This window comes from Oncorhynchus mykiss, chromosome 16, assembly GCF_013265735.2.
Source record: "Oncorhynchus mykiss isolate Arlee chromosome 16, USDA_OmykA_1.1, whole genome shotgun sequence".
Classification (NCBI taxonomy): Eukaryota; Metazoa; Chordata; class Actinopteri; order Salmoniformes; family Salmonidae; genus Oncorhynchus; species Oncorhynchus mykiss.
In genome coordinates, this window is record NC_048580.1 from 24029516 (window position 1) to 24154823 (window position 125308).

The 125308-nt window shown below is 42.1% G+C and overlaps 2 protein-coding genes across 6 annotated transcripts; one reads left to right on the plus strand and one right to left on the minus strand.

Moving 5' to 3' along the window:
* Positions 1-56192: 56192 nt before the first annotated feature.
* Positions 56193-73788, minus strand: LOC110491682 (60S ribosomal protein L19). 4 transcript variants are annotated; one of them, XM_021565311.2, is made up of 6 exons: positions 73770-73788; positions 58810-58916; positions 57882-58004; positions 57331-57451; positions 56827-56937; positions 56193-56570 (listed from the first exon to the last, which is right to left on the minus strand). In XM_021565311.2, exons 2-6 carry the CDS (start codon positions 58913-58915, stop codon positions 56444-56446), a joined length of 588 nt encoding a protein of 195 aa, XP_021420986.1. In that variant the 5' UTR covers position 58916; positions 73770-73788; the 3' UTR covers positions 56193-56443. The 4 variants fall into 4 exon arrangements, with proteins under 4 accessions (XP_021420986.1, XP_021420984.1, XP_036802468.1 ...); XM_021565309.2 differs by lacking the exon at positions 73770-73788 and adding an exon at positions 60069-60145; XM_036946573.1 differs by lacking the exon at positions 73770-73788 and adding an exon at positions 59947-59972.
* On the plus strand, positions 72564-117854 carry gpam (glycerol-3-phosphate acyltransferase, mitochondrial). Of its 2 annotated transcripts, XM_036946572.1 has the most exons (22): positions 72582-72716; positions 75068-75217; positions 84818-84946; positions 85252-85371; positions 85875-85948; positions 86660-86773; positions 87209-87358; positions 89351-89450; positions 92543-92679; positions 93061-93160; positions 97272-97484; positions 99192-99305; positions 102254-102339; positions 102627-102742; positions 104228-104298; positions 104793-105057; positions 105379-105530; positions 108263-108340; positions 108521-108658; positions 113015-113204; positions 113552-113610; positions 113841-117854. In XM_036946572.1, the coding sequence occupies exons 3-22, from the start codon at positions 84851-84853 to the stop codon at positions 113955-113957; spliced, it is 2490 nt and encodes an 829-aa protein (XP_036802467.1). In that variant the 5' UTR covers positions 72582-72716; positions 75068-75217; positions 84818-84850; the 3' UTR covers positions 113958-117854. The 2 variants fall into 2 exon arrangements, with proteins under 2 accessions (XP_021420982.1, XP_036802467.1); XM_021565307.2 differs by lacking the exon at positions 75068-75217 and having other exon boundaries at positions 72564-72716.
* Positions 117855-125308: the final 7454 nt, after the last annotated feature.

The window sequence follows — 125308 nt, forward strand, 5'->3', positions numbered from 1 at the left end:
GAAACGTATGATCTCTGTAATTGCAAACAAAGGTTTCTGTACCAAATTTTAAGTTCTGCTTTTTTGATGTATCAAATACTTATGTCATGCAATAAAATGCAAATTAATTACTTAAAAATCATACAATATGATTTTCTGTATTTTTGTTTTAGATTCTGTCTCTCACAGTTGAAGTGTACCTATGTTAAGAATTACAGACCTCTACGTGCTTTGTAAGTAGGAAAACCTGCAAAATCGGAAGTGTATCAAATACTTGTTCTCCCCACTGTATGTATTCACCCCCTTTGCTATGAAGCCCCTAAAGAAGATCTGGTGCAACCAATTACCTTCAGAAGTCACATAATTAGTTAAATAAAGTCCATCTGTGTGCAATCTATGTGTCACATGATCTCAGTATATATACACCTGTTCTGAAAGGCCCCAGAGTCTGCAACACCACTAAGCAAGAGGCAACACCAAGCAAGCAGCACCATGAAGACCAAGGAGCTCTCCAAACAGGTCAGGGACAAAGTTGTGGAGAAGTACAGATCAGGGTTGTGTTATAAAAAAATATTTCCGAAACTTTGAACAACCCACGGAGCACCATTACATCCATTATTACTTCTACACCTGCATTGCTTGCTGTTTGGGGTTTTAGGCTGGGTTTCTGTACAGCACTTTGAGATATCAACTGATGCACGAAGGGCTATACATTTTATTTGATTATTAAAAAAGGCAAGGAATATGGCACCACAACAAACCTGCCAAGAGAGGGCTGCCCACCAAAACTCATGGACCAGGCAAGGAGGGCATTAATCAGAGAGGCAACAAAGAGAACAAAGAGAACCCTGAAGGAGCTGTAAAGCTCCACAATGGAGATGATAGTATCTGTCCATAGGACCACTTTAAGCCGTACACTCTACATAGCTAGGCTTTACGGAAGAGCGGCCAGAAAAAAATCCATTGCTTAAAGAAAAAAATAAGCAAACATGTTTGGTGTTCGCCAAAAGGCATGTGGGAGACTTCCCAAACATATGGAAGAATGTACTCTGGTCAGATGAGACTAAAATTTATCTTTTACGCCATCAAGGAAAATGTTATGTCTGGTGCAAACCCAACACATCTCATCACCCCGAGAACACCATCATTTTTCATTGGCAGGGACTGGGAAACTGGGCAGAATTGAGGGAATGATGGATGGCGCTAAATACTGGGAAATTCTTGAGGGAAACCTGTTTCAGTCTTCCAGAGATTTGAGACTGGGACGGAGGTTCACCTTCTAGCGGGACAATGACCCTAAGCATACTGCTATAGCAACACTCAAGTGGTTTAAGGGGAAACATTTAAATGTCTTGGAATGTCCTAGTCAAAGCCCAGACCTCAATCCAATTGAAAATGTGTGGTATGACTTAAAGATTGCTGTACACCAGCGGAACTCATCCAAAACTTGAAGAATGGGCAAAAATCCCAGTGGCTCGATGTGCCAAGCTTATAGAGACCTACCCCAAGAGACTTGCAGCTGTAATTGCTGCAAAAGGTGGCTCTACAAAATATTGACTTTGAATAGTTGAATAGTTATGCACGCTCAAGTTGTACATTTTTGGGGGTCTTATTTCTTGTTTGTTTCACAAGAAAAAATATTTTGTTTCTTCAAAGTGGTAGGCATGTGTGTAAATCAAATTATAAAACCCCCCCAAAATATATTTTAATTCCAGGTTGTAAGACAACAAAATAGGAAACATATCAAGGGGGGTGAATACTTTCGCAAGCCACTGTATGTACATGCATTCACTGTTGGGGAAGATGTCGTTGATGTACTTATTGATGAAGCCAGTGACTGGGGTGATATACTCCTCAAAGCCATTGGATTAATCATGAAACATATTCCAGTCCTGTAGTGTAGCATCCGCGTCATTTGACCACTTCGGTATTGAGCGAGTCACTGGTACTTCCTGCTTTAGTTTTTGCTTGCAAGTAGGAATCAGGAGGATAGAATCATGGTCTGATTTGCCAAATGGAGGGTGAGGGAGAGCTTTGTATGTGTCTCTGTGTGTGGAGTAAAGGTGGTCTAGAGTTTTTTTTCTCTGGTTGCATTTGACATGCTGGTAGAAATGAGGTTAAACAGATTTAAGTTTGCCTGCATTAAAGTCCCCAGCCACTAGGAGCGCCGCTTCTGGATGAGCATTTCCATGTTTGCCATTGGCCTTATATAGCTCATTGAGTGTGGTCTTAGTGACAGTGTCGGTTTGTGGTGGTAAATAGATGGCTAAGAAAAATATAGATGAAAACTCTCTCGGTAGATAGTATGGTTCTACAGCTCATCATGAGGTACTCTGCCTTAGGCGAGCAACACCTCGAGACTACCTTAATATTAGACATCGCGCACCAGCTGTTATTGACAAATAGATTTCCTTTGGGTGGTGGACCATTCTTCATACACAAGTGAAACTGTTGAGCATGAAAAACCCAGCAGCAGTACAGTTCTTGACACACTCAAACCAGTATGCCTGGCACCAATTACCATACCCCGTTCAAAGGCACTTAAATATTTTGTCTTGCCCATACAACCTCTAAATGCCACACATACACAATCCATGTCTCAATTGTCTCAATGTTTAAAATCCTTCTTTAATCTGTCTTCTCCTCTTCGTCTACACTGCCTGAAGTGGATTTAACAAGTGACATCAATAAGGGATCATAGCTTTCACCTGGATTCAACTCATCAGTCTATGTCATGTTTTGTACACTCAGTGTACATACAGAAACAGACACAACACTCACACACACACATATACACACACCACACAAATCCAGGTGCAGAGTAGAAGGTTGTCAGGGCTCTGCAATCAATGGAAGTTTTGGATAGTGTTTTTTTTTCTGTTGTGTGTGTGTGATACGTTATTTTTTGGGTTGATAGCCTTGGCTTGTTTCAATAGAAGTACCAACGATTTTGTAAACAATCTTCAATTTAAGAGACAGTAGAAAATGTAGGCCTATTTTCAATTGCTTTTGTATCTTTCTTACCGGTTATCCACTTTTACATGTAGGCCTACCAATTGTATTATTCCCTATGTAGGCTACTTTTGTTGTTTTATATTAGACTGTTTCATATACAGTACACTCACCAGTCAGTTTATTAGGTACGCCATCCCGTTCATGAAAATGAATCGCTCCTACAGACAGTGAGTCACGTGGCCATGGCTTGCTATATAAAGCAGGCAGACAGGCATTGAGGCATTCAGTTACTGTTCGATTGAATGTTAAAATGGGTAAAACAAGTGACCTAAGCGACTTTGAGCGTGGTATGATCGTCGGCGCCAGGCGCGCCGGATCCAGTGTCTCAGAAACGGTCGCCATCCTGGGCTTTTCACGCACCACAGTGTCTAGGGTTTACTGCGAAAGGTGCGACAAACAAAAAACATCCAGTCAGCTGGAGTCCTGTGGGAGAAGACAGTTTGTTGATGAGATAGGTTGGAAGAAAATGCCAAGAATCATGCACGCTAACAGGCGGGCCACAAACATGCAAATCACGGCGCGGTACAACAGTGGTGTGCAGAATGACACAGCAGACGACCACTTCGGGTTCCAGTCCTATCAACTAAAAACAAGAAGAAGCTGCTCTAGTGAGGGCGCGATCATCAACACTGAACAATTGAGGAGTGGAAAAACAATTGCTTGGTCCAACTATTGCGGTTGCATCATGCTGATGGCAGAGTCAACATTTGGCGTAAGCAGCATCCATGGACCCATCCTGCCTGGTGTGGGGAATGTATTCCCGGCACACGTTATGTCCCTTGATACCAATTGAGCAACGAACGTTTCCAACACGTTTTATAATTCATGCCCCAAAGAATTCAGGCGGTTCTGGAGGCAAAGGGGAGTCCAAGCCGGTACTAGATGGGCGTACCTAATAACATTCTGTAATACGTTTTCAATATGTCTATGCATTTTTGTATAAAAAAACCAATGCTGCTTTATAAATAAAATGTATTATTATTACTTTTATGAATATTTGGATCTTGTAGATTTCATCTGGTGACATGCAGGTTCATCCCTCCTTAAGCTATAGTCTTCTCTCAAACAACTCACAGAGTTCCGACTTCAGTGTGTTCAACACAACTGGGAACTTGGAAAATAACAAGCTCCAACTGGTAAAAATGGTTTCGAACAGTCATCCAACTCGGAATTACAAGTCGGGAACTCGGACCTCTTTCTAGAGCCCCGCCTTTCCGACCTGAAGATCACTGATGTCATGATTTGACCTCGTTTTTCTCCGAGTTCCCAGTTGTCTTGAAAGCACCATGACACTGTCATTTAAGGCTAGCTGCTAGCTGCCACTTTCGATACATGCTGTCACTTTTGCCGCCTGTGGTGTCACATCCCAGTTTTTCTCAATCATGTTGGGTCTCAAAAATAAATATAAATGCTTTGCATATAAAACGAAAAATGTAGTCTAAAAATGGTTAGGTATGGCTATAAGTCCTCATCATTTGATTCAGGCCATTAAACTGCATTGCATTTAAACTAATATCTGGCAACTAGAATCAACGTCTTTGCGTGCTCACCTGCAAGGCTTCAAAGTAAAGCCGAATGTCTTACCTTTGATTCGGGCTGAATAGGCACAGTGCTCGGGCAACGATGGAGATCCCGGTGTTGCGGTTCATTCTCCTTCTCATTGTTTTCCGTCATCTTTTGGCAGACAAGCAGAAGCTATTACAGTATACTGCCAAAATTGGATACCGTGGTTAAATTTGCTCTAGTGAAATACAACAAACGTCTAACGCGACCGGTATTCGTGGGCTATGAACTTGAAAGCATACGTAGGCTATAAAGGCTCATGCTTTTCACTTTTTCACGAGTCACATCGAAGTAATTTACTCGATAACATTCCAGTGAATAAGGTATCTTGACGCGCATAGCCACTCCGTCGCAAAAACAATATCCTCTCTCTTCCAAATAAAAAAATCCTCCTATCACGTTAGGCTACTTTAAAACAATTGTAAATATCCACTAGCCAAAGCGTATTATATAGCCTTATCTTTATCCGTGTATCTATTAATGAGCGCTGTCCACTGCTTCGCTCAGCTTCTGCCACACGCGCCTTTACAAAACTTTGATTTAGTGACAAGGTTGGCTCAACCTGATTGGCCTAACCCCCTTACACTATGCAAATGTTAGTGTAGTACCACGTCAGGACTGGATCAAAGTTGATGACGTTGGTAGACCTGGGCGGTGCTAGGACGCAGGTGTACGTCTCTGAAGATGTTGATGGCAATGCAACAGCTTGCTAACATGTCTATTAATAATGTTCTTTCGGTTTATGGTTATGACTGCTTTTATGTTGGATGATGTTATTTCAAAGTGGAGTTGTAGGAAGGCTAGGTGGAACGTTGTGTTTCAGCACCATATGCCCGGACAGGGTTTGACTCTTTCCTCGCGGTTCAGAACCACATTATAGCTGGACAGCGCCCCTTCCAAAGTAAATCCTAAAGGCACCTAGTCTCATGTTTCAGCACCATAGGTTTGGACAGCGCCTGGTCCTTTCCCCATGTTTCAAAACCATACGTTTGACAGTACTCACACCCTATGTTTCAGCAGAAAAGGCCTGAACAGTGCCCAGTCCCTGTTTCAGCACCATATGCCATGGACAGAACCTGAACCTTAGAATAGCCAAATCACATTAAAAAAGGGGGTGAAACACAATGTAAATCTTCAAAAACATCAAAAATACTTTCTCATAGTCAACTTTACCAAGTCAATCTACTGTAATAATCACTGGTTTTGCAAAAAAACAGTTCTTCTCACTTGCAAACGCAAGCATCCCCCCTCTTCGAGTTTTTAAATATGCACCCACCCCATGACGCCGAGCTAAATATAGAAGCTATTGAATAGAACAAGGAGGATAGAGAGGCATATAATATTATTCACTTACAACACCGCAATGCTGAAAACTCAGATGGGACAGCCAATGGCTACATAACCACAACAATTACTCATTTATCTAAAACACAGACAGTAGCTGATCACTTTTATGATAACGTCCTTGAAGTTGTAATTGGCACTGCGGTTCATGCACATGTATTCATTACTCATTCCCATGGGTTCTTAGTCACGTCTTGCCCATTCTGTTACAGGAATAAAGACAGTATCACAGGGAAAAATATTAGGCCATAACACGTGATCAGAGGTTGGTTGATTGTTTCGCCGGCTAGCTTGCATTTCCACATTACATTCCGGAGGCACATTGAGGCCTAGCTTTTGAGTGACATAGTATAACTTAATTGTGCGCGTGTGTGTCTGTGTGTGTTTGTGTGTGATACATAATACACATCAAGTGTATTAGCTACACTGTAACCTGAGTTTCATACAGGGCATTTATGTTTGTCGGGATCATGTAGGTCTGCATCTCAAATGGCACCCTATTCCCATAGGGCTCTAGTGAAAAGAAAGTCCACTAGGTAGGGAATAGTGTGCCATTTGGACCATCGACTGAAGTCAAATATACTAAGAGCTTTAAGCACTACTTAGGGTGTAAGTGGATTAGTGAGGGTGAGGAGTGACAGAGAGAGAGAACATGGCTGTTACATAAAAAGGACATATTTTATAAATTGTGTGTAAGAGCATTTTTAGTCCCATTTAGAGTATGTACTCATCTCTCATTGCGCATTTCTGTCTCATTCTCTCTCTCTCTCCCTCTCTCTCTCTCTCTCTCTCTCTCTCTCTCTCTCTCGCTCTCTCTCTCTCTCTCTCTCTCTCTCTCTCGCTCTCTCTCTCTCTCTCTCTCTCTCTCTCATTGACACCTCATCACACCATCCAGAGGAATCAGGTAGAATGGAGATGTGTGGCTCGTGCTGTTATCAGGCAGGGTGGGGGCGACAGCTAAAATTCGGACAAATGTCCACGTATATTTCTCTCTCTTCTCCTTCCACTCCTGACAGTGCACGTGCGGCCCTCTCCTCTGTGTTCTTGTTTCCCGACTCTGCCTCCACAAACAGTCATCCCACAGTGTAAAGGTTACAACATTCGTAGCACACAGCAGGGAACAGAAGTAGAATTAGAGGCAAGCGTGTGTGTGTGTGTGTGTGTGTGTGAGCTAGTGTGCATGCAAGCTAGAGTGTGCCCGAGTATGTGTGTGTGTGTGTGTTGCTTTCTAAGATCCAGAAGCTCTTCCACAGTAGGTAGAGAGCAAGGGGATAAGTCTCCTGGCTCAGGAACATAAGCAGGCTGAATGTCTGCCCCCCCCCCCCCCCCCCCTCCCCCAATTAGCATAACACCCAGTGTCACTCTCTCTCTCGCCTCTTCTCTTCTCTTCACCGTTCTTTCTTGCCACCTCTCCATTTCACTCTCTCCCTTGGTCTTCAACTTTTTCTTTACAGCTTTTTCTCTCTCCCTCTCGTTTCCTCTCTCTCTCTCTCTCTCTCTCTTTTCATCTCTCTCTCTTTTCCTCTCTCTCTTATTCCCTTCTGCTGCTCTGTCGTTTCTACTGAGTGCCAACTTTTTGTTTCTTAAATCTATTTTGGTACAAAAGAGCCGTCTTGCAACTGGAGGCCTGTGAGCAAATAGTGCTTTCAGCCTTCTCGCTCTGCTGGGGGGGGGGGGGGGGGGGATGATGTCTGCTCTGGTGTCTTTTTAGACTCAGCTCCACGGCGTGTTATTTACAAGTGCTTCTGACGAGTGACCTCGTTTCACCGCTGTGTTCATTATTATCGCAAAACGGAAATAGAATCAACTTTTCGGCGTGATTTTGAGGAGGACGCCGTGGGGTGTGTTATGATGCGCCACAATGCCAAGAAAGGCTGGGCGGTAGCAATCACCATGTGAGCGGTTTCTCACATCATTAGATAGGATGTGCATGAGCCACATAAGTTACTTTAAATAGAATCCTCTGACTATATTTCGATGTGATAAAGCTCATTGATTCTTGAAGAATATACCTCCATGACAAGAAAAACTCACACGGTTTATGGGATCTCGTCCTCCTCTTCTGAGGAGGAGTAGCGAGAAGGATCGGAGGACCAATGCGGAGCGTGGTAAGTGTCCATAATGTTTTTTATCAAGACAATAGAACACTCGAACAAAACAACAAACGATGACGTGAATATACAAAACCGAAAACAGTACCGTGTGGACCAATCACTCACACGGAAAACAAACACCCACAACTCAAAAGTGAAACCAGGCTACCTAAGTATGATTCTTAATCAGGGACAACGATTGACAGCTGCCTCTGATTGAGAACCATACTAGGCCGAACGCAGAAATCCCAAATGATAGAAAAACGAACATAGACAACCCACCCAACTCACGCCCTGACCATAATAAAACAAAAATATAATAACAGAACTAAGGTCAGAACGTGACACACGGCTAGTCAGTATCTCTTTAGTTTATCAAGCTTTCGTATCAGAGCTCTGCGGCCAGAGAATGATATGAGGCCGATATAAGGCCTTTAAAACCTCTTAAATGTAACTAAATGTAATTGAAAATGTAATCTACATAATCCCCAAAAGTAATTATTTATCATGAGAGAGCCATAAACAATAACTAGTAATGTTGCATACTCCAAGAAAGGTTAAAATCTCAACTTTCTGGTCTTTAAAACAAACAAAAAATCTGAGGTGTAGTCATTTTTGAGGACACAAGCTCAGGTGCACAGTACAAATATGATGAAAATATGAAATATGTTGTATGATCCCTTTCCTATTCAACAAAACTGTATGAAGAAGGCTTGAAAGTACATATTTTCTTCTCAATATAGTATCATCTATTTATAAAAATGAATAAGCTATTAGAGTTCACCTTCCTTATTATAACTGTAAAATACATATCTGTGTATTTAGTGCGTATTTTCTAAAGGTCTCTCTTGATCAAAACGTCTGCCCCACAGCTGTGAACATCTCACAGAGCTCTAGCCTTGCTTCCTGAACCCGTTAGAAACTCACCTTTCATCGGACATTAATCTTATCCGTCTATGACAAACAGAAAGTGTCAAATCTATGAATTATTTTGGATTGCTGGCTATAAAGCGTGTGTGTGCATGCGTGAGTATATTTGTGTGCAAAAGTGCTGTGTGTGTGTGTGTGTGTGTGTGTCTGGTAAAGGCAGTGTGCGTGTTTGGACCTCTGTTCACTTAAAGTGTGTGTGCGTATGCACGCACGTACGTGTATGCGCTTCGAAAACAAAATCTTTACAACAGATGTTGAAAAATTCAAAACACCTAAAGGTCAATGGTACTATGCTTAGCTACTGCAGATTGACATGAGCAGTCACATATGTGGCACACAAAATGAACACGGAAAATGGCCTTTCTCATTTTAATCCCTGCCATGCCCATGAATATTGATTGGATTACCGTGAATTTAGAATAATAAACGGGTCTTGATTAGAGAGTTTATACATTGTCATTTATACCCCTACACGCAGTACAATAAGTCTGGTATGACATATTTATGACTTCATATATTTATAAAAGTGTATGTACAAAGATATTTAGCCTGGACAATGAGTACATTGGCATTCCAGTGTCCATCTGTGCTGAGTGTGAATAAAAAAATGAAGTAAGTCCTGGTAATAACCTCCCCTGGGAAAGAGGGAAAGAGAGAGAAAGAGAGATAGAGATCCCAATCCTCCATAAAAAAATTAAAATAAACTATGACCAAAAAACAAGAATACTTTTTGTTCAAAATTGAAAATTGGGGATTCGATTTAATTTATTGGATCATCGAATTAAAGAGCGTGTGAGTGTAATAGAGAGAGGACGGCCTTCAATGACAAAGCCAGTCAGAGTGCCAGGGAAACAGAGGAAGCCAGATAGCAGAGCCGGCACAGAAATATGTTTGCTCAACAAATCTGACAGCCAGAGGTCTATTCTTAGTTGCACGCGTCGATGTGGCTGCTCTCTGCTGGTTACGGATGTTAGTGGGAGAATAATATTGCTGTCTTGGGATTGGGACTCAGCGTTCTCCTCTAAAAATTGCTCTAGCTGTGCTGTAGTGTATCATTGTGGATACAAATAAAGTGCTTAAGTGTGTGTGTGTGTGTGTGTGTGTGTGTGTGTGTGTGTGTGTGTGTGTGTGTGTGTGTTTCTTACATATTCTGCTCACTCTATGAAATGTCTGTCTGGCTTAGCTATTTGTCTTATCTTGGCAACAGCAACTCCTTCTCACCTCGTGTGAAATATTCAGAAACCCCATTTACACCTTAAGTGCTTTTGAAGCGAGGAAGAAACAAGGTGTGAAAATCTATTTTTTAAAACAAAATCGGGTTTGAAGTCCAGATATGCCCGCAGGGCTTAGGGTCCTGTGTCAGTGGGTGAGTTTTAGAACACTATGTTTTGTGTGTGTGTGTGTGTCTGTGTGAAAGAGAGATACAGAGAGAGAGATACAGAGAGAGAGATACAGAGAGAGAGAGATACAGAGAGAGAGATAGAGAGAGAGAGAGAGAGAGAGAGAGAGCGAGAGAGAGAGAGAGAGAGAGAGAGAGAGAGAGAGAGAGAGAGAGAGAGAGAGAGAGAGAGAGAGAGAGAGGATGTGTGTGAGATAGAAAACCGTACCAGACGGAGTGACATTGACGAGGAGGAAGTGTTGGACATACCAAGAGGTTTTTACGCCGTCAGTCGCTGACTCACCCTCCATCGGGATTATAAGGACAATAAAGCTCCATTTATCTTTAATGAGAGGTATAACTGGGGTCCGAGGCCGGGTTATCACTGTTGAAATAGCCTGAGTGCTGCAGCCCAGATGAGGCTGCTGATTGGAGAGCGGCTCATAATAATGGCTGGAACGGAGCGAATGGAATGGCATTTAACCATGTGTTTGATAGCATTCCACTCATTCCCCTCCAGCCATTACCACAAGCCCGTCCTCCCCAATTAAGGTGCCACCAACCTCCTGTGGTGCTGCTACAATACATCCACTTCGGGCCGAATGTACTAATATACCAGGATTCTGGATGTGTTCAGACAATACAAAACTTTTGGTAAAATGTTTACAGACATATGTACTTTATTCATGTTTTAAAATGAGTTTATAGACTGTTAATCTTGAGATTATACAGTATATAGTGAATGAACAAGTGATGCACAGTTGTAAATAATTGGTTGATATGGTGTGATAATCTCGCTATTAGTCTATCATTAGAATAACAATACCTGATGTATTGGGTGGCGCAGTGGTTAAGGGTGCTGTACTGCAGCGCCAGCTGTGCCATCAGAGACTCTGGGTTCGCGTCCAGGCTCTGTCGTAACCGGCCGCGACCAGGAGGTCCGTGGGGCGACGCACAATTGGCCTAGTGTCGTCCGGGTTAGGGAGGGCTTGGCCGGTAGGGATGTCCTTGTCTCATCGCGCACCAGCGACTCCTGTGGCGGGCCGGGCGCAGTGCGCACTAACCAAGGTTGCCAGGTGCACGGTGTTTCCTCCGACACATTGGTGCGGCTGGCTTCCGGGTTGGATGCGCGCTGTGTTAAGAAGCAGCGCGGCTTGGTTGGGTTGTGTATCGTACGTCTCTCCCGAGCCCGTACGGGAGTTGTAGTGATGATACAAGATAGTAGTTTCTAGTTTCCCCTTGTTGTTACTATAAAGAGATCTTGGTTTCTGATTGCTTAGGAAGAGTGCCTGAATGCTTGGGAACTGTCCATGGTCCTAAGGTATAGGTGGCCCGTTTTTCACAACATTTCACATTCAGGTCAAAATGATGATCCTGTCTTTTCTCTCAATTTCATTATTTTACAAGTGAACAGAATCTAACGAGTCAATTGCCCTTAGAGGTCAACGTAAATTCCATTACAAATTAAATACACAGAAACAATGAAAATTAATTCAAAAATGTATGTATTACGCTTTCATAAGCCATAAACCATAATAAAGTAAGTAGGTAAGTAGGCCGGTAGGTTGGTAAGTATGTCGGTAGGCAGGGAGAAAGATAGATAAGAAGGTAGGTTGTTTAGGTACATTGCCTTGCAAAAGTATTCATCCCCCTTGGCGTTTTTCCTATTTTGTTGCATTACAACCTGCAATTTAAATAGATTTTTATTTGGATTGCATGTAATGGAATTTGGAGCTCTCCAAATAGGTCAGGGATAAAGTTGTGGAGAAGTACAGATCGGGGTTGGGTTATAAAAATAATTCATAAACTTTGAACATCCCAAGGAGCACCATTAAATCCATTATTAAAAAATTGAAGAAATATGTCACCACAACAAATCTGCCAAGAGAGGGCCGCCCACCAAAACTCATGGACCAGGCAAGGAGGGAATTAATAAGAGAGGCAACAAAGAGAACAAAGATAACCCTGAAGGAGCTGCAAAGCTCCACAGCGGAGAGTATCTGTCCATAGGACCACTTTATGCCGTACACTCCACAGAGCTGGGCTTTACGGAAGAGTGGCAAGAAAAAAGCCATTGCTTAAAGAAAAAAATAAGCAAACATTTTTGGTGTTGGCCAAAAGGCTCCCCAACACATGGAAGAGGGTACTCTGGTCAGATGAGACTAAAATTTAGCTTTTTGGCCATCAAGGAAAATGCTATGTCTGGCGCAAACCCAACACCCCTTATCACCCTGAGAACACCATCCCCACAGTAAAGCATGCTGGTGGCAGTATCATGCTGTGGGGATGTTTTTCATCGGCAGGGACTGGGAAACCTGTTTCAGTCTTCCAGAGATTTGAGACTGGGACGGAGGTTCACCTTCCAGCAGGACAATGACTCTAAGCATACTGCTAAAGCAACACTCAAGTGGTTTAAGGGGAAACATTAAAATGTATTGGAATGGCCTAGTCAAAGCCCAGACCTCAATCCAATTGAGAATCTGTGGTATGACTTAAAGATTGCTGTACACCAGCGGAACCCATCCAACTTGAAGGAGCTGGAGCAGTTTTGCCTTGAAGAATGGGCAAAAATCCCAGTGGCTAGCTATGCCAAGCTTATAGAGACTTACCCCAAGAGAATTGCAGCTGTAATTGCTGCAAAAGGTGGCTCTACCAAGTTTTGACTTTGTGGGGGTGAATAGTTATGCACGCTAAGTTTTCTGTTTTTTTTTGTCTTATTTCTTGCTTGTTTCACAATAGAAAATATTTTGCATCTTCAAAGTGGAAGATGTTAATTACAGGTGGTAAGGCAACAAAATAGGAAAAATGCCAAGGGGATGAATACTTTCGCAAGCCACTGTAGGTATGTCAGTAGGTGGGTAGATGGGTAGGTTGGTCAGTCGGTCAGGTCAGTCGGTAGGCAGACAAGTGCTTGTGTGTGTGTCTTTGTGTGTATTTGTTTGTGTACTTAGTATCTTGGGTAGCTTTTCTTAGATGGATGATGGGTCAACAGGAGAAAGAAGTGTCATCTCAACCCGAATCCATCTGTGAATGAGACAGATATACAGATAGATATATTTATACTCTAGAACAGGGTTTCCGTAACTCGGTCCTGGGGCCCCCACTGAGTACACGTTTTGTTTTTTGCACTAGCACTACACAGCTGATTCAAATCATCAAAGCTTGATGACGAGTGGATTATTTGAATCAACTGTGTAATGCTAGGGCAAAAACAAAAACGTGCACCCAGGAAAGATTTTGGAGACCCGGCTCTAGAAATATTATCTAAATGATAGAAACCTAACTTACTTAAAATGGTATGTCACACTCAAGACCTGCCTGTGTCATTCCTGTTCTTACTACTCTTCTTCTATGGGTTGAATCTGTTAACTCCGATATCCCCAAACTATGGAAATCCATAAAAGATTTATTTGAGTTTTTTTTGCTTGGGATTTTCTATCTGCTCACCTTTTCTTGAAACTCTTGAAGCTTCCTGTCTCTCTTGTCCTCTCTTGTTGCCTGAATTTCAGTATGAATGTCACTGCGTTTCATCTCATCTCCCTGAATATCCCTCTTCTCCTCCTCCTGTTCACCCTTTCCACCTTCTCCTCTGGTGCTTTTGCTTCCATTTATTTTGATTTTTTTCTCTCCTATCAATGCTCCCCTCTGCCTGCTCCTTCACCTCTGTGGGAGAATTAGAAGAGTTCACCAGTCAAATACTTTACATAATGTATTTGACCCAGGTCTGACCCGCATAAAGTGTAATCTACAGTGAATATACGGTGAAACCCTTTATTCTATTCAATTAATCCCAGAGTCTCATCCTAAACCTCAACTCACCCTGTCCCTCTCCAAACCCAGTATTTCAGCTCCCGTTTCCTTGTAAATGGCTGTCATCCAGGATGGAGAGATGGGGCAGGAGGATGGGTTGCAGCGTGTCACAGATAGAGATGGGAGGGAGAGTGGTATAGAAGGGGGGGAAATATGTTGACAGGTGTAGGGATGGACAGGGGGCAGGCAGTTGGGGAGGAGACGGAAGAGGAGGATGTGGTAGCAGAAGCATGGGATGAATGTCTGTCTCCCATCTCTCTGTGAGGCTCTCTAATTGGCCCTGGGCTCTGCAGGGTGGGAGAAACAGAGGAACAGGGTTAAGTTAGGCCACAGTGGTATGCAGATTCATCCAACAGACTGCATAGTTACAGTGCCTTCAGAAAGTAGTCATACATACCTTGACATTTATTGTGTTACAGCCTAAATTTATAATGGATGAATGATTTACTTTTCTTCGCCCATCTACGCACAATAGCCCATAATGACAAATTGAAAACATGTTTTCATTTTTGTATTAAGCGAATTAACTTAAAATGGAATACAGAAATATCTCATATGAATGAGTATTCACACCCCTGAGTCAAGACGTGTTAGAATCATCGTTGGCAACGATTAAAGCTATGAGTCTTTCTGGGTAAGTCTGTAAGAGCTTTCCATCCATGGATTGGGCAATATTTGTCCATTATTATTTTCAAAATTCTTCAAGCTCTGTCAAATTGGTTGTTGATCATTGCTAGACAACAGTTTTAAGTCAAAACTGTAACTCGGCCACTCACTAACATTCACTGTCTTCTTCGTATTTTTTTGCCTTGTGTTTTCAGTTATTGTCCTGCTGAAAGGGGAATTCATCTCCCAGTGTCTGGAAGAATGCAGACGGGACCAGATTTTCCTCTAGGATTATACCTGTGCTAAGACCCATTTAATTAATTTTTTAGTCTGAAAAACTTCTAGTCTTTAAAGATTACAAGCAGCCATCACTATGCTTGAAAATATGGAGAGTGGTAATAAGTAACGTGTTGTATTGGATTTGCCCCAAACATAACACTTTGTATTCATGACAAAAAGATAATTGCTTTGCCACATTTCTTGCAGTATTTAGTGCCTTGTTGCAAACAGGATGCACGTTTTTGGAAAATGTGTATTCCGTATGGCTTCCTTCTTACCACTCTGTCAATTAGGTTAGTATTGTGTAGTAACTACAATGTTGTTGATCCACCCTCAGTTTTCTCATATTACTGCCATTTAATTTAGTAACTGTTTCAAAGTCAACATTGGCCTCATGGTGTTGATCCCTGAGCAGTTTCCTTCCTCTCCGGCAACTGAGTTAGGAAGGGTGCCTGTATCTTTGTAGTGACTGGGTGTAGTGAAACACCATCCAAAGTGTAATTAATAACTTCAACATGCTCAATGGGATGTTCAATGTCATTTTTTTTACCCATCTACCAATAGGTTCCCTTCTTTGAGAGCCATTGGGAAACCTCCCTGGTCTATGTGATTGAATTGAGGGACCTTACAGATATTTATACACTATATATACAAAGTATGTGGACACCCCTTGAAATTCGGGCCATTTCAACCACACCTGTTGCTGATAAAATCGAGCACACAGCCATGCAATCTCCATAAACGAACATTGGCAGTAGAATGGCCTTACTGAAGAGCTCAGTGACTTTCAACATGGCACCGTCATAGGATGCCACCTTTCCAACAAGTCAGTTTGTCAAATTTCCGTCCTGCGAGAACTGCCCGTCAACGGTAAGTGCTGTTATTTTGAAGTGGAGACATCTAGGAGCAACAACGGCTCAGTCACGAGGAGGTAGGCCACACAAGCCTACAGAATGGGACCGCCGAGTGCTGAGGGTGCTTAGCACGTAAAAAATTGTCTGTCCTCGGTTGCAACACTCACTACCGAGTTCCAAACTGCCTCTGGAAGCAACATCGGCACAATAAATGTTAGTCAGAATCTTCATCAAATGGTTTTCCATGGTCGAACAGCCGCAGATAAGCCTAAGATCACCATTAGCAATGCCAAGTGTCGGCTGGAGTGGTGTAAAGCTTGCCGCCATTAGACTCTGGAGCAGTGGAAATGCTTTCTCTGGAGTGATGAATCACACTTCACCATCTGGCAGGCCGATGGACGAATCTGGGATTGGCGGATGCCAGGAGAACGCTACCTGCCCCTGTCCATAGTGCCAACTGTAAAGTTTGGTGGAGGAGGAAAAATGGTCTGGGGCTGTTTTTCATGGTTCGGGCTAGGCCCCTTAGTTCCAGTGAAGGGAAATCATAACCAAGTGCACGCACTCACCGGAGTGCGTCACAAACATTTTCCAACCAAACAGATGCATCACGAAAGTCAGAAATAGCAATAAAATAAATGTCAATTTATTTGGCGCGTTTGATTCAGAAATACACCTGTTCCAACTCCCCCAACATGCCTACAAAGCAATGTAAAAAGTTACCTGTAAACTTGGTCCAAACATTTCAAACAATGTTTCTAATCCAACCTCAGGTACCTTAATATGTAAATAATCAAATTGAAATGACAGAAATTGTAATATTATTAAAATAAAAAATTCATGAAAATACAAGTGTCATACATCATTTAAAAGCTTGACTTCTTGTTAATCCAGCCGCGTTGTTACATTTCAAAAAGGATTTACAGCGAAAGCACACCATGCGATTATCTGTGGACAGGGCCCCGCATACAAAAGCATTTAAAAACATTTTCCAACCAAGCAGATGCATCGCGAAAGTCAGAAATAGCGATAAAATAAATCCCTTACCTTTAAAGATCTTCATCTGGTTGCAATCACAAGGGTCCCAGTTACATAACAAATGGTCCTTTTATTCTTTAAAGTCCTTCTTTATATCCCCAAAAAAGTATGTTTATTTTGCGCACTTCATTCAATAATCCACCTGTTTCCCCTCGTTCAAAATGCATACAAAATGAATCCCAAACGTTACCAATAAAATTGGTCCAAACATGTCAAACAACGTTCCTAATCAATCCTCAGGTATCCTAATATGTAAATAAACAATACAATTTAAGACAGAAAATAGTATATTCAATACCGGAAATAAATAACGCTACAGCATTTCTAGATGATTCTGTACTTCCAACTTTGTGACAACAGTTTGGGGGAAGGACCTTTCCTTTTTCACCATGACAATGCCCTCATGCACAAAGCGAGGTCCATACAGAAATAGTTTGCCAAGATTGGCGTGGAAGAACTTGATTGGCATGCACAGAGCCCTGACCTCAACTTCATCGAACACCTTTGGGATGAATTGGAACGCCAACTGCGAGACAGGCCTATTCGCCCAATGTCAGTGCCCGACCTCACTAATGCTGTTGTGGCTGAATGGAAGCAAGTCCCTGCAGCAATGTTCCAACATCTAGTGGAAATCCTTCCCAAAAGAGTGGAGGCTGTTGTAGCAGCAAAGGGGGGACCATCTCCATATTAATGCCCCTGATTTTGGAATGAGATGTTCGAGGAGCAGGTATCCACAAACTTTTGGTCATGTAGTGTATGTGTGGGGTACAGAGATGAGGTAGTGTTAAACAGTATTAGTCCATGCAACTTATTCTGTAATTTATTAAGCACATTTTTACTCCTGAGCTTATTCAGGCTTTGCCACGCCCTGACCGTAGAGATCTTTTTATTCTCTATGTTTGGTTGGTCAGGGTGTGACTCGGGTGGGAAACTCTATGTTCTGTGTTTCTATGTTTTGGCCAGGTATGGTTCTCAATCAGAGACAGCTGTCTATCGTTGTCTCTGATTGGGAATCATACTTAGGCAGCCTTTTTTGTTTTTGTATTTGTGGGTAGTTGTCTTTGTTAGTGGCCTGTATAGCCCTAGTAAGCTTCACGTTCGTTTTTGTTGTTTCTTGTTTTGTTGGCGACATTTATAATAAAGACAAATGTACGCTCACCACGCTGCACCTTGGTCCGGTCATTTCCACGACGATGGCGATCGTGACAGAACTACCCACCACAAACGGACCAAGCGGCATGGCCGGGAGGAGCAGACAGAGTGAGCAGACAGCCACGAGGGTCCCCAGTCCAGGGCCTGCAGAGAGGGTCCCCAGTCCGGGGTCGGCGACGAGGGTCCCCGCATCAGAGGCGCCACCAAAGTGGGGGGAGCTAGAGGTGGAGCGGGGTCTGCGTCCCGCAACGGAGCCGCTACCGAGGTAGATGCCCACCCGGACCCTCCCCTATAGTGTCAGGTTTGCGGCCGGAGTCCGCACCTTTGGGGGGGGGGGGGTACTGTCACGCCCTGACCGTAGAAATCTTTTTATTCTCTATGTTTGGTTGGTCACGCACCTCAGGGCGAGTGCGAGGAGCAGGAACAGGACGGACCTGACTGGGGACAGGCACTTGAGGGAGAGTGCGAGGAGCAGGAACAGGACGCACCTGACTGGGAAAGCGCACTTGAGGAAGAGTGCTAGGAGCAGGCACAGGACATACCGGGCTGTGGAGACGTACTGGAGACCTGGTGCGTATAGCCGGCATCAAAGGTACCGGAACTTTAGCACACTTCACACGGCAAGTGCGAGGAGCTGACACAAGACGTACTGGTTTGTGAGGGTGCACTGGAGCCCTGGTGCTTATAGCCGGCTTCAATTGTTCCGGAACTTTAACCCACTTCTCAGGATGAGTATGGGGAGCTGGTGGCACCAAACTGACAACACGTTCCTTTATTCCAAATTGTTGCATCCTCCACCAACTCAACAACTCTCCCATTTCTCTCTCCTCCAAATTCTCCTTCTTCTCCCAGACTGGCTCTGGTTCACTCCTCGGCTCCACCGACTGCGCCATGTCCCCCCCCCCCCCCCCCCCCCCCCCAAAAAAAGATTTGGGCTTCTGTGGCCTACCTCCCAGGCTTCGTCGCTGTCCCTCCTTCACTGCTTCCGCCTGCCTCCATGGCAGGCTCTTCTCTCCTGCTATTATGTCGTCCCAAGTCCAGGATGTTCTCTCCCTAATCTCCTCTGCAGACCAGGATGCCATTATCTCCCGGGCACGCTGCTTGGTTGGTTGTTGGTGGGATCTTCTGTCACGATCGTTATAATGATTGGACCAAGGCGCAGCGTGCGTAGGATTTCACATATTTTAATAAAAATAAAAATCATACCAGGCCAACATAAACCATTAATCACCTAGATGACCCACCCTAACTACTATCACGCCCCAACCAACAGAGAATAAGCAGCTCTCTATGGTCAGGGTGTGACAGATTATTCAAAGAAATAATGAGTATTTTCACCTGAGAAAACAAACCTTTAAATCTAAATATAGTAGGCCAAGCATTAAATAGTAAAAATATTAGGCCAAGCATGAAATAGTAAAATAAAAAGTAATGTATCTGTCACGCCCTGATCTGTTTCACCTGTCTTTGTGATTGTCTCCACCCACCTCCAGGTGTCTCCTGTTTTCCCCTTTTGTCCCCGGTGTATTTATCCCTGTGTTTCCTGTCTCTCTGTGCCAGTATTTTGCCAAGTCAACCAGCGTTTCTCCTAGCTCCTATTTTTCCCAGTCTTTGTTTTTTTACTAGCCCTTCTGGTTTTGACTCTTGCTTGTCCTGACGCCGAATCCGCCGGCCTGACCTCTCTGCCTGTTCTGACCTCGAGCCTGCCTAACCCCTTGTACTGCTTGGACTCTGACCTGTTCACTGAACCCTTGTCTGTCCTGAACTCGAGCCTGCCTATCCCCTGGTACTGTTTGGACTCTGACCTGATTTCTGAACTCTCGCCTGTCCCCGACCTGCCTTTTGCCTACCCCTTATGGTATAATAAATATCGGCGCTCAGCCATCTGCCTCCTGTGTTTGCATTTGGGTCTCGCCTTGTGCCCTTATAGTATCAGCGTTAAAGACTAAATGTTTCACTGCTGATAAATGTAATCCAATCAACAAAAGCATGCATTAATGAAATTAAAGCCCTATCATAACACCGATGATTAAATCCATTTTCAGAGTGAAAACTTAGTAAACATTATTTTGGATTTCCAATAGGACATGTCTGATATCTGTTTTGATCTCCTGTATGTATCTGGTGTCTATTTGAGAAAGATTATCTCCACACTCAGAGTAGTGGTAAGACTTTTCTCTTGTGTGAACTGTCTAACGAACTACACTACCGGTCAAAAGTTTTAGAACATCTACTCATTCATGTTTTCTATTATTTTTACTATTTTCTACATTGAAAAAATAAAAAATGAAGACATCAAAACTATGAAATAACACATATGGAATCATGTAGTAACCAAACAAGTGTTAAACAAATCAAAATATATTTTCTATTTGAGATTCTTAAAATAGCCACCCTTTTCCTTGATGACAGCTTTGCACACCCTTGGCATTCTTTCAACCAGGTTGGCTATATGATCATACTGGTAATAGATCCATTGTTTTATTACGTGTGAGACACAGCTGAGTGAGCATACGTTTAAACTATTTGCTTTTTATTTTTATTTTACTGGGCTGCTGGTGTCTGCATCTGATGGTCAGTCTCAGCGGAGGGAGAGAGCAGCAGAGTGAGGGTCCGTCTCTCAATATCCCTCCGCTCTCCCTTTCCTCCACTGACACTGACCAAAAAGGACACCGTCTTCCAGCTGATGGGGAAACTCGAGTCGCACTGCATTATTTAATGCAAAAATTCTCATTCACAAATTCATGTTGTTACTCCTATGAACAGAGAAAGTGAAATATTCCTCTACTAAAAAATACCCAAGCTGCTAATAATAACAACCCAGGCTTATAAATACACTTGCCCACTCATTCATTAATGCTGCACTGCTTGCTGTAGAGCTGAGTGGAAGTAGGAAGAACGCACATTTCATGGCTTATAAAAGTGTTGAATACAAAGTGTTGACAGTGCGGAGTAAGAACTTAAAGATCAACTCACTTGGCTCCTGAGTGGCACAGCGGTCTAAGGCACTGCATCTCAGAGCAAGAGGTGTCATTACAGTCACTACAGCGCAAGAGGTGTCATTACAGTCACTACAGTCCCTGGTTCAAATCCAGGCTGAATCACATCCCATAGGGCAAAGCACAATTGGCCCAGCGTCACCCGGGCTAGGCTGTCATTGCAAATAAGAATTTGCTAGTGGGAGAACTTCCGGTGAAACTGGAGGTCGTGCAATTCAAATAAATAATCATAAAAATTATGTATATTAAACATGTAGGTACATACAAGTGTCTTATATCGATTGAAAGCTTAAATTATTGTTAACCTAACTGCACTGTCCGATTTATAGTAGCCATTACAGCGAAAGCAGGCCATGCGATTGTTTAAGGATTGCATCCCACATCAAAATATTTTTACACAGGCACAGGTTTCATAAATTCAAAAAATAGCAATTTATTCAGTTACTTTTTGAAAATCTTCCACTGATTTGTCATCCAAAGGGTCCCAGCTATAACATGTAGGGTCGTTTTGTTAGATAAAATCCTTCTTTATATCCCAAAAAGTTAGTTTAGTTGGCGCCATCGATTTGAGTAATCCACTCGTTCAACATGCAGAGAAAGGAATCCAAAAATGTACCGCTAAACTTTGTTAAAACAAGTCAAAATACATTTCTATTGACTCCTCAGATACCCTAAAATGTAATTAAACTATAATATTTCATACAGAAAGAAGTATGTTCAATAGGAAACCGATATTAGCAGGTGCGTCTTGTCTTCCTCGCGCGCCCAAACACGAATTTCCAATAGTGTGTAACAGTACTAAAACTCATATTTCTTACTCGTTTTGGAAGAAACAAGCCTGAAACCTTGAGTATAGAGTGCTGACACCCTGTGAAAGCCATAGGAATTGCATACTGGGAACTAGATTTAATTAGATTTAATTATTTCACTATACTTTCCATTGTAAGATCATGGGCTCTCAATTTTTTTTTATTCAGGTTTGTTTTTCTTTGGATTGTCTTCTACCATATCTATTCTGTTATAGTCTCCTACATTATTTGAACATTTCTACAAACTTCAAAGTGTTTTCTTTCCAATGGTACCAATTGTATATATATCCTGGCTTCGGAGCCTGAGAAATAGGCAGTTTACTTTGGGCACGTCAGTCAGGCAGAAATTGAGAAAAAAGGCCCTAGCCCTGACTTGCCTGGTTAAATAAAATAATTAAAAACAGTATTCCTTGACAGTTTCTCTCTAGTGATGGTTTTAAACGTTTTGAAATTTCAGAGTATACATTTTTCTGTTGCTTTCTTTTATGCCTTCTAAATTACTGTAGACATGGTAATCTGAACCACCAATTGACTTGATTTGCTCTCTGGGCCCGCCAGGAAGGCAGAGTTTGTACCTTCAGACACATGAAATGGTTCAAAATGGCAACAGTTTGCCTATCCGGCGCGTGAATCGGGTACACCTAATGCCAACAGCTTGAGACTAATAAAAAATATAGGAACACAAGGCATTATCATTTTTACAGAAATGTTTGGCGATCGACTAGGAATGCCTTGGAGATCGTGATTGACCGGTTGGTGACCACTGCTCTAGAAAATTGAGTGTTCAATCTCATGCTTCTCTCCCCTGGCTGCCTGACAGTCCCAGGGGAGCTATGCAGCATTCTTGGGACTACTGCGAGCATGCGCACGTGTGCAGTTTAGAGGGACAATTGCTCTTATGCTTTATATATCCTTGAGTGTCAGGGACTACCATTTTACTGCACATAATGAGATGGTATTATGTTTGATGAGAGTAAATAAAACAGATTAAATAACATCTGTCACGCCCTGGCCATAGAGAGGCTTTTTATTCTCTATTTTGGTTAGGCCAGGGTGTGACTAGGGTGGGCGTTCTATGTTCTTTTTTTCTATGTTTTTGTTCTATGTTTTGTATTTCTGGTTTTGGCCTGGTATGGTTCCCAATCAGAGGCAGCTGTCAATCGTTGTCTCTGATTGAGAACCATACTTAGGCAGCCTGTTTACCCACTATGGGTTGTGGGTAGTTGTTATCTGTTTTGTGTTGCTGCACCTTACAGGACTGTTTCGTTTTTGTTTCACTCTCTTTGTTATTTTGTTTAGTGTTTCTGTTCCAATAAATAACATGAACACTTACCATACTGCGCATTGGTCTGATCCTTCATACTCCTCGTCAGAAGAGGAAGAAAACCGTTACAACATCCAGCTAAACTAAAGTCTCTAAAGCTCAAATTGGCAGTTTGAAGTGTCTCAAATCCTATTTATTTATTTTCATATCCAATTAGTATCTGTTCTTTTTGCTGCAGTCTGGATAGCCTAAAAACGCATGGAATCTGATATTTCAAGGACCCCACACACCCCAGTCATGAGCTGTTCTCTCCCTTACCATCGGTCAGACGTATCAGAACATGAGGTCTGATACCAACAGGCTCAGAGACCGTTTCTATCTACAAGCCATCAGACTGCTGAACACTTGAACTGGACTGACCACCTGCTCTGATTCTCCGCACCTTAGCACACATTACAGCTGTTGCTACCAGACTCTTATTACACTGCTCAATTTATACACTTTCCCCGGACCCCCCTTCCCCAATACACATGTAAATATTGTACTATAAATGGTGCCTTCCTGTATTATACTTAAGCTAAAAAAAATATTATATTCTGCTGCCATTTACTTTATGTTCCTATTCTTATTTGTATTATTTCTTATTGTTGTTGCATTGTCGAGACGGAACATGCAATTAGTTGGACAATATACCATGCGTATCCTGTACATACAGTGCCTTGCGAAAGTATTCGGCCCCCTTGAACTTTGCGACCTTTTGCCACATTTCAGGCTTCAAACATAAAGATATAAAACTGTATTTTTTGTGAAGAATCAACAACAAGTGGGACACAATCATGAAGTGGAACGACATTTATTGGATATTTTAAACTGTTTTAACAAATCAAAAACTGAAAAATTGGGCGTGCAAAATTATTCAGCCCCCTTAAGTTAATACTTTGTAGCGCCACCTTTTGCTGCGATTACAGCTGTAAGTAGCTTGGGGTATGTCTCTATCAGTTTTGCACATCGAGAGACTGAAATTTTTTCCCATTCCTCCTTGCAAAACAGCTTGAGCTCAGTGAGGTTGGATGGAGAGCATTTGTGAACAGCAGTTTTCAGTTCTTTCCACAAATTCTCGATTGGATTCAGGTCTGGACTTTGACTTGGCCATTCTAACACCTGGATATGTTTATTATTGAACCATTCCATTGTAGATTTTGCTTTATGTTTTGGATCATTGTCTTGTTGGAAGACAAATCTCCGTCCCAGTCTCAGGTCTTTTGCAGACTCCATCAGGTTTTCTTCCAGAATGGTCCTGTATTTGGCTCCATCCATCTTCCCATCAATTTTAACCATCTTCCCTGTCCCTGCTGAAGAAAAGCAGGCCCAAACCATGATGCTGCCACCACCATGTTTGACAGTGGGGATGGTGTGTTCACCTGTGTTGCTTTTACGCCAAACATAACGTTTTGCATTGTTGCCAAAAAGTTCAATTTTGGTTTCATCTGACCAGAGCACCTTCTTCCACATGTTTGGTGTGTCTCCCAGGTGGCTTGTGGCAAACTTTAAACAACACTTTTTATGGATATCTTTAAGAAATGGCTTTCTTCTTGCCACTCTTCCATAAAGGCCAGATTTGTGCAATATATACGACTGATTGTTGTCCTATGGACAGAGTCTCCCACCTCAGCTGTAGATCTCTGCAGTTCATCCAGAGTGATCATGGGCCTCTTGGCTGCATCTCTGATCAGTCTTCTCCTAGAATGAGCTGAACGTTTAGAGGGACGGCCAGGTCTTGGTAGATTTGCAGTGGTCTGATACTCCTTCCATTTCAATATTATCGCTTGCACAGTGCTCCTTGGGATGTTTAAAGCTTGGGAAATCTTTTTGTATCCAAATCCGGCTTTAAACTTCTTCACAACAGTATCTCGGACCTGCCTGGTGTGTTCCTTGTTCTTCATGATGCTCTCTGCGCTTTTAACGGACCTCTGAGACTATCACAGTGCAGGTGCATTTATACGGAGACTTGATTACACACAGGTGGATTGTATTTATCATCATTAGTCATTTAGGTCAACATTGGATCATTCAGAGATCCTCACTGAACTTCTGGAGAGAGTTTGCTGCACTGAAAGTAAAGGGGCTGAATAATTTTGCATGCCCAATTTTTCAGTTTTTGATTTGTTAAAAAAGTTTGAAATATCCAATAAATGTCGTTCCACTTCATGATTGTGTCCCACTTATTGTTGATTCTTCACAAAAAAATACAGTTTTATATCTTTATGTTTGAAGCCTGAAATGTGGCAAAAGGTCGCAAAGTTCAAGGGGGGCGAATACTTTCGCAAGGCACTATATGACTTTAAACTTGAAAATATTTCAAGACACATTTCAAACCACCTTCGTAGTTAGTTTGAAGTCAGATACAAATCTGATTCCGGGCCATGCGGCTTGTGTCTGAACGGTCAAATCTGATTTCCCTCAAGTGTTTTTTAAACTGTTATTTGGCATGTCTTGTTGCTTACTAGTTACTTTGTTGAGCTGATTGACAAGAACATGTGGTAGCTAACGAGCTTGTTAATCGTTTAGAAACAAATTATTGAAGATGTTGGGAAGATAAACAGCTCTTGTACCTTGCTAGCTAGTTGACTGCTGTTGTTGTAAAGGGTCATGGGACCCCTACAGGACTCCAACTGCTTCCAATTACCCTAGGCCATGCCCCTTCCCTCCACACACCTGTTCCCACTCCCTAATCACTCCCTAATCACCTCTGCCTTTTTCACCCCTTTCAGTTCCGTGTTTAAGCAGCATGCTCCTTCCTACATGGGGTGGCGCTATCCTTCCATTTTGCGTGATATGATTAAGTGTCTTATATTGTAGGAGAAATGTAAGTTAACCATGTATATTACCTTGCTTGAACTTATGTTGTATCCTTTATAGCTATGCTAATTACTTTTTATGTTTAGTCCTGACAGCCTCCTTAGTTTGTAGATATACAGTGCCTTCAGAAAGTATTCACACCCCTTGACTTTTTCCACATTTTGCCTGGTTACAGCCCGAATTTAAAATTTATTCAATTGAGTGTGTCACTGGCCTACACACAATACCCCATACTGTCATAGTGGAATTATGTTAGAAATGTCAACAAATTAATTAAAAATGACATGTCTTGAGTCAAGTATTCCACCCCTTTGTTATGGGAAGCCAAAATAAGTTCAGGAGTAGAAATATGCTTAAATTGCATGGACTCACTCTGTGCAAAAATAGTGTTTAACTTCTTATGGCTGCAGGGGCACGATTAAGTAGCTTGGATGAATAAGGTGCCCAGAGTAAACAGCCTGCTCCTCAGTCCCAGTTGCTAATACATGCAAATTATTAGTACATTTGGATAGAAAACACTCTGAAGTTTCTAAAACTGTTTGAATGATGTCTGTGAGTATAACAGAACTCATATGGCAGGCAAAAACCTGAGAAAAAATCCAAACAGGAAGTGGGAAATCTGAGGTTTGTAATTTTTGAACTCAGCCCTATCGAATACACAGTGGGATATTGGTTATGTTGCACTTCCTAGGGCTTCCACTAGATGTCAACCGTCTTTAGAAACTTGAATGAGGCTTCTACTGTGATGTGGGGCCAGATGAGAGCTCTTGGAGTCAGTGGTCTGGCAGAGAGCCAGGTCCTGGTCATGCGCATTTCACATGAGAGCGACCTGCGTTCCATGGCTTTTCTACAGACAATGGAATTCTCTGGTTGGAACGTTATTGAAGATTTATGATAAAACCATCCTAAAGATTGTTTCTATACTTAGTTTGAAATGTTTCTACGACCTGTAATATAACTTTTTAAACTTGACGTTCGGCTGGACTTGCACGAGTGTTTGGATTTGTGTACTAAACGCCCTAACAAAAGTAGCTACTTGGACATAAATAATGGACATTATCGAACAAATCAAACGTTTATTGTGGAACTAGGATTCCTGGGAGTGCATTCTGATGAAGATCATCAAAGGTAAGGGAATATTTCTAATGTTATTTCTGATTTCTGTTGACTCCAACATGGCGGATATTATTTTTTTCAGAGTGCCGTTCTCAGATTATTGCGTGGTGTGCTTTTTCCGTAAAGTTTTTTTGAAATCTGACAAAGCGGTTGCATTAAGGAGAGGTATATCTATAATTGCATGTGTAACACTTGTATTTTCATCAACATTTATTATGAGTATTTCTGTAAAATTGATGTGGCAATGCAAAATCACTGGATGTATTGGAACTAGTGAATGTAACACGCCAATGTAAACTCAGATTTTTTTATATAAATAGGAACTTAATCAAACAAAAACATACATGTATTGTGTAACATGAAGTCCTATGAGTGTCATCTGATGAAGATCATCAAAGGTTAGTGATTAATTTTGTCTCTATTTGTGCTTTTTGTGACTCCTATCTTTGGCTGGAAAAATGACTGGGTTTTTCTGTGGCTTGGTGGTGACCTAACAATCGTTTGTAGTGCTTTCGCTGTAAAGCCTATTTGAAATCGGACACGGTGGCTGGATTAACAACAAGATTACCTTTAAAACGGTATGAGATACATGTATGTTTGAGGAAATTTATTTATGAGATTTCTGTTGTTTTGAATTTAGCTCCCAGTACTTTCATTGACTGTTGTTATATTGATCCCGTTAACGGGATTGCAGCCCTCATTGCTGTACCCCACACATGCAATTATCTGTAAGATCCCCTCATTTGAGTAGTGAATTTCAAACACAGATTCAACCACAAAAGACTGGGGAGGTTTTCCAATGCCTCGCAAAAGGGCACCTATTGGGAGATGGGTAAAAAATGTAAAAAGCAGACACTGAATATCCCTTTGAGCATGGTAAAGTTATGAATTACACTTTGGATGGTGTATCAATACACCCAGTCACTACAAAGATACAGGCATCCTTCCTAACTCAGTTGCCATAAAGGAAAGAAAGGGAGGGCATAGGCCCATCCACTTGGGAGCCAGGCCCACCCATTGGGAAGCTAGGGCCTTCCACAAAAGGGCTTTATTACAGACCCGCCACAAAAGGGCATTATTACAGGCACAAATACTCCTCAGTTTCATCAGCTGTCTGGGTGGCTGGTCTCAGACGATCCCGCATGTGAAGAAGCCGGATGTGGAGGTCCTAGGCTGTTACACATGGTCTGTGGTTGTGAGGCCGGTTGGACATACTGCCAAATTCTCTAAAACTACGTTGAGGCGGCCAATGGTAGAGAAATGAACATTACATTCTTTGGTAACAGCTCTGGTGGACATTCCCATAGTCACCATGCCAATTGCAGGCTCCCTCAAAACTTGAGACATCTTTGGCATTGTGTTGTGTGACAAAACTGCACATTTTAATGTGGCCTTTTAGTTTCCCTAGCACATGGTGCACCTGTGTAATGATCATGCTGTTTAATCGGCTTCTTGATATGCCACACCTGTCAGGTGTATGGATTATCTTGGCAAAGGATAAATGGTCACTAACAGGGATGTAAACAAATTTGTGTACAACATTTGAGAAAAAATAAACTTTTTGTCCTGGGATCTTTTATTTCAGGTCATGAAACATGGGATCAACACTTTACATGTTGCATTTATATTTTTGTTGAGTATACTTTTTCACGGCACTATACAGTGCCTTGCGAAAGTATTCGGCCCCCTTGAACTTTGCGACCTTTTGCCACATTTCAGGCTTCAAACATAAAGATATATAACTGTATTTTTTTGTGAAGAATCAACAACAAGTGGGACACAATCATGTAGTGGAACAACATTTATTGGATATTTCAAACTTTTTTAACAAATCAAAAACTGAAAAATTGGGCATGCAAAATTATTCAGCCCCTTTACTTTCAGTGCAGCAAACTCTCCAGAAGTTCAGTGAGGATCTCTGAATGATCCAATGTTGACCTAAATGACTAATGATGATAAATACAATCCACCTGTGTGTAATCAAGTCTCCGTATAAATGCACCTGCACTGTGATAGTCTCAGAGGTCCGTTAAAAGCGCAGAGAGCATCATGAAGAACAAGGAACACACCAGGCAGGTCCGAGATACTGTTGTGAAGAAGTTTAAAGCCGGATTTGGATACAAAAAGATTTCCCAAGCTTTAAACATCCCAAGGAGCACTGTGCAAGCGATAATATTGAAATGGAAGGAGTATCAGACCACTGCAAATCTACCAAGACCTGGCCGTCCCTCTAAACTTTCAGCTCATACAAGGAGAAGACTGATCAGAGATGCAGCCAAGAGGCCCATGATCACTCTGGATGAACTGCAGAGATCTACAGCTGAGGTGGGAGACTCTGTCCATAGGACAACAATCAGTCGTATATATTGCACAAATCTGGCCTTTATGGAAGAGTGGCAAGAAGAAAGCCATTTCTTAAAGATATCCATAAAAAGTGTTGTTTAAAGTTTGCCACAAGCCACCTGGGAGACACACCAAACATGTGGAAGAAGGTGCTCTGGTCAGATGAAACCAAAATTGAACTTTTTGGCAACAATGCAAAACGTTATGTTTGGCGTAAAAGCAACACAGCTGAACACACCATCCCCACTGTCAAACATGGTGGTGGCAGCATCATGGTTTGGGCCTGCTTTTCTTCAGCATGCTTTTCTTCAGATGGTTAAAATTGATGGGAAGATGGATGGAGCCAAATACAGGACCATTCTGGAAGAAAACCTGATGGAGTCTGCAAAAGACCTGAGACTGGGACGGAGATTTGTCTTCCAACAAGACAGTGATCCAAAACATAAAGCAAAATCTACAATGGAATGGTTCAATAATAAACATATCCAGGTGTTAGAATGGCCAAGTCAAAGTCCAGACCTGAATCCAATCGAGTATCTGTGGAAAGAACTGAAAACTGCTGTTCACAAATGCTCTCCATCCAACCTCGCTGAGCTCGAGCTGTTTTGCAAGGAGGAATGGGAAAAATGTTCAGTCTCTCGATGTGCAAAACTGATAGAGACATACCCCAAGCGACTTACAGCTGTAATCGCAGCAAAAGGTGGCGCTACAAAGTATTAACTTAAGGGGGCTGAATAATTTTGCACGCCCAATTTTTCAGTTTTTGGTTTGTTAAAAAAGTTTGAAATATCCAATAAATGTCGTTCCACTTCATGATTGTGTCCCACTTGTTGTTGATTCTTCACAAAAAAGTACAGTTTTATATCTTTATGTTTGAAGCCTGAAATGTGGCAAAAGGTCGCAAAGTTCAAGGGGGCCGAATACTTTCGCAAGGCACTGTATATGGGATGGAAGTAACTAGATATGATTATATTCCTAAATAGACCATCCGGGTCCTCCCATGAGCATGCCAAACCAAGGGTTGGAAACCCCAGAACCTGAAATGAACAAATGTATTTTAGGAACCGAAAACAAAAGTGATCTAACGTTATACTGTTCCAGAACAAAACCATTATTTTAGAAGCATGGAACCCCCCCCCCACCCTGAATCATAGGTTACAGTAAACCGTCTGACATTACAAGCGTAATTCAGAAATTAGGGAGAGATATTTAATTAGAGAATAATAAAAACATTTCAATGCTAGTTAAGGATTCTATAGCCTAATTATCAAGTTTCACATTGGTATTATTAACTAAAAAAAGTTAAGACGTGTTTTCAATTCTAGTGCTGCGCTGCACACACACACGTGTTAGCTAGCTAGGTAACGTTTGCTCTGGTCCGACAATAAATCAACTCGGAAGTTCAGACATTCAAAATTCCTCCATAGAAGCTGCTGCTCCGTAGGTAGGACTCTGTGGGACTAATTCAGATAATGCATGTCATAAAATGCCCAGTGCTTCCTCAACCCTCACTAGCACTCTCACACTCAAAATTGCAGCTGCATCTCGAACCCTACACTGTGACTGGCAGCACAGTGTGTATGTCTTTCATTATGATTAAACCAGGCTGTTACGGCAAAATACAATTTGCTCTTCACAATTTTGCTATAGGCCTACAGATTAAATTGCTTACCCGCTCCACAGCAAGCTGCTCTATCCGCTCCACCTAATTTAACGTCGAACTTTATGTAAAAACATACAGTATATATTTAAGAGGTTTATAAAGGAACAGAAAGGATTTATTTAAACCAGTACTTTTTGGGGGTTCGAGCCGGTTCAGAACTTTATTTTCCTAGACAGAACAAAAAAGTATATAGCTTCGGTTAAGAAATAATAGATTGAACATCTATTTTGGTTCCAACCTCTATCCCACTGATTTGTATGTATGAAATGTATGAGTACTTTTCAAACAATGGTTTCTGGAAATGCTGTGGTGCTTACAAACATAATGGGAAAGGTTTAGTAGACGTAAACCCTTCCAGGAGACTTCACACCTCTTTCACTCTGAGCATTATTCCAATGACTGAAAACACCCATTAACACCTGAAACCAAATTAAATGGGCTATTGATTGTCCATTGGCTTTAGGCCAATTCTAGAAGTAGGCATTGTTAAGGTCTATCTTAGCTCAGAAGGGCTCTGAAATGAAAAGTAGGTACAAGGGCATTAATAGTTCGAAGGCGTCTGTTATGGATGAGTTTCTTATGCCTGAGAATTAAATCAAATCAGCTTATCAGAAAAAGTCAAATAACATGTACAACATTCAAGACAAACATTGTTCAATACGGACACATTTTTTCAATTGTATTGATCATAATGCTTTATGGTGTAGGGGTTCAACCTATAAGCTTCTAATTGTATTTGATCATTATATTGGCAGTTTATTGTGTTCATTAACATGTCCTGCGTGCAAAATACACTTCTAATGGAGAGCAATTTCATACTTTGATCAAATCACCTCAAAAGAGAGAGTGGGAAGGGGAGGATTGCACCAAGCTACAGTTTGTACGCCAGATATGTGATAACTATGTTTCAATTGGTGGGTGTTACAGGTTAGTTTATACAAAACGCCATGCTTACGCAAAATGATTACTTACAAGCCCCTTTAACCAAGAATGCAGTTTTAAGTAAAGAAAAAAATGTTAACTGAAGTAAAAAAAAATAAAAGGGGTGGCAGGTAGCCTAGTGGTTAGAGCATTGGGCCAGTAACCGAAAGGTTGCTGGATTGAATCTCCGAGCTGACAAGGTAAAAATCTATCGTTCTGCCCCTGAATAAGGCAGTTAACCCACTGTTCCCTGGTAGGCTGACATTGTAAATAAGAATTGCCTAGTAAAAAAAAGGTTACATTTAAAAAAAAAAAAACATTTAAACAATTTTAAAATAAGAAAAATAACAAATAATTAAGGACCAACAGCGAGGCTATCTATAGGGGGTACCGGTACAGAGTCAATGTGCGGGGGCACCGGTTAGTCAAGGTAATTGAGGTAATATGTACAGTTGAAGTCTTGAGGTTTACATACACCTTAGCCAAATACATTTAAACTCTGTTTTTCACAATTCCTGACATTTAATCCTAGTAAAAAGTCCCTGTCTTAGGTCAGTTAGGATCACCACTTTATTTTAAGAATGTGAAATGTCAGAATAATAGTAGAGAGAATGATTTATTTCAGCGTTTATTTCTTTCATCACATTCCCAGTGGGTCAGAAGGATACATACACTCAATTAGTATTTGGTAGCATTGCCTGTCACGACTTCCGCCGAAGTCGGCCCTTCTCCTTGTTCGGGTGGTGTTCGGCTGTCGACGTCACCGGCTTTCTAGTCACTACCATTTTTCTGTTTCGTTTTGTTTTGTCTGATTACACACACACACACCTGTTTTACATTCCCTCATTACATTCCCTATTTAACAATCTGACATACATTTCTGTTCTGTCTGTGATTGTTCATGTTGTTAGTGGTTGTGTTTGTGTTAGAGTTGTGTTGTATGTTCCCATTTGGAATTTTGCTTTATTCTTTGAGTAAACTCAGTTGGATTACTCTGTACCTGTGACCTGCGCCTGACTCCGCTTTCACTCTACACCCAATCGCTGACATTGCCTTTAAATTGTTTAACTTGAGTCAAATGTTTCGGGTAGCCTTTCACAAGTTTCCCAAAATAAGTTGGGTGAATTTTGGCCCATTCCTCCTGACAGAGCTGGTGTAACTGAGTCAAGTTTGTAGGCCTCCTTGCTTGCACACGCTTTTTCAGTTCTGCCAACAGATTTTCTATAGGATTGAGGTCAGGGCTTTGTGATTGCCACTCCAATACCTTGACTTTGTTGTCCTTAAGCCATTTGCCACAACTTTGGAAGTATGCTTGGGGTCATTGCCCAGTCGAAGACCCATTTGCGACCAAGCTTTAACTTTAACTGATGTCTTGAGATGTTGCTTCAATATATCCACATAATTTTCCTACTTCATGATGCAGCGAAGCACCCCCACAACATGATGCTGCCACCCCGGTGCTTCACGGTTGGGATGGTGTTCTTCGGCTTGCAAGCCTCCCCTTTTTCCTCCTAACATAACGATGGTCATTATGGCCAAACAGTTCTATTTTTGTTTCATCAGACAAAAGAACAATCTTTGTCCCCATGTGCAGTTGCAAACCGTAGTTTGGCTTTTTTATGGCGGTTTTGGAGCAGTAGCTTCCTCTTTGCTGAGCGGCCTTTCAGGTTATGTCGATATAGGACTTGTTTTTATTGTGGATATAGATACTTTGTACCTGTTTCCTCCAGCATCTTCACACGGTCTGTGCTGTTGTTCTGGGATTGATTTGCACTTTTTGCACCAAAGTACGTTCATCTTTCGGAGACAGAACGTGTCTCCTTCCTGAGCGGTGTGACGGCTGCGTGGTCCCATGGTGTTTATACTTGCGTACTATTGTTTGTACAGATGAAGGTGGTACCTTCAGGCGTTTGGAAATTGCTCCCAAGGATGAACCAGACTTGTGGAGGTCTACAAGTTATTTTCTGAGGTCTTGGCAGATTTCTTTTGATTTTCCCATGATGTCAAGCAAAGAGGCACTGAGTTTGAAGGTAGGCCTTGAAATACATCCACAGGTATACCTCCAATTGACTCAAATTATGTCAATTAGCCTATCAGAAGCTTCTAAAGCCATGACATCATTTTGGGGAATTTTCCAAGCTGTTTAAAGGCACAGTCAACTTAGTGTATGTAAACTTCTGACCCACTGGAATTGTGATATAGTAAATTATAAGTGAAATAATCTGTCTGTAAACAATCGTTGGAAAAATTACTTGTGTCATGCACGCAATATATGTCCTAACCGACATGCCAAAACTATAGTTTATTAATAAGAAATGTGTGGAGTGGTTGAGAAATGACTTTTAATGACTCCAACCTAAGTGTATGTAAACTTACGACTTCAACTGTATATGTAGGTAGAGGTAAAGTGACTATGCATGGATAATAAACAGAGAGTAGCATCAGCGTACAAATGGGGGTGGGGGGGGGGGGACTGAAAATAGTCTGGGAAGCCATTTGATTAGCTGTTCAGGAGTCTTATGGCTTGGGGGTAGAAGCTGTTAAGAAACCTTTTGGACCTAGACCTCTTTTCAGTCTCCTGAGGGGGGAATAGGCGTTGTCATGCCGTCTTCACAACTGTCTTTGTGTGTTTGGACCATAATAGTTTGTTGGGGATGTGGACACCAAGGAACTTGAAGCTCTCAACCTGCTCCGCTACAGCCCTGTCAATGAGAATGGGGGCGTGCTCTGTTGTTATCCTGGCACCGCCCTGCCAGATCTGACCTCCTCCCTATAGGCTGTGTCGTCGGTGATCAGGCCTACCACTGTTGTGTCGTTGGTAAACTTAAAGATGGTGTTGGAGTCATGCTTGGTTATGCAGTCATAGATGAACAGGGAGTAGAGAAGGGGACTAAGCACGCACACCTGAGGGGCCCCCGTGTTGAGGATCAGCGTGGCAGATATGTTGTTGCCTACACTTACCTCTTGGGGGCGGCCTATCAGAAGTCCAGGATCCAGTTGCAGAGGGAGGTGTTTAGTCCCAGGGTCCTTAGTTTATTGATGAGCTTTGAGGGTGCTATGGTGTTGAACGCTGAGCTGTAGTCAATGAGTGGCATTCTCACATAGGTGTTCTTTTCTCCAGGTGGGAAAGGGCAGTGTGGTGTGCAATAGAGATTGCATCATCTGTGGATCTGTTGGGGTAGTATGCAAATTGGAGTGGGTCTAGGGTTTCTGGGATGATGGTGTTGCTGTGAGCCATGACCAGCCTTTCAAAGCACTTCATGGCTACAGACGTGAGTACTACGGGTCGGTCGTCATTTACGCAGGTTACCTTGGTGTTCTTGGGCACAGGGACTATGGTAGCCTGCTTGAAGCATGTTGGTATTACAGACTCGGTCAGGGAGATGTTGAAAATGTTAGCAAAGACACTTGCCAGTTGGTTAGCGCATGCTCAGAGTACACATCCTTGTGATCCATCTGGCCTTGCAGCCTTGTGAATATTGACCTGTTTAAAGGTTTTACTTACATCAGCTATGGAGTGTGATCACACAGTCGTCCGGAACAGCTGATGCGCTCATGCATGCTTCAGTGTTGCTTGCCTCGAAGCGAGCATAGAAGTTATTGAGCTCATCTGGTAGGTTCATGTCACTGGGCAGCTCGCGGCTGTGCTTCCCTTTGTAGTCCATTGTAGTTTGCAAGCCCTCCCACATCTGATGAGCGTCGGAGCCAGTGTAGTATGATTCAATCTTAGTCCTGTATTGACACTTTGCCTATTTGATGGTTTGTCGGAGGGCATAGCGGGATTTCTTATAAGTGTCTGGGTTAGGGTCAATTCATTTAAATCCATGTTCTGTACCGCACAAGAAGGTTCCTCACCATTTTAGCTGCCGCACATCTAGCATTTCCCAGCATCTTTGCAGGAACAAGTCGTTTCTTTGCGATGTGGCCACATGCAGAATTAGATGACACCACGTCACACAGTGACGACCAAAACAAAGATCTGCACACACGCAAGAGGCATTTCTCACACGGTACAAAATATGAATTCAATATCTTTGAGTTTTCTCTGCCAATAGGAACAATGTCCCAATCATTCTCATGGCCATCTCTCTCCCGCGTCACGTGTTGCCAAATTCTAATGTCCCACAGTGCCTTGCTCCTGCCTGTGTGATGTCTGGACCACCTGCCTGGGAAATCCAATCTCCAAAGCAGGATGTGTGGTGATAATAATGACAATAAATGAGGAAAGCTCCCACTGAGAAAAGCTTTTGTCGTCTTCCTCTAATAGAAACTTTAAACAGCAGGGCTACTTTGGCAATGGATTTACATGGTTCATGGATGATCAATGCAACAAAGTAGGCTACAGAAGTGACACTTACCATTAATGGAGATTAGAATGTATGGTAGCTGACAGAAGTCATGGTGCAGTAGAAATAAGAGGCATGATTCGGAAGAACTAAAGTCTATAATTTTTTATGTATTGTCTTTATACCATGTTTCAGGTCACTTATTTTAGTGAATTTACATGTCAACTCTTTGTTTTGATCAAAATAAGCCCACAAGGACCTCTTTATATGCATGGTTTGATTACCTGCGTATGGGACAAAGTTCAAGGGTCAGGATTAGTATTGTTCCAGTTGCAGGACCTAACATGAGCTCGAAGGCGTGTGCGAGGGCATGACTACCCTAAATCCTACTGTGGTCAATGTTAGGCTTAGGGATGGTCATTTAACAGTATTTATTAGAATAGTCTCTATCCACCGGAAGCAATTTAATCTCCTGGCATTGCTCTGGGGGCCAACAGCATGCTCATAACATGTTTGATAGTGAATTGATTTGAGCCATTCCTGCACAATGTCAAAGCGAGCCACCTTGCCTTCCTCGATTGGTTGTCACACTGCATCGGGCTGTCATATCGGTTGTCATATCATCACAGATATACTTGCATAAAGTTCATATTTCAGAACTATATTGCCTCGTCCCACTCACTGGAATGAAATCGTCAACGCTGACATATGGCTCGCGTCGCCTCAAGTCGCTCTCCATCCATTGAAAATGAATGACTTCCTGTATTTCGGGAAAACTTCCATCTTAGAGGGCAATGCCCTGAAAAGTGTGAGGCCACAGGTGTACTGGAGTCAACAACTGGGGCAGTTGGATGGATACAGCTCTGTTATCACAGAGAAACACGAGTGTATCTAGAGTTCAGATGTGACTGCCAACCCTGCTGATCTGTGACTGTAAACACAATTAATCCCTCGCCTGATCTCTCCAAGAAAGAAACAAAAGAGGTAAAAATAAATCCCTCAATCCTCTCCACGCTTTCATATAATACGATCTCTCGTTCTCTCATACATGTATTAAGTAGAACAAGAGAGAGGAGGAGAGAATTGGATTGGGGGGGGGGGGGGGGGGGGGTAAGAAGCTGTAGACCAAGGAAGGGGAGATCAAACGTCACTGTCTCAGGCAATTTGGGTGTCAAAGGCCAAACTAGGGATTACAGGTGGATTTTATCAAGGTTCAATAAGAGATGATAGTGTTGAGATGATAAGCAACATTTTGACATATTACGTCAAAATTATGTAATTTTCTGGTGGAGGAGATGTTTTATAACCAGATTACAACCAGGTAAGGACGTCTTTTTTCAGGGCAACATCAAGACGTCATGGAGAATTCTGCACCCCCCCATCCAATAATTAATTAATATAATAAGATTAAGTCTCGGCCTTCATGGAGTAAGTCACACACTTCAGGAAATAAGAGTGGCTGCCTCCTGGTAATGAATAATTCACTGGGATAAGTAGGTGCATCATACAATGCCCACATTCTCCCTCACAGTAGTAATCCCTATGGACGTCTCTCAATAGATAATCCTTACCCAAAACGCTATCCGTATGGCATGATATTCCACACATAGGTAATGATGAAATAAACAGTCATCTATGACATATGCCTTCCAAGAGTGATATAGTACATTATGCCATGTACACCCATCCAAACCACTCTATACAATTCTATACACTTACAGGGAGGCTATTTTAGTAGAATCGCACACTCATTACCCAGCCTCTCCTGTTTAGCAACAGACTTGTCTGCAAACACGTTCAATCACACCCACTCAGCACAGGGCCCATAAAAGATGGCATCCTTAAACAAAAGTGAAAATGACTGGCTGGCACACCCAAAGTCTAATTTGGGTGACAAAACCTATCGCGGGGAGAGCTGGGAGGATGGCGGAGGAGGCCCCCCCCGCCCCACTGACGATGCCATTCTGGTAAGTTATGATTCAGCCATCAGACTCTGCGCAGGCGGCTGCGGCTTTAATGCCCCCCTCCAGGACGGTTCTTGGAAAACATCATGAAAGGTAATAACCGTCATAAAGCAGCCCGCTGACAGGCTAGAAACATAACATCTGTCTGTCTGTCTGTCTGTCTGTCTGTCTGTCTGTCTGTCTGTCTGTTTGTCTGTCTGTCTGTCTGTGAGGGCGAGAAGTCTCTTTCTGATGTAGTTAATGAAGATGAGACCGAGAGGTTGAACCCAGGTCCCCCCCCCCCCCGCATGCCACACAACAGGACTGAAATCAATTGCTTAGGCATTTACTCCAGGAGCAAACGCAACATTCAAGTCACAGTTGCGTACATGTCCCGTCGTTGGCCATAACGGTTAGGTTTAGGCCTGTGCTTAGCGGGCAAAGCTGATCAGTTCGGTGTCACTGCAACCAGTTTGCAACCGTTTTTTGTTTTTACCCACCAGGTGGTAGGGAGAGATGATCTGAAATAAGTAAAAGAGGGTAAAAAAAAAAAAACTATTCTTCATCTTTGAATCTCTACCTGACCGTTCTGTCACTCTCTCCAGAGATTTGAGCTAAACACACACAACCAGACAATAATTGAAATTGACAGGCACCAGGCCAAATTATTGCTCACCCAGCTTGGTGGATAAATTGATCAGTCACGGATGAGAAGCAGCGTGGACACCCATTGATCCACGTGACATGTTCCGTGACTGGGACATTTGCTCATGCATGAATTGGTGAACAACTGGGTTTGGGCAATAAAATAAAACGCATCACAGCGGGCAAAACTGGATACAATCCCGTCAGTCTGACGTCTTCTGTGACATCATGGGTCAGGTTGTTCACTGGACATTATAAGCCGGAAAATATGTCTTTACCCGTGATCTGGTTACGTCAGTTCAACTAAACAACTAGTTCACAACCAGAAAAATACATCATTTTTCCGTGTCAAATTTCCTCAGCCTGAAGTGTCCCCACTTGCACCATCAAATAGCTAGCATTTCGGTGGTGCCGACTGGTTAGACACTTTGGGAGAGTGTTCAAGTGTGCTAGCAAGGCAAAAGTCCTGGGTTAGAGCCATGGTGTGAGCCAAATGAGGAGGAAGCGGAACTTGCTAAGCAAGCAGTGTGACGTCTGTTACACATGCATTCGAACCATTGCTATCCAGAAGAGTGAGACGTATTCTCTGGCTCTGCTTACTTAGAGGTAGTTAGTTTGAGTTCAGTGGCAGCTCCTTGATTTTTGTTTACTCCCGAGCCAACCCTCAAAAAGCCCTGGCGTGAGTTGCGGTCTGCGAGTTGAAATAAATTGCCTTTTGAGAAACACGACCACGTCATAAAAAAAGAGCTGCTCTTAAACGCTCAAAAAGACCATGCCAGGAGGCAGAACGCAGGAGTGCTTTTTGAGCTTTAATAAACGAGTGGGCTTAAAATAAATTCTGTCTATGTGGACAGCAAGTTCAGTTCACTTCCAAACTTTACCTAGAGTGAGTCGATGACCCTTGGTTATTTTTAATGCAGGACTCAGTAAAAAGTGCTTCATAAAAGATGCAGGTGGACGCTCAGCCGCTGTGCGCGCTTTTTTACGTTGTTCCTGGACTGGTGTTAGTGTACCACTGGGCTCGCTTTTACGCAGTGTTACTGGACTGGGGTTACTGTAGCTCATACTGAAGAGAATGTGAAGATGGATGCCTATCAATGCATGTTTTTCATCATTCAAATACATATAGTAGGCCAGAATCACTCAATACGGCTATGAAACCACATTCAACCAGCAAAGCTGGCATTTTATTCCCAACTTTTAACCTAACAATATCTATTCCCCTGTTAATTGTTGTCTTGACTACACATCCAATGAATACAGAGGAGACAGGTTAGCATTCCGTTTACTCTCCCTCCCTTCTCCTTCCACAGGTCCATGTCCATTCTTATAGGATACCAGGGATTGCAGATCAAGGTTGGACATGTGTTTGAGGGGTGGTGGAGTGTGACTGGTCCCTTATTTCCATATCCCAGGTAGGTAGCGCCCCCTTTCCCATTTGCACGTCATGACATTGGCCCGGGGTGTAGGTTTATGACCGTCATAAATACCTCTTCCCCCCTTTTTCCTCTCTCTACCCTACTGATGTGACATTTGAAAACCCATTGGTTAACATAAAACATCATCAGGTGGGGGGAAATGAACTATATTCTGATAATCCGACCAATTGAACATATGCGGTGGTACTTAATGAATATGATGTCAGTTCGGTTGTCATCTGAGACATTCTCATCAATGACAGGATGACATAAACTCTACAGTGGAAAGTCTGCACATTGTAGTTATCAGAGTCACATGGAATTGTTGTTCAATTTAAATGTTTGAATATAAAATTATTGGTGAAGAGATGAAATGTAATTTTAGCTACCAAATGAGAGATTTGGGTTTTCATAGGGTTAGGGCTCTGCTCAATCAGTGGCCCGCCCCTGTGAAGAGACATGGGTTATAAAACTTTTCAGACACACCCTTCTCGCTCCACTATATAAAGCCTTGACGAAAATGAAACCTCCTGTTCCAAGTATGTGAGGTCTGCAGCCTCTGCGTGAAAAGGACTAACATGTCAAATACAGAACTAAGCCAACCTCAGCGTGAGCTTTGGTTGCGAATGGTATGAACTTTGAACTCTTATTCACTACAGAAGTGATTCCTCCTAGCCGTTGAGTTAGCCACAGCAGCTGCAAACGCGGGCTAGGAAAGAACAGGCAGAGTATCCCATCTACCACACAACGACGTTACTACAACGTATCCAATTGACCACCAGAGACATTCTTCAAAGGACAAAGGAATGAATGGAATGGTCTGCATACCATGGAATGGTCTGCCTACCCATGTGAGAGACTCAGACTTGGTCTCAACCTTTAAGTCTTTACTGAAGACTCATCTCTTCAGTGGGTCATATGATTGAGTGTAGTCTGGCCCAGGAGTGTGAAGGTGAACGGAAAGGCTCTGGAGCAAAGAACTGCCCTTGCTGTCTCTGCCTGGCCGGTTCCCCTCTCTCCACTGGGATTCTCTGCCTCTAACCCTATTACAGGGGCTGAGTCACTGGCTTACTGGTGCTCTTTCATGTCGTCGTCGTCCCCCCCCCCCCCCCCCTTGGGTTGTGCCGTGGCGGAGATCTTTGTGGGCTATACTCGGCCTTGTCTCAGAATGGTAAGTTGGTGGTTGGAGATATCCCTCTAGTGGTGTGGGGGCTGTGCTTTGGCAAAGTGGGTGGGGTTACATCCTTCCTGTTTGGCTCTGTCCGGGGGTATCATGCGATGGGGCCACGGTGTCTCCTGACCCCTCCTGTCTCAGCCTCCAGTATTTATGCTGCAGTAGTTTATATGTCGGGGGGCTAGGGTCAGTCTGTTATATCTGGAGTACTTCTCCTGTCTTATCCGGTGTCCTGTGTGAATTTAAGTATGCTCTCTCTAATTATCTCGGAGGACCTGAGCCCTAGGACCATGCCTCAGGACTACCTGGCATGATGACTCCTAGCTGTCCCCAGGTCACCTGGCTGTGCTGCTGCTCCAGTTTCAACTGTTCTGCCTGCGGCTATGGAATCCTGACCTGTTCACCGGACGTGCTACCTGTCCCAGACCTGCTGTTTTCAACTCTCTAGAGACAGCAGGAGTGGTAGAGGTACTCTTAATGATCGGCTATGAAAAGTCAACTGACATTTCCTCCTGAGGTGCTGACTTGCTGCACCCTCGACAACTACTGTGATTATTATTATTTGACATTACTGGTCATTTTTTGAACATTTGAACATCTTGGCCATGTTCTGTTATAATCTCCACCCGGCACAGCCAGAAGAGGACTAGCCACGCCTCATAGCCTGGTTCATCTCTAGGTTTCTTCCTAGGTTTTGGCCTTTCTAGGGAGTTTTTCCTAGCCACCGTTCTTCTACACCTGCATTGCTTGCTGTTTGGGGTTTTAGGCTGGGTTTCTGTACAGCACTTTGAGATATCAGCTGATGTACGAAGGGCTATATAAATAAATTTGATATCTGTTCCGCCCGCTAGGGACGTTTTCCTTTATGACGTCACTTGTAATCAAGGTATGATTCATTCTTTGTATATGTAATTCTGTGTGATTAGTATATTAGGTATTTAGTAAATAAATAATTAAACACAATTTTGTATTGCTGATTCAACTTGTTAGCCAGGGTTCGTGAAGATAACCAAGAATTTACAACTATCAGATGAGACTGAATTAAGGTGACGATTAATATTGACAGCTATTGATGTAAAGTATTACTAGGTCTTTAAGAGTTTATTCGGAAGATAACAGCTCTATAAATATTATTTAGTGGTGCCCCGACTCTCTAGTTAATTACATTTACATGATTAGATCAATCAGGTAACATTAATTACGGAGAAAGGATTTTATAGAACAGCATCTCATATCACTTAATCCGGCATAGCCAAAGACACGACACACACATTCACCCAAGGTAGAGTCAACATACCGATTCTACACTACCCGGCATTCCCCCACGCCAGCTACTTTTTAGAATTGGCTACTTCACATTTTTTGTGAACACCGATTCCCACCATATACCAACAAGCCTTTGACCGACTACCTTGTGGTGTAAACTGGGTGGCCACGTGGAAAGCTGACCACAAACCCAGGATGCTCCACTTTCACTGGTTTCCTGGTCATGTGACGGGCCACCGCACAGTTCAGTCAAATCGAACCCACTCAGTCTTTGACCAGCTGATTGGCTGAGCAATGAATATGAGTATGACACATATAACTGTAATAAATCAATCAATCAAGGAACCATGAGCGGGTGCACTGGCGGACTTACGATCAGGCAGAAGAGGCGATTGCCTCAGGTCTCACATTCTCCAGGGGCCTCATGAGATAAAAAATAAATAGAAGTAGGCTCCACTCAAGGCATAATAATAAATCAAAAAAATTCCCCTTCAATATCTGTCTGTTTAAACAAGATAGATGTTTTGTTGTTGTTGCTTGGGCTGCGTCTCTATCCACCGCATCCGCCGATGTCACCCTTCCTCATCTGCGGTGGAATGGTGGCATCGCTACAGCGGTGTTTGTCAGACCAGGAGACATCTCAAAAACGGATCTTTTCACAAAAACGTCTGTAGCGTCCGAACAGTTTGGAGAGACGAGACTCTCGTGAACATAATGGTGTTCTCCGTTTTTTTCCCTACGACCCCCACAAGACTCGTCTGAAGATAACCCTGTACCCGGACGAAAAATGAATGGAGGTGAATAGGGCATTTCCACATCAAAGGTATACAGGCAATTCCACGTTTCTTTCCAACCTGAGCTTTCTTACACTATATATATATATATACAAAAGTATGTGAACACCCCTTCAAATTAGTGGAATCGGCTATTTCAGTCACACCCATTGCTGACAGGTGTATAAAACCGAGCACACATTCATGCCATCTCAATACACAAACATTGGCAGTAGAATGGTCTTACTGAAGAGCTCAATGACTTTCAACGTGACACCTTCATAGGATGCCACCTTTCCAACAAGTCAGTTTGTCAAATTTCTGCCCTGCTAGAGCTTCTCCGGTCAAATGTAAATGCTGTTATTGTGAAGTGGAAAGGTCGAGGAGCAACAACAGCTCAGCCGCGAATTGGTAGGCCACACAAGCTCCCAGAATGGGGCAGCCTTGTGCTGAAGTACATAGTCCTCGGTTGCAACACTCACTACTGAGTTCCAAACAGCCAACGGAAGCAACGTCAGCACAAGAACTGTTCATCGGGAGCTAAGATCACCATGCGCAATACCAAGGGTCGGCTCGAGTGATGTAAAGTTCGCCGCCATTGGACTCTGGAACAGTGGAAACGCGTTCTCTGGAGTGATGAATCCCACTTCACCATCAGAAAGTCCAACGGACAAATCTGGGTTTGGCGGGTGCCAGGAAAACACTACCTGCCTGAATGCATAGTGCCAACTGTAAAGTTTGGTGTAGGAGGTCCACTGTCTCCCATCGGCAATATTTTTGATTGGATGCTACGTTTCAAGAACCCTCCCCTACATGCCTGTTGGTGCTACTTGTTATATTTGTCACTGTTTTCAAACCAAGAAGGACACATTTTGCAGTGTGGTTCCTGGAGGAAAATCTTAATTCTGTTTTTCAGAAGTGTGCTCTATACACAAAATCGACATACATCAACATATTTTGATGGGGTTTTCATCAGTTATTTCCCAGCCATCCTCACCATAGACTGTACAAATAATCGTCATGCACTGTTGCACCTACGACAGTAATCTAGTGTGCACAATTTGGGCTCCGCCCAAGCAAGGCATTTGATCGGTTTGACGTGTAGCAAGGCATCACTGATCCCCACACCGATTTAGCTATTTTTCTGTCATGAACTTCCCCACGCTTACTCGTATTAGGGAAGTCTGGTCCTCGACGAGGCTAGCTTAGTAGAAACAAATCCCCGGGGCCCTTAAGTAAAAAGACAGGTGCTGATGATAATAGTGCCATCGTTGTTGAGACAGAGTCAGAGGACATGTATGTGTTGCCCATGTATCTGATGCTGTCTGGACAAAAAGAGTATGGCATGTCTTACATTTTTTGGGGCCAGACAACATCAGATAAATGGGCTACATACACTGAGTGTACAAAACATTAAGAACGCCTTCTTAATATTGAGTTGAATCCCAATGCTTCCCACAGTTTTGTCAAGTTGGCTGAATGTCCATCATGTGGTAGACCATTCTTGATACGCGAGGGAAAATGTTGAGCGTAAAAAAAAACAGCAACGTTGCATTTATTGACACAAACCGGTGTGCCTTGGACCTAACTACCATACCCCCGTTCAAAGTCACTTAAATATTTTGTCTTGCCCATTCACCCTCTTAATGGCACATACATCCATTTCTCAATTGTCTCAAGGCTTAAAAATCCTTCTTTAACCTGTCTCCTCCCCTTCACCTACACTGATTGAAGTGGATTTAACAAGTGACATCAATAAGGCATTATTGCTTTCACCTGGATTCACCTGGTCAGTCCATGTCATGGAAAGAGCAGGTGTTCTTAATGTTTTGTACACTCAGTGTATAGTAAGACAGAGGGGCGCTGTTTCACTCACTCGGATGCTTTGTTCATGAGACATTTTGGAAATTTGGCAGGATGCTGGAATTATTCTGGATGAACGTGTGAAGGTAACCTACTTTTTGAAGTGATTTGTTTGGCAATCAGATGAAAACATCTTGACTAGTTGTGTTCATGGCACATTAAAAGGTAATACATTTTTACAGATAAATTATGTCTTTACTATAAAACCCATGAAAAAATGTGTTTGCATGCGTTTGGGGCCTTCAAACCACTAAGTCTGCCCTCGGGCGGGTGGTTGAGAGAGAAATCGCTAATGAAATGACATGTTGTTGGAACCTGGATCGTGTTCATCAGGGCACACCATAGCAAAAAGTTTTGCAACAGTAAACTAGAACTCCCCATTTCACTCTGCTTCATACTTTATTCTTCAGTTTCCTGCCTTGAGAACATGACCCTTGTGTAGCTGCTAGTTCCTGGCTCCTTTGTGGTTTTTGCTTGCATTGTTCCCCACAATTGTAATAAAGTACATAATACATTTTATTCGTAACAGACTATATGCAGATTGTTCTGGGGCACTCATTCAAACTAGACCACAGTGTTGCAAGGTTCATGATTCTCACGTACATTAGGGATGCTCTTTCTTTGGGCAGCTGGCGGACTATTATTCTTTATGGTGTTTGAAAATACAATTTGAGAAATTGGCGAGTGGAAATAATTAATTGTATGCAGAGCAAGTGTTGGCAACAAAGTAGATTATTATTCCAATAGCTTTAGGGTTACCTTAGGGTAGGTTTAGATTAACAATTAGGGGAGGCTAAGTCTGTATTTTAGAGTTATTCCATCTGTACTGCAATGTCATTTCCCCCTTCTCGTCATTAGACAGTTTATGGGATTGAAATTGCATAGTTTGGACATTCCCATTCCAATCATATTCAATGACAATGTCTTGGAGAGGAGAAACTTCGGGGTATGTCAGTTTTAATATTGTTAACAACTGATAAAACACAAACATTCTGAGTAAACCCGCAGTGTGGTTTTCGTTTAGCTGCAATCGAGTTGGGGCCTTCCGTCCTCCCTCACCCTTCCGATAGATTATCAGAAGGACATGACGTCCCCACAGCCCAGTTTGGACACACCTACTCATTCAAGGGTTTTTCTTTATTGTTACTATTTTCTACATTGTAGAATAATAGTGAAGATGTCAAAACTATAAAATAACACATATGGAAACATGTAGTAACCAAAAAAAGAGCTACGCAAATCAAAATAGATTTTAGATTCTTCAAAGTAGCCACCCTTTGCCATGTTGACAGCTTTTCCAACAGTCTTGAAGGAGTTCCCACATAAGCTAAGCACTTGTTGGCTGCTTTTCCTTAATTCTGCGGTCCAACTCATCCCAAAACATCTCAATTGGTTTGAGGTCAGGTGATTATGGAGGCCAGCGGTTGGATCCAAAAATCTCAGACCAAAGAACTGATTTTCACCGGTACAATGTCCAGTGCTCGTGTTTCTTGGCCCAAGCAATTTGACCATGAAAGCCTGATTCATGCAGTCTCCTCTGAACAGTTGATGTTGAGATGTGTCTGCTACTTTCTGAGGCTGGTAACTCTAATGAACTTATCTACTGGAGCAGAGGTAACTCTGGGTCTTCCTTTCCTGTGGCGGTCCTCATGAGAGCCAGTTTCATCTTATCGCTTGATGGTTTTTGCAACTGTACTTGAAGAAACTTTCAAAGTTCTTGAAATGTTCCACATTGACTGACCTTCATGTCTTATAGTAATGATGGACTGTTGCCTCTCTTTGCTTATTTGAGCTGTTCTTGCCATAATATGGACATGGTTTTTTAGCAAATAGAGCTGTCTTCTGTATACCACTTCTACCTTGTCACAACAGGACTGATTGGCTCAAACACCTTAAGAAGGGAATAAATTCCACAAATGAACTTTTAACTAGGCACGCCTGTTAATTGAAATGCATTCCAGGTGACTACCTCATGAAGCTAGTTGAGAAAATGTCAAGAGTGTGAAAATGTGTCATCAAGGCAAAGGGTGGTTACTTTGAAGAATCTCAAATATGAAATATTTGGTTACTACATGATTCCATATGTGTTATTTCATAGTTTTGATGTCTTCACTATTATTTTACGTTGTAGATTTTATTTTATTTTTTTAAAGATAAACCCTGGAATGAGTAGGTGTGTCCAAACTTTTGACTGGTACTGTATATGTCACAGGCATATGTCACGGGTGCATACTGTATACTTTTGATGGTCTCGAAGTACTCGAGAGCACATCATAAATCGATCAGCTCCAAGAAATTGGTGTACGATACACTACATGGACAGACTAAATGTGCATGCAGTGCTTTCTGACTGACAACCATACTGTAATTGAACTAATAATTTGCTTGCACACAACTCACGATTCAGTGCAACATTCCAAGGTATGTTGGTAAGGACTGGCTTTAAACCATTGGGAGAGAACAGTAGAATGAAAATGTTGGCACCACAATGACCACATCCTTTGTCTGGCCTGTTGTATATGGTAAGAGTACGCTCTCTTGTGTACTAAGCATGTATTGCAATGAAAAGCAAACAAGTGAACATGGCCTACAGCCCACAAATAGGTAAAGGGAAAGGAAAAGGGGTTACCTAGTCAGTTGTACAACTGAATGCATTCAACCTAAATGTGTCTTCCTCATTTAAAACAACCCGTCTGAATCAGAGAGGTGCGGGGGGCTGCCTTAATACTGAGTGGCGCAGTGGTCTAAGGCACTGCATCTCAGTGCTAGAGGCGTCACTACAGACCCTGGTTTGATCCCGGGCTGTATCACAACCGATCGGGAGTCCCACAGGGCGGCCGACAATTGGCCCAGCGTCATCCGGGTTAATGGAGGGTTTTGCCGGGGTAGGCTGTCATTGTAAATAAGAATTTGTTCATGACTTGCCTAGTTAAATAAATTAGAATGACATCCATGTCTTAGGTGCCCGGGAAACAGTAGGTTAACTGCCTCGCTCAGGAGCAGAACAACAGATTTTTACCTTTTCAGCTCGGGGATTCGATCCAGCAACCTTTTTGTTACTGGCCCAACTCTCCTACCCGCCATTTTACAAATAACTTTAAGAGCATTGTTTTAACCGTCATTTGGGCAATATGAAGTCCACAAACCCCGAACAAGCCTCAATCCCGTTTATTGAGTATTGAACTGTAATACAAAAGGGATAAACCAAACAATACACATTGGTTTAATCGTCTGGTCTCTGAGATGCTTACCATTGCAATGCAGAGTACATGCCAACAACTGGAATTGTATGAACACATACCAGGCCAAATATAGACACACACATGGCTCTGACACAGACATAACTTCATCAGGAAGCAAAAGGTGCTGGTGAGGCCAGGTCAGGACCTAGGCTATAGAGAACCAGGTCCTCATCTCACGACAGGATAGGGACCAGCTCACAAGGTGCCTTCGGATGGGGATGGGGACAGGACCAGAGGGAGAAAGGAGACCTCCTGGGAAGGGAGGGAGGGAGAAGGCCCATCATTGGTTCATATGTCCTATCACATCTAATAAATGTTCAGTGATGAGAGCTCTTCTCTTCTACACTGTGATGGTCCAAGACTCCTCGCCTCTCTTTTGAAATAATGTCAGGCATGGCTGCGGACACGACTACTTCTTCTGTTGTTTTTTTTTACCATGTAAGTTCTTATTTAGCCTAGATTTACAGGCTTCCTCCAGAGACTTGGAAGGATGCCATAGCAAGACTATGTCTTCGTAAATAACCGGCAATTTCTGAATCGTCAAATAAAAGTCTATCCATAAGTACTGGGCTCTGTAGGGCACTCATCCAGGTGCATCCTCAGCAACCCTCGCCTTTGGCGACCCATGAGTTTCTGCTGGCCAGGTTTCGGACGTGTACAGAAGGGCCAGAACCCGTAAAGATACACCTCGGCAAACAGTTCCTGCTCACCTTCAGGCCCTTGGCATCCCAAACTTTTGGCAGCCTCTGCGGGTATTCCAGTTTCAGGAACACAGGCCAGACTAGGTCGTGGTTCTCCTGGAGAGTGTAAACTGAGAGCACAGAGATGGCATGTTGCGCTGGTAGGAGAATGCGGGGAGGAGGAGCATCTCCGTACACGTTTAAGAGATTCCACGAAAGGGCGCAGAAGATCCATCAGTGAGGCAAACCTATCAGAATGGTGACCAAGTTTCAGACCACTCAACACAGAGGAACCTACAAGGATGCTGGGATTGGCAGTCACAAGGTTTGTCTTGTTGCCAAAATCTCTCTCATAGCCTTGGTTCAAAGGGGGAGAGAGAGAGGGGGGAGAGCGACAGGGGTGGGGAGAGATGGGGAAGAGAGAGAGGGTGGGGTAGAGAGAAGAGAGAGAGGTGAGGAAGAGAGAGGAGATATTGAAAGAGGGGGGAGAGAGAGAGTGGGCACACCATGTAATTTCAACATGAACAATTGGGAAATATTTGGTTGAGAGGAAGTCTTCAGACGTGCCCCCAACATCAGTCAAATGGTGGTGAGATCTGATCTTCCAACAGTGCCATGTAGTACTTTTCTAGACAATGTGCCGGACGGCAACTTCACGAACAAACAGAAAATGTTAAATCACCTTATTACAGGCAAGGCCATTACGATTAAGGGCGTAATGTGATATACCCGATCAAGTGTATTTTTGGTCGATGCTATTGTAGGAAAAATGAAACGAGCTCTGAAAACAAGGACAGCAGAACACAGGAGTAATATCAGGACCCTTGACCAGAGAAACCCTGTGGCTGCGCATTTCATGGAGGCTCGTCACAACATCAGCTCTTTGAGACACTTTGGCATCGAACATGTTAAGACTCCTAGGAGGGGCAGAGATACTGATAATCTATTATTGAGAAGAGAATTGTGTTAGATTCACCGTTTGTGTACCATGTCTCATAGAGGTATGAACCAAGAGTTTGACATCAGACCATTTCTTACAGGAATATGTCACTTTGATTTGTGTTGCCTTCCAGGTCACCTACTTGGTCATTTTAGTTTTAGTTCCTTCTCCACTGTTCCTTCTCACTTCATTTGACCTGACCTTGGGCCGAATTCCTCGCTCCTCCCTAGTCCATGGCTGTCCTACCTTATCAGTGACTGAAACCAGACTGTTGCCTTTTGCCTAACCTCCTTAAGAGCCATGCTATTTAACAATAACATGTTTGATAGAATGTAAACTTTCTGCACTCCCTTTTGTCTCAGTCAGTAATTTTCCATACACCTCGTTCTTATCCACCCTCCATTGACCCCAACATATACAGTAGCAGTCAAAAGTTTGGACACACCTACTCATTCAAGGGTTTTTCTTTAGTTTTACTATTTTCTACATTGTAGAATAATAGTGAAGACATCAAAACTATGAAATAACACAAGGAATCATGAGGTAACCAAAAAAAAAAAAAAAAATGTTTATATTTGAGATTCTTCAAAGTACCCAATGTATGCCTTGATGACAGCTCTGCACACTCTTGGCATTCTCTCAACCAGCTTCACCGGTAATGCTTTCCCAACTAGAGGTCGACCGATTAATCGGAATGGCCAATTAATTAGGCCGATTTCAAGTTTTCATAACATTTTTTTGTTGTAATTTTTTAAATTGATTTAAATTGATTGTATATACCTTTATTTAACTAGGCAAGTCAGTTAAGAACACATTCTTATTTTCAATGACGGCCTAGGAACGGTGGGTTAACTGCCTCGTTCAGGGGCAGAACGACAGATGTTCACCTTGTCAGCTTGGGGGATTCAATCTTGCATCCTTACAGTTAACTAGTCCAACGCAATAATGACCTGCCTTTCTCTCGTTGCACTCCACAAGGAGACTGCCTGTTACGCAAATGCAGTAAGCCAAGGTAAGTTGCTAGCTAGCATTAAACTTATCTTATAAAAAAACAATCAATCATAATCACTAGTTAACTACACATGGTTGATGATATTACTAGATATTATCTAGCATGTCCTGCGTTGCATATAATCTGACTGAGCATACAAGCAAGTATCTAAGTAGCTGACTGAGCGGTGGTAGGCAGAAGCAGGCGCATAAACATTCATTCAAACAGCACTTTCGTGCATTTTGCCAGCAGCTCTTCGTTGTGCGTCAAGCATTGTGCTGTTTATGACATTCAAGCCTTTCAACTCCCGAGATGAGGCTGGTGTAAACGAAGTGAAATGGCTGGCTAGTTAGCGTGCGCTAATAGCGTTTCAAATGTCTCCCATGCTCTGCATGGGTAACGCTGCTTCGATGGTGGCTGTTGTCGTTGTGTTGGTGGTTCGAGCCCAGGGAGGAGCGAGGAGAGGGACGGAAGCTATACTGTTACACTGGCAATACTAATGTGCCTATAAAAACATCCAATAGTCAAAGGTTAATGAAATACAAATGGTATAGAGGGAAATAGTCCTATAATTCCTATAATAACTACAACCTAAAACTTCTTACCTGGGAATATTGAAGGCTCATGTTAAAAGGAACCACCAGCTTTCATATGTTCTCATGTTCTGAGCAAGGAACTGAAATGTTAGCTTTCTTACATAGCACATATTGCACTTTTACTTTCTTCTCCAACACTTTGTTTTTGCATTATTTAAACCAAATTGAACTTGTTTCATTATTTACTTGAGGCTAAATTGATTTAATTGATGTATTATATTAAGTTAAAATAAGTGTTCATTCAGTATTGTTGTAATTGTCATTATTACAAATACTTATTTTTTTAAATCGGCCGATTAATCGGTATCGGCTTTTTTGGTCCTCCAATAATCGGTATCGGCGTTGAAAAATCATAATTGGTGGACCTCTATTCCCAACAGTCTTGAAGGAGTTCCCACATATGCTGAGCACTTGTTGGCTGCTTTTCCTTCACTCTGCGGTCCAACTCATCCCAAACCATCTCAATTGGGTTAAGGTTGGGTGATTGTAGAGTCCAGCTCATGTGATGCAGCACTCCATCACTCACCTACTTTGTCAAATAGCCCTTACACAGCCTGGAGGTGTGTTTCGGGTCATTGTCCTGTTGAAAAACAAATGATAGTCCCACTAAGCGCAAACCAGATGGGATGGCGTATCGCTGCAGAATGCTGTGGTAGCCATGCTGGTTAAGTATGCCTTGAATTCTAAGTAAATCACAGTGTCACCAGCAAAGCAGCCCCACACCATCTATTAGTATTCATTATTTGTTTCTAAACCGTTATCTCTTTGTTCTCAGTTTTTTTTTATAACATTAGTTTTTATTTAACTTGGCAAGTCCGTTACAATGCCGGCCAACCAAAAGGCAAAAAGCCTCCTGCGGGGACGGGGATTATTTTTTATTTTATTAAATAAATACAATATAAATATAGGACAAAACACACATCACAACAAGAGAGACACAACACTACATAAAGAGAGACCTAAAGACAACAACATAACAAGGCAGCAACACAGCATGGTAGCAACACAACAACATGGTACAAAGATTATTGAGCAAAGTCAACAGCACAAAGGTCAAGAAGGTAGAGACAACAATACATCATACAAAGCAGCCACAACTGTCAGTAAGAGTGTCCGTGATCGAGTCTTCGAATGAAGAGATTGAGATAAAACTGTCCAGTTTGAGTGTTTGTTGCAGCTCGTTCCAGTCGCTAGCTTGCAGTGGACTGAAAAGACGAGCGACCCAGGGATGTGTGTGCTTTGGGGACCTTTAACAGAACGTGACTGGCAGAATGGGTGTTGTATGTGGATGTACGTCATCACTGCCAAACATTTTGCAATGCGTAGCTTACAAGATGTTGGTTTCTTTTGAGCTCATCTGTTTGAGGGCGCTGTTCACGTCAGTGAATGGGAGAACACTGTGCAGGTGCAGCCCTTTCCGAATCTGACCGCGAAGACATGTGCAGCGGTGGGCAATGGAGGGTTTCTAACCAACAGCAGCTGTGATCTGGAAATGTAATTGATATTCTATATTCCCCGTGAGGTAGCCACCTGCGGGTACAAACCACTTTCACATATTGGACACAAAACACTGTAATTATAACTAAGCATGTGCTGACAATTCATAAGCCATGCTAGGCCCTACATTCATTAATTAATTACACGCATAAATCATGTGTACATATGAACACACATCTCCTTATGATTCATACCAGTTTGTTTGTTACCTGGACAAACATGTTGAACAGTTTGGAGGTGACCAGGAGATTTTTCTTGTCGCAGTCATAAGTGACGTTTGACCACAACGGGATGTTGGCCTGGGTCACAACAGCCCTGGAGCGCCCATGACACGCCTTGGCCAACTGAGACCTGGGAAGTTAGCCATAACGCACTAATAGTTGCCTAATTGATATCGTATCAAACGGGGGTGCATGTGTTAACTCAATTTCCCAAAGTTACTGATGTTTCTCTCATGTCTCTCCCAGAGTTTCCCTACCTGCTCCTGGTCACTGTATTTGACGCTTGCAGTTCTTGGTCAGGATATAAGGTCAATGTCCTTTTGTTTCCATGAATCCTTTCATACCTGGGTATAAAGATAAGTCTATCCTTGCATTCAGTACAGTCAATCACTAACAGTTTACAGACAGTCTGTATTATTATAATTGTTAAGTTTAACCAGGTAGGTAAATTACAGTAAACATGTGTAAACACGTGTGTGGAGATATAGAAAGCCGGTTGGCCGGTAAACGACTGGACCCTGAGGGCAAGGAGCTGAACAATCTGTCATTACCTTCCACCAGTCATACAGTTGAATACTTATTATTTTATCAAAACCAGAGGAGTTGGGCTAGTCTTGGATGGACTCTCTGAGTCATGCCCCTAATGTCAGATTAGATGCATAGCAGAGTAAGTGGACACATATGGCATGGCAATGAATGCAGGAGATTTAAAATAAAAAACAAGGCTGTGAGTTAGCTCTCAAACTCTCCCTAAGGTTCTCAGCCATTAGCTTCGCCCACGACCGCCTTGTGAACTACAATCCCGACGCAGTGTTTTAACGTTTAGAAACGTCAATAATCATCGCTCGCGATACAGCTTTCAATACGTATGGCCCTTATCTTTCATCAGCGAGAAAGAATCCTTAAAATAAAAAATATACACTTACTGTAGCAATCTTGCACATTATCTACACAGCTATGGGTGCCTCCATCCAACGTGTGCTTTCACACAGGTATTTGGAGCATTCTAGACAGATAATCAATTTAACCATTTTTACAATTATTATTATTGTTTCTCACTGATATGAAAGATAAGATCCTTATGCTTCCAAAATCGTACAGCAAGCAATGCATGTTAATGTTCAGACCGAGGGTCGGGAATCTTAACAAAACTCCCCCCTTCGGAAAGTATTCAGACCCCTAGACTTTTTCCCCATTTTGTTAGGTTACAACCGTATTCTAAAATTGGTTGAATTGTTTTCCCCCTCATCAATCTACACACAATACCCAATAACCACAAAGCAATACGTTTTTATTTTTTTGCTAATTTATCAGATAAATAGGAAATCACATTTGCATAAGTATTCAGACCCTTTAATCAGTACTTTGTTGAAGCACCTTTGGCAGCGATTACAGCCTTGATTCTTCTTGGGTATGACCCTACAAGCAAAGCACACCTGTTTTGGGGGAGTTTCTCTCATTCTTCTCTGCAGATCCTCTTATGCTCTTGTCAGGTTGGATGGGGAGCGTTGCTGCACAGCTATTTTCAGGTCTCTCCAGAGATGTTCGATCGGGTTCAAGCCCAGTAATGGGAAAGCCATAGATTAGGGCCTAATGAATTGATTTCAATTGACTGATTTCCTGATATGAACTGTAACTCAGTAAAATTGTTGCGTTTTAAATTTTTGTTCTGCTTTGACAGCAGTTACAGCTGTGAGTCTTTCTGGATAAGTCTCAAAGAGCTTTGGACACCTGGATTGTACAATATTTGCACATTATTCTATTTAAAATTCTTCAAGCTCTGTCAAGTTAATTGTTGAGCATTGCTAGACAGCCATTTTCAAGTTGCCATATATTTTCAAGACGATTTAAGTCAAAGCTGTAACTAATCCACTCAATGTTGTCTTGGTAAGCAACTCCAGTGTATATTTGGCCTTGTGTTTTAGGTTATTGTCCTGCTGAACAATTACAAGCATTCCCATAACATAATGCAGCCACCAGGATCCTTGGAAATATGGAGTTGTACTCAGTAATATGTTGTATTGAATTTGCCCCAATCATAACACTTTGTATTCAAGAAGTAAATTCCTTTGCCACATTTTTTACAGTATTACTTTTGTACCTTGTTGCAAACAGGATGCATGTTTTGGAATATTTGTTATTCTGTACAGGCTTCCTTCTCTGCAACTGTTTTAAAGTCACCATAGGCCTCATGGTGAAATCCCTGACCGGTTTCCTTCCTCTCTGGCAACTGAGTTAGGAAGGATGCCTGTATCTTTGTAGTGACTAGGTGTATTAATAATGTCAACATGCTCAAAGGGATATTCAATGTCTTTTTTTTATCCATCTAACAATAGGTGCCCATTTTGCGAGGCATTGGAAAACCTTCCGGGTCTTTGTGGTTGAATCTGTGTTTGAAATTCATAGTTTGACTGACTGAGAGACCTTACAGATAATTGTATGTGTGGGGTACAAAGATGAGGTAGTCATTCAAAAATCATGTTAAACACTATCATTGTACAGAGTGAGTCCATGCAACTTATGTGACTTAATTTATCTAAAATATTTAGGCTTGCCATAACAAAGGTGTTGAGCACTTAGACTCAGATGTTTCAGCTTCCTAAAAACAGTCTCTGGCCTACACAAAATACCACAGTAGAACTATCTCAATGTAATAAATGTTTATTTAATTCAACCTGTAAGACAACAAAAGGTGGGAAAAGTAAAGGGTTGTGAGAATACTTTCTGAAGGCACTGAACAAGTTGTGGTATTTTTTCAATTGGTATTGGTGGCAATAGCAAAAAACTTCAGCACATAGTATAACGTCACAGACGGAGACTGAACCTTGACTGTTTTGGGTCCATTTAAAAAATTTAAAAAAACATTGAAAAGGGAGAAGGGGGGTGGATGGGCGACTCATTTCTTGGTCGTCTCCTCCTCCTTTGACAAAGTCTTGATGAACTCTTCCTTCTTGGCCGCTATGCGCTCTTCTCTGCGCTTGCGGGCCTCCTTGGTCTTCGAGCGACGAGCCTCGGCCTGGTCACTGGTGTGCGAGAAACAGATGAGAGGTTACAGAACGCAAATAAATTACAGCCCAGGTTCTAAAGGACTCCTATTCAATTAATACAGGGCTAGGTTTAAATCTGGGTTAGTTAGTCAAGAACTAAACATTTGATTTCATTGATAAACCTCATCTGAACTGAAAATTAACCATAGTCCAGGAATTATGAGAGCCATATTATCATTTGTTTTGGCTAGGTAACAAGCAGAGGTTGATGGGAGTTGTAGTGTCGACTTACGACAGGAGCTTCTTGCGAGCCTTGTCTGCCTTCAGCTTGTGAATGTGTTCCATTAGGATGCGCTTGTTCTTGAAGACGTTACCCTTCACCTTCAAGTAGAGACTGTGGTACCTGGAGAGAAAGAGTGTACTGGGAGTTGAGGACAAGCCAAGGTTCCCACTCAAATCACAAACATTCCAGACACATTCTGTGCATAATACAAAATCAGTATGTCCTATTGAGATGGTTCATTAGACGTTCAACACTTCACCAGGGTTACACAATGTTCCCAAGGACAAAACTACAGTTCAACAAGTATCATTCTCAAGAACAGATAATGGACTTCACTACAATCTTGACTTTAAGATACTTTTGTGGTTTGAATACTAATTTCAGGGTCAATGTTGTATTTTGAACCCACATTTCATTACAAAGCGATACATTTGTTCAAAACTATAACATTTCCCAGTCAACATTCTTCCCCAATTGCAACCAGATGACTCAGACATCTAAGTGTAGACTAACATGTGCCTGTCGATTTTCTTGGACTCCCTGTAACGCCGCAGTAGGCGCCGCAGGATCCTCATGCGTCGCATCCACGAGAGCTTCTCTGGCATACGGGCGTTGGCTGTACCCTTCCTCTTACCTGGGCAGGGGGAGAATCATCATCAAATAGTAACACAGCCCAGCAATAGGTCAACACCCTGAACAGGTCATTTGTTAATTAAAACCTTGTCATCGTTGGATTTATAGATTTCTGATTCCCTCCCCCTTTTTAGCACTGGTGATATGAATGTCTACAGGACCCAGACATTTTCTATCAACTGTCCAGATATTTCAATAAGTGCATTTGTTTTAGCTAGCCCGGTGCACCAATTGGGTAGAGATTGAACTTTACAACCAATGGAATGATCTTGAATGTGCAAACTCACCCCCCTGGCAAGCTAAAACAAATGCACCTTCTCAGTTCAAATGAGGGAGAGAAGGGGACAGGGAGCCACTTTGAACAATGTTATCACGGCCATGATGTTGGCTATATGATGGGATGACGGTGTTGAGAACCTCTCTGTACCCACCTATGCCCGTGTGGCGTCCCTTGCGGCGTGCCAGCGTGTTCTTGCGGCAGCGGGCACGGGAATGCACCGTCACAGGCTTCCTGATGATCAGACCATCCTTCACCAGCTTGCGAATCTGCTGGCCTGCAGGGGTGGGGATAGACAAGTTGATTAACTTGTATGTGGTCATCCTTGTCCCATGGCTATTTCGGTATATGTATCTTACAAGAACACAACTATTGGTACCTTGGAACATTTCCCTGCTGCACAACACATGAACTTTCCAGAATGTCAAAGACAGACACAGGCAACAGACACAGGCAACAGTCTCCAAGGGCATTCATAGACGCTAATTACCTTTAGCCCCTATTGACAATAGGATCTTCTGGCCAGGGAGTTTTTTTGAGAGCCCCAATGCTTGTTTTAAATGTTAACTTGCATCGCTTGCCGTACGGTTTTGGAAACATAAGGAACGAATCTTTCATATCAGCGAGAAATAATTTTCTGAAAACAAAAGGTTGAATTACTACACACTTGTGTGGTTAGGGTTCCCACACGGCCATATTTCCATGTTACAGCACTTGTTTACAGAAAAATGACTGAAGACAGAGTCGACTGTCTGTGCTAACTAGCTACTTAATCTCTGAACAACTGTGTGTAAACGGAAGATGGACGGCAGAAATGTGTCGTCACAGAAAAATACTATTGGCTGCAACTGTGTTATAACCGGTTAAAACAGTGTACAGTAAGTGTATATTTTGCATTTGTGAAATAATTTAGATGTGATATGAAAGTAGATGGTTTTATGTTTCTAGAGCAGTGCATCAAACGCGATTAGATTTTTTATTTTATTTTTGCTGCCAGGTCCAATTCACCTCTAAACAGGCTTCTTTGGTACATTGTTGGGCTAGTCTCCCTAGCATGAAGGTGTAAAAGAGGAGTGTCTTACGGGAGTTAGCGTTGGCAATCTCATTGGTTTCATTGGGGTCCAGCCATACCTTCTTCTTGCCACAGCGCAAGACGCTGGACGCCAATCGCTTCTGAAGCCTGAGCATGCTGGGTAGAGCAACAACAAAAAACTTGATTTACCATCCAAATGAATAGCCTTCAATTGCAGACATAAATAAGCGTTACACTACTAACTAATAGAAATGGGTAGTTTGCAACACAGCCAGGCTTCATACATACCCTGATGTATTTGCTAGTTTTACAATACAATAAAAACAAACTGATTCAGAGTGGTTGGGTTAAATCGGGAATACCCATTTTGGTTGAACGCATTCAATTGTGCAACTCCCTTTCCTTAACCAGCTAGCTGGCTTTGTAGTCTGGTCTCATAGACCTGTTGTAACATAGTAAATGTAAACCCGGGAAAGTCAAATTAATATGATGTTATGTTTGGTATGGTTACATAAAACAGATTACTTAATTTAATGCAAAAACCAATCAAGGCTGGTTGATCAGGTGGATGGTTGGACATATAAGGTGAACTTCTAGCATGTTCGAATCTCATCATGGACAACTTTAGAATTTGAGAAGCTACTTACAAAGTTAGCGAACCCTTCCCCTAGCCTAGCTAACATTAGCTATCACAAATTGTAATTCGTAACATATCGCATGAATTCTTAATATTTCACACAGAATGGATGGACATCCACAAATATTTAACATGAAACATAACATTTAACAAATTAGTTTTTTGGCTTTACATACATAATACAAAATGATCTGAGATCAGGTTGGGCTTTGTACAACCATAAGATTACACTCTGCTTCTCTTTTAATGTGACTACTGACATGGTGGAGAGTGCAGGGAGCTATTGGGCAAATTGCTAATGTCAGTAAGTAACGTTAGCTAGTTAGCCAACCACAAGTATAAGAGCCACAAATGAAGCATGATGATCGCTACCTAGAGATAGTAACCGGTTAGTAACCGGCTGGCTATCAAGTTAGTTAACACTACTATTGCATTTAGTTACCAACTTTACATAGCTAGGTTCGAGTACGAGACATGTCTCGACATGTTATCTTAGATGACATTTCCGACCGTGTACAAGCCAGCGTCCAGCAACATCAACTGTTTTACCTAGCTATCATGTGATTAGTTCAATGCATTTGTGCCACATTCATTGCCTTCATGTTACCCCAAAACAGAAATACACTGGTCATTTAAACGAGTAAAGTCATGACATATGTCAAGACCCTTACCTCATGACTGCGACTCTTAGAGAGAAAGGAATGACGTGTGAAGTATGGGGTCCCTACCATTATAACGGAGATAAGATTGTTATCCATTGTCGAGATTTGCACGGGGCTTAAACTTAATTCGTGTTAATTAAGCAAATAATATGCATCTGGTAGAATTTAAAGGAGTGTTTCTACATGGTTAAACATTTTAAATCCTGTGTTACGATTATACAATAATATGATTAAGTACAGTCTCACTATCCTTTGTCACAGTGGTACATTCCAAATAATACAAATTGCATTATGGGATAATCGTACTAGAGGGAACACACCACCAGATGGCACTGTTTATCTAATATTTGGTTCAGCGTCAACATTCCAATATCTCTTGTGCCATTCTCTTTTATGTGCTATCTCAGTTACAAACTGTACGTTTTCCAGTAAATTCAACTAATTAAATAAACCCTTAGATTTTAAAGAATGTGACACAAGCACAAAAAGTTGTTATTTTGGATGATAATGATGGTCGAGTTTGTTTTGCATGGCCCTGTGCCCCAGGTGGGTTGAAATTTCACTTACTAATGGAATGGTCTAAAATTAGCATACTTCGACCATCTCGTCGCCATGGAAAAGTATACAATAGGTGGGTTAAAATCGCATTCCAGCCGGTGTCTATTGTACAAGTTCCACCGGCTAAATCTATGACATTAAAATTACTATTTACTCTGTTCCATCTGACTGAGCAATCCACTGTCTCATCAGCCCAGCCTGGCAATTTATAAACTGTAAAAAGCCGCTAAACATTATCTCACATTACTTTTAGACAAACATTTAGTTTTCAACAGCACAGATTTGTGTATTTGTCTCCGACATTTGCAACATTGTTTCAATATTCAAGTTCGATTTTTATTTATTATTATTTTTATTTTTTTCACCTTTATTTAACCAGGTAGGCTAGTTGAGAACAAGTTCTCATTTACAACTGCGACCTGGCCAAGATAAAGCATAGCAGTGTGAACAGACAACACAGAGTTACACATGGAGTAAACAATTAACAAGTCAATAACACAGTAGAAAAAAAAGAGAGTCTATATACATTGTGTGGAAAGGGCATGAAGAGGTAGGCAAATAATTAACATTTTGCAGATTAACACTGGAGTGACAAATGATCAGATGGTCATGTACAGGTAGAGATACTGGTGTGCAAAAGAGCAGAGAAGTAAATAAATATAAACAGTATGGGGATGAGGTAGTAGGTCAATTGGGTGGGCTATTTACCGATAGACTATGTACAGCTGCAGCGATCGGTTAGCTGCTCAGATAGCAGATGTTTGAAGTTGGTGAGGGAGATAAAAGTCTCCAACTTCAGCGATTTTTGCAATCTGTTCCAGTCACAGGCAGCAGAGAACTGGAACGAAAGGTGGCCAAATGAGGTGTTGGCTTTAGGGATGATCAGTGAGATACACCTGCTGGAGCGCGTGCTACGGGTGGGTGTTGCCATCGTGACCAGTGAACTGAGATAAGGCGGAGCTTTACCTAGCATGGACTTGTAGATGACCTGGAGCCAGTGGGTCTGGCGACGAATATGTAGCGAGGGCCAGCCGACTAGAGCATACAGATCGCAGTGGTGGGTGGTATAAGGTGCTTTAGTAACAAAATGGATGGCACTGTGATAAACTGCATCCAGTTTGCTGAGTTGAGTATTGGAAGCTATTTTGTTGATGACATCGCCGAAGTCGAGGATCGGTAGGATAGTCAGTTTTACTAGGGTAAGTTTGGCGGCGTGAGTGAAGGAGGCTTTGTTACGGAATAGAAAGCCGACTCTAGATTTGATTTTAGATTGGAGATGTTTGATATGAGTCTGGAAGGAGAGTTTACAGTCTAGCCAGACACCTAGGTACTTATAGATGTCCACATATTCTAGGTCGGAACCATCCAGGGTGGTGATGCTAGTCGGGCGTGCGGGTGCAGGCAGCGAAGGGTTGAAAAGCATGCATTTGGTTTTACTAGCGTTTAAGAGCAGTTGGAGGCCACGGAAAGAGTGTTGTATGGCATTGAAGCTCGTTTGGAAGTTAGATAGCACAGTGTCCAAGGAAGGGCCGGAAGTATACAGAATGGTGTCGTCTGCGTAGAGGTGGATCAGGGAATCGCCCGCAGCAAGAGCAACATCATTGATATATACAGAGAAAAGAGTCGGCCCGAGAATTGAACCCTGTGGTACCCCCATAGAGACTGCCAGAGGACCGGACAACATGCCCTCCGATTTGACACACTGAACTCTGTCTGCAAAGTAGTTGGTGAACCAGTCAAGGCAGTCATTAGAAAAACCGAGGCTACTGAGTAGATCTCCAGCTGCCCCATAGTAAGGAACGTGTCGGGAGTCGGGATGAGACAGACAAGCAGGCAGTGTTTCTCAGCCAGTCGAAACCATGAATCAGTTGGCATCATTTTTATGGATATATACAAAGAAATGTCAATTGAAAAAAAGATAAAACGAAATGAAGTGCAAATAGTTTACAGTCTTTCCAGCTTCAGTTTGAAGTGATTGTGTTGGTTGTGTTGTTGGCTAGCTCCTCTGAACCACATTGTCCTGGCAAGAGAGCACATTTTCTATGCCAGGAGAAATCGTGCCTAATTGGATCATTATTATGGATGTGTCCAATAAATGTCACTAGAAATCAGCTTAAACAAATGCAAATGCTGCTACTTTGCTGTTATTCTGGTTGCACTTTTTTGACTTGACTGTAAGTTAGCCATAGTTGGCTAGCTAGCAAGCAAGGGATAAGAACGTTGCCAGCCAGTATGGCAATGGAACATTTAGAACAAATGATTGGGTCACGTCAATAGATACAGAACAAAAAGACTTAACAACTGGTTCGCGTCTCTAACAACCAAACCGATAGAACGAACGACCAGCCGGCTTGGGTAGCAACCCTAGATTTGAGTTGGGACTATATCTTGTGGATGGATGAAATAGTTAGAATAAATTAATAAAAATAAAGTTTTTATTGAAAATGTGTCAATCATTATTTGAAGACGTTGGTAACCCGTTGTATAAAAGTGATAATGCCCTCAAAGCCGGTGTTTGGGAGATATATTGGCACAGTTTGCCGGCCCTCGACTTCGTATCGGGCCTAACAACACCTGCGCCAATATATCCTTCAAACACCGGCTTGGAGGGCATTATCACTTAACTAACTTATCCAAAGATGCTGTAGACGGGTTGGCCAACAACATCACAAAAAGTATGCACATCGATGAAGCAGAAGGCCTTGTTGTGTTATGATTTTGAATGGTCAGTTTGCTAGCAAGAATAGCAATAATCTGCCATGTGGGCAATCGTAGGTTTTATTGTATATTGTTATTGACACCATGTCTTGTTTTGAGGTGTTTCACTCCTGTAATGTCTATGCTAATTTAGCTAAAAAAATATTAACAAGCTAACCTACAACTGTAAAGATGTATTTGAGAGACAAGTGCTCACTGTGCAAACGTATTTATGTTTTCAATAAACATCTGGATACAATATATAATTGACATGTTGTCAACAATCTAAGGCAACCCCATCTTCTTTGCCCCTTAGTTGTGCACACATCGGTTTTGTTCAGTGTTGGAAAAAGTACACAACATTCATCCTTGAGTAAAAGTGAAGATATGAATAGAAAATGATTCTAGTGAAAGTCATCCAGTAAGATATTACTTGAGTAAAAGTCTAAAAGCACTTGGTTTTAAATATACAGTTGAAGTCGGAAGTTTACATACACTTAGGTTGGAGTCATTAAAACTCATTTTTCAACCACTCCTCAAATTTCTTGTTAACAAACTATAGTTTTGGCAAGTCGGTTAGGACATATAACTTGTGCATGACAAGTCATTTTCCCAACAATTGTTCACAGACAGATTATTTCACTTATAATTCGCTGTATCACAACTCCAGTGGGTCAGAAGTTTACATACACTAAGTAGACTGTGCCTTTGAACAGCTTGGAAAATTCCAAAAAATGATGTCATGGCTTTAGAAGCTTCTGATAGGCTAATTGACATCATTTGAGTCAATTGGAGGTATTTTAAGGCCTACCTTCAAACTCAATGCCTCTTTGCTTAACGTCATGGGAAAATCTAAAGAAATCACCCAAGACCTCAAAAACAAATGTGTAAACCTCCACAAGTCTGGTTCATCCTTGGGAGCGATTTCCAAACGCCTGAAGGTACCACGTTCAACTGTACAAACAATAGTACGCAAGTATAAACACCATGGGACCACGCAGCCGTCATACCGCTCAGGAATGAGACACATTCTGTCTCCTAGAGATGAATGCACTTTGGTGCGAAAAGTCCAACTCAATCCCAGAACAGCACAGACCTTGTGAAGATGCTGGAGGAAACAGGTACAAAATTATCTATATCCACAGTAAAACGCGTCCTATATCGACATAACCTGAAAGGCCGCTCAGCAAGGAAGAAGCCACTGCTCCAAAACAGCCATAAAAAAGACTATGGTTTGCAACTGAACGTGGGACAAAGATCGTACTTTTTGGAGAAATGTCCTCTGGTCTGATGAAACAAAAATAGAACTGTTTGGCCATAATGACCATTGTTATGTTTGGAGGAAAAAGGGGGAGGCTTGCAAGCCGAAGACACCATCCCAACCGTGAAGCACGGGGGTGGCAGCATCATGTTGTGGGGTGCTTTGCTGCAGGAGCGATTGGTGCACTTTACAAAATAGATGGCATCATGAGGTAGGAACATTACGTGGATATATTAAAGCAACATCTCAAGATATCAGTCAGGAAGTTAAAGCTTGGTCGCAAATTGGTCTTCCAAATAGACAATGATGAGCAAGGAGGCCTACAAACCTGACTCAGTTACACCAGCTCTGTCAGGAGGACTGGGCCAAAATTCACCCAACTTTTTGTGGGAAGCTTGTGGAAGGCTACCAGACGGGTTTGACCCAAGTTAAACAATTTAAAGGCAATGCTACCAAATACTAATTGAGTGTATGTAAACTTCTGACCCACTGGGAATGTGATGAAAGAAATAAAAGATGAAATAAATCATTCTCTCTACTATTGTTCTGACATTTCACATTCTTAAAAGAAAGTGGTGATCCTAACTCACCTAAGACAGGGAATTTTTACTAGGATTAAATGTCAGGAATTGTGAAAAACTGCGTTTAAATGTATTTGGCTAAGGTGTATGTAAACTTCTGACTTCAACTGTACATAAGTATCAAAAGTACATGTAATTGCTAAAATATACTCAAGTATCAAAAGTAAAAATATAAATAATTTCACGTTCCTTATATTAAGCAATCTGTATTTTTGTTACGGATAGCAAGCGGCACACTCCAACACTCAGACATAATTTACAAACATTTGTGTTTAGTGAGTCCTCCAGATCAAAAGCAGTAGGGATGACCAGGGACGTTCTCTTGATAAGTCTGTGAATTGGACCATTTTCCTGTCCTGCTAAGCATTCGAAATGTAAGGAGTACTTTTGGGTGTCAAGGAAAAATGCATGGAGTAAAAAATACATTATTTTATTTAGGAATGTATTGGGGTAAAAGTTGTCAAAAATATAAATAAAGTAGAGCTACTTTAAAGTATTTTTACTTAGGTACTTTACAGCACTGGTTTTGTTGCTAAACAACCAACCCGTCTATGCTATCACATCCGCAGCATGATAGACATGGCATGCTGCTGCTACCTCTCTCACTCCGACTGTACCATGACCAAATTCGTAATTGACCATGACTCATGAGTCTACTCGGGTGCTGTTCTGGTCAATGATGTATACAAACACTAGATTGGTTATGCTACTGTATGTATTGACCAATGTGAGGCTTTGAAACCACTGTCCGCCATATTGGTACGACTCAAACGGAGCAGTCCTGCATAGGAATTAATGACATTCTGCAGTATTTCAATGTAATGTTTCAAGGACAAAATGACATGTATTTAAGTATTTAAATATTACTTCTACTTCTGTTAAAGTTCTACTTTAAGGAACATTTTCATATATATATATTTTTATATATATATATATTTTAGTTCACATAATGTAGGTTAGTTTAAAAGTAGGCTTTAAGGTGTTTGTAATAGAATATACTTGACAAAAATGAATGAAGACATTAACAAATGCATTTCTAAAACTTTCAAAACCTTATTTACGAATGCCAAGAGTGTGCAAAGCTGTCATCATTGGAAAGGGTGGCTACTTTGATTTGTTTAACACTTTTTTTGGTTACTATATGATTCAAAATGTGTTATTTCATAGCTTTGATGTCTTCAGTATTATTCTACAATGTAGAAAATAGAAAAAAGAAAAACCCTTGAATGAGTAGGTGTGTCCAAACTTTTGACTGGTACTGTAAGTCATGTCAAAATGGGTACCATTAGGAAATTAGCTTTAAAAGCTGAAAAAATAGTCAGCTAGAGTCACCAGGAGTGGTATGGTGATGATTTATTGTGTCAGAAGAACAAAAGGAAGGTGTATTGTGGCTCGGAAAAGGATGGGAGCACGAAGTGAAAAGCTTTGAGCAGGGCAGCGGTAAAAGGTGTCATCTTTTGGCGTCTCGTGGAAATTGAGGCTCAATGTCTTATACACCACATACGAGGAGTAGTAGAGGCACTTCGCCTGAACCATATGGTGGATGGAGGAAGAAGGAAAACTTATCAGTGTTATTACTGTCTGATGAAGAGTTTCTCCCACACATGTATAGCTGGGGCATATGAGATACGCGGTGAGAGCTTTTCTGAACAGGCCGTTGCAATGTCCTAATTGTAAGTAAGTTTGGCCGTGCGTCAGACGGAAATAAATACTGCATATTGCTGGATGCACAGTGCCGCAATTGTGGTGGGAGCCACATTCCCGAGTTCCATTAGTGCCGTGTAAGAGTGAAGGAGGTCGAAGTAGGAAGAATCTAGGCTGTCCAGCAGGTCTCCTGTGCAAAAGCATTGGAAATTGCTGAAGGAGCAAGTTGAAATGAGGAAGAAATGTCAATAGACGTTTTGCAGCCTGCGGAGAATTTTGTTTCTCAATTGAGGGATCCTGAAACTCTGATAGTAAAAAAAAAAAGGTGGATTTTGTTGTGTTAATTATGCAGCCGATAAATTGCATAGGAAAAACCAACAAGAAATCAAAGTAGTTAGACATCATTGTGAATGCGACAAAAAGGTTTTGGGATCTACAGGACATTGCAGGTAATACTGTCTGAAGATGTTCCCACCTTGCAGGCCCCCCAGAGCTTGTGTAGGGTTTTGAGTAGACATTTGAATCTGACTGAAGGAGAAAGGCGAGAGGTTTTTATTCATTTTTTTTTTAACAGTTTTCAGTTTTTGCCCCGCCTAGTTTTTAGCGGCAATGCACCTTTTTGATTGTAGTGCGCCATAAAACCTAAGAGAAGAAGAAGAAAGGCAAGCATTTTTGCTAGCTTGGAAGCCAAACATTGTGCCAGGAAAGAAAGAGAGCAGAAGTGAATATTCTGTTCAAAACTGATGGCACATCAAGTGGAGATGCGAGTGAGAAGAAATGGATTACAGTAGTGAACAAAAATGAGACGAGAAGTAAAGACTAGTAAATCTAGTTCTGACTTTTGTTGTTGGAGTGAGGGTTTTGGAACAATGGAGTTACCTGGGAGATTAGTTTTGAGTCATATTTTGGGGTTATGTGATATAGCCTGTAAGACTTTGTGCCCAAACCTATGCAGTCTGACAAATGCAGAATATTTGGACATGTGTCAAGTGTATATAGACGGGAGGAGTATCGTATGCCAGCTGAGGTTAAATGCTGAAATGATGGTGGTGAAACATGTGCCCGAAGTCCTGAACTGCCCTGTTAGGGTGAAGGAGACAGAGGTGGCAAGAATAAGGTCTGTCCAGTGTGTCTCCTATCTGGAGGAGTTGAGAAGAGGGAAAAGAAGGGAGTGACATTGAAAAAACAATGGTAGTTGGATTTGACAGACAGGTAAATGTTCCTTGCCAACAGGAAGGATCCTGACATGTTGCATGTTAAAAATGTGTACTTTGTAACATTTATTGCAATGGTTATAAACTGCACAGCGCAAAGAGAGAGAAAATATGCAGTTAGTTGGGCCAACAGGATTGAGGGTATTTCATGTAATGTTGTGTTATCAGGGAACAATCTTCTCAAACTAAGGCAATTTGATATGTTATTAATTTCATAATAAATCAAATCAAACTGTATTTGTCACATGCGCCAAATACAACAAGTGTAGACTTACTTACAAGCCTTTAACCAACAGTGCAATTGAAGAAGAAGAAAATAGTACAACACATACTAAGGTTTGCAAAAATAGGAATGGGAATGTATATGGGCCCACATTGGGGGGTTCAAAGGTCATACATGTATGCATTTTGGGTTATATTGAGCCAGAATGGACAGTATTGGGATGTGTTCTATTATCACATGGTACCCTAGTTCAGTGTTTCCCAAACTGTTGGGCATGAGGGAAGTCCAGATCAAATGTTCAGATCAACTTGCCCATGTCAGCTAACAATTTTTAGCTAGGTTTTTTTTAGCCCATACATTTTGTTGTAATGTTTGAGTCACTCAAATATCACATGAATAAACATTAGACATGGCAAAATCCATAAAATTGCAAGAAAATTTGCATTAAAACTGCACAATTTTGGGATCTCCTGCCCTAGATGATGACTACACCAAATTTCACACCGAACAAGGAGACCCATTGGGGAAGTTTTTAATAAGTAATAATAGATTTTGTCAATAATCAGTATCATAAGCCTACTGTTTTTCAAAATGTCTGCCATTCATTTCAATGGGGAGGAACTGCATTAATTTTGCATGGCCCTAACTGAATTTATATTTGGTGTAAACGACCAATAATGGCTTAAGATGTGTTACAATGAAGATAATCCAAAATGATGGCCAAAGTATGTCAGAATGTATTCACACCTATTGACTAGTGAGGGAGATGTGAGTCTCCAGCTTCAGAGATTTTTGCAATTAGTTCCAGTCATGGGCAGCAGAGAACTGGAAGAAAAGACGACCAAAGGAGGAATTGACTTTGGGGGTGACCAGTGAGATATACCTGCTGGAGCGTGTGCTACGAGTGGGTGCTGCTATGGTGACCAGTGAGCTGAGATTAGGCGGGGCTTTACCTAGCAGAGACTTGTAGATAACCTGTAGCCAGTGGGTTTGGCTGGCGGCGAGTATGAAGCGATGGCCAACCAACGAGAGCGTACAGGTCGCAATGGTGGGTAGTGTATGGGGCTTTGGTGACAAAACGGATGGCACTGTGATAGACTGCATCCAGTTTGTTGAGTAGAGTGTTGGAGGCTATTTTATAGATGACATCACCGAAGTCGAGGATCGGTAGGATGGTCAGTTTTACGAGGGTATGTTTGGCAGCATGGGTGAAGGATGCTTTGTTGCGATATAGGAAGCCGATTCTAGATTTCATTTTGGATTGGAGATGCTTAATGTGAGTCTGGAAGGAGAGTTTACAGTCTAACCAGACACCCAGGTATGTGTAGTTGTCCACTTATTCTAAGTCAGAGCCGTCCAGAGTAGTGATGCTGGACGGGCGAGCAGGTGCGGGCAGCGATCGATTGAAAAGCATGCATTTAGTTTTACTTGCGTTTAAGAACAGTTGGAGGCCACGGAAGGAGAGTTGTATGGCATTGAAGCTCGTCTGGAGGTTAGTTAACACAGTGTCCAAGGAGGGGCCAGAAGTATACACAATGGTGTTGTCTGCGTAGAGGTGGATCAGCGTAGAGGTGAATCACCAGCAGCAAGAGCAACATCATTGATGTATACAGAAAAGAGAGTCGGCCCAAGAATTGAACCCTGTGGCACACCCATAGAGACTGTCAGAGGTCCAGACAACAGGCCCTCCGATTTGACACACTGAACTGTATCAGAGAAGTAGTTGGTAAACCAGGCGAGGCAATCATTTGAGAAACCAAGGCTGTCGAGTCTGCCAATAAGAATGTGATTGACAGAGTCCAAAGCCTTAGCCAGGTCGATGAATATGGCTGCACAGTAATGTCTCTTATCGATGGCGGTTATGATGTCGTTTAGAACTTTAAGCGTGGCTGAGGTGCACCCATGACCAGCTCTGAAACCAGATTGTATAGCGGAGAAGGTATGGTGAGATTTGAAATGGTCAGTAATCTGTTTGTTAACTTGGCTTTCGAAGACCTTAGAAAGACAGGGTAGTATAGATATCGGTCTGTAGCAGTTTGGGTCTAGAGTGTCACCCCCTTTGAAGAGGGGGATGACCGCGGCAGCTTTCCAATCTTTGGAAATCTCAGACGATACGAAAGAGAGGTTGAACAGGCTAGTAATAGGGGTTGCAAAAATGTCGGCAGATAATTTTAGAAAGAGAGGGTCCAGATTGTCTAGCCCCGCTGATTTGTAGGGGTCCAGATTTTGCAGCTCTTTCAGAACATCGGCTATCTGGATTTGGGTAAAGGAGAAATGGTGGGGGCTTTGGCGGGTAGCTGTGGAGGGTGCCGGGCAGTTGACCGGGGTAGGGGTAGCGATGTGGAAAGCATGGCCAGCCGTAGAAAAATGCTTATTGAAATTCTCAATTATAGCGGATTTATCGGTGGTGACAATGTTTCCTAGCCTCAGAGCAGTGGGCAGCTGGGAGGAGGTGCTCTTATTCTCCATGGACTTTACAGTGTCCCTGAACTTTTTAGAGTTAGTACTACAGGATGCAAATTTCTGTTTGAAAAAGCTTGCATTAGCTTTTCTAACTGCCTGTGTATATTTGTTCCTAACTTCCCTGAAAAGTTGCATATCACAGGGGCTATTCGATGCTAATGCAGAACGCCACAGGATGTTTTTGTGCTGGTCAAGGGCAGACAGGTCTGGCGTGAACCAAGGACTATATCTATTCCTAGTTCTACATTTTTTGAGAGGGGCATGCTTATTTAAGATGGTGAGGAAGGCACTTTTAAAGAATAGCCAGGCATCATCTACTGACGGGATGAGGTCAATGTCATTCCAGGATACCCCGGCCAGGTCGATTAGAAAGGCCTGCTCGCAGAAGTGTTTCAGGGAGCGTTTGACAGTGATGAGGGGTGGTCGTTTGGTCGCAGACCCATTACGGATGCAGGCAATGAGGCAGTGATCGCTGAGATCTTGATTGAAAACAGCAGAGGTGTATTTGGAGGGCGAATTAGTTAGGATGACATCTATGAGGGTGCCCGTGTTTACTGATTTGGGGTTGTACCTGGTAGGTTCATTGATAATTTGTTTGAGATTGAGGTTATCAAGCTTAGTTTGTAGGATGGCCGGGGTGTTAAGCATGTCCCAGTTTAGGTCACCTAGTAGCACGAGCTCAGAAGATAGATGGGGGCAATCAGTTCACATAGCAATTCATAGTATCGAGGGCACAGCTGGGGGCAGAGGGAGGTCGTATAGCAATACTCATCATGCCCCTTGCTATAAACAGACTATTACAGGTGGCAACTACTTTAGAAAACCAAGATACTACTGTATTTGCATCTCATGGACTATTATTTGCCAGTATGACCAATTTCCATAAAACAAATATGTAGTTCTGCTATTTGTAACACTGTTGTTTTCTATGATGAGTCAGTCTAGGTCAATCATTAGATCTGATGGCAAACATTTACCAAATCCCATGGTTTTGAAGATGAGATCCACCCAATAGAATGTTCCATTGTTGTTTGATACAATAATTTTCAATGAGGATGTGAACGTTCCATCTTTTCTCCTTTATCCATAGAGATCCTAATGAATTACTATTAAGTATTCTAATTCCTAATTCTATGCCTTTATCAGCCTGTGACCATTGACTCCTATTCAACAAGTTATATAAAGGTGTGAAAAACATAGCCTCTACGGAAGATTTCTATCATATATCAATTTGATCAGGGGTTTGTAGGGAACAATTTAGCACCGTTAATAAACCTTTGCCACACCAAAGGGAACATTTTCAAACTCTCGCGGGAGCCATCTTTCCTGCAATGGATTTATTTTTCTTGTTGTTCACCCGGTACAGTAGGTGGCGGCAATACACCAGAATGAAATGGATTTCTAACTAACCTCCTTTGTTCAATAGATTGTAGCACAGAAAGAACAATGAGCTAGATATTTCACCGGATGTAAAAATGTGAAGCAACCGGTTCCCGTTTCCACTCACTACCAAATATGGTGATGAGCGGAAGCCCAGTGGCCGGCAGTGGAAGAAGATGGGGCGAGATGGATTTTGTCTGCCATTCTGCATATTTTCTCATATATTAAACATTTGATCTCCTTACAGTTTTCTGATTCCGAAACTAGAATTTGTAACAAACCGAGTGGACTGAGTTTGGAAGACTTTGCCAAAGTAAAAAAAGGCGTTTAGAAGGAGTGCATGGGCGAATTGAGTTGTTGCACACGCGCACTATACATAGTAGGCGTTCAATAATGAAATATGCAAATAAATGCTAGAACGCGCCAATAGGATCTCACCTCTCGTGTTTGTCTCTGCCCACCTCTTTGCTTGTTCGGCCAACTAGGATTAATTTTCTCCAATTGGAAACGACAGGCTCTGGTCTATCTTTAAAAAAATCTTTGGTGATAGTCTGCCATTAACTCTCGAAGAAGAACATTGCGCCAACGGGGGTATATTCACAAGACATGGTGGTGCAGCTAGAGGTCGTATACAAGGTAAGACTGAGAAACTTTTTAATTTAATATTAACGCTAGCTAATATTGTGTTGACTTGTCCCACGACGTTGATGAAACGGGTCGGTGCGGTTGCCTGCGGGTTTCTGTATAGTCGTTCTAGCCTTTATGCTAGCTAGCTAAACTAACGGTAGCTAGCTAGCTTGAGTGAATGGTGTGAATTAGGTTGACCATTGAATGAAATAGCGTCATAGTACTAGCTTATGTTAGCTTAGCGTCAACTGGTTTTGTCTATAAGGGATACAGATTTGGTCAAAATTGACTTTAATAACCGGTTTAGGAGGATTTCCATGCACAATCGGCTGCCTAGGCAACTCCTATCTTACGCAGCAGGTTATAATAATTAACGTGTTATGCTAATTATCCTAACATAATAAGGTCAGGAAAAGGGTTAGGGTTAGCTCAAATGCAAAAACTATTTTCGGCGTAATTTGACAAAAGCGCTATCCCATCTAAACAAATGATCCAACTGTGATTTTGATGATCAGGCAACAATGTGAGCTAGCCTGTGCTGTATAGCTAAACACTGCACCTGTCCTTGCCTATGCAATTTACTCAGCTATGAAGCTCCTTCACACGTCACTTTTATGTTCACTACAGTAACAAATTGCGAAATTATTTTCGTTAAGATTTCATCATCCCCCACCATGGCATCTGTCTTGTCCGGCTTCATTTGACCCGTTTAATGAAGATTAACAGGCAGTTTGTGAGTCGGATTAACCTAGCTAGTAGCCACCCACGCGTGGATAAGATGTTTTGGCATGCAAACGACCTACTCAGCGTTCCATTTCTAGGAAGAAAACATTAATGTATGTATAACTGCTAATGAGTCCAGTAAGCGATGTGTGCAGTAGCTATACCTTTCATATGTATGCCTAGCTTGCAAGATGTGTGAAAGGTCAATGTACCACATCTATCATTTTACCTTTTTATTTAACTTGGCAAGTCGGTTAAGAACCAATTCTTATTTTCAATGACGGCCTAGGAACAGTGGGTTAACTGCTTTGTTCAGTGGCAGAACGACAGATTTTTTACCTTGTCAGCTCGGGGATTTGATCTTGCAACCTTTCGGGTTACTAGTCCAACGCTAGGCTACCTGCCGCCCCATATGTCCGTTCAATTGACGCATTCTTAATAGGACTAATGATAATAGCTCTCTTAGATTGTTGTGTAAATATTGATGGCCACAGGCAATTCATATGCCTGTACCAGGATCAGTGAAGCGTCCATACGTGTTAAGATTTCTATGAGCAAAGTCCCAAACCCCTGTTTGCCTTGCTTTTTTGGGGCAGAAGTAGTGAAGCCAGAATTATAAAATAATAATTATAATACCTTCAAAAATGTTATGAAGCCTGTGTTTGGTGTTATGATGGTAGTCCTACCATCAATAATTTCCTCACAACCCCTGTTTAAATAAGGCAGGTCATTGACCTTTGCAAACCCAGCAGAATTCTAGTCACACTTCTGTCATCAATGTGCGGGTCACCTACTACAAGAACACAAAGGGACAATGCAGCAAAGCTCAGTATGTCATTCATTGCTTGCTTGAGCTGGGCAGGAGCAGTTTGGCTTAGTTTGTCCTATTCAGTGATTAGCCACACACATGTATATATTTATACATACATACATACATACATACATACTCACACACTTACAAACATGCACCCTTGTTGGTGTAGCTATCCATTTATAAAGAGATTCTCTCAGCGTCTGATGGTGACCTAGTTCTAAACTGGAAGGCACTACCCATGGCGTGATTTTCCGATTAATTACATTAGGAATTCCTCCCCAAGCTATCTGTCCACAAATTAAGTTTTGTGTGTGTATACTCATTTTCTTGTTTGTCAATGCACAGTGATTAGCATAAGCCTACCACAGTGAATGTTGAGCTAATATATTGCCCATGGATTTATACTGTATCCAGGTTAATTTTAGTAATAGGCTTGATGAACTGTAGTAGCCTTTCTGCTTCGGTATCAGAAACGTATTTCAAGCCAATGAATCAGCCTCAATTGAAACCGTTTTTATATTGACTTGGCATGAACTGCCAAACATAAGAAATGGAATGATCAGAAGAATAGTCTACATGTCACTCAGCCAGACTGAGACTTGCCATTGACCTACATCAAAAACAGAGGGACAAAGGGAGCGACGGAGGGAAAGGAAAAGCGAAGGAAGGCGAGGGGGGAAAAGAAAGGTTCACTTGACTTCAATTCCACCCAGTCCCATAGCTTTGTGCCAGACCTACGTTTCTGAATAACGATAAATCATTGTAAATAGGTTGGTAGCAACGAACCTAATGCTTGTTATACGTATGCTTTCCTTTCTTCCAGAAAGTTAAGCTTCCGGCTTACTTACAGCAATAAGGGCTTTTGTGAGGACAAACACTGTTCCGTTGATGACTCCAGCTAAAAGTCCTGACGATGGGCTTTTATGATACTGCATCTCATGTCACCCCAAGGTTGGCTTGCTGCTATGTTACAGTGAGTGGGTTCATTTGACTGCAGGACTACAGGGAAAGGCAATAGTACAGAATATGTTGCTCTTTGTTTAGTGCAAAGTTCCTCTTTCCAGTCTGCCTGGGCAATGTGGTAACACGAACTTTGGCTACAGACGCGCGTATCAGATTGGAGGAGATTGTATTCTCATTGTGCGCTGTTGTATTTTCGCTGAGCTCACTTGGAATAGGGAAACTCCCTTTTTTGCTCAATTTTAGAGGAAAAGACGAGCTAGATTTTCTGTCCATATGTTCTGTTAAACAAAGAGCCATTTTTGAAAGTAAACACAACAGGGGTCCCGGGGTTTGGGTTAAGTAAATAACATTTTCTGTGCAGCAAGAAAACAACACATTTATTGCAACGCAGCTGGAAGAGCAATTGTGTTTTGGGGTTAACCAAAACACCGGGTTAGGCGATTCCATATCGAAGCAATCGCCTGTTCTCCCCCATTTATGACCTTGGATCAGATGAGACATCCCACTGAATTTGAACTCAAAGCAGAGTGATTTTTTTTTTTTTGTGATTTCTGGACCGGCCATATGTATTTATTGATTAGATAATGTAATGTCGTCATAGGGAAGACCTTGCCCAACAGCAGTAGACTGCCAAGTCATCATCCCAGTATTGTAGAGATTTGGAAGGGGATATTTCAAGGGTCAACAAAGGATATTCTCATTATGGCTAGTAGGGCATGGAATTGCCAGGGACCTCATGATACTTAGGTGCCGGTACAGTGCATTTGGAAAGAATTCAGACCCCTTTACTTTTTCCATGTTTTGTTACAGCCGTAGTCTAAAATTGATAACATTTATTTTTCCCTTATCAATCTACACACAATACCCCATAATGGCAAAGCGAAAGCAGGTTTTTAGAAATGTTTGCAAATATATTGAAAATACAAAACAGAACTACCTTTATTTAGTTGCAGTCGCTGGCGGTGCAGTTGCCGTACCAAGCGGTGATGCAGCCCGACAGGATGCTCTCACTTGTGCGTCTGTAAAAGTGTGAGGATTTTAGGGAGAGGTCAACTGATTAATCAGAATGGCCGATTTCAAGTTTTCATAACAATCGGAAATCGGTCATTTTTTATGCCGATTTTGCCGAAATATATATATTTTTTAATCCTTTATTTAACTAGGCAAGTCAGTTAAGAACACATTCTTATTTTCAATGATGGCCTAGGAACTGCCTTGTTCAGGGGCAGAAAGACAGATTTTTACCTTGTCAGCTCAGGGATTCAATCTTGCAACCTTATGGTTAACTAGTCCACCGCTCTAACCACCTGCCTCACGAGGAGCCCGCCTGTTACGCAAATGCAGTAAGAAGCCAAGGTAAGTTGCTAGCTAGCATTAAACTTAATCCATCATAATCACTAGTTATAACTACACATGGTTGATATTACTAGTTTATCTAGCGTGTCCTGCGTTGCATATAATCGATACAGTGCGCATTCGTGAAAAAGGACTGTCGTTGCTCCAACGTGTACCTAACCATAAACACCAATGCCTTTCTTAAAATCAATACACAGAAGTATATGTTTTTAAACCTGCATATTTAGCTAAAAGAAATCCAGGTTAGCAGGCAATATTAACCAGGTGAAATTGGGTCACTTCTCTTGCGTTCATTGCATGCAGATTCAGGGTATATGCAACAGTTTGGGCCGCTTGGCTCATTGCGAACTAATTTGCCAGAATTTTACGTAATTATGACATAACATTCAAGGTTGTGCAATGTAACAGGAATATTTAGACTGATGGATGCCACCCATTAGATAAAATACGGAACGGTTCCGTGTTTATTCTTTCAGTGAAATGTCTTGTTTTCGAGATGATAGTTTCCGGATTCGACCATATTAATGACCTAAGGCTCGTATTTCTGTGTGTTATTATGTTATAACTAAGTCTATGATTTGATAGGCAGCAGCAGGCTCGTAAGCATGCATTCAAACAGCACTTTAGTGCGTTTTGCCAGCAGCTCTGCTGTTTATGACTTTAAGCCTATCAACTCCTGACATTAGGCTCGTTAGCGGGGTGTGCGCTAATAGCGTTTCAAACGTCACTCGCTCTGAGACTTGGAGTAGTTGTTCCCCTTGCTCTGCATGGGTAACGCTGCTTTGATGGTGGCTGTTGTCGTTGTGTTCCTGGTTCGAGCCCAGGGAGGAGCGAGGAGAGGGACGGAAGCTATACTGTTACACTGGTAATACTAAAGTGTCTATAAGAACATCCAATAGTCAATAGTATATGAAATACAAATGGTATAGAGAGAAATAGTCCTAAAATTCCTATAATAACTACAACCTAAAACTTCTTACCTGGGAATATTGAATACTCATGTTAAAAGGAACCACCAGCTTTCATATGTTCTCATGTTCTGAGCAAGGAACTTAAACGTTAGCTTTCTTACATGGCACATATTGCACTTTTACTTCTCCAACACTTTGTTTTTGCATTATTTAAACTAAATTGAACATGTTTCATTATTAACTTGAGGCTAAATTGATTTTATTGATGTATTATATTAAGTTAAAATAAGTGTTCATTCAGTATTGTTGTAATTGTCATTATTACAAATACATTTAAAAAAATCGGGCAATTTAATCGGTATAGGCTTTTTTTGTCCTCCAATAATCGGTATCGGTGTTGAAAAATCGGTCGACCTCTAATTTTTAGGTGCCATGCCAAATATCTTCAGCCATTTTCAGTTTGTTAGTGACTTGTACGCCAAAGAACTTTAAGCTTTCCACCTTCTCCACTGCGGTCCTGTCAATGTGGATTGGGGCTTTCCTGAAGTCCACGATCATCTCCTTTTGCTGACGTTGAGTTGTTTTCCTGGCACCACACTCCTAGTCCTCACCTCCATGTAGGCTGTCTCATTGTTGGTAATCAAGCCTACAACTGTTGTCTGCAGACTTGATGATTGAGTTGGAAGCGTGCATGGCCACGCAGTCATGGGTGAACAGGGCGTACAGGAGGAGGCTGAGCACTCACCCTTGTGGGACACTTAAAGGTCTTACTCACACTAGCCACGGAGAAGGCTCTTCTCTGGTGGCACTGCTATCCTCATAGCGGGTGAAGAAGGTATTTAGCTTGTCCGGAAGCCAGGTGTCCGTAAATTGTCTGTAGACCCTGCCACATACGTCTTGAAACTTGAAACTTCTTTGTCTCTGTACTGCCGTTTTGCCTGTTTGATTACCTTACGAAGGGAATAACAACACTGTTTGTATTTGGCCATAATCCCAGTCACCTTACCATGGTAAATGCAGTGGTTCGCGCTTTCAGTTTTGCGCAAATACTACCATCTATCCATGGTTTCTGGTTATGGTAGGATTTAATAGTCAGTTGGTACAATATCTCCTATACACTCCCTGGTAAACCATTTCAGTGTAATCGTCGCTATTATTCTTTGAAGCTACCCGGAACATATATCCCAGTCTGCGTGATCAAAACAAACTTGAAGCGTGAATTCCGATTGGTCAGACCAGCATTGAATAGTCCTTAGCATGGGTACTTCCTGTTTGAGTTTCTGCATCTAGGAAGGGAGGAGCAAAATGCAGTCGTGGTCATATTTGCTGAAAGGAGGGCGTGGGAGGGCCTTGTAGGAGTAGCAGTGGTCGAGTGTACTGCAGTCTAGAGAGTGACTGATTTTAATCGGAATGCCCAATTTAATTAGGGCTGATTTCAAGTTTTCATAACAATCGGTAATCAGCATTTTTTTGACAATTATGGCTGATTACATTGCATTCCATGAGGAGACTGCGTGGCAGGCTGACTACCTGTTATGCGAGTGCAGCAAGGAGCCAAGGTAAGGTGCTAGCTAGCATTAAACTTATCTTATAAACACAAATAATGTTAACAATCACTAGTTAACTACACATGGTTGACGATATTACTAGTTTATCTAGCTTGTCCTGCGTTGCATATAATTGATTTGGTGCCTGTTAATTTATCATTGAATCACAGCCTACTTCGCCAAATGGGTGATTTTTAACAAGCGCATTCGCAAAAAAAGTACTGTCGTTGCACCAATGTGTACCTAACCATAAACATCAATCAATGCCTTTCTTAAAATCAATACACAATTATATATTTTTAAATCTGCATATTTAGCTAATATTGCCTGCTAACATGAATTTCGTCCTAACAAAGACCGTAATTCATTTGCCAGAATTGTACATAATTATGACATAACATTGAAGGTTGTGCAATGTAACAGCAATAATTAGACTTAGCGATGCCACCTGTTAGATAAAATATGGAACGGTTCCGCATTTCAACAACTACAACCTAAAACATCTTACCTGGGAATATTGAAGATTCATGTTAAAAGGAACCACCAGCTTTCATATGTTCTGAGCAAGGAACTTAAACATTAGCTTTTTTTACATGGCACATATTGCACTTTTACTTCTCCAACACTTGTATGTATGTGTTATAAAAATTGGCCGATTAATCGGTATCGGCTTTTTTTGGTCCTCCAATAATCGGTATCGGCATTGAAGTATCATAATCGGTCGACCTCTACTGCAGTCTGACAGAACTTCAGCAGAGTTTTTCATCGCATTTGCTTTGTTAAAATCCCCAGCTAAAATAAATGCAGCCTCAAGACATGTGATTTACAGTTTGCGCGATTTTTGCAAATCAATACTTTGAGTCAAAGTATCGATATATGTAACTGTTTTATTTTTTTTATCACTAATGGCAAGGCTATATTCAGCGATAAGGCATGCAGGGGTGTGGTACAGTGCCTTGCGAAAGTATTCGGCCCCCTTGAACTTTGTGACCTTTTGCCACATTTCAGGCTTCAAACATAAAGATATAAAACTGTATTTTTTTGTGAAGAATCAACAACAAGTGGGACACAATCATGAAGTGGAACGACATTTATTGGATATTTCAAACTTTAAAAAAAAATCCAAAACTGAAAAATTGGGCGTGCAAAACTATTCAGCCCCCTTAAGTTAATACTTTGTAGCGCCACCTTTTGCTGCGATTACAGCTGTAAGTCGCTTGGGGTATGTCTCTATCAGTTTTGCACATCGAGAGACTGAAATGTTTTCCCATTCCTCCTTGCAAAACAGCTCGAGCTCAGTGAGGTTGGATGGAGAGCATTTGTGAACAGCAGTTTTCAGTTCTTTCCACAGATTCTCGATTGGATTCAGGTCTGGACTTTGACTTGGCCATTCTAACACCTGGATATGTTTATTTTTGAACCATTCCATTGTAGATTTTGCTTTATGTTTTGGATCATTGTCTTGTTGGAAGACAAATCTCCGTCCCAGTCTCAGGTCTTTTGCAGACTCCATCAGGTTTTCTTCCAGAATGGTCCTGTATTTGGCTCCATCCATCTTCCCATCAATTTTAACCATCTTCCCTGTCCCTGCTGAAGAAAAGCAGGCCCAAACCATGATGCTGCCACCACCATGTTTGACAGTGGGGATGGTGTGTTCAGCTGTGTTGCTTTTACGCCAAACATAACGTTTTGCATTGTTGCCAAAAAGTTCAATTTTGGTTTCATCTGACCAGAGCACCTTCTTCCACATGTTTGGTGTGTCTCCCAGGTGGCTTGTGGCAAACTTTAACCAACACTTTTTATGGATATCTTTTAAGAAATGCCTTTCTTCTTGCCACTCTTCCATAAAGGCCAGATTTGTGCAATATACGACTGATTGTTGTCCTATGGACAGAGTCTCCCATCTCAGCTGTAGATCTCTTCAGTTCATCCAGAGTGATCATGGGCCTCTTGGCTGCATCTCTGATCAGTCTTCTCCTTGTATGAGCTGAAAGTTTAGAGGGACGGCCAGGTCTTGGTAGATTTGCAGTGGTCTGATACTCCTTCCATTTCAATATTATCGCTTGCACAGTGCTCCTTGGGATGTTTAAAGCTTGGGAAATCTTTTTGTATCCAAATCCGGCTTTAAACTTCTTCACAACAGTATCTCGGACCTGCCTGGTGTGTTCCTTGTTCTTCATGATGCTCTCTGCGCTTTTAACGGACCTCTGAGACTATCACAGTGCAGGTGCATTTATACGGAGACTTGATTACACACAGGTGGATTGTATTTATCATCATTAGTCATTTAGGTCAACATTGGATCATTCAGAGATCCTCACTGAACTTCTGGAGAGAGTTTGCTGCACTGAAAGTAAAGGGGCTGAATAATTTTGCACGCCCAATTTTTCAGTTTTTGATTTGTTAAAAAAGTTTGAAATATCCAATAAATGTTCCACTTCATGATTGTGTCCCACTTGTTGTTGATTCTTCACAAAAAAAAAACAGTTTTATATCCTTATGTTTGAAGCCTGAAATGTGGAAAAAGGTCGCAAAGTTCAAGGGGGCCGAATACTTTCGCAAGGCACTGTACATGGCTAATATACCAAGGCTGTTACTATGTACTTCGCAATGCAGAGTGCCTGGTTACAGCCCTTAATCGTGATATATTGGCCATATCACAAACCCCCGAGGTGCCTTTACTGATATTATAATCTCGTTAACAACATAATTAGAACAGTAAAAATAAATGTTTTGTCATACCTGTGGTATATGGTCTGATACCACGGCTTTCAGCTAATCCGCATTCAGGGCTCGAACATTATAATAAAACTTGATGATGGGCCTAGCCTAGTTAGGCCATCTCTGTCAGTGTTGTTCAAAAACACAGAGCAGCAGCGCCACATGCGTGCACACAAGCACAACACACACACAGCCCTGTGGGTTTGGTGGACCCTGCCTCTGCCATGCCCCTCCATAAATCTGGAGTGTCGGGGACCCCTCTTCCCGATAGCTTAACAATCAGGCGCAGGTGCTACTTTACACACACACACACACACACAGGCTCTGGCCCCCGTCGCTGCTTCTCCATTCCTGTTCTCACACACCCCATGGTGATTGGAGGGCTTTGTCTGGTGTGAGACATGGTCTGTTCTGTTGTATTTTCATCAGATCAAAACTGAATCAATGTCTGCTTGCATTTTTCTCTCGTGGCCCAAACTCAGCAGCTCACGTCATTAGGGCAAATGTATGCTTTGATTGATTGAAACAAAACATGGTGGTTGGTAATTGGCGTGCAGATGCTTTATGAACGTTTCACCGGTAAAACGTGTTAAGCTATCCAGGGATTGGCATTAGTCTGAAAGGCACTTGCCCATCAGACAAGTCAGCAGTATTTTTGGGGGGGTTGCGTGAAGATAAGTCACTTGCCTGAAAATGTGAGAAAGAGTTCTTCAGTTTTGAGACTCTCCTATTCATTAAAATGAAACCTGGGCGTGAGCATGCCGGCTCCACGAGAGGCCTGCGCTGCTGTAGCGTAAAATTACCTTCAGGTTTTTGTTTTCAACACACAGTAAGTGAGGATTGGCTTCAGTCTGGCCACTCTATCATAAAGGCCTGATTGGTGGAGTACTGTATAGATGGTTGTCCTTCTGGAAGGTTCTCCAGTCTCCACACAAACTCTGGAGCTCTGTCAGGCTGACCATCGAGTTCTTGGGCACCTCCCTGACCAAGGCCCTTCTCCCTGATTGCTCAGGTTGGCTGGGTGGCCAGCTTTAGGAAGAGTCTTGGTGGTTACAAACTTCTTCCATTTAAGAATGGAGGCCACTGTCTTCTTGGGGACCGTCAATGCTGCAGAAATGTTTTGGTACCCTTCCCCAGATGTGCTTCGACACAATCCTGTCTCGGAGCTCTATGGACAATTCCTTCAATCTCATGGCATTGGTTTTTGCTCTGACATGCACTGTCAAGTGAGGGACCGTTTTTATATAGACAGGTGTGCCTTTCCAAATCATGTCCAATCAATTGAATTTAACCACAGGGAGACTGTACAACTTGTAATCTCAATTTCTAGTCCTATAGCAAAGGGTCTGAATATTTATGTAAAAATATTTCTGTTTTAATTGAATACATTTGCAAACATTTCTTAACCTGTTTTTGCTTTGTATTCATGGGGTATTGTCTGTAGATTGAATTTATTTTTGAAATCCTTTTTAGAATAAGGCTGTAACGTAGCAGGATGGAAAAAGTAAAGGTGTCTGAATACTTATCGAATGCCTAGGCCTGGTTGGTAGTGCTCTGCTCACACTGACAAGTTATGCTTCAGTGTAGCAGGTAAAATAAAACATTTGTAGCACCTATGTAAGGCTGTTAGGTGTTTTTTGTTGTTGAACACCTTAACTGGTCAACCACAGAGCAGGCTCAACCTGCCCGGCTACCATAAATGCCATACATTTTCCATCTTTCACTTAAACTTTAGGGATGGGCTAGGTATACTGGAATTCTTTGCAGTTTTGTTGATTTAAAAAATAATAATAATTTGAGGTGTCTTGGGTGGACGGGGTGGGTTCAGTCTGGTCGCACACTTCTGCCTCAAATATCCCTCTGAGATGGTGTGTGAACACTCCAAATGCCCAGTTTTCCCTTCGACTCTGAAACAGCCAGCTCGGTTATGCTTACTAAGGCTGGGACGATACCAGTATCACTTTTTTTCCATGGCAAAAAAAGAACAAAGCAAACCCAAACTATTTGGTCCCTTTTAAAATTCTGCTGTATGTCAAATATTGTATGCTATAGCATAGGAAAATTTGACTCGACGGCAACGTGTGGTTATGTGAATGTATGACTCTATATAGAGGTTAACTTATTAGTTTATACATGGGTTTATCTGCGTGTATTTTTACGTGTGTGTGTGGGTCTGTGTGTATTTGTGTCTGTCATTTGGGGTGGGTGGGTGTGGGTAGCCTATAACCTGACACCGAAGGGGGAAAAGGCTCTCGCCCACAGGTCAGCAAATTGGGTTCAGGTGGTAATACATACGTAGGTCATGAAGGACGTGAAGGAAAGAACTCGGGCTGGGAAAAAAATATCTCCACTCTTTTTGCCACGTGCCAGTGGTGATGCCCCATGATCTATTTTGAGTAGCTGGAGAGGTCACTCTCACCCCCAATTCTGTCATTCCCAGTCCCAACTCTAGGGCCCTTATAAAACCTGCGACGCAGACGTAATTGCAGAAATCGGACAATAAAACAGAATTCAACAATTTATATATTTTTTAAACTTAGCAGGAAATCAATTAAATGTATTCAACTAATTAGAACATTTATTTGCCCAAGTTTATCATAAGACATGAGCAGAATGCATCAGTAACTTGTATTTCCTGCAACTTTCTGAAGAGGCAATGACACAGGAACGCCCGTCTGTATGTGTGCGGTGTGCGATGATAATGGTAGATGGAAAGGCTGTCCCAAAAACCTCCTCAATTTAATGTTAACTTATGCCTCCCCTGGCAGAATTATATCATGACAGTTTGTCTCAATCCAGTGGGGATTTGTTTCAAACTCTGCCATGATCATGTGTGGTCCAGAAAACTGTCTCCTGCTAGCTGTGCAATTGAATTAAAAAATAACTACACTCTGAAATGGACATTTTTTTTTAAATTTGACACAACCCCAATTCTATCATCAAACCCCCTTAATTGTTTGGCCTGCTCTGTTAGGTATGTAAGCGCCATATGGCTTGGAGCTCGGTCATGACTATGGGGACCTCTTGATGGCATTTGTGTTGATCTGTGATTGTGAGTGTCTCTCGGTCCCACAGATTCCTAGCTGGTGTGTGATATAAAGGGAGGAGATGGAAGTGGCCGTCACGATTGGGCCAGACAGCCTGCTCCAGGTCAATGGAGCCGACCAGGGAGGCAGCCGCTGGAAGCAGCCTAACGATGACTCAGTAAGATGGGATTGAATGATGAAGTAGTGATGTGGTTCCCCGTGTGTGTTTTTTTTTTTAGTTGCTGGGATTTTTATTTTAGGTGAGTTGGTGCTCATTTAGGGAGGACTGTCTTGCTCAGTAATGGTAGAGGAAACACTAAGAAAGACTTGACCACCGATAGCGAGGAGAATTGCTGTTGGTTGAGAATTTGTGTGGGTGTGAAAGACCAACACGGCGCTAAAATCTATCTAAAATCTATGTATTTCCTATTCTTTTGTTGTTTTGAACAATGGCGCAAACTGAACTGAAGTGTCTGTGTCCAGGACCGCAGTTCCAGTCCGTCTGTCCTGCGCTGTGTGACCAGCACGTGGAAGGAGGGCTTGCTGAACAGAAAGAGGCCATTCGTGGGCCGCTGCTGCCATTCTTGCACACCGCAAAGTCAGGTGAATTGAGCCGTGGTTTAGTTTACTCTAGCCGCTGACTTACTCAAACCCCTGCCCGGTGATCCTGAGTATTGCTTGGTTGTGTTCATTAGGGCTTTGATTAATCAATAAAGTATTTTGTTAATGATATAGCAATGTTCTCTACCTATATAGTACTCTTAATACCCCCAATTCATGTTAAGTTCAAAATAATACAAGATATAAATTGCTGACACCAGGTTTTCTTCTGTTTGGTGCCTATATATTCTTTACACCAAACATAAGAAAAAGACTGAAACAGGAAGGGACTAATTAATTCCACCTGGAGGACGGAAAAAGTATTCCACTGAATAGATTCTATGGCTGATTCTCCCCGATCTGCCCCATCCTCCATTTTAGGTAGAGCCAAACCTCTGTTGGTGATATTCGATTTCGTAGAACCCCAGCGCATTAACTTATGCATACGTTTCTGTGTCCCAGCTTGCAATAGATTTACCTGACAGAGCTCCTCTGTTTTCTTCCAGGCGAGACTCTTCAACTCGAGCATTCCTTCTCTAGGACTGCGCAACGTGATTTACATCAACGAGACACACACCAGGTAAGCCCCACCACAGCACTTTAAGTCATTGGTCGGTCGTTTCTCTTTTAATAGACCTTTTTCATGTGGCGGTGTATTCAAACGCTGTTCAACATGTTGTGCCGACATTCAACGTTTATTTCAAGCACGCAGGTTTGACACCTGGTACAGTGTAGTAGATATGCTGTACTTCAAACGACACGTACTCGCCACTTGTCTATGAAGCTCAGGGTGTCCCTGTGAAACAGTGGAAAACTTAAGGATGAATAATTGACTGTCAACGGACACCAGCCACTCCTATCCGGTGACTGACCTCAGTGGTCCCAAAGTTGGAGGTGGCTACCTTGTGCCTTACAAAAAAAACAGGACAAATGTGTATATGTTCATGTCAACAAAACACTAACTTGTATGTTTGACAAAAGGAGTCTTATGACAGGTGGATTTTGGTGGTGGTAGGGTTGTGAAATTGCTTTTCTAAAATTTTAAATAATGACAAGTGTTTCACTGTAACCAAATTACTGTACAAGATAATGTAAACATTTAAATTCCACCCAAGTTGATCCTTTGCTTTGGTGGACTACAGCTGTTACAATGTAATCATTTTGTTTAAATTTGTTTCTGTAAGGCTACGGTAACTATGTTAATAGTATATACTTGTGATTGGGTGCACTCTGATTGTTGTGGTTACTGTGTATGCAGAGTATGTGACAAGTGTTCCCTGTGGTCTTGCAGACACCGTGGCTGGCTGGCCCGCAGGCTCAGCTATGTGCTGTTTGTTCTGGAGAGGGACGTCCAGAAGGACATGTTCGCTCGCAACGTGGTGGACAATGTACTCAACAACAGCAGGTATCACAGAGAGACACAGGGGGAGGGATGGAGAGGGGAGGATGAAGGGAACCAGCAGGGATTTGGAAGAAGAGACGATGGACCATGATTATTCAGTAAATGACTTCCTCATCTCCTTTTGAACTGACTTCATAGACTTGAAGACAAACCAGCCCTTGGTTTCATCTCTAATGTATTTATATCAGAGGTCGTGACGGAAAGGAGATCATGTATTGGTGCACAGCCAAAGAGACAAAGCAGACAACTCTCATGAGTTTAACAGTGCGTTTTATAACAGTAATTTCCCATGAACGGTACCCTTGAAACTGTCATCCTGAGCATAGCTCCCTTGAAACTCTTGAATATAATGCCTTTCAAACCTCCATTAGCTTTTGATTTTCCAGTAGAAGAAGAATCAGAAGAATGCTTGTCTCTGACAGTACTTGTCTGTCCCAGGGTGGAGAGTGCAATTGTGGAGGTGGCCACTGAGTTGGATCCTGCGGCCACCGAGGCTGGGGTGGAACATAAAGCGGTCAGCAAGGTGAGGCGGAAAGCCAGAGGGTTCCTGCAAGAGATGGTGGCCAACATCTCACCAGCCTTCATCAGGTACAGCACCTTTCAGCGAGTCCTCTACTCTCAAAGCACTTACAGTGCCTTGCGAAAGTATTCGGCCCCCTTGAACTTTGCGACCTTTTGCCACATTTCAGGCTTCAAACATAAAGATATAAAACTGTATTTTTTTTGTGAAGAATCAACAACAAGTGGGACACAATCATGAAGTGGAATGACATTTATTGGATATTTCAAACTTTTTTTAACAAATCAAAAACTGAAAAATTGGGCGTGCAAAATTATTCAGCCCCTTTAAGTTAATACTTTGTAGCGCCACCTTTTGCTGCGATTACAGCTTTAAGTCGCTTGGGGTATGTCTCTATCAGTTTTGCACATCGAGAGACTGACATTTTTTCCCATTCCTCCTTGCAAAACAGCTCGAGCTCAGTGAGGTTGGATGGAGAGCATTTGTGAACAGCAGTTTTCAGTTCTTTCCACAGATTCTCGATTGGATTCAGGTCTGGACTTTGACTTGGCCATTCTAACGCCTGGATATGTTTATTTTTGAACCATTCCATTGTAGATTTTGCTTTTTGTTTTGAATCATTGTCTTGTTGGAAGACAAATCTCCGTCTCAGTCTCAGGTCTTTTGCAGACTCCATCAGGTTTTCTTCCAGAATGGTCCTGTATTTGGCTCCATCCATCTTCCCATCAATTTTAACCATCTTCCCTGTCCCTGCTGAAGAAAAGCAGGCCCAAACCATGATGCTGCCACCACCATGTTTGACAGTGGGGATGGTGTGGTCAGGGTGATGAGCTGTGTTGCATTGTTGCCAAAAAGTTCAATTTTGGTTTCATCTGACCAGAGCACCTTCTTCCACATGTTTGGTGTGTCTCCCAGGTGGCTTGTGGCAAACTTTAAACGACACTTTTTTATGGATATCTTTAAGAAATGGCTTTCTTCTTGCCACTCTTCCATAAAGGCCAGATTTGTGCAATATACGACTGATTGTTGTCCTATGGACAGAGTCTCCCACCTCAGCTGTAGATCTCTGCAGTTCATCCAGAGTGATCATGGGCCTCTTGGCTGCATCTCTGATCAGTCTTCTCCTTGTATGAGCTGAAAGTTTAGAGGGACGGCCAGGTCTTGGTAGATTTGCAGTGGTCTGATACTCCTTCCATTTCAATATTATCTCTTGCACAGTGCTCCTTGGGATGTTTAAAGCTTGGGAAATCTTTTTGTATCCAAATCCGGCTTTAAACTTCTTCACAACAGTATCTCGGACCTGCCTGGTGTGTTTCTTGTTCTTCATGATGCTCTCTGCGCTTTTAACGGACCTCTGAGACTATCACAGTGCAGGTGCATTTATACGGCGACTTGATTACACACAGGTGGATTGTAATTTATCATCATTAGTCATTTAGGTCAACATTGGATCATTCAGAGATCCTTACTGAACTTCTTGGAGAGTTTGCTGCACTGAAAGTAAAGGGGCTGAATAATTTTGCACGCCCAATTTTTCAGTTTTTGATTTGTTAAAAAAGTTTGAAATATCCAATAAATGTCGTTCCACTTCATGATTGTGTCCCACTTGTTGTTGATTCTTCACAAAAAAATACAGTTTTATATCTTTATGTTTGAAGCCTGAAATGTGGCAAAAGGTCACAAAGTTCAAGGGGGCCGAATACTTTGCAAGGCACTGTAATGTAATGTTCTTTGGCGCTGGCAGGGTTCCCACCGGCCTTTTGAAATAATTGAAAATCAGCGACGTCGTGGTTTAGGAATCACAATGTCCTTGATAAGTCTGAAAATGTGTGGTTATCTTCAAACAAATGTATGGTTTTGTCTATGGATATTGCTGCCAATCAGATAACACATGTTTGTATCAATCCTCAAATGCTAGTTCTAATCAATGTAAGCAGTGCTCAAATGAAGAATGCCGTTTTGTCCCCGTTACAACGAAAGTTGCTAAAATAAATAAAACACCACTTTGGCAGGTGACAATGCCACTGAAGGAGCCATACTTGTACATTTTTATCTTTCAGGCTGACGGGATGGGCTCTTCTCAAGCTCTTCAATGGCTTCTTCTGGAGCATCCAGATCCACAAAGGCCAGCTGGAGATGGTGAAGAAAGCTGCTACGGAGGTTAGAATCACCGCTAACACTTTATACTGCTGGCATGATACTGTTGCGCCAGCGTGAAGAATGTCTTCCATGTTTTGGAATATGTAAATAACTTTTTGCTAGATCAACATTTTATGCATGATCTGTAACATTTGTCATTTAAAGGTACACTATGGAATTTTGAGTTGTTTACCTTAAATGTTGGTGTGTGTTGACTGTATGGTTCATGGAATTATATAAATGTATTGCTTCACTAAACCATTCAAACCTTAGTCCTGGTCGTTCATGGGACCCTTTCTGTCAGAGCTTCCTCAATGTTACCTTGACCGTGTTTTTTTTTTTGTGTGTGGATAAAGCTACTTCAGTCTTATGTCAAGTCAGCTAAACCTAAGGTGATGTTTAGATGACCATTACCACCTTGAACCATCATTGATTGCCCCTATCACTTCCATTGATTGTTAGCTATTGATGGCTAGAGTTAGCTGAGGTTTGTTGTGGCTGTTTAAAGAACCAAACCATGGATTATAATTTCCCCTGGCCAGTACTGTTGACTACTTCCAGAGTTAGGAAACGTCTAACTTCCTGAACTTATCCTTTTTTTATAGTAGTAAATTATGTAGTAAAATCTGGGTAAATTCAAGAGGGTGCTACTAAATTAATGTCTAAACCTAGTTTTCTTTAGCCTTTGTCAATATGAATCACATACAAATAAGCAATAGATTGTTCTCTACAATAGTACAACCTTTAATGTGCTTGTACTTAAGTGTTTAAATAATAATTTCAGTTTGTTGTGACCGTTTAGATCGCCCTACTCTTGGTTGTATTTCTTCCATATTTCAGCATTGGCAGGTGGTAACATTAGGCGTTTCCACGCTTTGGGTCAATCAACGTCATCTTGACACCCTCGTCATTTTAATCTCCAGATCCGCGGCGTTCTATTCCTCTAACCCAGTTCAATCAATGTTGAGGGGCTGTTTCTATGTCAATTTTAAATTGGGAGGCTCACAAAATTCACAATGCAAACTGGACCAGATTATTATTATTTTTTTATCAGAGAGGGTAGATATGGAAATTCAGTCTGTTCGCTTTATACTAAACCAAAATATAAACCCAACAATTTAAAAGATTTAGCTGAGTTCATAAGGAAATCCGCCAATTTAAATAAATTCATGAAGGCCCAAATCCATGGATTTCACATGACTGGGCACAGGCCCACCCACTTGGGAGCCAGGCCCAGCCAATCATAATGAGTTTTGCCCCACAAAAGAGCTTTTATTACAGACAATAATACTACTCAGCCCCCCCCCCACCTCCCCGCAGATGATCCCACAGGTGAAGAAACCGCATGTGGAGGTCCTGCGCTGGCGTGGTCACGCGTTGAGGCCAGTTGGACGTACTACCAAATTCTCTAAAATGACGACGGCGGCAATGTTTGTGATTATAACTGCACATTTTAGTGGCCTTTTATTGTCCCCAGCACAAGGCGCACCTGTGTAATGAGCCTGCTGTTTTTTTTCAACATCTTGATATGCCACACCTGTCAGGTGGATGGATTATCTCGACAAATGCTAAAATCCTCACAAATAGGGATCTAAACAAATTTTTGCACAAAATTTGAGAAATAAGCTAACTTTGAGGATGGAAAATGTAGAATATTTTATCTCAGCTCATGAACCATGGGGCCAACACTTTACCTGTTGAGTTTATATTTGTGTGTACGTACACTGCATAAGGAAAGTATTCAAACCGCTTTACTTTTTCCACATTTTGTTACATCACAGCCATTCTAAAATTGATTAAATTGTTTTTTCCCCCTTGTGAATCTACTCGCAATACCCCATAATGACAAAGCAAAAACTGGTTTTTAGAAATGTTTGCAAATTTAGGAAATTACAAAAACAGTTATCACGTTTTCAGACCCTTTACTCAGTACTTTGTTGAAGCGTCTTTGGCAGCGATTACAGCCTTCAGTCTTCTTGGGTATGATGCTAAAAACTTGGCACACCTGTATTTGGGGAGTTTCTCCCTTCTCTGCAGATCCTCTCAAGCGCTCAGTTTGGCTGGAGAGCATCGCTGCACAGCTATTTTCTGGTCTCTCCAGAGATGTTAGATCTGGCTCAAGTCTGGGCTCTGGCTGGACCACGAGGACATTGAGACTTGTCCCGAAGCTACTCCTGCGCTGTCTTGGCTGTGTGCTTAGGGTTGTGGTCCTGTTGGAAGGTGAACCTTTGCCCAAGTCTGAGGTTCTGACCGCTCTGTAGCAGATATTCATCAAGGATCGTTCTGTACTTTGCTCCATCCATCTTTACCTCGATCCTGACTAGTCTCCCAGTCCCTGTCGCTGAAAAACATCCCCCCAGCAAGATGCTGTCACCACCATGCTTCACAGTAGGGATAGTGCCAGGTTTCCTCCAGGCGTGACTCTTCTTTTCATCAGACCAGCGAATTTGGTTTCTCATGGTCTGAGAGTCTACAGGTGCCTGTTGGCATACTCCAGTGACAGGCACGACAGCCCGCTTGAGGGGTGGCTTCTATCTGGCCACTCTACCATCAAGGCCTGATTGGTGGAGTGCTGCAGAGATGGTTGTCCTTCTGGAAGGTTCTCCTGTCTCCACAGAGGAACTCTGGAGCTCTGTCAGTGACCCATAGGTTCTTGGTCACCACCCTGACCAAAGCCCTTCTCCCCCGATGGCTCAGTTTGGCTGGGCGGTCAGCTCTAGGAACTCTTGGTGGTTCCAAACTTCTTCCACTTAAGAATGATGGAGTCACTGTGTTCTTGGGGAACTTCAATGCTGCAGAAATGTTTTGGTACCCTTCCCCAGATCTGTACCTCGACACAATCCTGTTTTTTTTTGTTTTTTTTGTCATTATAGGGTATTGTATGTAGATTGAGAAATATATTTAATCAATTTTAGAATAAGGCTGTAACATAACAAAATGTGGGGAAAAGGGAAGGATTCTGAGTACACTGTATATATGGTCGAGACCCAGGGTCTGGACTATTGTTTTTCGGATGCAGTTCTCTATTGAATAAAATAATCAATTTTATGGGTGAACACCATGCCCTTTCAACCATGGCCTAAATTGTTGTTTTTTTTGTCTGTGTTTTGCAGTACAACGCTCCCCTTGTCTTCCTGCCCGTGCACAAGTCTCACATCGACTACCTGCTCATCACCTTTATCCTCTTCTGCCACAACATCAAGGCCCCCCACATCGCCGCCGGCAACAACCTCAACATCCCCATATTCAGGTGAGCCTTCAACTGGAAGAAGACCCATCTAGATGCTGATCTAGATCAGTTTTGCTGATCTTGGTCCGCCCGTCCCCTTCGACTAATGATTTTGGAAAGGTAAGTTACCCCTAAATCTGTGCCTAACTGCCTAGCACTACCTGGTCGAAGCTGATCTCAGGTCTGATAATGGATGAGGTTAGAATCAAGGTAGGAGAAACTGAACCTAGATCTGCACTTGGAAGAAAATGCATTTCAAATCACCTGTGCAATGTGGAAGTTATTGAGCTAGCCTAGCCATTAGAGTTGTTTGAAATATGCCATCCAGATGCAGGATTGGTTTAGTTTTCTTATTAGACTGTATTATTTCAGTGAACGACTGGGCTTGCTTATTTTTTTCAGCACATTGATACGTAAACTGGGAGGATTCTTCATTCGGCGAAAACTCGACGAGACGCCAGACGGAAAGAAGGATGTCTTGTACAGATCTCTATTATATGTAGTAAGTCTACAGAGGATAATGGTATCCCCTTTACGGTACTTATTAGCCTGACAGAGCACTATGTGTATCTGTCCATGAGAGAAAAGGAATGTGTGCGTGTGTCCTTCTGTCTTAGTGTAAAGTGCCTCTGGGGCTCTGCTAATGGCTTTAGTCTATTATACTATGTTTGGTGAAATGTGGATATGCTGGTGTAACAGTATAGCTTCCGTCCCCCTCCTCACCCCAACCTGGGCTCGAACCAGGGACCCTCTGCACACATCAACCACAGTCACTCACGAAGCATCGTTACCCATCGCTCCACAAAAGCCGCGGCCCTTGCAGAGCAAGGGGAACAACTACTTCTAGGTCTCAGAGCGAGTGACGTCACCGACTGAAACACTATTAGCGCACACCACTGCTAACTAGCTAGCCATTTCACATCGGCCACACTGGCTAAACTGGCACTAGCTAACAAACCTAACGCAATCGTAGCGCAGCCGTACAGCGCTGTGAGGTGGGTGTGTCGGAAATATTTATGCTATTATCACAGCGGGAATCATGGGCGCAATAGCTGGCAGTGATGCGAAAGGTCTGGGTTTTGATGAATTAATAAATCAATTGTAGGGTGTGAAGGGCTTGACCACTCACTGGCCAATAAATATTCTCCGAGGCTAAATACTGCATGCGATTTGTCTCAAGTTGTGTAGGTTATTGGGGGTCTTTGTTATCATCAACTCTAATTTGGCTGGAGAGCAAGGAATGTTTTCGACCTAGGACATTGTGGGTTGATACTGTTTATTAAATGGCATACAGTGAAATGCATCCAGATTTGCTTAACATGGTTGGCGTGTTTGCAGTCCACAATGTTCTAGTTGGCATCAACATTTAGGAGGGCTGGGCCATATGGCCTAAAAATCATCTCCATTTACGGTATGTATCGTTTTAAAAAAAATAAGCATTGTTGCACAATTTAAAGATCAATACACTGCATTTCAAACAGCCAGGAATAATAAAATAAAATGTAAAAGTATACCTAGGCTAATGATAAGCCTTCCACAACCATAAGATCCACTAATAATTTTATTTTATGAAAGTAGTTTAACCTGCTTTTTTGCAATAGTCACTGATTTTGGCTTTCAAGTCTATGAAAATGCTATTTTTGTTACAAATTTAACCAGAACCATGCACCTCCACTAATAATGACTAACTTCTTGTAGCGGGTATTATAGAAAATGAACACGGGTCTCCCAACCACAAGCCCCACGTGCTAGTGAGTAGCCAGCTAATCTTTATATTTGAAGTCCCACCAACTTGGATTTATTTTCTTTGCTAACAAGATAGAACAGTTGAATTGTTAGGAATACACCCTCCTGTCTGTCTCCAACTGTTGGACAACCCAGCCTGTTATACTTATTTAAATATTGTAATCAAGTGGCCTACCTAGATAAGGAGATACATATTTCTCAGAATGATAATGATTTACCAAATCCTTTTTTTATGCTTATTTCACATTTTTTGTAAACCAGACGAGACAGCTAGCACAAGTCTGTGGCTAAAATCTTGATTTTTGCGATACGGGCATTTGGAACATCGAGCTAAAATATACATTCAAATGTATCAAATGAATTCAATACATCGCCCAGCCCTAACATGTAAGCCTAAATAGCTTTACGTATCACATTGACACTTCTCCAGAGCTTTTATTTATTTTTAATATTAGGCTCCTATAAATTGTATGTGTGAGTCACAAGATAAATTTGCCGTTGATATGGCTGTATAAGACTAAATAATTGTAAATATCTTTGGTAATTGGAAGAGACATGCTCTTTAAAAATGGGGATGGATACTTGAACACGTGAAACGAAGTATGGAGGTACTGTACCAGCTAAGTTTGGACACATAATCATTCCCGGGTTTTCTTTATTTTTACTATTTTCTACATTGTAGAATAATAGTGAAAACATCAAAACTATGAAGTAACACACATGGAATCATGTAGTAACCAAAAGTGTTAAAAAAAATTATTTATATATATATATATATATGTGTGTGAGAATCTTCTAAGTAGCCACCCTTTGCCTTGATGACAGCTTTGCACACTCTTGGCATTCTCTCAACCAGCTTTAGTCAACTGGAATGCATTTCAATTAACAGGTGTGCCTTAAGTTAATTTGTATAATTTATTTCCTTAATGCGCTAGAGCCAATCAGTTGTGTTGTGACAAGGTAGGGGGGGGGTATACAGAAGATAGCCCTATTTGATAAAAGACCAAGTCCATATTATGGCAAGAACAGCTCAACTAAGCAAAGAGAAATGGCAGTTCATTACTTTAAGACATGAAGGTCAGTCAATGTGGAAAATGTCAAGAACTTTTAAAGTTTCTACAAGTGCAGTTGCAAAAACCATCAAGGGCTATAATGAAACTAACTCTCATGAGGACCGCCACAGGAAAGGAAGACCCAGAGTTACCTCTGCTGCAGAGGTTCATTAGAGTTGCCAGCCTCAGAAATTGCAGCTCAAATAAATGTTTCACGGAGTTCAAGTAAGACTCATCTCAACATCAACTGTTCAGAGGAGACTGCGTGAATCAGGCCTTCATGGTCGAATTGCTGAAAAGAAACCACTAACACAGGATAGCAATAAGAAGAAGAGACTTGCTTGGGCCAAAGAAACACGAGCAATGGACATTAGACCGGTGGAAATCTGTCCTTTGTTCTGATGACTCCAAATGTGAGATTTTTGGTTCCAAACGCTGTGTCTTTGTGAGACACAGATTAGGTGAATGGATGATCTCTGCATGTGTGCTTCTCACCGTGAAGCATGGAGGAGGTGGTGTGATGGTGTGGGGCTGCTTTGCTGGTGACCGATTTTATTTAGAATTTAAGGCCCACTTAACCAGCATGGCTACCACAGCATTCTGCAGCGATACTCCATCCCATCTGGTTTGCACTTAGTGGGGATACAATTAGTTTTTTCAACAGGACAATGACCAAACAGACCTTCAGGCTGTGTAAGGGCTATTTGACCAAGAAGGAGAGTGATGGAGTGCTGCATAAGATGACCTGGCCTCTACAATCACCTGACCTCAACCCAATTGAGATGGTTTGGGATGAGTTGGACCACAGAGTGAAGGAAAAGCAGCCAACAAGTGCTCAGCATGTGTGGGAACTCCTTCAAGACTATTGAAAAAGCATTCCTCATGAAGCTGGTTGTGTGCAAAGCTGTCAAGGCAAAGGGTGGCTACTTTGAAGAATCTCAAATATAACATTCATTTGTATTTGTTTAAACTTTGGGGGGGGGGGGGGGTTATTATATGATTCCAAATGTGTTATTTCATAGTTTTGTCTTCACTATTGTTCTACAATATATTTAAAAAATAAAAACCCTTGAATGAGCAGGCGTGTCTAAACTTTATGACTGGTACTGTATGTGAGTTATGCAAAAGCATGAGGGCAAAAGCCTCCATAGGCTACTTGGCTAATGCATGGTCATAATTTTTAAAAGACACACCAACACATTGCTGTTGAATCAGACTTTGTTACAGTAGGGTAGTCTGAGGGCTTGGTTGTTTATCTAATGACCCGGGAGGAAGCAATTGTGCAGGGAAAATAACTGACTAAATACAAGGGCCACTGGCATCATTGCATCTCTTGTTTCGTGATGGGGTCTATTTCCCAGCTCTGTCAAATGTCACGGGACTATTTAAAGCCAAAGCATCGCTCCCCTAAAGCCTTTACACTGTCCCGAAGCTGTAGACCAGTTGGAACACACTGCATTTATTACAGAATGGGGACAAAAGCTCACGCACACCATAACTGTGGTCGGTTAACCACAGTAGGGGGCTGCTGCATCTCTTGCTTTTGCCTCTGTGTGTTATAGGGACCACCTGCTGGGTGCCGACGAGTGGTGGCTACTTGCACCAATACAACACACAGAATCGTCAGAATTAACAAATGTCAGCTGGTTTTCTGGTCAGATGCACTAGGTTGCACTTGGCTGTCCATTGTTCTGGTGTGTGTTGTGCACCCGGGAGTAGAATTTGGCAATTTAGTTCTAGATGAGTAGATGAAACCCATGTAAGCATGGCTCAAAAACAGCTAATTTATCATATTGCTAATCTATCCCCCCCTAGTACACAGAGGAGTTGCTGAGGCAGCAGCAGTTCCTGGAGGTCTTCCTGGAGGGAACGCGCTCTCGCAGCGGCAAGCCCTCCCCGGCACGCGCCGGCATGCTCTCCATCGTCGTGGACGCGCTGTGCAACGGCGTCATCCCCGAAGTGATGGTGGTGCCTGTGGGCATCTCCTATGACCGCATCCTCGAGGGCAACTACAACAGTGAGCAGCTGGTACGGACGTGTGTTTGCGGGCGGGGCAGGCAAAGGAGTGTGTGTGTGTGTGTGAGATGGGTTCTGTGTGTTGGATTTGTGTTGGCGTATGTTTTGTAGTTGGGGGAATATCTCTGAATACCACCCTAAATGTGTATGTATTTGCTATAAGTACAGTGCCTTGCGAAAGTATTCGGCCCCCTTGAACTTTGTGACCTTTTGCCACATTTCAGGCTTCAAACATAAAGATATAAAACTGTATTTTTTTTTGTGAAGAATCAACAACAAGTGGGACACAATCATGAAGTGGAATGACATTTATTGGATATTTCAAACTTTTTTAACAAATCAGCTTGGGGTATGTCTCTATCAGTTTTGCACGAGAGACTGAAATGTTTTCCCATTCCTCCTTGCAAAACAGCTCGAGCTCAGTGAGGTTGGATGGAGAGCATTTGTGAACAGCAGTTTTCAGTTCTTTCCACAGATTCTCGATTGGATTCAGGTCTGGACTTTGACTTGGCCATTCTAACACCTGGATATGTTTATTTTTGAACCATTCCATTGTCGATTTTGCTTTATGTTTTGGATCATTGTCTTGTTGGAAGACAAATCTCGGTCCCAGTCTCAGGTCTTCTTCCAGAATGGTCCTGTATTTGGCTCCATCCATCTTCCCATCAATTTTAACCATCTTCCCTGTCCCTGCTGAAGAAAGGCCCAAACCATGATGCTGCCACCACCATGTTTGACAGTGGGGATGGTGTGTTCAGCTGTGTTGCTTTTACGCCAAACATAACGTTTTGCATTGTTGCCAAAAAGTTCAATTTTGGTTTCATCTGACCAGAGCACCTTCTTCCACATGTTTGGTGTGTCTCCCAAGTGGCTTGTGGCAAACTTTAAACAACACTTTTTATGGATATCTTTAAGAAATGTCTTTCTTCTTGCCACTCTTCCATAAAGGCCAGATTTGTGCAATATACGACTGATTGTTGTCCTATGGACAGAGTCTCCCACCTCAGCTGTAGATCTCTTCAGTTCATCCAGAGTGATCATGGGCCTCTTGGCTGCATCTCTGATCAGTCTTCTCCTTGTATGAGCTGAACGTTTAGAGGGACGGCCAGGTCTTGGTAGATTTGCAGTGGTCTGATACTCCTTCCATTTCAATATTATCGCTTGCACAGTGCTCCTTGGGATGTTTAAAGCTTGGGAAATCTTTTTGTATCCAAATCCGGCTTTAAACTTCTTCACAACTATCTCGGACCTGCCTGGTGTGTTCCTTGTTCTTCATGATGCTCTCTGCGCTTTTAACGGACCTCTGAGACTATCACAGTGCAGGTGCATTTATACGGAGACTTGATTACACACAGGTGGATTGTATTTATCATCATTAGTCATTTAGGTCAACATTGGATCATTCAGAGATCCTCACTGAACTTCTGGAGAGAGTTTGCTGCACTGAAAGTAAAGGGGCTGAATAATTTTGCACGGCCAATTTTTCAGTTTTTGATTTGTTAAAAAAGTTTGAAATATCCAATAAATGTCGTTCCACTTCATGATTGTGTCCCACTTGTTGTTGATTCTTCACAAAAAAAATACAGTTTTATATCTTTATGTTTGAAGCCTGAAATGTGGCAAAAGGTCGCAAAGTTCAAGGGGGCCGAATACTTTCGCAAGGCACTGTATATAACCATAGAGCTATGTGTGAATTATATTTCTGTCTACAATCCTCAGGGGAAGCCGAAGAAGAATGAGAGTCTGTGGGGTGTCGCGTGCGGAGTGTTACGGATGCTGCGGAAGAACTACGGCTGTGTGAGAGTGGACTTCACCCAGCCGTTCTCTCTGAAAGTGAGGACAGAGCGAGACCTTAACACAAGCCCCCTCCGTGAAGCTCCTATGTTAACTGGACCTTTGAAAATGTCAACTAGCCTACTCCCTCTTTTAACCTACCAAAAGTCAACTAACTCCCATTGCAAAGTACACCAGAGTCGTGTTAAGGGCACGATATAGAAAACGATAATTAGCATTTGTTAGTGGATAAGGCCAGGTAGTCCCTACCTGTTTCAGTCCGTCGTCTTTCGTGGGGTGCCTAATGAACACGTCCCAGTCTTATCCACTCACAGAGGAGATGAAATTCGTCTTAAATACTTCCTAAAGAAAGTTATTGTGTAAGTGGGGCAGATTTGTGGAAAGGTTGTTGAAACATTGTGGGTGAAATTTGTCACACGAGTACTAGACCCAGTTTCCTAAAGCATCTTAAGGCTAAATTCATTGTTAGAACCTTCATAGGAACACTTTAGAAATCTCCAAGCTGTTGCTCAAAACCATTGCTACTTAAGTTGCGCTGGAAAACGCTTATTCACCTACTTCCTCAGACCACTCGTAGAACGGCTAAGTACAGCATTAGATGCTTTCCCCCCCCCCCCCCCCCCCTTTCCATGGCACTTTACACAGAAGATCTCCACTAAACATGGAATCAAGATGTTTATCTGTCTCTGAATGCTGATAACTTCAGAATGAAATTGACTACAAATAAAGTAACCAATGCTTTTGCAATTGTTTCAAACGAGGGAAGGGTTGAAAGATGCTTCAAGTGCAAACCGAGATGACTGCATTTAATAGATAAATACAAGTATTGGCTATTTAGACCGATATATTTAAATCATATTGAACTAATACAGTTCATGTTCTACACAGTGTACAAAACATTGGGAACAACTGCTATTTCCATGAGACTGACCAGGTGAAAGCTGTGATCCCTTATTGATATCGCTTGTTAAGACAGACATCGATGGACTGAGACATGGATTGTTTGTGTCATTCAGAGGGTGAATGGGCAAAACAAAAGATTAAAGTGCCTTTGAACTGGGTAATGTAGTAGGTGCCAGGCGCACAGGTTTGAATGTGTCAAGAACCGCAATGCTGGCGGGATTTTCACGCTCAACATTTTCCTGTGTATCAAGAATCGGCCACCACCCATTCTTGATACAGAATGGTACTGTAACAGTGTATTTTGCTTATTGTAGGCTACGGTATAATTTTTCCTTCAATACATTTGTGTGCAATGATGTGCCACATCTGTGATTTTAGTGCATTATTATAACCAAGGGTTAGTGTTAGAATTACCTGCCTTAATTTTCGCAGCCATATACAGTGCCTTCAGAATGTATTCGTACCGCTTCATTTATTCCACATTTTGTTAGTCTGATTTTCCCTCACCCATCTACATACAATTCCCCATAATGACAGTGCAATTTTTGGGGGGGACATCTCCGGGACGCTGGCCTAGAAGGGGACAAGTACATTTGTGTCTAGTTCTTAACTGTTGAAGTTGAGATGGGTGTTTTGTGGGTACTATGTAATGAAGTTGCCAGTTGAGGACTTATGAGGTGTCTGGTTCTCAAACTTGTCCTCTTGCTCAGGTGTACACCGGGGGCTCCCACTCTTTCTATTTTGGTTAGGGCCAGTTTGTGCTGTTCTCTGAAGGGAGTAGGACACAGTTTTGTCCCAGATCTTCAGTTTGTTGGCAATTTCTTACATGGAATAGCCTTAATTTATTAACAAGAATAGACTGACGAGTTTCAGAAGGAAGTTCTTTGTTTCGGGCCATTTTGAGCCTGTAGTTGAACCCACAAATGCTGATGCTCCAGATACTCAACTAGTCTAAACAAAGCCTGTTTTATTGCTTCTTTTAATCAGGACAACAGTTTTCAGCTGTGCTAACATAATTTCAAAAGGGTTTTCTAATGATCAATTATCCTTTTAAAATGATAAACTTGGATTAGCTAACACAATGTGCTATTGGAACACAGGAGTGATGGTTGCTGATAATGGGCCTATGTAGATATTTCATTAAAAAATCTGCCGTTTCCAGCTACAATAGTCATTTACAACATTAACAATGTCTACACTCTTTCTGTTCAATTTGATGTTATTGTAATGGACAAAAGCAACAGACCAAAAATGTTTCAAAAACCAGGACATTTCTAAGTGACCCCGAACTTTTGAATGGTATTGTATGTAAATGAAAAACAGACACTTCTCATTTTCAATAAATGTGCAAACAATTGTTAAACATGTTTTCACTGTCATTATGGGGTATTGTGTAGATGGCTGAACGGGGAAAAGTATCTCCTTTTGTATTCATGCTGGAACAAAACAAGATGGATTAAGTCGAAGGGTGTGAATAGGTTCTGAAGGCACTGTAGGTGATTTCTCTCCCCGTCAGTATTGTGAAGTAACGAAGCAGTTAGGGAACGTTCTCTCCGTGGGCTTTTGGGAAATGCACGTTACGTCTTCAACCGTTGTAGGAATGACGCATCGTCCAAACACTCGTTAGCCTAAGTTCCATCGCTATCGGGAAACCCAGCCCCCAGCAAATAAATACTGTACAACTCAATCTACAGCACGATTTCATAGGGAATTTTATCATCGGAAACGTTAATGTGTGTTACAAACAGGTGAATATTTAACAAGGAGTTCAACTGTTAAATAGTCAACTTGTTAAATAGTCAACTTGTTAAATAGTCAACTTGTTAAATAGTCAACTCTTGTTAAATAGTCAACTGTTGTTAAATAGTCAACTGTTGTTAAATAGTCAACTGTTGTTAAATAGTCAACTTGTTAAATAGTCAACTGTTGTTAAATAGTCAACTGTTGTTAAATAGTCAACTGTTGTTCAAGGGTCGGCGTGACGCCATGCCTTCACCTTTTTCAATCGATTTGAAATCGGTTTATTTTGCTCACTGCCAATTACTCATGCGAGATGTCGCCCTATCTTTTTGTGTGTCCTTAAGGAGTACCTGGACACACAAAGAAGTCGGCATATTCCCCCCACCCTCTCCCTGGAACAGACCTTGGTGCCCACCATCATCGATGCACAGTATGTACACATTCACACTGTCTTTTGGACCAGGCCTACGTGATTCCATTGGATTGAATTGAACTTTATTCCCAAGTGGGAAGTAAATATGTTCAACGGCTCACATACCACCACATCATAAAACATTTAACATACACATTATGGACATAGTGCTGATTCCATGTAAGTCTTATTCTGTTTTCAAGTGAAACACAATACCTTGCTCTTGTTAAAGCTTTAAGAATTGATTTGTGTGTGTGTGCTGATTTTTTTTCCCCCCCACCCCCTCCCTTTGTGTGTTGGTTCAGGCCAGATCAGGCCCAGTTTGAGGGCGAGCAGGAGGAGCAGCCCAACTCCAGGGACCTGTCGGACGAACCCTGGAGAAGACAGGTCATCGCCAACCTGGCCAAGCACGTACTCTTCAGTAAGTAACGATAACACCCCCTCTTATAGGCCTTAGTCCTATGTTGGTCTTGTGTGGCTCAGTCGGTAAGAGCAAGGTGCTAGCAACACCACGGTGGCAATTTCAATTCCTGGAGGGATTACAAACGCATTAAAAAAAATATATATATATGCGCACTTTATTATAGTCCAAACGTAGTCATTTATTGAAGCCACTCTCCACATGCACCGTCAGTGGGGCCACCAACGAAAAGTGTAAGCAAATGATGGTTCAAATGCATCCCATGACATTTTCAGATACAGATAATTGGTTTAGAGTAGCGCACCCTTCAGCCCACGACTTTGTCTAGCGTAAGGGCATTTTCTTCATCCAATTTATTTTATTTTATTAATATGACACATGTTCTTATGTACCTGTAAATGTGTGCATTTGTAGAAAGTATATTTCCTGTGTTATTCATATAATATCCACTTATCTAGTCCCCCTCACATTTGTTCTCTTGTTATCTGCTTACTGCACTTTGACTTTCCTTATCACTCCTCTCACCAAGAGCACCCCCTTTTTTACTAAACAAATCCTATACTGAAGGATATGACCTTAGAACGTCATTTTTCACGATCCCCCGACAACAATCTGCTTTGTGCTGTGGTCTGAAAACAAACCGGTTCTCCCTAGCTTCATTCAGGGGCATTCTCCTCAGCTAGTCCTATTCGTGTCAGCCAATCAGCTGCTACGGAGCCATATGGCATGTTGTTCTCAGCCAATCCCAGCGAGGGGAGGATAGAGGATCTGGTCAGGGGGGGAATTGCAGTATCAGTGGCTGCAGTTGTAAATGTTTTACACCCAGGCTGACATTAAACCCAAGATTAGGCACTGAAGACACCCTCTCTGTGGTCAGATTGTACTGTATTGTATTATTTAAATGATGCCTTTTGTAAACCCACACGCTCTCTTTCTCTCTTGCGTCTAGTTCTCTCCCTCACGTCTAATTGTCTTTCGCTCTCTCTCCCTCTTTATCATGTTCAGCCTATTCCCAGTCTTATCTTGCAACCCTTTTTTTTGTCCCCTTTTGTTAGAACAATATAGAAATCACAAACCCTAACACATTTTCCACCTTTTTATAGAGCTCCATCTCACTTCAAGAAGTGACATCTCGTCTGCTTAGTTGAGAGTTCAAAAGGACTAATTTCACAAGGGCCCGTATTCAGTGTCTTAGAGTAGGAGTACTGTTCTAAGGTCAGGTCCCCAATGTCCATGAAATTGTGTTCATTATGATCTAAAAGGCCAGGCTGATCCTAGATTAACACCCCTACTCTGAGACGCTTTAGGAATACAGGCCCTGACCTGTCTTAGCTCCAGCTGACACTCATGTTATTTAGAGACAGTCGCTCACTGTTTACTGTCCTTTCTCTCGGTCATCCATCTGGGCTTCCTGACTGTGACCCTGGTCAGATAACATGTCATCTCTGTTTCCCCCCCCCCCCCCCCCCCCCCCCCCCCCTACAGCGGCTAACAAGTCCTCAGCGGTCATGTCCACCCACATTGTAGCCTGTCTGCTCCTTTACAGACACAGACAGGTAAGCAGCCCTACTTTTCACAGGAATAAGATCCAACGATCACGTTTTGGTTCAAGGCCTTGCATTAAAGTGATTGATCCCCATTCACGGTTTGATGCACTTAACGCTTAACTCCCTGCTAACAGACATCAACAACAATAATTTGAATCTGCCTTGACTGCTGTTTATTGGCTCTTCCCAATTTGAGGCCCTTGAGTCATAACCCACATTGAGATGAGCCAATCATTGCAGGTTTTAATTTTGTCTTTGTTGATTTATGTAAAAAAGGAATTACACCTAGCTGGGTATGATAATGTCATAATGTGGATTTTACCCTTTTAAATTGTCAATACAATTACACATTGCTATTCAAAGTATACTCGGTATTAGTGCTTAATTATCCTCAGTTTGAATGAACATTGTGGAAGTATAGATTGAACATTTGGAAGTATTTAATGAATAAACATTGGAAGTATTATTTTTCACCACGTCTGTGTGTCTCCCCTTTGCTCCAGGGGGTTGCGCTGTCCAAGCTGGTGGAGGACTTCTTCAACATGAAGGAGGAGATCCTGTCACGGGACTTTGACCTGGGCTTCTCCGGCAACTCCGAGGACGTGGTCATGCACGCTCTCCACCTCCTGGACAACTGTGTGCACGTGACCAGCACCAACCGCAACACGGAGTTCACCATCGCCCCGAGCAAAACGGTGCCGGCGCTGTTCGAGCTCAACTTCTACAGCAACGGCCTCTTCCATGTCTTTATCTCGGACGCCATCATAGGTACTGACACCGCCGCTGTGTTTTGACATAGGGGAAACCTATTGAGTGAAATAAAGTACACCAATTCATCCGTTTTTCCCAATTGTGTGTTTCAGCCAAGTCCCCCTATTGGATTCTGTTCAGATTTCTTTTCTCTTTTTTTTTTTTTTTTTTTTTGTAGAATTTTTTGCAGACATGACTTTAATATATTGAATTTCCTCCACTAATGTACATTTATTTTCATCAATGTCTCAACATCGGTTTAATTTTGTCATCTCACCATCCGTTCTGTCTACCCTTTTTTTGTTGTAATTAAACATTTAAAAAATGTTGCCCTCTCAGCATGCAGTGCTCTGGCATTGCTACGGGAACAGGCGGCATCTGAGGTGGAGGGGGAGCAGGGCGGGCCCAGCATCCTCCTCAGTCAGGAGAGACTGATCCGGAAGGCCGCTGGCCTCTCCCACTTCCTCACCAATGAAGTGGCGGTTGCACCGGTCAGTCACTTCTTCCACCCCAGTACACCTATCCCGTGCACTTAACAACCTTGTAACATTCTTGCGCATGTTACTTTACGCACACAACTTCTTGAACAGCCACTCCGTTTTAGTTATTCTCTCGCAATGTTGTTCAAAATGTGTACATAAGAAATTTACACCCCAAAACTATTTTGGTACTTGTTTCATTAGTCCACTGTTGATATAGTCCCAAAATGTTTTGAATTTCAGCGATCAACTTTTCAAGAAATATAACTTGTGTGTCTTAACTTGATTGCTGACAGGCAAAACATTTTGGGACTATATCAACAATGGACTAACGAAACAAATTCAAGGTTTTCCTTTAAGTGCTAAATGGAACAGATGAGACTGCTTGTGCAGTATTTCTGTTCTGCCAAACCAGTGTTTTCTACCATTTTGATATAACTATGATACAACTGCACCATCTAGCGGGGAAGATAAAGCACTTTCCTTGATTCAGGAGTAGGCTTTGGTGGTATACCTGGGTATTTGGAAATGGCCACAGGATGGTTTTTCAATACCATCAAAACAATTTATTTTGAATTATTTTTTTCAAATAAAATGTGAAATATTTGTAGCTACTTTAAGTTAATACCTGTAGTCAACTTGTGTAATACCTTAGGAGATAAAACAGATTGCATTCTTCATTTCACCTGTCACATTAGTTTACGTTATGAAGCTTAACATAGTTCCCCAGGACAGTTGAGCCAGTCAAGTGTTTGTTTGTAAATGGCACAATGGGAGAAAGAGGGAGCTGGTATTTGGTTTAACTTGCTTGTAAGCTAAGTAAGTGGCTGAATTAATAAGGAGACATCCTATAGTGTTAGCTTTCTGCTGTGTTTGAGAAGTCAAAGCTCTTTGCACGAGTTATCTGTACAGCTGCCACAGTGATTTTGATTTCCTTGCGTTTTCTCTCTCATCTCTGTTCTCGGCCCTTCTCCAAGCAGAGCAGATTGGCTCATTGCCCTAGCGACTCAGTCTCTGCACAGACAGCGTGAACACATGCTGGTGCTGTTTTTCTGTCAGACAAGCATACGTCAACTTTGTTAATTTGCACAATGTGTCTTGTTCACGTTCGCTTGTAAACGTCCAAACTCAACAAAAATGTGTCCCTATGCCCAAGAACGACAAGGTAACCTGTCTATATGACTATTGCTCGGTTAGCACTCACATCTGTAACCATGAAATGCTTTGAAAGACTCCCCCCTCGGGAGGCTGAAAATATTCTGCATGGGGCCACAGATCCTCAAAGTTCTAGAGCTGCACCATTGAGAGCATCTTGACTGACTGCATCACCGCTTGGTATGGCAACTGCTTGGCTTCCGGCCACAAGGCGCTACAGAGGCTAGTGCATACAGCTCAGTACATCACTGGGGCTGAGCTCCGTGCCTTCCAGGACCTCTATACCAGGCGGTGTCAGAGGAAGGATTAAAAAAACTCCAGCCACACAAGTCATACTGTTCTCTCTGATTTTGTTTTATACTGTTCAATCAAACTTCAACCAAAAATAATTTTCATAGATTTCTGCATTTCCAGCACTCATTTGAGTGCAACATAGGGCTGCACATATGGGCAAAACCCCCTTTTACTTTTTCCCAATGTCGGCACTAAAGTAATACTGCAAAACATGGCAAAGCTGAACTTTTTATCCTGAATGCAAAGTTTTATGTTTGGGTAAATCCAATAGAACACATTACTGAGTACCACTCTCCATATTTTCAAGCCTAGTGGTGGCTGCGTCACGTTATGGGTATGCTTGTAATCGAAAAGGTCTGGGGAGTTTTTCAGGACAAAAATGGAGCTAAGCACAGGCAAAATCCTGGAGGAAAACCTGGTTGTCTGCTTTCCACCAGGCACTGGGAGATGAATTCACCTTTCAGCAGGATAACAACCTAAAACAAGGCCGAATCTACACTATGGTTACTTAACCAAGAAGACCGTGAATGTTGCTGAGTTACTTTTGACTTCAATCTACTTAAATTGATGGCAAGACCTAAAAAAATGGTTGTCTAGCAATGATCAACAACCAATTTGACAGCGCTTGAAGAATTTTGAAAATAATGATTGGCAAATGTGGCACAATCTAGGTGTGAAAAGCGCATGAAGACTTAGCCAGAAAGACTCACAGCTGTAATTGCTGCCAAAGCTAGTAATACAACGTGTTCACTCAGGGGTGCGATTACTTATGTAAATGAGATTTCTGTATTTCATGTTCAATACATTTGCAAAAATGTCTAAAAACATGTTTTAAATTTGTCATCATAGGGTTTTGTGTGTAGTTTGGTGAGGGGAATAAGCATGTCTTAAGTCCATTTTGAAAATTGGCTGTAAACCACGAATACTTTAACTTTGAGCTGGATTGCTTGTCTTTGCCATTTATCTTCATTTTTGCTCATTAGCATATTTAGCCAGCAGTCTCTGGAAATTCTCTAGTAAAATGGGTTCAATGGGCTTTTTTTTCCTTTATTTCTAGCTCCCCTTGTGTACTAAGACGGTAATACTGTAAATCCCGGAATGAGGACGATATGAAAATCTGGATACACCCTAGTCACTAGAGCAGAAAGGGAAAATGTGCTATATTGGGGACCGTTAAGCAACATGTTCATCCAGGGTGAAAGCTGTATCAATGTGGGATCTACACTTTATTTACCTCAATATCTGTATTGTGTGTCTCTCTCTCGATAGTGACCTTTTGTCTCCTCCATCTCCAGCCCTGTCAGACCATCTATCAGGTGTTCCACGATGCTGTCAGCCGTTTGATCCAGTATGGAGTTCTGTATGTGGCTGAGGTGAGTTTTACATGACAAGGAATGCTGTCCGGCTGCAAAAATGCCAAAAACAAGGTCTTCAGGCTCAAATGAAATCTTGATTTGAAAATGCTTATATTTAACTGAATTTTCTAGCAAATGTTCTGAACCGTGTGTGCAAGCACGTTTTGTGTTATTGTGTGTGTCCGTGTATTCATCCAGGAGGACCAGGAGGAGCTGACCCCCAGCCCCACCGAGGAGCCATGGCCTAAGAAGTTCCCTGAGCCCCTGTCGTGGAGGAGTGATGAGGAGGACGAGGACAGCGACTTTGCAGAGGAGCAGAGGGACCGCTACCTCAAAGTAAGTCAGCCACACTGACCTTTGGAAAACGATCACCACAGACAGTTGGCTTGGATGTCCAAAATGACACTTCTTTTTTTTCCTTCTTCTTCTTTCCCCCATCCTATGTAGTTCAATCTTAGGTAGTACAATAGATAAACGGGTAACTGACAAAATAAAGGATATACCAATATAAGTTTCTTATTAGGGTGTTGGACCACCATAAACTGCCAGAACAGCTTCAGTGCACCTTGGCATAAATTCTACAAGTACAGTGCCTTGCAAAAGTATTCGGCCCCCTTGAACTTTGCGACCTTTTGCCACATTTCAGGCTTCAAACATAAAGATATAAAACTGTATTTTTTTGTGAAGAATCAACAACAAGTGGGACACAATCATGAAGTGGAACGACATTTATTGGATATTTCAAACTTTTTTAACAAATCAAAAACTGAAAAATTGGGCGTGCAAAATTATTCAGCCCCTTTACTTTCAGTGCAGCAAACTCTCTCCAGAAGTCCAGTGAGGATCTCTGAATGATCCAATGTTGACCTAAATGACTAATGATGATAAATACAATCCACCTGTGTGTAATCAAGTCTCCGTATAAATGCACCTGCACTGTGATAGTCTCAGAGGTCCGTTAAAAGCGCAGAGAGCATCATGAAGAACAAGGAACACACCAGGCAGGTCCGAGATACTGTTGTGAAGAAGTTTAAAGCCGGATTTGGATACAAAAAGATTTTCCAAGCTTTAAACATCCCAAGGAGCACTGTGCAAGCGATTAATATTGAAATGGAAGGAGTATCAGACCACTGCAAATCTACCAAGACCTGGCCGTCCCTCTAAACTTTCAGCTCATACAAGGAGAAGACTGATCAGAGATGCAGCCAAGAGGCCCATGATCACTCTGGATGAACTGCAGAGATCTACAGCTGAGGTGGGAGACTCTGTCCATAGGACAACAATCAGTCGTATATTGCACAAATCTGGCCTTTATGGAAGAGTGGCAAGAAGAAAGCCATTTCTTAAAGATATCCATAAAAAGTGTCGTTTAAAGTTTGCCACAAGCCACCTGGGAGACACGCCAAACATGTGGAAGAAGGTGCTCTGGTCAGATGAAACCAAAATTGAACTTTTTGGCAACAATGCAAAACGTTATGTTTGGCGTAAAAGCAACACAGCTCATCACCCTGACCACACCATCCCCACTGTCAAACATGGTGGTGGCAGCATCATGGTTTGGGCCTGCTTTTCTTCAGCAGGGACAGGGAAGATGGTTAAAATTGATGGGAAGATGGATGGAGCCAAATACAGGACCATTCTGGAAGAAAACCTGATGGAGTCTGCAAAAGAGCTGAGACTGGGACGGAGATTTGTCTTCCAACAAGACAATGATCCAAAACATAAAGCAAAATCTACAATGGAATGGTTCAAAAATAAACATATCCAGGTGTTAGAATGGCCAAGTCAAAGTCCAGACCTGAATCCAATTGAGAGTCTGTGGAAAGAACTGAAAACTGCTGTTCACAAATGCTCTCCATCCAACCTCACTGAGCTCGAGCTGTTTTGCAAGGAGGAATGGGGAAAAAAAAAGTCTCTCGATGTGCAAAACTGATAGACATACCCCAAGCGACTTACAGCTGTAATCGCAGCAAAAGGTGGCGCTACAAAGTATTAACTTAAGGGGGCTGAATAATTTTGCACACCCAATTTTTCAGTTTTTGATTTGTTAAAAAAGTTTGAAATATCCAATAAATGTCGTTCCACTTCATGATTGTGTCCCACTTGTTGTTGATTCTTCACAAAAAAATACAGTTTTATATCTTTATGTTTTGAAGCCTGAAATGTGGCAAAAGGTCGCAAAGTTCAAGGGGGCCGAATACTTTCGCAAGGCACTGTATCTGGAACTCTATTGGATGGATGCAACTCCTCTATTCTTCCAAGATAAAGTCCATCATTTGGTGTATTCTTGATGGTGGTGGAAAACGTAGTCTCAGGCACCGCTCCAGGATCTCATGTCTTCAATTGGGTCGCGATCTGGTGACAGACACACACAATAAAAATAATCTGTCCTTGTTTGCAACACTCCCTACGGAGTTCCAAATTGCTTATGGGAGCAACATCAGAACTTTTTGCCGGGAGCTTCATGAAATGGGTTTCCATGGCTGAGCACCCGCACACAAGCATAAGATCACCATGCGCAATGCCAAGCGTCGGCTAGAGTTGTGTAAAGCTCGCCGTCATTGGCCTCTGGAGCAGTAGAAACACGTTCTCTAATATTTGTTTGGCAAATACCAGGAGAACACTACCTGCCCCAATGTATAGTACCAACTGTAAAGTTTGGAGGAGGAATAATGGTCTGGGGCTGTTTTTTTTCATGGTTCGGGCCCCTTAGTTCCAGTGAAGGGAAATCTTGACTTTGCCCCGGTGCACAAAGCAAGGTCCATACAGAAATGATTTGTCAAGATCTGTGTGGAAGAACTTGACTGGCCTGCACAGAGCCCTGACCTCAACTCCATCGAATACCTCTAGGATGACTTGAAAGGCCGGCTGCGAGCCAGGCCTAATCGCCCAACATCAGTGCCCAACCTCACTAATGCTCTTGTGACTGAATGGATGCAGCATGTTCCAACATCTAGTAGAAAGCCTTCCCAGAAGAGTGGAGGCTGTTATAGCAGCAAAGTCAGACCAACTTCATATTAATGATTTTGGAATAAGATGTTAGATGAGCAGGTGTCCACATACTTATGTCCATGTGGTGTATGTGTTGCATTTTATATTTTTGTTATAGCATATTTTATTTTTACTGAGTTACAGTTCATATGAGGAAATTAGTCTAAAATGTAAAGAACTTCTTTCATAGTCATTTAGCAGACGCTCTTATCCAGAGCGACATACAGTACTTTTTTGGTATTGGTCCCCCGTGGGAATCGAACCACCAACCCTGCCGCTGCAAGCGCCATGCTCTACCAACTGAGCTACACAGGATCACTAGGCTTTAATATATGGATTTCACATGACTGGAAATGGATATGCATCTGTTGGTCACGGATACCTTAAAGAAAAATGTCCTTCAGGATCTCGTCACGGTATTTTTACGTGTTCAAATTGATATCGATAAAATGCAATTGTGTTCGTTGTCCGTAGCTTATACCTGCCCATACCATAATCCCACTGCCACCGTGGGGCACTCTGTTCACAACACTGACATAGGCAAACCGCTCGCCCACACGACACCATACACGTGGATTGTACATTAATCTGCTGCCGACAAAGTATCTGCCCAGTAGCTGCCGCAGTGCTAATATTTTATTTATTATTATATTTTTATATGTATTTTTACATGCAAAAATAAACATTTATGATGACTTTTCAGCCAGCTGAATAAGAAGTGATAAACAAATCTGAAGTTCAGTTCAATCAAAGCTACCGGAGAGATGTGCATTTTATCTGGGGCCAATGACCTTGAGGCTTCTTGGGTGGGGCAGTACTTATGTAACTCTATGGCAGCACCCAAGAGGGCTAAAGCTGCCAGGACCTCCCAGTATGTGCTGCAGTCGCACACTGTCCTTCACTCACCTGCCTGAAGCCCTTGAGCACGCTCCAATTCTGCACATTCTATCACGCACAACTGGAGAAAATTGAGGGCTAGCCCCTCTAACAGCACCAAAAGAGACTGAAATAGCTGAATACGGGAGTTGCTTTACTCAAAGAAAATGTAGCAAAGCGTCAATACAACTGGGAAGCGGCCACTTGCCCTGAATGACGCGTCGGCGCTGAGCTGTCGGCTCTCACTCACTCTATCTAGCTAATGTGTTTTTAGTTCCCACTTCTTCAGGTGGTAAATAGCCTAGGCCAATCAGGTGGTAAATAGCCTAGGCCAATGTGCACAAAAAAAGATGCAGGCAAATTAATCTCTAAAGAGCCAGAAAGAAATCGAATCCTTCTGGATCCTATTTTGACAAGTTACACATCAGTCATGCTTTCCCTGATCATGTTAGCTCAAATATCCAACTTCTTTCTTGTCTTACTACTAAATGGCACTAGAAAAAGTTAGTCTAGAGCCCTGACGATAATAGGAAGTAACTGCTGTATCGTTATCGAGCAAAATGTGTCAATTTATTGTGATATTACTTTTTATCCATATCGAATAGGATGCAGCCCTTTTCTTATTCTGCAATTATACCTTTACTTATACACCCTTACATTACAAACTCATACTACATACACCCTTACACACGCTGATATTGCCTACACCTTTATGTACCAGGACCAGTGTTTGTGCTGCTGTTTTGTCCACAACAATCCTGAGCTGTGTCAAACTTTAAAAAAATACATCTCTGACCAGTTGCTATGTGTGGTGTGTGTCCACAGGTGAGCCTGTCCCCCGAGCACCAGGAGTTCTTTGTCTTCCTGCAGCGTCTCCTCAGCCCCGTACTGGAGGCCTACAGCGGGGCGGCCATCTTTGTCCACAGCCTGAGCCAGCCCATGGCCGAGCCCGAGTACACGCAGCAGCTCTTCCGATACCTGCTCACACGCACTGAGAAGGGAGTGGCCGCCTACGGTACGAACCGTTGTTAGATATTTTTATTTTCTGTGCTGCGGCTTTTACTAGATAAAGACTTCGAGGAGCTCTGCAAATCGTAAACTGTAATGCTGCCCAATATCACCTTTTGTATTCTAATGTTCTGACCTGGGGCCATAAGTATGAAGCTTCTCAGAGTAGTAGTGCTGATCTAGGGTCAGCTCCCAACGTCCATGTACTCTAATTCATTGTCATCTAAAAGTCTAAACTGATCCCAAAATCGGCACTACTGAGACTACTACATACAGCCCCCGAGGTTGATCATCTTAGTCAGGACAAACAACCCCAAATAAGATTCTCTCTCCTCTTCTGTTCTCTTCTCTTAGGTGAAAGTGCGACACACTACCTCGTGAAGAACACCGTGAGAACGTTTAAGGAACTTGGGGTGAGAGCCCGCTAAATTCTAGCATGTAGCATCCATCCTCCCTCTCTGTTTTGATAGTTCTGAAGACTGTCTTCTGTTAGTCAACTTCTGAAAAGATCTATGCACAAAACTCAGTGGTGGCTCACTGCAGAACAAACTGCTGATATTCTAATCTAAATTCCAAAAAGCTTTTCAAATGTATTTTTTTGTAAAAGTCCATCTCTGGTGTTCTCTAATTTAAATGGCTGCAGGTCCTGAAGGAAAGGCGGGAGAACCATGTGTCATTGGTGGAGCTGAGCAGCACCTTCCTACCTCAGGCGAATCGGAACAAGCTCCTGCATTACATCCTGGGGTTCACCCTCCTGTGACCTACAACCTTCCCACCGAGCTCCACCCACCCTGTATCCCCTCCACAAGGGCTTTTACTGGCTAGTTCTAACCAATCAGAGGTGCTACTCTATGGAAAGCTTTACCAGGAAGTGCCTTTCGTGAAACCACTATTAGCCAGAAGAGACTTGAAATCAGTCTTCCTCCTCCAGTTGAGACCCTTCCACCTGTAGAACTGTGCAGCTAGATTGAAAGGAAAAAAAAAAACAAAACAAAACTGTCCCTCATCTGACTCTATAATCGTTCTTCAGTGAAAGTCAGTTTTTAATTGGATTGGTCTTTTAACTATAGGAATACGGATTCATTAACTGTAGGAATACTTACTCATATTCGTTGGACTAATCATATTGTTTTTCTCTCAGTCCTGTAAATGAATGTCATCTTTACAAACACAAAAAAACAACGCCTTTGGTGTAAAAAAAAAATAAAAATAGAGGTTATGGGCATTTTTTTGCACCAGAATGCATGTAGAAAATTTGCTCATTGCTAGGCCCCTATCCATACGTTAAACTGAAACCACATATTAGAAACGGACATAATGAAGACTATTTAATAATAATAATAATAATAAAAAAAGCATGCAAGTCGAACTCACTATGTACAAGTGTTACTCATCTCAAGTTTAGTCCATGGGCAGATCTACAGTGAGCAGGCAGCCCATGGTTCTGTAGACCTCTAAAGACATTAACCTCGTGTGTTGTTATTTTTCTATGTTGTATGAACGAAAGGGCATTCTGGTGCAACCCACCACATGAAACGTGCCCTTTGTGCTACCTTGAAGATGGGCCACTCGCTTTGATGTCTGACAATCGGCAGACTCGTCGCGCTACCTTTTTTTTCTGACTGAATTGGCAACTGTGGCTCAGATTCCAAGGCACTTGCCGCTGTTAAAACATGAATTCCTGGTGTTAAAACCTAGTTGTATGATTTCCATAGCCATTTGGAACAGCAATGTAGCTAGATGTAAAACCCTAACAAAATGTTTTACATCTGCCGAAATGGAATTATAATTTCTCAATGTGTAACTAAAGCAGAGAGCTGAGATGAACAAATATTAATTGCTGCACAATATTTAAAAAAATATATTTAAAAAAAATACTCTTCCCGAGAGTCATGAAGCATTACGATACCTTGCAAAATCCAGCACTTCCTCTTCATGCACGAGAGTATGTAGTATAGTTTAGGTATTAAAACTGTAGTCCCACGGAGGTTACAGTACAGCCAAGTAGGTCATTGCAGTGCTGGCACCCTTTTTACAAAATGATTCAAATGTAATAACTGATTATAGTGTTGCTAAAACAACACGCGTTTGTATATTACTAAATGTACTTGGAAGCCTTAAATACCATACAAGGCTCTTGCAATGTATACTTTGACTTTGTCGTGAATCATTTTTGGGTACGGGGGGTGGGGGGGGGGTCCGATTTGTGCGTTTACCCAACATCTACATGAATGTTCAGCATCAGAGAACATAAACTTCCTCAAACCTGGCATACGAGTTACATAAGGCATAAGATCAGCATAGCAAGCCTCTTATTTTCCATGAACTTATCTATGGTCTCCCGCTTTATCTTCCTTGTAGTGGGTGGGATGGGAAACTACTCTGTCAATTTTACGTGTTCTTACTCGTAAAGAACGTACTGTAGATTCACTTTACTTAGGGCAACTTGGTTACTCACATGGTTGCCTCCACGCACAACTTCCAGACACGGTTCTGTCGTTAGCCTAGTCACAGGAGGACCTTTTTGGTTATGAACAGTAAATACCTGACGAATGTGTAATTCGGTTCATCAAACAAGCTAACTGGTCCTCCTGAAGATGGGAGGTATTGACTTGTGTGTGTGTGTGCCCTATAGCTAGCTTTGCACGCTGGAATAGGTTATTTTTAGTCACTTAGAGGAAAAGATCTGTCTCCCTTTTTTTCCTTTTTAGCCTCACGTAAAGCCGCAAAGCTTTAGCTAGTTAGGATAGAGGGACTATTGATGTACCAACTCCATTTCTCCTGGTTGTCTTTGGTATGGAGCGTGACCCTAATAATCCATCAGCTGCACGGCTTGTCCTTTTACAAGTGTGTTGAACCTTCTCGTTGTGGACTAGCCTCTCTGGCTGGGTAATGGGGCCCTGTTCTTAAGACTTTTAGAAATGCATCCCTCCTGTCTTTAACATCTCTGATCTGTGAAAGCAAGGTTTCTACTGTACTGTTACTCTGTCTGATCCATCCCTTGCCAAGGAAGGAAAGAAGGAATGATTCCTGTTCTAGATGTATATGAACAGGGCCCAACTCCCTGTCTGGTAATATTGAGTCTCTGAGGTGTTGGGGTCGTTCATGCCGATGTGCAGCACAAGCTAGTTTGAAAATGAAGGTTTGAGGTAATGGGAGCAGAGGGAAAGCCAATGAAAGTGTAAGGGATGGCTGTGATGACACAAGTGTTGAAAAAGATGAACTAGAGGGATGACAAAACAGAACGTCTCAAGACCAGTCTCGTTTACACTTGCTACCAATTTTTGATTTGAAGAAATATACTAATTTGGTGTTGTAGGGTGTTAAGGTGGAGAAATATGGGTTTGTGTATAATCCCTATTGTGGTATTATTTATTAATTTGGCAATCATGGTCTGCAAAGGCACGTTGATATGTAACGCATCAAAATGAGTTTCAATGCATTAAGCTTAGCTTGAGTCAATGTCAAATTGTAGCAGATTCCATTTCCTTGTATTTATAGTGTAAAACTGCTTAGATTAAACACTGGAACTCTGCGTTGGTGTCGGTTTTTTTAAAATGTTGGCGCTGAATCTGAATGCAACTCTGCATTATGATATGGACTGTCATTTTCCATTTGAATTGCACATCTTTAGTATTCATTAGGACAGAGTTGACACCATTGAATAGCAGAGGCTCGCAAGGGGAGTTGAATGAGCACCGAGTATCAAATCCTCATTTTGAAACTTGGTGTTGCCAGGGCCTGGATGTTTCTTTTGGGAACCACACATGGGGAAATACACTTTGGTTGCAACTTGTTTTGCTAGGTGCCACACGGTACCTATTGAATGGGGACACCGGTGTGCAGTACACACTATAAGAACACAATCACAGCTAACGATCTACTCTCTTGGTACAGACTGTCGCTCCGAGAGCCCAGTATTTAAAGCAATAATAAACCCAGATTCTGTAAATTACTCAAACTCACCCCTGTGGCACGCCCGAGTCGAGACGAGGCTTTGTGCTTGTATCCGCTGGTCGCCATCAATTTCATAGGTACCTAAATGTGAACTCTATACTTAACCTGAGAAATGTAGACTAGTGTGTGTGTGAATACTTTATTTGAAGAGAATGATAGTAGTTTGAGTAGGAAACCAAGTTGGGTTTGTTACTTCTGTATCTTACCTCCCCCCCCCACTAGTTGATGTGTTAATTGTAAGACTCTCGATCGATCAGCGCACAAACATGTTTAGTTTTGGCACATCTGGATGGTGGTTGAATCATGTCACTAATGTGGGCAACATGTTGATGCCAAAAGGATGCATACAAACAACGTTAACCTGTTGTAGACAATAAACCTTAACTGTATTCTTTGAGCATGATGCCTTTTAATACACTGTAGAGTTTTTTGTTTTGTTTTTTGGTGTATTTTGTGCATGTTAGCTGAGGCCCATGTAGCATGGCCACTAAAAGAACTCACCGTAAGAGTAGTAACTCGTTTAAAAAAAGAAAGTAATTCATTTTCTTACACGAACACAAGTTTACCATAGTCACCAGCTACTAAAAAACAAATGTCACTCTTTATGTTCCTGCTTCCATAGAACAAAAACAATATTCAAGCACAGTTGTCAGCACATTTTTTTTTGTTTTGTTTTTAAATAAATTAATGATTAACAATGCAGCTTTGTCTTGTCATTTTTGAAAGGAATGATGATCAATCACAAAAATTGTGGTGATACATTCATGCCTCTGCGTTTTGAAAAGAGAAATTGCCTTTTGTCCATGACATTTGTAATCAGTTTACATTACTGTGTGGGGAAAAGTCCCTTAATGAGATCCTTTTATGTGAGATGAAGACAATACTCAGACGCGCCAAACCTGTATTTTTATATGAGGGGAAGTCGCTTACATGACAATGTAACATTTGGATTTCTACAGAACTATATGACATTAACAGATGAGTAACAAACCAATTTTTCCATAAACATATCCTGATCAGAACCTCTCACTTCTGGATTTGTTCTATCACTCCTGGACTGTAATGCAGTTCTCTTTGGACTCTGACTGTACTAGAAAGAATACAACAGTTTCAAAACTCAGCAAGGTTCCTCCTGACACGATCTCTCTAGAGGTTAGACCATGGAAACCATACACTTAGACAACTTCAACTTTTGTATCTGTCCTATTAGGGCGTCTGAGCACAGGCCATCTCCATAGACTGGTTGGTTGTTTGGCAACAAAACCGACACAGGGTTGGCTTACATCAGGGATGGGCAACGCCCAGTCCTCGGGGGGAGGCTCACCTTGAGAGAAACATTTTAAGTTATTCTACACATTTTTGCCATGGGGTGTAGAGAAAGGTGTGCTTTTTTTTATGCTATCTGAATGAGTGAATCATTGGGGTCCCCACAGTTGGTATTTCGACCATGATTACTAGTTTAGATTTACCAATCTAAAATATATATATATATTTTTAAAGGGCTTGCAGACATTGGGTAATTGAGTGACTGACATACAAAGTTTTTAAACTGCTAATGTGCAACCACATTTCGAAATTGCACCTTTGTACTCTACTTTTCAAACTCTCAACAGTAAATTATGACTAGACTCGGTTCCAAAATAGGAAATTAATCCGTGGACCTTCAGTACGGAAATCTTGAACCAAATATTGTATCATTTGTGGTCACTAGATGGTGATATAGTTTAACCTAAATGTTCCAGTCTGATTTGAAACCAGCTGTGAATTACTGGGGCGGGAGGTATTACTGAGTCTCTGGGATAACTATCCATTGTCCTTTCAAGAGAAGGTCTCCATTACAGTGGAAGTCACGTTGGTGCATCCAATAGGGCTTCAGCAGCTGAGGCAGTTCCTCCTAACTGGGCCATCCCTTTTTGCACTGCTGCACTATCTGTCAGCAGATGGGGTCTCGTTGTTGCTCCTCTGCAATCTGCTGCAGTTTGGTCTCAGATGCAGGTAGACTGTCCCTTATTGCATTAATGGACACCTGTACCTCACCCTCTAGACATTGCTCCTCCTCTGATAATGGATGTTTAATTGGGGCCCTGGAGAGTGCATCTGCTATGATCAGTGCCTTCCCTGGCACATACACCATCTTGTAGGTGAACCTCAGTAATCTGAGGGGGAAGCGCAGAACTCTGGGAGGCAAGTCGTCCAGTGCTTTTGTCCCTAACGGAGCCAACAGTGGTTTGTGGTCTGCTGTAAACTGCAGGCCAATAAGGTATTGGCTGAGCCTTTCACATGCCCATGTGATAGCCAACACCTCCTCCACTTGAGCATACCTTTGCTCTGTGTCGGATACATTTCGGGAGATTTATGCTATTGGACGCCACTCCATGTTGTCCTGCATCTGAGCGAGGACCGCCCCTAGCCCAAAGGAGGATGCATCTGTTGATACCTTTGACTTAGCTTGGGGACGGTACTGGGCCAGCACTCTGTGAGTCCAGGTCTCCATTGATTTTGTCAAATGCCACCTGTTGCATGTGTCCCCATGACCAGTCATTCTCTTTGGCTAGTAAGTATCTCAGGGGTTTGGTTGTATCTGAAAACTGTGGGAGGGACTTACCCACGTGGCCATGCCTAAGAAGGTCCTGACTTCAGCCACATTCTGGGGACTGGGGATATCTGTGATGGAGCTGATCTTCTCCGGGTCTGGCTCTATTCCAGCTGCACTGATTTTGCTTCATCTTCAATGCCCTTGCTGATGGAAGGAGGTTTTCACTCAAAATCTCACGATACATGGCCCCATTCATTCTTTCCTTTACACAGATCAGTCGTCCTGGTCCCTTTGCAGAAAAACAGCCCCAAAGCATGATGTTTCCACCCCCATGCTTCACAGTAGGTATGGTGTTCTTTGGATGCAACTCGCCATTCTTTGTCCTCCAAACACGACGAGTTGAGTTTTTACTAAAAAGTTATATTTTGGTTTCATCTGACCATATGACATTCTCCCAATCTTCTTCTGGATCATCCAAATGCTCTCTAGCAAACTTCAGACGGGCCTGGACATGTACTGGCTTAAGCAGGGGGACACGTTTGGCACTGCAGGATTTGAGTCCCTGGCAGCGTAGTGTGTTACTGATGGTAGGCTTTGTTACTTTGGTCCCAGCTCTCTGCAGGTCATTCACTAGGTCCCCCTGTGTGGTTCTGGGATTTTTGCTCACTGTTCTTGTGATCATTTTGACCCCCCTCAGTCTTCCCAGCCTGGTGCAGGTCTACAATTTTGTTTCTGGTGTCCTTTGACAGCTCTTTGGTCTTGGCCATAGTGGAGTTTGGAGTGTGACTGTTTGAGGTTGTGGACAGGTGTATTTTATACTGATAACAAGTTCAAACAGGTGCCATTTATACAGGTAACGAGTGGAGGACAGAGGAGCCTCTTAAAGAAGTTACAGGTCTGTGAGAGCCAGAATTATTGCTTGTTTGTAGGTGACCAAATACTTATTTTCCACCATAATTTGCAAATAAATTCATTAAAAATCCTACAATGTGATTTTCTGGATTTTGTTTCTCATTTTGTCTGTCATAGTTGAAGTGTACCTATCATGAAAATTACAGGCCTCTCTCATATTTTTAAGTGGGAGAACTTGCACAATTGGTGGCTGACTAAATAATTTTTTGCCCCACTGTAGCTGTATGCTGGGACACAGGCGGATGCTATCCCGTCTGTGCATTCAACTTCCTCATCAAGATCATTGGCGAGCAGGAGAGCTTCAAATGTCCATATTCGACCAGTACCAACAAAACTGGGAAGTAGTAATGTTGGTTGCTTTATTTATCCAGTCCAATTACAAACTAAGCCAAACTACCTTACTTATTCAATTTGCTAGTTAGGCCTAGGTTGTTATCTCACAAGCTTAATCACCTGAGCTTGAATTGGCATGGCCTCCTCTGCATTGGGTTGTTTCACAGCTAATATGAACATTTGGCAATGTTTCTGTAAGCAAGCCGCTATGATATTGCATTGACCAAATGCATTTCATACCCTGTAAGTCAGATGTTATGGTTTTCTATATGTGCCTCAAGATCTGACATATTTTGGCTCTTTATTTTTTTAGATCCTGAACAACTGTCAAGAACCAGAAACGGATGTGCCCGTACCAGCGCCACCAGTTGAGAATTAGTTTGTTGCAGATGGATCATTGACACTGAAGAACCACAGAACACAGTGTAACCTGAGGCTATTTCACAATGAGCTTTGGTTCTATTTGAAATCATTTGACATGCGGCTCACACCTGAGAACACGAGATAACGTGTAGCAGCTTAAAAACGACTAACCCTGCTTTCTATTGCAGGTATCCAGGAATGTCCTCGAATGGTTTGTGTTGGAACACACAGATTATGTCCTACATCGCCATGCCAAGATCTGTTATGGAACCCTCAAGAGGAAATAATAGAGGATATGCTATGTGATGAAGATTACAAAAGTCACTACATGTACCGGTATATTGTATGTAGCCACACCTGAGGATGTTGTATTTTTTTGCTGTATCGTTATGTAGAGTTTGAGTAGAGCAAAGGTTGGAGAAGTTGATTTTGAGCAGTTCTAGGTTTCGGGATTCTATATTATGACATTACATTTTCAACTATTTGTTGACTGGGGTGTCTGGATACCCTTCACACCATATCTCACATTCTTCCTGTCTATGCCTCCTGCCTGTGTATTATTGCTGCTGCCGCCCACCACCAGTAGGAAGTGTCACCTGCGTGGTGTGTTTTGTTATACTGCACATAATCAAACTAGTTTTTATTCAACCTTGACATTGAGTGGTTTGCCGTTGTTTTTCATTTGTGAGTTGTCTGCTTATAGTCAAAGACTATCTACAGTACCAGTCAAAAGTTGGACACACCCACTGTTACGAGAATTATGTTCTCAATGTTCATAACCCAATTCAATTATACTACTCAGTCTGCGACCTAGAATTTGTAAGTTACTGGTCGAATGAAACAGACCGAGGCCCAGCTAAAATAGTCAAAAAGGTTTATTCACGGGAACGTTCTGGCGCGCACAGTACAAAGACCTTCATTTTATAGTGACACACATACTTCCACACAAAACATTAGGTATCCGACGCCCACACTGTCCTGCTACCCAGCCGACAGAGATTAGGGGAGTCCATGAGAATTACTTCTTCCCGCCCTCCCCCAAGATAAGGGGAGACCCTGGGAAGTTCTCAGTGCCCCAGCCAAGGTCGGCCCCGAATCTTGCTCAGACAGTCTGTTATCAAGATACTAGACATATTGTCACCAAAACATTCATTCTGACTAAGAACTACACTCCCAGATATATAATTCTACTGATTACAACCACACACAGCATTCAAATAATCTAATGATTCTAATCAATTTCATACAATCATATGATTTCAGAGTTATGGTTTCAGAGTGTAATATTCTAATCATTTAGTAAAACATATCCCATTAACACCTACTCATTCAAGGGTTTTTGTTAGTTTTTTTCTTTTTTCTACATTGTAGAATAATATTGAAGACATCAAAACTATGAAATGACACAAATGGAATCATGTAGTAACCAAAAATAAAGTGTTAAACAAAACAAAATATATTTTAGATTCTTCAAGTAGCCAGCTGCCTTGGACAGCTTTGCACACAATTGGCTTTCTCTCAACCAGCTTCACCTGGAATGCTTTTCCAACAATCTTGAAGGAGTTCCCACAAATGCTAAGCACTTGTTGGCTGCTTTTCCTTCACTCTGCGGTCCAACTAATCCCAAACCATCTCAAATAGGTTGAGGTCGGGTGATTGTGCAGGCCAGGTCATGTGATGCAGCACTCTATCAGCCTCCTCCTTGGTCGAATAGCCCTTACACTACCTGGAGGTTTGATGGGTCATTGTCCTGCTGAAAACAAATAATAGTCCCACTAAGCACAAGGGGGCTTAGTCCCACTAAGCACATGGGATGGCGTATCGCTGCAGAATGCTGTGGTAGCAATGCTGGTTAAGTGCGCCTTGAATTCTAAATAAATCACAGACAATGTCACCAGCAAAGCACCATCACACCTCCTCCTCGTCCATGCATCACGGTGGGAACCACACATGTGGAGATCATCCGTTCACCTACTCTGTGTCACTAAGACACCACGGGTGGAACCAAGAATCTTACATTTGGGCTCATCAGACCAAAGGACAGATTTCCACCGGTTTAATGTCCTTTGCTTGTGTTTTTTGACCCAAGCAAGTCTCTTCTTCTAATTGGTGTCCTTTAGTAGTGGTTTCTTTGCAGCAATTCCACCACGAAGGCCGAATTCACGCAGTCTCCTCTGAACAGTTAATGTTGCGATGTCTGTTACTTGAACTCTGAAGCATTGATTTGGGCTGCAATTTCTCAGGCTGGAAACTCTAATTAACTTATCCTCTGCAGCAGGGGTAACTCTGGGTCTTCCTTTGTTATTGGCGGTCCTCATGAGAGCCAGTTTCATCATAGCGCTTGATGGTTTTTGCGACTGCACTTGAAAAAACATTAAAAGTTCTTAATTTTCCTGATTGACTGACCTTCATGTCTTAAAGTAATGATTGACTGTCATTTCTCTCTTACTTGAGCTGCTCTTGCAATAATATGGACTTAGCCTTTTACCAAATAGGGCTAACGTCTGTATAACCACCCATACCTTGTCACTCACTACACAACTGATTGGCTCAAATGCATTCATTTGTGGAATTTCTTTCTTTCGTAACTTTTAACAAGGCACACCTGTTAATTGAAATGCATTCCAGGTGACTACCTCATGAAGCTGGTTGAGAGAGTGCAACACTGTCACCAAGGCAAAGGGTGGCTCCTTTGAAGAATCTCAAATATAAAATATATTTTGATTTGATTAACAGTTGTTTTGGGTTTCTACATTATTCCATATGTGTTATTTCATAGTTTTGATTTCTTCACTATTATTCTACAATGTTGAAAATCGTAAAAAATAAAGAAAAACCCTTGAATGAGTAGTTGTGTCCAAACTTTTGACTGGTACTGTATATACTGACAAGATACTGGACTGACAATGGAAATAAATGTCCGCAAAGGCAGAAGGCAGGCGGGATCAGGCGGGACCATTCTAGCCAACGAGAGGGCAGATACGCTTGTGAACGACAGGCACAACTCCGATATAAAATATTTGTTCTCGAAGTTGCTGGAATGCCACGTGCATCCACTAATACTGTATCAATACATTGGAAACAACCTAAACATTCCAAAACGTATTTTCGGTTCAATAAGCCTCGTGGCTAATTAGCAATGACATTTTATGTTGACCAAATTCGACACTCATTGACCTGCATACAAAACCGCCTGGAAGACTTCAGTTTTAACATTATATAGTATTATATAATATAGTAATATGAAATGTAAAGGAGCATTAATATTTACATTGCAACTTGCTTATGAACATGGACTTGGGGTGGTCCATGTTCCTGCCAGTAGCGCATGTATGCTATTGCCAGCACAATATGAGTATTGTGAATGAATTGGTTCACCAAGCACGCAAGTTATTCATTATTCTGTCCTAGATGTGTCACAGTTTTTGTTTCTTTATTGATACTCACTTTTCCATCCTTCTCTCTAGCCCCCCATCAGCTGTGAGCAGAAGGGGAGTGCAAATATGAAGCAGGAGGACCCAGAGCCCACACCGTTTAGAGAGGAACAGGTCTCTGAAACCTCAGTGTTCTTATTCACGCCTTCCAGCGTGAAAAGTGAATCTGATAATGATCAGGACCCATCTTATGCTTCACATCTTTACCAAACCCAAAGTGAAGAAAACCCAGAGAGTGACGTCTACCCAACAACACAAGTGCAGAGATCAAAACAGAAGTTGATGGAGAGGACTACAGAGTATAGGAACCAACCGGTGACTCTCAGCCCCTCTGCAGTGAACCCAAACTGTTCTGCAGTAAAGAGTGAAAACGGGGATTGTGTTGATGGGGAGGCAAGTCGAGGACTTATCTCAAAACTAAAGCCACTCGAATCAACTCGGGCAAAGAAAGAACAAAGCTTCTAAATGTCTACCAATGGCAGGAAAACCAGTGAGCTGAAAGTGCCATTAGGATCTAACACACGGGAGAGACCCTACGTGTTATGTTTGCCAAAAAGGCTTTTGGGCAGCATACAC

What these genes read in the sequence shown, in the direction of transcription:
- gpam (XM_021565307.2), top strand. Translation starts at nt 84,851, where the DNA reads ATGGAAGTGGCCGTCACGATTGGGCCAGACAGCCTGCTCCAGGTCAAT. An exon ending in AATGTACTCAACAACAGCAG is followed by an intron (nt 86,774 to 87,208) that starts GTATCACAGAGA and finishes TGTCTGTCCCAG; the next exon opens with GGTGGAGAGTGCAATTGTGG. An exon ending in GAACGTTTAAGGAACTTGGG is followed by an intron (nt 113,611 to 113,840) that starts GTGAGAGCCCGC and finishes AAATGGCTGCAG; the next exon opens with GTCCTGAAGGAAAGGCGGGA.
- LOC110491682 (XM_036946573.1), bottom strand. An exon ending in GGGACGCCACACGGGCATAG is followed by an intron (nt 57,452 to 57,881) that starts GTGGGTACAGAG and finishes CCCCCTGCCCAG; the next exon opens with GTAAGAGGAAGGGTACAGCC. An exon ending in AAGAAAATCGACAGGCACAT is followed by an intron (nt 56,938 to 57,330) that starts GTTAGTCTACAC and finishes CTTTCTCTCCAG; the next exon opens with GTACCACAGTCTCTACTTGA.